The 144,179-nt window shown below is 42.4% G+C and overlaps 1 long non-coding RNA gene across 1 annotated transcript; it reads left to right on the top strand.

The window, feature by feature from the left end:
- The first annotated feature begins 39,080 nt into the window (after positions 1-39,080).
- LOC142185076 (uncharacterized) lies at positions 39,081-125,150 on the top strand. Its single transcript, XR_012711856.1, has 3 exons — positions 39,081-39,104; positions 39,399-39,443; positions 125,088-125,150. It is a non-coding gene; the product is annotated as an uncharacterized LOC142185076 (long non-coding RNA).
- Positions 125,151-144,179: the final 19,029 nt, after the last annotated feature.

The following is a 144,179-nucleotide window of genomic DNA, read 5'->3' as shown; positions in this document are numbered from 1 at the left end:
GTTAGCCCTTGTGGTCACGGTATCTTAAATAAAGTAGACCACTTTGGTCGGACACAACCAGTACAGAAGAAAGTTAGTCATTCCGGATAACCCTGTTGTAAAGGAAAACTGTCTCTCTATAGTGCAAATGTCTCTCTGCTTTGAGTCTTCCCCTTCCTCCTCCCTTCCCTCTCCATAGATTTCTATTGTGTAAAGTTTATTACAAAATTCGTTGTCTTGGATTTGTAAAACAAACAAACCAAAAAAACCATAAAAACTTTAAGAAAGTTATTAGTTTGCCCAATAAATAATGAATGGGTGGCCACTGTTCCTATGTGTGACTGTAATAAGAGGAATGATTGGATAATTTGTATCACATTTCCATTTCAGTATCGGAGCTGCCTGTCATGTGTCGAGAAGGTTTCTGGCTAAGCTGCTTCACTTCCAATATCTTTGATTTATGATCAGTATTTAAAATGGAGGCCCGAGGCAACGTGAGCAAAACCACCATCACCTGAACCATGCCCAAGTAAAACAAATACAATGTAACTTTTATAAAAGAAACATAAATCACTCAACTCTCGTCAGGCAAAGGAACATCATTAAACAAATTACTATTCGGCAGCAGTGAAGGCTAAATTAATTCATAATAATAAAAGAATGGCAACTCATTATATGGTTACACTTCGGCAAGGGTGAACCCAGGCTATCCAGCCTACCCACTGCCTGACACCCACGGGGTTATCTGCTACTTTTGATGGGGCCCCACTAATTAGGACACGTCCTCCCATTGTCAGATCACAAAATCCCCTTATTTGACCTCCACATAGTATAACACCCCCTTTATTTGGCCTCCACATAGTATAACACCCCCTTTATTTGGCCTCCACATTGTATAACACCCTCTTTATTTGGCCTCCACATTGTATAACACCCCCTTTGTTTGGCCCCCACACAATATTCAACACGAAACATTACCTACATGGTATATGACTCCCCTTTTCTGCCCCCACAGTATATGACAACACGTTTTATAGCCCTTCACAATATATGACCCCTTTCGTGTGCCCCTCCCCAATTTATAACACCTTTTATGGCCCCCACACAGTATTTGATCTCTTTTTATGCCCCCACACTGTATATGACCCCTTCTTTAAAACCCACATGCAGTGTATGACCCCCTTTTTTTTTGCACACCCCACCGCCAGGATCTCCTTTTTTCACCCGTCCCCCCACAGAGTATTGGGCAATAATTTTTTTCACCAGTCCAGACTGTAAGTGCTGTTATTATACTCTGTGGTCTCTTCAGGGATGTGTATTACAATAATAAAACATACTCACCTCTCCTGGGCTCCCTTGCAGCATTCAGTGATTTTTCCTGGGAGTCTTCTGGCCTCTTCCAGCCTCCAGGTGACGTAAGTATCATGAAGCTGATATCATCTCACCAGTAAGACCCAATAGCAAGTCATAGCTGTGACTCGCAGCTGCTGATACCATCCATGAGAGCAGAAGATGCCCAGGAAAGCTCACCGGATGCCAAGAGGGAGCCAAGGAGAGGTGAGTGAAGGTGAGTATGAGTGTTTATTATTTTACCACACCTGGGTCTCCAATTATTATAGTCTGTGTTCTTCAGGAGCCCCAAAGTATAATAATGGTTTGTGGCTGACGAATAGAGATGAGCGAATTTTTAAAGAATTTGATTAGGCAGCTTTACCAAATTTACCGATATGATTTGATTTTATCTGAATTAATCTGTGTACAAAATCAGCTATTTCCTAGCTGCATCAAGCCTGTATAGTGGTGAAGAACACTGTGCCTTGCAGTGGTTTTTAGTGATGTCCCACTAGGCGACCTGAACCAGTGATGCACTGATCACTAATTCAGCACTATAGACTAAAATACATGGGAATTGCAATCTTTAGAGGAAGTCAGCCTATCCAGATGCTTAGGTTGACTTCCTCAGTTCTGGGACAGATCAAACAACTACTGGGGACTACTATCAGACTGGCCAGACCCCAGGCTGCAAAAGATGTATATCGGCATCCCTCAATCTCTCCACAACGGGCGCCGAGGGGGAGACATGTAGCATGGCAAAACCCCTTGGATGCCACAGTCATGTTTGACCACAACATCCAAAGGGTTAAAACTCCCAATTGTAGCCATACTCTGATCCGAGGTTATGGAGCAGGGTGTTAGTTGTCACATACAGCTAACACCCACTCTCGATGCCGGGGGCGGCCACAAAGGGGACAGGCTGGCTGCTGATTGGCTACAGCATGGAATTATGGGTGATCCCGCATTCCCAGAGTTCCTTGCCCCATGTCCTAACCTATGAAGCAACCATTTTAGGAAAAAATGTGATTTGTTACCACGAGGCGTGAGGAAATCCGGATTCCATACAAATCTAATATTTCCCAAAATTCACATTGAATTCCACTTGGTCAGCTTCGATTCGCTCATGTCTAGTGACTAACATTAGAAATTTAATTTTGGGCCAAATTCCAAATTTTTGGAAAATTTGTAATGAACCCACCTTCCTAAGAACCTGTTCAATCATCTCTAATCATAAATTGCCTATGACATGACCAGCTCAGAGTGTGTAAGGGAATTGCAATAGGAGCAATTCCCCAGTAGCTGCTGGTGAATCCTGGGGGAAGGGCACAATAGACAGTGATCCCTAAGCTGAATTCCCACCACTGTCCCTTCTTCTTGTCCCTTCCTATCCTAAGCAATAGGCGGCAACTGGTCGAGGGGCCCTTCCTATATAAGTGACAACACAGAACGAAGACAAGACAAGCAGCCACAAAGGGAGGTCAGCTAGCCAAGGGTCTGATAACAGTCGAGCAATGAAGTACAGAATCAAAATCAAAGAGAATAGTCAAAGGGTAAGCCCGAGGTCAGAGGTCAGCAATACAATAGTAGCAGCAGAGGAGCTTAGCAGGGTCAAAGTCACAAGAGCCAGCACTTCTATGAGGGCTGATCTCCAGTATATAGAAAGCCCAAGACCTGCCCTAGCCTTGTTTGGAAGACAATCTGTCAATCACACAGGGAAGGCTAGAATTAACTATTTGATGGACATAGGGAACAAGGTGAGGGGGTGGGTGTGGTGGAAATTCAATTACAGAGAGTGTTTACACAGTGCAACGAAAAACACTAAGCAAGGAATCAAACTGAACTTGCCTCCTGCGCCTCAGCGTGTGAGCAGAGGGAGGCGCAGAGACTCAAACAGGCAGAGACGTTACAGGGTGATCCCAGTTTATTCCTATTTCCATTAGGGGGTCACAGGGCTTTAATGGCCAATAGGATCCATTTAGATTGAACAGACCTCAAGGTGAGATGCACAGACCTCGGAGTATAATAAAAATTCCAAAAATGTAGGGTACAAACGAACCGTAACTTTTTGGAAAATTCATAATGAACCTTAAATTTTTGGAAAATACGTAATGGTTCTTCATAAATTATTTTTCTCTTCTCTAGTCCCATCAACCCTGGGTGGTATGGTGGCAAGAAGGAGCAGGGTTTAGAGAAGTGACAAGTCTGCCACGAGATAGAGCCAAGTACATGCATGGTTGGCTTGTTCTAGTTCCATGGGACACTTATCTCCACTTATCTAATAGACATAGGTGTACCCACTGAAGGTGAGTCTGTAGGTTTCCTTGTAAATCTATGTCACATACCAGATGAAGTGGTATTTATGGGGCCATTAGAAAGCTGCCATAACCTACATAATGTCGGGCTCAGAGCTCAGCTGCCTTCTGGTTATAACCCAGTCTCTATGTGTCTCTACGTATAGACCGGAGATAGCGACCTACAGAGGGTGACTCACCGGCCCAAACACTAATTAAAGGATACTTAGTATCTATAAACGGTTTCATTAAGATAAAGTTATGCCATTAACAAGATAAAAATAATAATTACTCGTTTATACCATGAAATTACAACATCGTTTGATCAGAAATTTGTATAAATGGATGTCATTAAAATATTTTAGTTTGCTGTAAGAGAACAATAAAAAGAGTATAAAAAATGAAGTAAAAAATAAATAAAATAAAATAAAATAATAATAATTAGAGATGAGCGAACAGTGAAATATATTCGAGATTTGATATTCGTTTTGAGTAGAGCCTCAATGTTCGACTGCTCGATCGAATATCGAATCCCATTATAGTCTATGGGAAAAAATGCTTGTTTCAGGGGAAACCACTATTGGACTAAAGGAGAGTCACCAAGTCCACGAGTAGCAGGAGGAGAGTGTTTAGGAGAAGCGCTGTGCAGTTAAAGCGCACGGACCCCATTATAGTCTATGTGGTCCATACGCTTTAACGGCACAGTGCTTGCAGTTGCGCTGATAAAAAGTAAGCTCCCTCGTAACAGCAAGTTGCCAGCTCTCCCAACTAGCAAAGACGAGCCTGTGTCAAATCAGCGCTGGTTCTGCAGCAGGCTCATCCTTGCTAGTCGGGAGAGCTGGCAGCTTGCTGTTACGAGGGAGCTTACTTTTTCTCATAGGAATGAATTGACCAGCGTTGATTGGCCAGTGTACAGTATTCGGCCAATCAACGCTGGTTCTGATGGAGGCTCGTCTGTGAGGAGGCGGACCAGTTTCCATTGTGGTCCGATCTTAGACTCTGCCTCCTCCCAGACGAGCCTCCAGCAGAACCAGCGTTGATTGGCCGAATGCTGTACACTGACCAACCAACGCTGGTCAATTCATTCCTATGAGAAAAAGTCAGCTCCCTCGTAACAGCAAGGTGCCAGCTCTCCTGACTAGCAAGGATGAGCCTGCTGCAGAACCAGCGTTGTATACACTGTATAGCATTCGGCAAATCAACGCTGGTTCTGAATCGAATATTTACTGCGAATAGCTAGTAGTATTCAATCGAGTATGAATATTTAGAATACCGTAGTATTCGATCGAATACTACTCGCTCATCTCTAATAATAATAATCCCATATATCGTACTGAACCACAATCATTTTCTGTACTTTTTCTGTCGTCTTAGCTATGTGAGGGCTTATTCTTTGCGAGACAAGTTGTACTTTCATTTTGGGGTACATACAGTCCTATGAAAATGTTTGGGCACCCCTATTAATCTTAATCATTTTTTGTTCTAAATATTTTGGTGTTTGCAACAGCCATTTCAGTTTGATATATCTAATAACTGATGGACACAGTAATATTTCAGGATTGAAATGAAGTTTATTGTACTAACAGAAAATGCGCAATATGCATTAAACCAAAATTTGACCGGTGCAAAAGTATGGGCACCCTTATCATTTTATTGATTTGAATTCCCTTAAATACTTTTTACTGACTTACTGAAGCACAAAATTGGTTTTGTAACCTCAGTGAGCTTTGAACTTCATAGCCAGATGTATCCAATCATAAGAAAAGGTATTTAAGGTGGCCAATTGCAAGTTGATCTCCTATTTGAATCTCCTCTGAAGAGTGGCATCATGGGCTACTCAAAACAACTCTCAAATGATCTGAAAACAAAGATTGTTCAACATAGTTGTTCAGGGGAAGGATACAAAACGTTGTCTCAGAGATTTAACCTGTCAGTTTCCACTGTGAGGAACATAGTAAGGAAATGGAAGACCACAGGGACAGTTCTTGTTAAGCCCAGAAGTGGCAGGCCAAGAAAAATATCAGAAAGGCATAGAAGAAGAATGGTGAGAACAGTCAAGGACAATCCACAGACCACCTCCAAAGAGCTGCAGCATCATCTTGCTGCAGATGGTGTCACTGTGCATCGGTCAACTATACAGCGCACTTTGCACAAATAGAAGCTGTATGGGAGAGTGATGAGAAAGAAGCCGTTTCTGCACGTACGCCACAAATAGAGTTGCCTGAGGTATGAAAAAGCACATTTGGACAAGGCAGCTTCATTTTGGAAACAAAAATTGAGTTGCTTGGTTATAAAAAAAGGCGTTATGCATGGCGTCCAAAAAGAAACAGCATTCCAAGAAAAACACATGCTACCCACTGTAAAATTTGGTGGAGGTTCCATCATGCTTTGGGGCTGTGTGGCCAATGCCGGCACCGGGAATCTTGTTAAAGTTGAGGGTCGCATGGATTCCACTCAGTATCAGCAGATTCTTGAGAATAATGTTCAAGAATCAGTGACGAAGTTGAAGTTACGCCGGGGATGGATATTTCAGCAAGACAATGATCCAAAACACCGCTCCAAATCCTCAGGCATTCATGCAGAGGAACAATTACAATGTTCTGGAATGGCCATCCCAGTCCCCAGACCTGAATATCATTGAACATCTGTGGGATGATTTGAAGCGGGCTGTCCATGCTCGGCGACCATCTAACTTAACTGAACTTGAATTGTTTGTCCAAAATACCTTTATCCAGGATCCAGGAACTGATTAAAAGCTACAGGAAGCGACTAGACGCTGTTATCTTTGCAAAAGGAGGATCTACTAAATATTAATGTCACTTTTCTGTTGAGGTGCCCATACTTTTGCACCGGTCAAATTTTGGTTTAATGCATATTGCACATTTTCTGTTAGTACAATAAACCTCATTTCAATCCTGAAATATTACTGTGTCCATCAGTTATTAGATATATCAAACTGAAATGGCTGTTATAAACACCAAAATATTTAGAACTAAAAATGATTAAGATTAATAGGGGTGCCCAAACTTTTTCATAGGACTGTATAATGTTGTGCTTAGCTTTTATTACTTTTTTATCCAATAAAGAGGTTTTCCAGGAGGTATATACATACTTAAGACCAAGTCTTAGCACAAGTCATCAATATCTGTTCGGTGGGTTCTGATACTGGAACTGGTCTATAAACAAGTCACATGATGAATCAATGAAATGGAAGCAATAAGCCACTCTCGGCCCGGGACCACCATTCCTTTGAGCAGTGTAATATGAGGGTGTCCGGGGTGTTGGACCCCCAATGATCAGATATTATCCTAAGTCATTGATATGTAAGTCCTTGAAAACCCCTTTAATACATTTCTAGTAGGGATTACAGAGGGAAGGTACAACACAGACTTCTAGGAATAATATGCTCCACAATTATTCCATGAGGGATACAAGTATGTAATCAAATACCTGGAACTATCTCTACACCGTCTTATAGTGTCCAGTCAGTGCCGTAAGTGTCACCCAAAGAGAATAGAAACATCTGGAGCCTCAAACATTTCTAGTATGGATAAGAGATGATCTGGAATTGTCATATGATAAGGAATAAAATTATTACAAGTACTGTATCTGTAAAGTGGAACTAAACTTTGGACAGCTCTTGATTTTCTGGCCATATGTTTGTCCTAAATAATATACTTTATTAATAAATTTAATCTCCTTTCTGTGAAATCCTGAATTTTTCGACTCTTCCCCTGGCTTCTGTATCAAAAGCTGTTCCTGCCTCTTACTGAATGTTACTGTGTATGGTGTACGGGCTGTGGGGGAGGGCCACTGCAAACAGGTATATCTCGGACTTTATAACATGTACAAACATATATAAGAGGAGAAAGGAGATTTTCATAGCCCCGGTACACGGCTCCATAGTCCATATACAGTAACATTCAGGGAGAGGCAGGAACAGCTCACAATACAGAAGACAGGGGAAGAGGGAAAGAATTCAGTATTTCACAGAAAGAAGACATCTTTTAATATAGTACAGTGGGGCAAAAAAGTATTTAGTCAGTCACCAAGAGTGCAAGTTCCACCACTTAAAAAGATGAGCGGCGTCTGTAATTTACATCATAGGTAGATCTCAACTATGAGAGACAAAATGAGAAAACAAATCCAGAAAATCACATTGTCTGATTTTGTAAGAATTTATTTGCAAATTATGGTGGAAAATAAGTATTTGGTCAGTAACAAAATTTCATCTCAATACTTTGTTCTCTCTCCTTTGTTGGCAATGACAGAGGTCAAACGCTTTCTGTAAGTCTTCACAAGGTTGGCACACACTGTTGTTGGTATGTCGGCCCATTCCTCCGTGCAGATCTCCTCTAGAGCAGTGATGTTTTGGGGCTGTCGCTTGGCAACACGGACTTTCAACTCCCTCCAAAGGTTTTCTATAGGGTTGAGATCTGGAGACTGGCTAGGCCACTCCAGGACCTTGAAATGCTTCTTACAAAGCCACTCCTTCGTTGCCCTGGCGGTGTGCTTTGGATCATTGTCATGTTGAAAGACCCAGCCACGTTTCATCTTCAATGCCCTTGCTGATGGAAGGAGGTTTGCACTCAAAATCTCACGATACATGGCCCCATTCATTCTTTCATGTACCCGGATCAGTCGTCCTGGCCCCTTTGCAGAGAAACAGCCCCAAAGCATGATGTTTCCACCCCCATGCTTTACAGTAGGTATGGTGTTTGATGGATGCAACTCAGTATTCTTTTTCCTCCAAACACGTAAAGTGGTGTTTCTACCAAACAGTTCCAGTTTGGTTTCATCAGACCATAGGACATTCTCCCAATACTCTTCTGGATCATCCAAATGCTCTCTAGCAAACTTCAGAAGGGCCCGGACATGTACTGGCTTAAGCAGTGGGACACGTCTGGCACTGCAGGATCTGAGTCCCTGGCGGCGTAGTGTGTTACTGATGGTAGACTTTGTTACATTGGTCCCAGCTCTCTGCAGTTCATGCACTAGGTCCCCCGCGTGGTTCTGGGATTTTTGCTCACCGTTCTTGTGATCATTTTGACCCCACGGGGTGAGATTTTGCGTGGAGCCTCAGATTGAGGGAGATTATCAGTGGTCTTGTATGTCTTCCATTTTCTAATTATTGCTCCCACAGTTGATTTCTTCAATCCAAGCTGGTTGCCTATTGCAGATTCAGTCTTCCTAGCCTGGTGCAGGGCTACAATTTTGTTTCTGGTGTCCTTTGACAGCTCTTTGGTCTTCACCATAGTGGAGTTTGGAGTCTGACTGTTTGAGGGTGTGCACAGGTGTCTTTTTATACTGATAACAAGTTTAAACAGGTGCCATTACTACAGGTAATGAGTGGAGGAAAGAGGAGACTCTTAAAGAAGTAGTTACAGGTATGTGAGAGCTAGAAATCTTGATTGCTTGTAGGTGACCAAATACTTATTTTCCACCATAATTTGCAAAACAATTCTTACAAAATCAGACAATGTGATTTTCTGGATTTGTTTTCTCATTTTGTCTCTCATAGTTGAGGTCTACCTATGATGTAAATTACAGACGCCTCTCATCTTTTTAAGTGGTGGAACTTGCACTATTGGTGACTGCCTAAATACTTTTTTGCCCCACTGTATATGGCACAAACACTGCCAGAATATGAACGTTGGTCCCAAAGTTTAGTTATGCTATAAAGCCCCTTTTCTATTTCCATGTATTCCATGTGCGCAGACTCCTGGTGTTGTGATGTGGTGTGCTCAGCAGTCACCGATCAGCGATGTGCTGTCTCACAGCCACAAAGATAGAACAGCTGCAGCTGCATACCCCCCATCTCCCCGCCGCCTAACTATAAACAACTATGATCAAGGTAGTAATATATATAAGATGACCGTGCGTAACAGAGTTCAGGTTTAGGGATGAGCAAATTACTGTTTAATACATGTGAATTAATAATGACTCTAATTAATATAATTATTTCATATGTGTCCTTTACATCTTGTACCTTTCATTACCGCGCTCAGTCTCAAAAGCCATGTTATACCTACAATAGGCAATGACGTCCAACGTAGTCCCCATAGTAACAGACTCAACAAGCCAAAGTCAAAGCTTCATTTCTAAACATCAATACGATGTTCATTGGCTACCGGCAATATTAGCACTTGTCTATTAGTACTGGATCTAGAGCTCTTATAATTTATCCGGCTACACCCTCTTCATGCTACTAAAATGAAAATGTAGATTCCAGAATGTATGTTAACCTCACCAGGCCCTACATTGTTTGGAGATTGGTCACTGAGAATGGCGGAGGGCAAACAATACCTGAGCCGGAGCTCCCGCCCACTTCCTTGGAATGGTGTCAACACCTTTGTCCAAGACCTTAAAGTCAAAAAGGGCATCATGCTGCCCTCATTTTTACTACTCGCTCTAGTTCCTTGGCACCAAGAAGCAACATCAATGGTTTGAGTATGGCTGTCATCCTAAAGACGTTGTGGATAATTCTAATAACTACGTATCTGCTCACGGGTGGTAAGGCCATCTTAAATATACTTACAATATCTGTTCAATCCATATATTTCACCAAAAACTTAAGGGTTGAAAAAATGGGTCATGCCGGTGTGGTTATATAACTGTATGTGGTGGTGGAAGCCATGATGGAATAACTCCGATGTATGTACAAGCCGTGATACCATGAGTAACGCTAGAAACATTGGCGTGTTTCTATTATTTATCGCTTTTTGTTGTTTTTATGTCGTATTTATTCATTTTTAGAGGGTTTTTTTTAGATTTACCAATTTTGGTGAAAAATTGGTAAATATAAAAATCAATATGGTGACATGAATAATGAAATTTTAAAAAATACTAAAGAAACATATATATATATATATATATATATATATATATATATATATATATATATATAGTTTCAATATTTGATGCTGGAAAATCACAAAAATATGGATTTACGGAGAAATTAAACCGATTTTAAAAAATTTGGTGAGATAGAAGTAGCTCAATAAATTGGTGACATTGATATAAAAAAAGTCATTTTGAGACAATGTAAAGGGAATCAGTAAATTAGATAAAATAATCTGTTTTCAAATACCCATTAGACAGAATGAACTGTGTTAAATTTACCTGTAGAATAACAATCAATAACCCGTAATTGTAATTACACTGATGGGGCAGAAATCTACATTATGGGAAATATAAGCAAGTAAGGAGGGATGGAAGAAGGATTAAGGAAGGGGGACAGAGATTCACCATCCCATGTGCAGGCAGCTGCTTGAATCTCCCTGAAGAAGGGATGTGCGAGAGAAGAATAGAAAGTAAGAGCGAGGGCGAAGAAACTAAGAGAGAATAGAAGATAGGAAAATCAGAGATAGGGGAGAAATAGAGACAGGAAAATAGAATTAGAAAACATGAGAAAGCAAAGGAAGGAAAAAAATAAGACCGAAGGGGAAGAGACAAAAGAGAAAGAAACAGGAGAAAGGAAGAAAAGAGGAGACTCAGGGAGGAATGGAAAAAACAGAACCGGAAAGGGATGGAAGAGAAACGAAGAGAATCAAAGAGAAGGAACCGAGATACAGAGAGCTGGTCAGAGGGAAACAGGAAGAGAAGAATAAAGAAGGATAAGAAGGAAAGAATACAGAATAAGAAGGGGAATCAGATAGAAAAGGAAGGGATGAAAGAAGAGACAGGAGGAGTAAAGAAGAAAATCAGAGAAGAAGCAGAAAAGTATCAAGACACAGAGGAAGAGATAAAGACAAGAGAAGGGAGAATCAGAGGAAGAGAGGAGATGGAAAAGAGCAAAGAGAGGGAGAAAAAGTAAGAAAATCATAGAAAAGAAAAAAGAAACAGAAATGAAGGAGGAAAGGGGAGGAAAAGAAAATAGAAAGGATGGAAAAGATTGCAGAGAAGGGAGGAAGATGAAAATCAGAGACGGAACAATAAATAAGATTGGTGTAGGGGAAAGGAAGTAAAAAGATGAGAATAAGAGAACAGAGGGAAAAATCAGAGAACAGAAATAAGGAGAGGGGGGGGGATCAGAGAACAGAGATAAGGAGAGGGGGGGGAATCAGAACAGAGATAAGGAGAGGGGGAAATATCAGAGAACAGAGATAAAGAAGAGAGGGGGAAAAATCAGAGAACAGAGATAAGGAGAGAGGGGAAAAATATCAGAGAACAGAGATAAAGAGAGGGGGAAAAATCAGAGAACAGAAATAAGGAGAGGGGGAAAAATCAGAGAACAGAAATAAGGAGAGGGGGGGGATCAGAGAACAGAGATAAGGAGAGGGGGGGAATCAGAACAGAGATAAGGAGAGGGGGAAATATCAGAGAACAGAGATAAAGAAGAGAGGGGGAAAAATCAGAGAACAGAGATAAAGAAGAGAGGGGAAAAATCAGAGAACAGAGATAAGGAGAGAGGGGAAAAATATCAGAGAACAGAGATAAAGAGAGGGGGAAAAATCAGAGAACAGAAATAAGGAGAGGGGGAAAAATCAGAGAACAGAAATAAGGAGAGGGGGGGGATCAGAGAACAGAGATAAGGAGAGGGGGGGAATCAGAACAGAGATAAGGAGAGGGGGAAATATCAGAGAACAGAGATAAAGAAGAGAGGGGGAAAAATCAGAGAACAGAGATAAAGAAGAGAGGGGAAAAATCAGAGAACAGAGATAAGGAGAGAGGGGAAAAATATCAGAGAACAGAGATAAAGAGAGGGGGAAAAATCAGAGAACAGAAATAAGGAGAGGGGGAAAAATCAGAGAACAGAAATAAGGAGAGGGGGGGGATCAGAGAACAGAGATAAGGAGAGGGGGGGAATCAAAACAGAGATAAGGAGAGGGGGAAATATCAGAGAACAGAGATAAAGGACAGAGGGGAAAAATCAGAGAACAGAGATAAAGAGAGGGGGAAAAATCAGAGAACAGAGATAAAGAGAGGGGGAAAAATCAGAGAACAGAGATAAAGAAGAGAGGGGAAAAATCAGAGAACAGAGATAAAGAAGAGAGGGAAAAAAATCAGAGAACAGAGATAAAGAGAGGGGGAAAAAAATCAGAGAACAGAGATAAAGAGAGGGGGAAACAAATCAGAGAACAGAGATAAAGAGAGAGGGGAAAATATCAGAGAACAGAGATAAGAAGAGAGGGGAAAAATCAGAGAACGGAGATAAAGAGAGGGGGATAAATCAGAGAACAGAGATAAGGAGAGGGGAAAAAATCTGAGAACAGAGATAAAGAGAGGGAAAAAATATCAGACAACAGATACAGAGAGAAGGGAAAAATATCAGAGAACAAGATATATATAGAGAGAAGGAATACGAGGGAAGAAATGGAGTAAGGATAAGGAAAATACGAGAAACAGAATGCAAAAGAATTGAGACAAAAAACACAGAAAACAGTAAGATGAAGAAACAAGGCAGAGAGAGGTAAAACGTTAGTGACAGAGGAAGCGAGAAACGACCTAAATACATAAATCATTTCCAAAATTACAACGAAATGACTTTCTACATTTACAATTGGAGAGCGCGGCCAGAAAGATTTGTTTCCGAACAGTTTTAAACATTTAAAATAAAGTATGAAAGAGTTAAATATAAAGTTTATATAAGAAAACACAAAAAAAACAAAAGTTAATAGGGATTATGTGACTTCTATTACTGAAGAATGTCAATTAGATTCTATGAAATGATAATCCCTGTAAACTTTCACTGCTCAGAAGAAGAAATCCCACAAGTTATATTTAAGGAGAATCGCTGCTCCTGTAATACCCCCCAGGTGAAATTCTTCTACTGGCATTGACCCCAGAAAGATGTAATATTAAGTGGAAACGACTCTTATTCTCATACAAAGCGACACCATAGACAACAGGGACTGAGCGGCAACATTCATCGACGTTCGAGATCTGTGCTGTGGAGATTTCCACCGCCGAGTTACTTAAAAGAATCCAAATCCGAAAAAAATATTGTATTTTATACTTAAGGGTGGGGTGAAAAAATATACCTAATAAAACCTAAAAGCTAAAATGAAGAAATGTGTAGAGACAAGTGCCAGAGGTGAGAGGAAACGAGATCTAGAGGGCTGGTGCGTGTAGAGAGTTGTTCAGAACAAGAACATTAACCGCATGTTTTACATTTTTGGAAGCTTTTATCTCCCTACGGGGGGAACATTGGAGGATGAATAACTCCATAGTGCGTAGAAAGTAAGGAGGACAGAAAACGGAGAGAGTGAGGAGAAATGACGCCAGTCTCTTCAACATGTCCATGAAAGGGTAAGCAACGAAAAAAAGGATCGGGAGCGATTTTATAGAAAAATATCCAAAAAGTTCTTGGAATGAGAATAAGACTCAGTGCACTCACCTGTTGGGTCCAGGGGAAATGTGGAAATAAGACGCCAAGAAGTGACTTGTTATTTGCTGGTCCACACCCTAATATACATAAAGCATTATATGGTCTACCTCCGAGGTTACTAGAAGATAAGATCAAGATCAGTCAGTAATGTATCCATGTATAGAGATCTGAGAAGTGAGCTGCGTGATGTCTGCCAGGGATCGGCTCTTATTAACCATCTGCATCTTAATTTGCATTGAATAGAAAACTTCATCTGCGCGTGTTCTGTCACTTTAACCAATAAATGGAAGAGAGTGAAGAGGGCGCGCTGGTGTATCACACGTGCAAGCGGTATACACCACTGCAATTAATGTTACACATGATATTATATAGAGATTGCAAAAGATACTTTCTGGGTAGGGTTGAGCCGATCTTGAGATTTCAGGATCGTTCTTAAAATCCGATTTCCGATCATTTTCCAGCCGATCCCGATTGTGAAATTTTCTCGATCGCTGATCGGGATCCGATCTTTTCCAATCCCGACTGTTCAACCCTATTTCTATGTCAACAGCTTGTGTATCTCCATGATAACAGACTACAACCACATCCTTTACGATCTGGTAGTTATGCATTGTGCCCCCCCCCCTTATGTCCTTCCTACTGGGCACATTGAGACGAGGCCGCATTATATGGAGCCTTCCGTATCAGATGTTGACTATTAAACAAGGTTAAACCTTTATTGCTTGTTGCAACGTTTCAGGCTTAAGTGCAAAAAAAACCATGTGGCCGGTAACAAACAATAAATATTAAACAATGTAAAGGGATCACCAACAACACCAAATCTGCACCCTTCTATAGGCACTGCTCTAGTCCCCACCATTTCTGAGCAATTAGCACTGTTAGGACATACACTGCCTACCAATAAGTATATGGACGCCCACGCCAATGAAGATATCTGCGGCCGTGATATACGTCACGCCTTCCGACATTAAATAGGAAACAGCATTGGCATTAGCCGCATGCAAGATGCCACGAAGTGCAGTGTTGTCCGATTTTGAGGAAGGGGTAATTGTGGGGTACCACCGAAATGGTTGATCCTTAAGGGACATAGCAAGAGCACAAGAGCAATTATCCAAAATTGACAGTGGTTTATGTGATTACAAAGTGGAAGGTGAACGGTGATTGTCAGAATGTGCCCCGAGTCGGCAGATCCCCGAAACTGGGAGATAAAGACCGACGAGTGCTGGCCAGAGAAACCGCACCCAACCGATGGCTCCCATACACCAGGAGTGTCACCAGGCATCTGGGAGTATTGTGTCCATCAATCCCATCGGTAAGGAAGCATCTGCTGGGGGCTACTGACTACTGGATAGGAAGAAATGTAGCTTTTCTACCCCCGGTGTCCGAATACTTATTGGTAGACAGTGTGTAGGCAAATTAGGCTGTTTACTGTCAGATAGTCTGGTACCACCCACCGTACAGTAGAGAGCTTAATTAGAATATTGGGTTCTGAAACTTAGGCCCATTTCACATCTGCATTTGGGTTTCCGTTCAAAGAATCCAATCACCTAAGGAAACCCACGGACCCCATAGACTATAATATGGACATTGTGGTTTCCGCTGAATTACTGCATGAAAATTCAGAGAGAAAAGTGATGCTTGGAGGACTTTTCTCTCCGCATATCTCATGTGTTTTGTTTTGTTTTAAATTCTCATTTTATTGAAAAGTTTGAAACATTAAAAGTACAAAGGTGAAAAGAGCATCCGTTATAATCATACATCCAAACAATTGAAAAATTGAAAAGAGCAACTACAAATAACATCTTGATGACAAAGACAACAGGTAAATAGGGGCCCATCGTCCAGGCGGCCCCAGTGTCACATTATGCCGAATATGGCAGTAAAGGAAATAAACTGTCCAATGACATATAAAATTATTACATTTTAAGAGTAAGTGGGATTAAACCACCAAAAAAAAAGGGTAAATAGGGAGGGGGCGAGAGGGGGGGAACAGGTACGTTGGAGTGGGTAGGATGAGGAAATCAGGGAAGGCGGAAAGAAAGGGAAGAGGCAGGGAGACGGTATTCCCATCCAGTCAGACAGTAGAAGAATACAATCATAGGTGTAGATATTCATAGGCTGGCTCTACAGAACGAGTACTAGGAAGTTACAAATATCAATCTGTGTGTATAGACGTATTTTGGTCCAAGAACCACGGTTTCCAGGTTTTCAGGAAATTCTCATGTGTACCTGTGGACCAACTTAAAAAGTTCCTCGAAACGAGCAACTTGTGAGACCTTCTCATTCCAGTGTGAGATCGGAGGGGCAGATGGATTTAACCAATAATAGGGTATCAAAGACTTGGCCAGTTCGATCAGATGTGTCTGGAGATTCCTCCGGTGGTGCCTGAAATCGTTTGAGGGGGTGGATAATAAAACAATTGCTGGAGTTAGATCAATAGGAGAGCCTGTAACCCTCTGAATAGCCGATTGGATCTGATCCCAATAATCCCTAATGATTGGACAGCTCCACCAGATGTGTAACATGGAGCCTTTTTCAGTTTTACATCTCCAGCATAAATCCGTGTCAGAGAGCCCACGATCATGTAGCCATATTGGGGTTCTGTACCACCTAGAGAGAACTTTGAAGTGTAGTTCCTGTAGCTTGACGCACTTGGAAAACCCATGGGAGTGCTTCAAAATATGAGACACCTCCTCCTCCGTGAATTGAATCTCAAGATCTTTTTCCCAATCTCTAACAAACTTCGGGGTCTCTACCTGAGCAACATCAAGTAAAATTTGTTTGCACTGAGCCAGATTCCATCTTTTATTGGAGGGTAGCGAAAGTATTTGTTCCAATTTAGTAAGAGGTCTAAAGAAGGCTCTTCGTATGGGGATCGATTTCAGGCACCAGCGAAAATGATCGTAATGAAGAGGGGTTATGTTAGAGAGAGTCATTCTTTCCTGAAGTTGCTCTAATGGGAGGGGTTCAAAATCCATAGTGTACAGTTCTGACAAAGTTAAATGCCTCAGTTGCGACCAGAAGCCACCGTAACCATCTATGGGGTTCTTTAATAGTTTTGGTGCAAGCTGAGCGGGACATAATCTAGAGGGAGGAGGGGCTAATTTATCTCTCCACTTCAACCAAATCCTACAAGGGCCTTTCAAAATACAATCCCAAGTCGGGTTTCTAAGATGTCGAGTCTCTGGGGTCCAGAGGTGAGAAATGAGACTTTGTCCATGCTGTAAGTCTGCCATCTCTCTAACTATAGAATTTTGTCTTGGGGAAGCTAAAGAGAGCCATCTCGACAATAAGTTCGCCTCATAGTACAGTGTTACATCAGGAAATTGGATACCACCTGCACTTTTCCTACAAATCAATTTGTCATAAGCCAGTCTCGCTGGCTTCCCTCTCCAGAGGAACCGGAGAAAAAGTGACCTGAGTGAGCCCAAGTATGTGTTAGGGAGATCGATCGGCAACATTTGGAGTTTATACAATAACTTTGGCAAAATATACATCTGTAACAAATTACGTCTGCCAAACCATGACAAGTAAGGGATGTCCATTTTTTGCAAAGAGGATTTTAAGTCATGTAAAAGAGGGAGAAAATTTTCCTTATATAAATTGAGAAGATTGCTGGTTAACTTCACTCCTAGATAAGTGATATGATCTCTTTTCCAGACGTAAGGGGACGAAGCCTCTAATTCCCTTCTAGTTTTGCTCGGAAGAGAGATCACAAGCACCTCAGACTTAGAAACATTCGGTTTGTAGTTCGATAACTTCCCATACTGTTCCATCAATTTAGTAAGTATGGGGAGCTCCTTGGCTGGATCCGTGACCAGAAACAAAACGTCATCGGCAAAGGCTACACTGTGCAATGCCCGGGAACCCACACGAAAGCCTACAATCTCGGGATGTAGTCTAACAGCCTGTAATAACGTTTCGAGGGTAAGAATAAATAACGTGGGCGATAACGGACACCCTTGGCGGGTACCGTTTTGTATATAGAAAGGAGTAGAGAGAGTCCCATTAACCCGTAGCCTGGCATGTGGTTCTGTGTAAAGCGAAAAGACCATCTGGACAAAGACAGGCGGAAAGCCAAAAGATTTAAGGGTGGCTGCCATGAAGGACCAATTGACTCTATCAAAGGCCTTCTCGGCGTCAACACCGAGAAGGACCAAAGACTTGCCTGAGGATTTAGCCAGCGCTATGGCATGCAACAACTTATGTGCATTGTCTTTGCCCTCCCTTCCTTTGACAAAACCTGCTTGTTCTTCGTGGATGAGTTTGGGGACAATGGCTTTCAATCTATTTGCGAGCAGTTTAGCCCAAATCTTAATATCCTGATTCAGGAGGGAAATGGGGCGGTAATTTCCGCACTGCGTTGAATCCTTGCCTTCCTTAGCTATCAAGGTTATAAAGGCCTCTTGAGACTGTTTAGGAAGTTTTTCGCCAGAGATCAGGGCATTGCACAGTGCAGCCAGCTGGGGAAGAAGAACATCTTGCAACTTCTTATAATACATGGCCGTCAGACCGTCCGGCCCCGGGCTTTTCCCTAATGGAAAACTTTGTAAAACATTTTGCAATTCTGGGACAGTAACAGGGGCAAGCAATTTCTCTACATCCTCCGAGGGGACAGTCGGGAGTTGCAATTTTTGTAGAAAGAGGAGTGTCTGTCTATCCCTCTCTTCGGGTGCGTCTGCCTTCTCAATATTATAAAGTTTTTCGTAATAATCTCTAAAGATTCTAGCAATTTCAGGTGTATTACAATGTGTGATCCCTGAGGCATCTTTAATCGAAGAAATAAATGATTTTGCCTTCGCTTTCTTCACTAGGGTCGACATAGTTTTGCCCCCTTTATCTCCATGTGAGTACACACGAAGTTTGTGATAAAGTTGATTCTTAGCTTGTTGTTTCTGAAAAATGCGCTGCAATCTCTCCCTAAGCGCCACTAGATCCTTTTGTATAGAGGCTAACTGTGTCCGTTTATGAGCCCGTTCTAAGTTAGAGATCTGAGCTAAAAGGGAGTCTATTTCAAGCTGCTTTTTCTTCTTAAGCAGTGAGCCTCTCGCTATCAATAGACCTCTGACATAGGCCTTATGAGCCTCCCAGATAGAGCCCGTGGATACTTCATTAGATTGGTTAATACGGAAGAACTCCCCAAGCCTAAGTCTAAGCTCATCTAAAAACACTGCGTCACTCAAAAGCGTCTCATTTAGCGTCCAGTTCCATTCAGTTGGCGTAATTTCAGGTATCACAACGGAGATTGAGACTGGACCGTGATCTGAAAGGGTCGCATAGCCTATATCTGAACCAGTAAGATTGGTAAGAAGCGATTTAGAGCAAAACACATAATCTAAACGCTGATGCGAGTTATATTTAGGAGAAAAATGCGTGAAGTCCTTGACATTTGGGTGCAAAGATCTCCAAGTGTCAATCAGATGACAATCATGGAAGGTTTTAAGAAGAGAAGCTAAAGCTACTTGTGAGACTGCTGATTTCCCGGTTGAAGTGTCTAATAGTGGGTTTAAGGTGACATTTAAGTCTCCTCCCATCACTATTTCTCCTTCTGCAAATTGTTGGAGATCACTAAGCGTCTGTTTGATCCAGCTCACCTGGCCTTGGTTAGGCGCATACAGGCAAGCGAAGGTGAGGGGTCTGGTAGCCAAGGTCCCCTTAACAAATAAGTATCTACCCTCTGCGTCCATCTGTGACTGTTTACAAGCGAAGGGGACAGAGCGGTGGAACGCAATCGCCACCCCTTTGGACGCAGACGTAGGGTGTGAACTAAAGAACCATTGGTCGAAATATTTTTTTGGAAAATTGGGCAAATTAGTGGCTTTAAAATGAGTCTCCTGTAGCATTATCACTTCCGCCTTCAATTTTTGGACTAACCGCAGAATCCCATGTCTCTTCTGTGGAGAGTTAAAACCGTTCACATTTAGAGAAGTGATTGAGAGCGACGCCATAACTACAGATGCAGACCAAAGCAAGGACTTCACTACTCAATAAAACGTAACACCGTCTCTAGTACCGTAAAGAGGGAGGGGGGGGGGGATAGGGTTTAGGAAATGAAATATACGGTTAAGAATGGAGAGAGGGGGGGGGGAAGGAAGGTGGGTCAATGGAAAAAATCTCTGAAAAACACTAGGGACCTAGATGCCCAAACGAAGTGCACCTACATCCGAGTCTTATCCAATGTAAAATAAACACAATTATAAGAGGAATAATGTTGCTAACAAGAAGATGATAGGGACGGAACAATTTGGAGATAGGTCTGATCGGAATTCCAGCCCTATCAGTCTCCCTGGATACAAACCGCTGGAGAAAGTAGCATAAAAGATACGGCTACTAAGTAAAACATACAACTGCTGAAAAAAAAAAAAAAAAAAAAAAGAAAGTACAGAAGTGTATAAATCTATAACACCTGTAAATAACTATACACTGCATTGTACATCCATAAACTAGGAAATACAATCAAGTTAGTATAGCGCTGAGGCACATATAAACCGTGCAATCTTGGGCAAAAACAATAAGAAACCTTTCACGGGACTCCTTGCCTCGAACGTGCCAGGAACTTTTTAATTTTTGGCGACTTGGCGCAACGCCCCTCAGACCACTGGTCGCAATCTGGCAAGTCCGGCCAATCTGGAAGTGGGGGTGTTGGTAGCCAGGAAGGAATGTCCAACGGCTCTATGCGGAGTTGAGCCCAGAGAGAGGGTAGGTCTGATGGGGAGTGTACCGTAATCCTCCTCCCTTTGTAATGAACAGCCAGACCGAAGGGGTACAGCCATGCGTATTTTATATCTTTCGCTCTGAGGATGTCCAGCAATGGTTTAAGCAGTCTACGTTTAGCCAGAATAGAAGGGGCAATGTCCTGAAAAATAGACACTTCAGACTCTGCATAAGTTATAACAGGCTTATTCCTTGCAGCAGTTAAAATGTCCGCCACATCCGGATACATCAGTAGGCCGCAAATTACATCACGTGGAGGCTCCCCCTGTTGGGGTTTAGGCCGGAGTGCTCTATGAATCCTCTCAATCTTAATGTCCTTAGCCCTGTCAGGGCCTAAAAGTTCAGCAAAAATAGCCAATGCCGTGTCATTTAGGTTTTCATTATTATCTTGTTCTGGTATCCCCTTTCATCTCAAGTTTTTCCTCCTCCCTCTGTTTTCTTGGTCTTCCACAAGCACCAATGATCTGTCTATATATTCCTTATACACGGCCATCCTAGCAGCGACAGAAGTAGCATGGTTAGTAAGAGCCATGGCCCCGTTTTCTAATTGAGACACCCGCTGCCCCATATGCTGTAAATCTGACCTGATTGCCGCCAGCTCCGACATAACCGGGTGAAGAGCCTTAGTCAAGGCTTTCTGTAGCATCGCCATAGACACAGTGGCTTGTCCGGTCTCTTGCTGCTGAGACTGGTCTGTGAGCGCCACACTCTCTGCCTCCGAATCCTCTTCCGACTCATATCCTCTGCGTGTGCCCGGCGCCATCTTGGAAGGCCTAGCAGGTGAGTACCCGACCTTCTTCCTCGCTGATTTGTGCAAGTCTCCCAAGTGTTTCGACTGATTTGGGGTCCCGGGGGGATCCGGGCCCCGTTCTTTACCATTTTTGCCCATGGTAGTAGCCGTATCAGCTATCAGGGAGTCCGAAAAAGGGCTGCGTGTGAGGAGCTCAGCAGGCTTGCATCCTACACCGTGCGCGGTCAGACTCCGCCCCCCATATCTCATGTGGATAAGGGTCTGGAATGGCCCTGGATGGAATGGATTGCTCATGAATGGCGGGGGCGAGAGAAAAAAATTTCTATTGTAGTGGAATCAGTGGAGGAGAGGTTATTGGATGATCCAAAAGAGTTGGAGTCGGTGTAGGGGCTGAATGGACCTCTTTAATTGAAGACGCAGCTAGCGCAGTCCAGCACGGACAGGCAGAGACGGCACGGCGTATTATGTGCCTTCTCTCTTACAGACATCTGTGGTCAGAGCAGGTTAGTATTATTTACAAGGCTATATAGACCGTAGGTGATTTCCAAGTTACAATCTATGTAATTGCAGCTTATATACAGCAGATTAACACCCTCATATATTAGAGCAAAGTCAATCAAACCCACCAATATTCTCATCTATGGGGGGATCCCAACTGTTGGATAACAGACATTGGACGAAGGAAGGATCTGGTTAAATTACTGACTTTCAACCCTGTATTTTTGTGGGCCTCCTCTCTGCCCATACAATATAAGCTTGCTCTGTGTGTATATGGGGGAACATGAGGAGTAGCGTTTAATCAAATACGTATTCAAGTGACAGATTTTGACAGTACATGAACACCGTAAGTCAATGTGAAAGAGGATGGAAAGGAATAAAGGAGCAATGGCCGAGAGGAGGGAAACAAAGGAGATGCCCAATGAGCTCAGAACCTGCAGCTTCACCCGCAGACGTATCCAAGCAAACAAGTATTGAAGATAAAAAATATAGAAATCGACCAACAATATAGTTACACATGTATCACAAACTCAAAAACGGCCAAAAAATGGCTACAAATACTTCTTTAAGTGATTAAAACCTGGTTGAATGGGCCGTGCGGCTGCCCATTGCTCCCTATGGAGACTGTGCCGTGAATCGGTCAACAGTGATTCCCATGCATTTAATGCCTGACTGCTCCGATACTGAAATGGACCAAATCCCTCCTGGTCACATGTGGACCAGAAGCTTCAAGTTATGTATCTGTATCTGAAAAGCAAAGAAATTGTTATAAACTACAAGAAACCGAACCAATGGTGAACTGGTGCGGGTCAATGGGCATGTTGAGGTCAACAGTGGTCACGTGTTAGAGATAAGCGGTCATCATGACCTGAACTGATGTCTATAAGGTGGTAGGATATGGTGGATGGAGGACACTGGTGGCAGGAGAACAAAGAAGCAATGGCTTGGCAATTACATTACAACATCTTGGATTTTCTTTGCATGGGTGACTCTTTATACTCTACCCGTTTATTGTGTTTTATTCTTTTGGATGTATTTAATACCAATCTTGAAGGAGTTTTCTGTATTGGACAACCTCTATATGTTATGTATGTCATATGTATATGATATATCTGCGCTACACATCGTTCAGCCCATTGACTTGCATGGGTGCGGTGCAGAGACTCATCCTGATCATTGATGGGGGTTTTGCCTTTGCAACGTTGCCTTGTAAAATATATGTCTTGTAAATGAATAGTACAGGTGAATATAGGAATATGTATAATATATCTTACTTAAGAAATAGGTTTGCTTCCCTATTCCTCAGGCTAAGATATTGTTTGCATATTAGTCTATGAAGAGGGATGGGGAGAAGGAGGAAGCTTCACTCGGCTACGCTGAGAGGGAGGGAGGGAACCCTTCTAACACTGCTATTAGAGATGAGCAAGTAGTACTCGATCGAGTAGGTATTCGATCGAATATTACAGTATTCGAAATATTCGTACTTGATCGAGTACCATTCACTATTCGAATGGAAAAGTTTGATGCAGAACCAGCGTTGATTGGCCAAATGCTATACAGTCGGTTAATCAACGCTGGTTCTTCTCCTACCTTTAGAAGTCTTCTCCGTGCAGCGTCCCCGCGGCGTCTTCCAGCTCTGAATTCACTCTGCCAGGCATCGGGCCTGGGCAGAGCCGACTGCGCATACCCGTGCTACAAGAAAATGGCCGCTTTGACTGTAAGTGGCCATTTTCTTGTAGTGCAGGCATGCGCAGTCGGCTCTGTCCAGGCCTGATGCCTGGCAGAGTGAATTCAGAGCCGGAAGACGCCGCGGGGACACTGCACGGAGAAGACTTCTCGGAGATTCCACCCCGACCCTCACTCGTGGACTTGGTAAGTATAATTTGATTGAACGTTGCCTACCCCTGAAACGAGCATTTTCCCCCCATAGACTATAATAGGATTCGATATTCGATTCGAGTAGTCAAATATTGCGGGGCTACTCGAAATGAATATCGAATATCAAGTATTTAACTACTCGCTCATCTCTAACTGCTGTGTTACAAAATAAGGTAATAGACCAATCTGCAGCCACTGCTCCCCCCTCTCCTCTCCATAGAGCTCTGTTGGTAAGTTGGATTGTAATAGGACTCTATGTATACAAACAGACTGAGTGAAGACAAAGAGGAGAAGAGCAGCCTAGATAAGATCCTTAATAAAGATATATTGCAATGTTTCTTATATTTGCCTTTTATGAAAAGTTGTTTCATGAATGAAAGTCACTTTAAGTAATCTAGTAGCACGGGCAACATGGAGGTCTGGGTACAGGTGTAATGTGAAATTCCCGGGTACCAATGCAAAATTCTATTCTACACCAGGCCTCCCCATCTGTAATGACAGTAATATATTGTCCCTTTATATATATTCTCCTTATGGGCCATGTATCAGAGTCCAATGGCACCCTCTGCACCCCCTCAAATTACGTCCCTGTTAATAGGGGTCATACAGGGACTCGACAATCTTTTGATTTACTGTACAGTCTGTCTATGAATGTGAATTGATGGAAACACAACAGTCACTCTATTTCTCTTTTGTCGTAGAAACTACAGTGAGCGCTCAGCCTGCAGGTAGGTACCGACTGCGTAAAAACAAGAATTGAATAATGTGTGAAAATTTGCCAAATTTATTACAGTGGTTGACGCTGGATGATAAATCTGGTGGAAATGTAGACTAGTCTAGTCCAAGTTACCCTGCGTTTGATATCCAGTGACTACATGTATATACAGTAACTAAGATTGTATCATTGTCTAAACCTCTCAACCGCCCCATACACATACAGGCCACGTAAAGTAAAACAATATCAAAGAATTCTAAGAATATTCTTTTACATTTTACAGAACTGGAGTGCCGATGTCCTATCGATTGTCCTCAATCAGGTTCACTTCTATGTGGTATTCTTCGGCAGTCGTGCAGTTGCCCTCGTAAGTAAACTCTACATAGAATACCGTATACTGTACTCTCGGAAATACTTTACTGCATGATATAGGGTGCTGTGCAAAAGTTGTAAGCAGATGTAGAAAAATGTCTCAAAGTAAGAAAGCGTTCAGACAGAGAAGGGTTAATAGTTTATTATTGTCAATGAAGAAAAGAGAAAAGTAAATACCGTCAATATTCGGTGTGACCTTTGCTCTTTGGAGGAGGAGTCCTGGAAGTGATGATATGGCCCTCACGGATATAGTCCTGATCTCATCATCCTCCAGTCTGTCTGGGATGACATGAAGATCCGTGTTTGGTTATCCAAGATGGCGGCCGGAACAACCTCCCTGCCCAGTTCTACCAAAATCTCTTTGCAAATGCCAAGAAGAACTGATGGAAGGCAAAGGGCAAAGGTCACACCAAATATTGACAGGATTTACATTTTTCTTGTCTTTATACACTTCGTTTGGTTAATTGACAAAAATAAACTATTAACCCTTCTATTTCTGAAATTCTTACTTTGTGGCATTTTGTCAACACCTGCCGGGAAGTGAGTACTTACTATGAGATTTGTTACATAGAAAGTCAGGAAGGCGATGCTGTAGCACTATTGTAGCTTACAGTACATTATATAATACATTAGAGAGGCAGGGAGGCAGTTCTATCTGATAGGAAGGCAGTACTATCTGTGTGACCATCAGTTACATGGACAGACAGAAGCACTATACATCACTTACTGTACACAGAATGTGAGGGAGACAGTTCTATGTGATGGAGAGACAGTTCTATCTAACAGGGAGGCAGTACTATCTGATAGGGAGGCAGTTCTATCTAACAGGGAGACAGTACTATCTAACAGGGAGGCAGTACTATCTAACAGGGAGACAGTTCTATCTAACAGGGAGACAGTTCTATCTAACAGGGAGGCAGTACTATCTGATAGGGAGGCAGTTCTATCTAACAGGGAGGCAGTACTATCTGATAGGGAGGCAGTACTATCTGATAGGGAGACAGTTCTATCTAACAGGGAGGCAGTACTATCTGATAGGGAGGCAGTACTATCTGTGTGACCATCAGTTACATGGACAGACAGAAGCACTATACATCACTTACTGTACACAGAATGTGAGGGAGACAGTTCTATGTGATGGAGAGACAGTTCTATCTAACAGGGAGGCAGTACTATCTGATAGGGAGGCAGTTCTATCTAACAGGGAGGCAGTACTATCTGATAGGGAGGCAGTACTATCTGATAGGGAGGCAGTACTATCTGATAGGGAGGCAGTACTATCTAACAGGGAGGCAGTTCTATCTGATAGGAAGGCAGTACTATCTGTGTGAACATCAGTTACATGGACAGACAGAAGCACTATACATCACTTACTGTACACAGAATGTGAGGGAGACAGTTCTATGTGATGGAGAGACAGTTCTATCTAACAGGGAGGCAGTACTATCTGATAGGGAGGCAGTTCTATCTAACAGGGAGACAGTACTATCTAACAGGGAGGCAGTTCTATCTAACAGGGAGACAGTTCTATCTAACAGGGAGACAGTTCTATCTAACAGGGAGGCAGTACTATCTGATAGGGAGGCAGTTCTATCTAACAGGGAGGCAGTACTATCTGATAGGGAGGCAGTACTATCTGATAGGGAGGCAGTACTATCTAACAGGGAGGCAGTTCTATCTGATAGGAAGGCAGTACTATCTGTGTGAACATCAGTTACATGGACAGACAGAAGCACTATACATCACTTACTGTACACAGAATGTAAGGGAGACAGTTCTGACAGAGAGGCAGTTCTATCCAACAGGGAGACAGTACTATCTGATAGGGAGGCAGTACTATCTAACAGAGAGGCAGTACTATCTGTGTGAACATTAGTTACATGGACAGACATAAAGCACTATACATCACTTACTGTACACAGAATGTGAGGGAGACAGTTCTATGTGATAGGGAGGCAGTTCTATCCAACAGGGAGACAGTTCTATCTGATAGGGAGGCAGTACTATCTGTGTGAACATCAGTTACATGGACAGACATAAAGCACTATACAACACTTACTGTACACAGAATGTGAGGGAGACTGTACTATCTGATAGGGAGGCAGTACTATCTGTGTGTACATCATTTACATGGACATACAGAAGCGCTATACATCACTGTACACAGAATGTGAGTTAGGCAGTTCTATCTGATAGGGAGGCAGTTCTATCTGATAGGGAGACATTACTATCTGATAGGGAGACTGTACTATCTGATAGGGAGGCAGTACTATCTTTGTGAACATCAGTTACATGGACAGACAGAAGCACTATACATCACTTACTGTACACAGAATGTGAGTTAGGCAGTTCTATCTGATAGGGAGGCAGTTCTATCTGATAGGGAGACTGTACTATCTGATAGGGAGGCAGTTCTATCTGATAGGGAGACATTACTATCTGATAGGGAGGCAGTACTATCTGTGTGTACATCATTTACATGGACATACAGAAGCGCTATACATCACTGTACACAGAATGTGAGTTAGGCAGTTCTATCTGATAGGGAGGCAGTTCTATCTGATAGGGAGACATTACTATCTGATAGGGAGACTGTACTATCTGATAGGGAGGCAGTACTATCTTTGTGAACATCAGTTACATGGACAGACAGAAGCACTATACATCACTTACTGTACACAGAATGTGAGTTAGGCAGTTCTATCTGATAGGGAGGCAGTTCTATCTGATAGGGAGACTGTACTATCTGATAGGGAGGCAGTTCTATCTGATAGGGAGACATTACTATCTGATAGGGAGGCAGTACTATCTGTGTGTACATCATTTACATGGACATACAGAAGCGCTATACATCACTGTACACAGAATGTGAGTTAGGCAGTTCTATCTGATAGGGAGGCAGTTCTATCTGATAGGGAGACATTACTATCTGATAGGGAGACTGTACTATCTGATAGGGAGGCAGTACTATCTGATAGGGAGACATTACTATCTGATAGGGAGACATTACTATCTGATAGGGAGGCAGTACTATCTGTGTGTACATCATTTACATGGACATACAGAAGCGCTATACATCACTTACTGTACACAGAATGTGAGTTAGGCAGTTCTATCTGATAGGGAGGCAGTTCTATCTGATAGGGAGGCAGTTCTATCTAATAGGGAGACATTACTATCTGATAGGGAGACTTTGTACTATCTGATAGGGGGGCAGTACTATCTGTGTGTACATCATTTACATGGACATACAGAAGCGCTATACATCACTGTACACAGAATGTGAGTTAGGCAGTTCTATCTGATAGGGAGGCAGTTCTATCCTGTTCATAACGTATTTGGAGAAACAAGTACTCTCCCGATACTGCTTGAAATTTAAGAGGAAGTAGTTGCAGAGAAGTTTGATCAGATCAGATTTCAGCATAGTGCAGGATAGAAGATTCTAAATATGGTAATAAAATGTTTAGATTTGGGTTATATTAAGGAATAATGATATCTCCATAAATAATTGCGCCTCTACATTTTTTTTATTCAGCTGATGCCGCATCTCCAACAACTCCACCCGAGCCCACAAGTATGATAATTGCTACGTAAATTTACTTACGATTCTCTAAATTTACATTTCTGAATTTGATTAATCTTATTTATTAATACTAAATCTCTTAATTGCAGCGACTACCGAGTGCCAGTGCCCTCCGAGAAACTGTATATCAGTACTGGGTTTAATAAGCCTCTGTGGTCCACCATGTACTTGTCCCCGTAAGTAAAGTCCATTGTGTAGATGGTAGAAGGTAGAAACTCAAAAATTCACATAGAAAACTTCATTGGGTAACGTAGACAAGGGTGAAATCAAACAAGGGTGGAAGAAGACAACCTGCTCCCCCTTAGGGGCTGTATCATTGGGCAAGACTCCCAGATGCATTCGTAGGATAACATGATGGGGCTAGTCATCAACCAAACTATGTATAGAAGGTCTTAAAAATTTTGGAAAAATTTGATAAAATTAAAAACGAATTTTAGGAAATCCTTTACATGAAAGTGCTCAAAACTAGTGTTGAGCCGATCTTGACTTTTCAGGATTGATTTTGAAATCCGATTTCCGATCATTTTTCATTCAAACCCGATCTCGATCCCAATTCCGATCCCAATGCAAGTCAATGGGATTTTTTTTACTAATCGGAGATTGGATTTTAAAAACAATCCTATTCACTATACAGCATGGAATCTAATAATAGAACGCTTTAATTGTTAGAATCCACACTGTCTAGTGAATTTTTTTAATCACTAAGTAGCCAGAGGATTTTTTTTTTAATCCTCTGGCTACTTAGTCCCCCCTGGTGTCCACTTACCTGCAGAGATGGCTTGTCCGGTGCTCGGTGTTCTCGGTCTTCTTTGCCTCGCTGCCGCCGCCTCCCAGGTTAGTGTTTGAAGAGCTACTAGAGATGTTAGCTAGTCTCCCATTAGAATGAATAGGAGACTAGCTAGCAAAGCATTGTGGGAAATGATCACCAATCTCGATCCCACCTAAAAAGATTGTGTTCGGGATTCCGATCGCGATCTTGAATTTTTCTCGATCACCGATCAGAATCTGATTTTTTCCGAACACGATCGCTCAACCCTACTCAAAACCAATCCTCAGGGTTTTCTAGATCTCTGCTTGCTGTCATGATTTGGTTACTTACAGTGGGTAAAAATCAGTCCATGGTCATATGATACATGATATGGACACACAGGGGAGCGGCCCGTTACAGTCACAACACAGTAATTAGACATCGCAACGAACTGTGCTCCTCTGTGCCCATCACATGACCCTGGACTGATCTTATTCCACTGCCAGTAAGCAGAGATCTAGAATACTGCGAGGAATTGATACAAAAAGTATTTGGGAAAATTGTCGAATTTTTCATTATACAAACAATATTTATTTGCTGAAACTGAACAACTCCTTTAAGTAAGACTTGAGCTTGATATCGCCACACAATTGTGCCCATGTATGATACTACATCATGGCCATATTGCGACTAATAACTGCATTTCCGTTTTTCACAGCCCCAGCACCAGCTAAAACCACAACAACAACCAAGATTACAAGTGAGTTATAAAAATGACTCTCCATCTACATTTAAGCCATAAAAATCTGATTACTAAAGTGAAGGTCCATTCCATGGAGGAATTTGGTGCGGATTCTGGTTCCAGTTCTGTGGGGAAAAAAACCCTCCACATAGAGTTCTATGGGGAGGCTTTTTTTTTCTGCGCACATTCCACATGGATTTGCGCCAGAATCCGCGCCAAATTCCTCCATGTGAGTGAACCCTAACATGAGATGATGTGCTTGAAACAGACAATTCTATCTGTGTCTACACTGTTTAGAGGGTCAGGGGTTGTGCAATCTGTGTGTATAGAATCTTTTGATTTGTTTTTGTTTTTTTGTAACAAATTCTTAAAATTATATGTTGATGACTGTGCGATATCATTTATACAGCCAATATATTATAGAGCTAATATATATACATTGTATAGAGCTACAACATCTCCAACCACAACCCCAGCTAAGACCACAAGTAAGTTCCTTCCTATCTGCTACATTGTCCATCGAAATTGACTTTCAGAAGAGAAATCTGATTACTAAAACATCTTCAGATAATGTATCACCAGGCAGAACTTTTTACAAAGCTACAATTGACATGGTGATGGTGAAGCAGTAATATTTGTGCCTACAGTACATAATGTATATGGGGACAAGAGAGTCTTCTGATATCTAATAAGTAATAATGTAAAGATCACATTTTAAAATTGTTTATACATTCTTATGGATTTGAGTTATTTTAGTAAAATATCTCATGATTGTATGGTATATTGATGAATACATTTTTATGCAGCTACTACAACAACTCCGACTACAACAACTACAACAACTACAACTACAACAACCCCGACTACAACAACTCCGACTCCAACAACTCCAACAACTCCAACTACAACAACTACAACAACTCCGACTACAACAACTCCAACTCCAACTACAACAACTCCGACTACAACAACTCCGACTCCAACAACTCCAACAACTCCAACTACAACAACTACAACAACTCCGACTACAACAACTACAACTCCAACTACAACAACTCCGACTACAACAACTCCGACTACAACTACAACAACTCCGACTACAACAACTACAACAACTCCGACTACAACAACTACAACAACTCCGACTACAACAACTACTACAACTCCAACAACTCCGACTACAACTCCGACTACAACTCCAACTACAGCAACTCCAAGTCCGACGACATGTAAGTTATTCGTCATCTGCTAAAAGAGATTCAAAAATGTTACAGTTTTTTTAGATTTTGGTTATTTTGTAGCAAAGTCTCGTATGTTATCTCATGGCTGTGTTTCATATTGATGGACATGTGTGATAATATTTTATGCAACTACTACTACTTATTATTATTATTATTATTTATTTATTTATATAGCACCATTAATTCCATGGTGCTGTACATTTGGGGGTTACATACAATACACAGTATATACAGGTAGATATAATACTAACAGTGATCGGCTGGCACAGTGGGGTAGAGGGCCCTGCCCGCGAGGGCTTACAATCTATGAGGGAAGGGGGTAGAGACAGAAGGAGAGGGGGAGACTGTACAGATGGGGGTGTGGTGATAGTGTTATTGGAGGTTGTAGCTCTTCCTGAATAGGGGAGTCTTCAGGGCCTTCTTGAATCCTGTGATTGTGGGGGTCAGTCTTATGTGTTGTGGTAAGGAGTTCCAGAGTATGGGGGATGCACGGGAGAAGTCTTGGAGACGGTTGTGTGAGGAGCGGATGAGGGCAGAGCGGAGTAGGAGGTCATTGGAGGATCGGAGGTTATATGTGGGCAGGTAGCGGGAGATTAGGTCAGAGATATATGGAGGGGACAGGTTGTGGATGGCTTTGTATGTTAGTGTTAGTAGCTTGAACTCAATTCGCTGGGCTATGGGTAACATTTCCAAACACAACAGGCCACAAAAAGAGGATTATATATAATATGGGGGAAAGGCATACAAAGTAGGTGATATGTGGTGTTTAGGGGGGTCATGTATCAGGTGGTGGGCCAAAGGAGAAACAAGGTTGAATATTGTTTTGGGGGCCAAAAATAGGGTGTTAAATAGGGTGTGGGGCCCAAATAAGGGATTTTTTTTTTTTTTTTGGCTGGGGGGGCGTGTGTCCTTATTAGGGGCCCAGATTTCTGGGCTGGGTATCTTTTTCTTTTTTTTTTTTTTTGGGGGGGGGCACCTTTCTATAGTTCAGCTCAGGCAGCAGAGAGGCTAGGTTCACCCCAAAGTAGTCCCTTCACCATTTTATACTGGTACTTTTGTAAACCCTGTCAGGAATCTATGTACTAATAAAAAATATCTGTCTTCTGTGCATGAGGCTCCGGTGTGTTGTAGTTTATTGCACAGCAAATGACCAAGAGCCTTGTTGTGTATTATAGAGTTAGAGCAGGACACTGGATAGCACGCCCAACACTAAGCCTGGTCTCTCGTGAGCGAGATCATAGATGAACCCTCTCTGGCCTATTCCTTAGACATGGTCTTTCCCCCCAATTGCTGTGGCCCAAATCCACTTGGGGGTCATCAACTAATATCACTTATGAGCTGATAAGACATACCTGCAGATAAGGACCAAGTTCCAACATAGAATGGAGAGTTGGGAGATTCTCTGGATGGTAAAATTGTGTTATTTTTAGATATATGAGGCTTAATATAAGTTGTTTCTCCCTTTCTTATACAGCCACCACCACATCTCCATCCACAACAACTCTACCCCAAACCACAAGTACGTTTCCTACTAAAATTCTCAACCTAAATTTACTTTTGCAAAAATATGATTACTATAATCTGTTACCGATGAATCTCTTAATTCTACAGAAAGCACTGAATGCGAATGTCCTGAAAACTGTATAAAGCTGCTAGGATTACAACTGTGTGAGCAACTCCTCGGCCATCCCTGCAGCTGTTCTCGTAAGTAAAGTCCATTGAAGACAAAAAATTACAAAAAGACCCAAAATTACATTTCTAAATACAAGTCTAACGGAGGAAACTTTTTGGTTTCGTTGTAATTAAAATGACCAATATTTGTATTCATGGCTTAAAAATATTGGAAACTCAAAAACTCAGAAGTCATGTAAAGTGGCGACATACTGTACAATACCGAATGAAAGTCACTCGCCTGGACTTGTATATTTGGGCATCGGGATAACAAGATAACGTTAGTCAATACCCAGACTGTATACAAAAGGGGTCAAAAGTTACAGGTTTGATAACTTAAAAATGGCAACAGACTTGGAAAGAGCCTTTATTGGAGTTGGGGTATTACCCACAACACTAAAATGTGAAGGTGCCCAGACACAATCTTCTTGAGGGAGGACCTTTCCTCTTTCCAGTTCTATTTATTGCCGATAGATTCTCCCGTCAACCACAGGTCAACTGTTGGCGAAATAATCAACATAAGTTAGTTCACAGTTACCTAGAACCCATGTTGGTCTCAGGGACATGGCGAGATAGACCGCCTGTGGGGTCTTTAGATGTGGAAGGTGTGGTTCCTGTGTTGACATATTTGCAAGAAAGAAATTCAGGAGAACCATTACAGGACAGACGTTCCGGTCCAGGGTCTTTGTTAGTTGTACCACAACTGGGGTAATATATCTCATCACCTGTCCCTGGTCAGCAAACTATACTGGTAAAACAAGGAGGCAATTCCGTAGGTGTATCCAAGACCATATCTGTAATATAAAGCATGTGCAAGATGGACGCTTCACTCAGTACCCTCAAGGGGACCCGGAAGGCCTTCCATTTCAGGCTATTGGGTGGGTTAGACTGCCAAAAAATGGATGTTGATTGGGAAAATCGGATACTGAAGAAAAAATCCCAATGGATGTCCAGTCTACACACTCGATTAGCAATTGGACTTTTCCTGTTTATTTAGGTTTGGCCATTGGTGTCGGTTCCCTGCTCTGGTGCCCTCTACATCATTCCCTCCCTATCATGTAGTGATGTTGAACCTTGGTGTGCCCATATTGTTTTTCCCCTTCCCTTTCCCTTCCCACTGTGTTGTGGGTCTCGATACCTTGTTTTTAGTGACGAGATTCTTTTTGGGTTTTGTGTATCTACTATTGGCTTCTTTTCTGGTCGGTATTCTGCTACGGTGTTTGAGCACTGTGTGCGGCACTGTCATCAGGTGTTTCGATGCCATACTGCTACACTCTATTAGCAATTGTATCAGTTTTTATTGATTTATCTCATCGGTTGTGTAATACGGTCATGTAATACGGTCATGTCTTATGGTCAGGTTGCTTTTCTCTTTGGCTACATGGACTGTTCTTCTCCGGTTATGCTATTAAGGACTGCTCACTTGGTGTGGCTCCATACCAGTAACGCTGTGATCCTGTTCCTTCTACATATACCACAAGGGACTTGTTTTTAGACATTTTTGTACCAAAAAACGGAGGAGCTCTGCTTATTCATCCTGATATATGGAACTCTTTGGCAGGACATCTTTACCTCTTATGCTTGCTTTTGCATGAGGTTGTAGGTGTGCTCCGCTATGGCGGAAAACAAGGAGATGACTAATAAGAGGAATTGTATCAAACTCCATGAGACAATGGGGACAGTGGTGGGGGTAGGGAGATTAGAAAAGGGTTAAAAGGAGAATTTGGATTAGTTTCTTAGTAATGTAAATTATCTTCTGACTATATATTGATGTATAACTGTGTGATATTATTTTTACGCAGAAACTGCGACATCTCCAACCACAACAACTGCGACATCTCCAACCACAACAACTGCGGTCCAGACCACTTGTAAGTATAAAGAGATTCTCCATCTACTTTCAGATACAAATCTGGTGTCTAAAGCGTCTTGAGCTACATCAGGTCATCCTATTTACGGTTATAGACAGTCAGGCAGTACCAATCGTGCCGGTATCAGATGTAGTGAATGAAACGTATCACTTAACAACACTTTAACGCAGAGTATTCACTTGGCTCTTCCAATGGCTTTGGCCGCCTTCATTGGTAAGATATCGCACTGCACAAAGTGAAGGCAAACAGAACAAATTCCATAATATCATTGGTAATGCAGGAGAGGTCAGATTACTAAAGTCAGTTTCAGATAAGGCCAGGGTCACACTTGCGTTTTGTATCCGCACCTTGTCAGTTTCCGTGATTCTGATAAGAACGGGTCATTTATTCATCGACTTTGATGGTATTTTACAGCCAATTTGCATTTGGAGCATTTCTACCTTGTATTCTCTATTTCTGCCTTCTATCCTCTATTTCTGCCTTGTATTCTCTATTTCTGCCTTGTATTCTCTATTTCTGCCTTCTATCCTCTATTTCTGCCTTGTATCCGCTATTTCTGCCTTGTATTCTCTATTTCTGCCTTGTATTCTCTATTTCTGCCTTCTATCCTCTATTTCTGCCTTGTATCCGCTATTTCTGCCTTGTATTCTCTATTTCTGCCTTCTATCCTCTATTTCTGCCTTGTATCCGCTATTTCTGCCTTGTATTCTCTATTTCTGCCTTCTATCCTCTATTTCTGCCTTGTATTCTCTATTTCTGCCTTGTATTCTCTATTTCTGCCTTGTATTCTCTATTTCTGCCTTGTATTCTCTATTTCTGCCTTCTATCCTCTATTTCTGCCTTGTATTCTCTATTTCTGCCTTGTATTCTCTATTTCTGCCTTGTATTCTCTATTTCTGCCTTGTATTCTCTATTTCTGCCTTGTATTCTCTATTTCTGCCTTCTATCCTCTATTTCTGCCTTGTATTCTCTATTTCTGCCTTGTATTCTCTATTTTGGACTTGCAGCATTTCTTATCTATTAAATTATAGATGGGAGATTCTGAACATAGTAAATGTGTCGCTTCAGTTTGGGTTCTTTCTAGTAAAGTCTGTTATCTTCTTATTATATGTTGAGGAATAAATGTCTGATAATATTTTTTGCAGCTTCTACAACATCTCCCACCACGACCCCTGCCGGGACCACAAGTAAGTTCCTTCCTATCTGTTACATTTTTTATCTAAATTTACTTTCAGAGCAGAAATCTGATCAGTGAAACATCTTGAGATCCTTTCTCCCTATCAGGCTGTAGGTGTTAGGAATGTCCAGTATAAGAGATGGGGAGACAATGTTATTAGTGCTTAGAATTCACATGGAGACAAAAGTATCTTCTGATATCTCTTATAAACCAATGAGAGGAGATTTCAGGGGCCGAATACAAAGTGGTTACATAGTAATGTCTATTATCTCATCAGTATATATTGAGGAATAACTGTCTGATCATATATTTTGTAGCTTCTACAACATCTCCAACCACAACAACTACGAGCCCGACCACAAGTATGTAATAGAGTTATTTATTTATCATCTGCTTAAAGGGAATGTGTCACTATTTATTTAAATTAAAGCGTTCAATTTTTAGACCCCATGCTGTGCAGTGAATAGGATGGTTTTTAAAATCCGTTCTTCGATTATTAAGAAAATCCCATTGACTTGCATTGAGATTGGAATTTGGATTAGGTTCGAATGGAAAATGATTGGAAATCGGATTTTAAAAACGATCCTGAAATCTCAAGATCGGCTCAACCCTAATGCAGACACAATGTATATGGAAATAAAAAGAACTTACAAATATCTCATACAAGCTAATATTAGAGAAAGTTTTGACAATTCCTCTTCCATGAAACTGTGGGGACCAGGAGATTCTAAAAATAGCATCACTACTAGAGATGAGTGAACAGCATTCGATCGAGTACGTGTTTGATCGGATATCAGGCTGTTCGAGATGTTCAATTCTAGTCGAACACCAGGTGGCAAACTCGCTAAAAATTGGATTCCCCTCCCACCTTCCCTGCCACTTTTTTTGCACCGATAACTGCGCAGGGGAGTGTGCAGAGCTGAGTGTGCAGCAGGGTTCAGATCTCTGGTGTAGCCGAGCTGAGTGTATGGCCAGCACTGCTACATCTCGGCATAGGAATGCATTGACCAGCGTTGATTGGCCGAATGCCATACAGAGTACAGCATTTGGCCAATCAATGCTGGTTATGCCGGAGGAGGCGGAGTCTAACATCGGTCCACAGCAGTCTCCATTCTGGTCCGATATTAGACTCCGCCTCCTCACAGACTAGCCTCTGGCAGAACCAGCGTTTTTTGTCCGAATGCTGTACTCTGTATGGCATTCGGCCAATCAACACTAGTCAATGCATTCCTATGGGAAAAAGTCAGCTGCCGCTCAACTCTTATTATCGCATTATTAGTGGCGTAATACAGTGACTTGGGCATGTTAGATGCCCCCAGACATGCTTCCCCTGCTGTCCCAGTTGCATTCCAGGGTGTTGGCATCATTTCCTGGGGTGTCATAGTGGACTTGGTGACTCTCCTGAGTTGAATAGTGGTTTCCCCCTAAACGAGTATTTATTTCCCATAGACTATAATGGGATTCGATGTTCGATCGAACAGTTGAGTATTGAGCGGTGTTAGGATGGGGTCCCACAGGCTTCCCATCCAGCGCATAGTGCCACCTGTGGGCCAATTCAAACCTCACCCTCGGCGTCGTGCAGTGAGGTGTCTGGAGTCTAAGTCCAGCTTTGGGCCCAATGAGCATGCTCAGACATTTTGGAGCCACTCAGAGGCTAAGTGCCATTCTTTCCCTACTGAGCATGCTCAGACATTTTGGGGCCGCTCAGAAGCTGAGTCCCATTTTGCCCATACTGGGCATGATCAGTGATGTCATGCCACCGCCCCTTTGGGCAGGGACTAGCCTTTATATAGTGTGAGCCGACGCCCACCCAGTGCTCACAATTTAACTAAAATTGAGACAGGAGGTCAGTGCTAGGTTCCTGTGAATGGCAGGTTGTCAGGTCAGGGATCTAAGCTAGGATACCTTGGCTCTGCCAGTGGAATCACCTAAGCCTATTGTACTGTCCATTTATATTGCTGCTCCAAAGCTGTTTAGGAGCCCTTTGTGTTACTGACCAGGGGTGACGTTAACCCCTGGCAGCCTTTCCTGTGCAGCAGGCTGAAGCTTGTACTCGTGCCTATTCCTCTGCTGTGTTTTAGCAGAGGTCTTTTACAAGGCCTCATTCAGCTTCACCCAGCGGCTTTGCACAGGTGCACTCTCCCAGTGAGGTTAATTGGTGAAAGTATGTGTGCAGTTATTTCACACCAGAACCGCACAAACACCACTGCCAGTGTAGTTAACTGGTGGTTAGCTTTTCATGCACACAGCCGCCCCTCCCCCTGGGGCTTGTGGACCTCACTGCAGTGTCTGCAGTCTAGCGGTGTCATCGTTAATAATATTTTTATATATATAGACTGAACCGTAACAAGCGGCTACTCGAACTTCAAACATTTCACTGTTCACTCATCCCTAATCTCTACGGTTTTGGATTATTTCATTGATATTCTCATTATTCTAATTTAATAAATAACTATGTGATAATATTTTCCTGCAGCTTCTACAACATCTCCCAGCACAACCCCGGCCAGGACCACAAGTAAGTGTTTGGATACAGAAGAGTTTTCTATCTGACTACTACACAGTGTGTGATACTGTAATAATATCAGGCAGGACTGTCTGCACATGGACAATTCTATGGAGATGGGGTGGTGGTATTATTTGTGCCTACATAATGTATATGGAGAGAAAAGGATCTTCTAATATCTCTTATATACTAATAAGAGGAGATTTCCAGGGGTCCAATCCAAAAATTCTTTCTATATTAATAGATTGGTAAAGTTTATTATCTCATGGTTATATATTGATGAATATCTGTGTGATCATATTTTGCAGCTTCTACAACGTCTCCAACCACAACTACAAGTCCGACCACAAGTAAGTTCTTATTTATTTATCGTCTGCTTAAAGGGAAGGTTTGGCCATTCTATTCATGTATTTATGATAACCAGATAATGACATTTATCACTTTTTTCATCTATTTTTGGATGTATTTTCTGTGCTTCATTATGGAGCCGCCATCTTGTCCGGGCTTTTCACTCTACTCTGCAATTACTGATATGTTTTACGCTAATTATAAAATAAGATGAGACCAAATCCTAAAATTGTTAGTCATATGGATTTGGGTTATTCTTAGTAAAGTTTATTATCTCATGATTATATATTGAGCAATAACTATGATTCGCAGCTTCTGCAACGTCTCCAACCACAACCCCTGCCGGGACCACAAGTAAGTTCCTTCCTATCTGTTACATTTTTTTATCTAATTTTACTTTCAGAGCAGAAATCTGATCAGTGAAACATCTTGAGATCCTTTCTCCCCATCAGGCTGTAGGTGTTAGGAATGTCCAATATATGGAGATGGGGAGACAATGTTATTTGTGCTTAGAATTCACATGGAGACAAAAGTATCTTCTGATATCTCTTATAAACCAATGAGAGGAGATTTCAGGGGCCGAATACAAAGTGGTTACATAGTAATGTCTATTATCTCATCAGTATATATTGCTCTTATATTTTGCAGCTTCTACAACGTCTCCAACCACAACAACTACGAGCCCGACCACAAGTATGGAATAGTTATTTATCATCTGCTTACAAGGGAATGTGTTGATATGTATTCATTTATAATAAACCAGATAATGAAATTTCATTATAATTTATAATGTATCATGTTTTTCTGATCTATTTTTGACTTGGTCCTGGTCATGTGATATACAGACCAGAGTTATGGGATATAAGGCCCATAGTCATGTGATGTACAGTCCATTGTCATGTCATGTATAGTCTATGGTCAAGTCATATAGTCCATTGTCATGTGATGTATAGTCCATTGTCATGTGATGTATAGTCCATGGTCATGTCATGTACAGTTCATGGCCAAGTCATGTATATTCAATGATCATGTGATGAATAGTCCATGGTCATGTCATGTATAGTCCATGGTCATGTGACTCACACAGGTGCACAGATCATTATAGTCACAGCACAGTAATCAGACATCTGCCTTGTAATGAACCATGCACTTGTCCATCACATGACCATGGAGCACAAGCAGTACATCACCTACTTGTAAGTAGATCGCCATTGTAACCTGAGGGTAACAAAGTACCAGCGATGCTCTTATAATACAATACACACTGGTAGGAAGACGTCATGTAATGACCTATGGGAAAAATTAATATAAAGCCTTTTAAGGGGATGATGATTGTATTTCAAGTGGTATCCACATGGTTACTCTTTAGTTAAGGGGATTGTCCAGGGAGGAAAATGTTCGGAAACATGGCTCAGAATGGGTTACAAATATGAAATAAGTAACACCCTCCTCATGGATCCCTTCCTCAAATATTGTGTGCTGGTTTGGCCTTGGTTCCCTGACAGTCTCTTATTCCTAGCACTGTAAGGAATTGGGCCCATCATCATTGTGGTCCATTATACAAGTTGACAATGGTTGCTCGGTCACAGCAACCCTCTCCCTGGATAAGAGCAGAGCGGAGTAGGAGGTCTTTGGAGGATCGGAGGTTATATGTGGGCAGGTAGCGGGAGATTAGGTCAGAGATATATGGAGGGGACAGGTTGTGGATGGCTTTGTATGTTAATGTTAGTAACTTGAACTCAATACGCTGGGCAATGGGTAGCCAGTGCAGGGATTGGTAGAGGGGAGCAGCCGATGAAGAACGGGGGCGAGGTGAAGTAAGCGAGCAGCACATTTGAAAGTGGACTGGAGGGGGTTTGAGAGTATTCACTGGGAGGCCATGAAGAAGGGTTATATAGTAATCTAAGTGGGAGGCAATGAGGGCATAGACAAGCATCTTTATAATTACAGGGGTGAGGAAGGAGTGGATTTGATGGATGTTCTTGAGTTAGAGGCTGCAGGAGGTGTTGAGGATTTGGATATGGGACTTGAAGTATAGGTCAGAGTCCCAGGTTTCCCCAAGGCAGCAAACCCCTCGGACAGGGGAAAGTGTGGTTCTATTAACTATGATAGCTGGGTCAGGTAGAGGGTCATGCGAGGTGGGGCAAAGATGAGATCCGTTTTCTCCATGTTGAGTTTGAGAAAGCGGGAGGCGAGAAAGGAGGATACGGCCGCTAGACACTCTGGGACTCTGGACAACAGAGAAGTAACATCTGGTCCAGAGAGATATATTTGAATGTCATAAGCATAGCAATGGTATTGAAAACCATGAGATTCTATGAGTTGGCCAAGGGTGAGGGTGTAGATGGAGAACAGGAGGGGTCCTAGGATGGAGCCTTGGGGGACACCTACAGAAGGAGGAGATTTTCATACAGTTTCTTGGTTAGAATGTATAATCTGTAAGAATTTACAATTAAGATTATTTTTCAGCTCCTACCATGAGCCCTACAACGTCTCTAACCACAAACACTGCCACAACTCCACCTTGTCCATGTACCTGTCGTGGTGAATCCATGGGTTTTTGCCGTCGTCCACCCTATTGTCTTCCCTGCATAAGTGAGGAATTTTCTCTTCTCATTCTATTTTATTCATTCATTTGTCATATACAACCACAAAGCATTCCATTATACAGCTGAGTGGGTTATAACATATTACCCTACATGAAGAGGTTAATAATCCTACCCATTAAAGGACACACATTTATATAGTTTTTAAAACATTTACAAAAATTCTCGAACTTTGAAATAAGAAAAAACAACTTCCTTTGGTTCCGCATATTCTAACAAGTAATTCTTTTCTGTTTCTGTGTACAGCGCTGTATAAGGTTTTTCTGTTTCTGTGTTCAGCGCTGTATAAGGTCTTTTCTGTGGAGCAAGTTGTAAATTTACTAGAAACCATTTTACAATTTTCTGGTATTTTATTTAACAGCTTCACCACCATCATCAAGTACGACGTCCTCACCAACAACTCCAACGACTACGACTATGAGCACAAGCAGTACATCACCTACTTGTAAGTAGATCACCATTGTAACCTGACGGTAACAAAGTAGCAGCGATGTTCTTATAATACAATACACACTGGTAGAAAGATGTCATGAAATGACCCATGGGAAAAATTAGCATAAAGCCTTTTAAGGGGATGATTGTATTTCAAATGGTATCCACATGGTTACTCTGTAGTGAAGGGGATTGTCCAGGGAGGAAAATGTTTGGAAAAAAGGCTCAGAATGGGTTACAAATATGAAATAAGTAATACCCTCCTCATGGATCCCTTCCACAAATATTGTGTGCTGATTTGGCCTTGGTTCCCTGCCAGTCTCTCCTTCCTAGCACTGTAAGGAATTGGGCCCATCATCATTGTAGTTCATTAAACAAGTTGACAGTGGTTGTTCGCCCTCAGCAACCCTGTCCCTGGATAAGAGCAGAAAAGAGTAGGTGGTCTTGGAGGATCTGAGGTTACATGTTTGCAGGTAGCGGGAGATTAGGTCGGAGATATATAGAGGGGACAGGTTGTGGATGGCTTTGTATGTCATCATTAGAAACTTGAATTGTATTTGCTGGGCAATGGGTAGCCAATGTAGGGATTGGCAGAGGGGAGCGGCCAATGAAGAACGGGGGAAGAGGTGTATTAAGCGAGCAGAACAGTTTAAGGTTGACTGGAGGGGGGGGCGAGAGTATTTGGAGGGAGGTTGGGCGAAGATGATGAACTCTGTTTTCTCCATGTTGATTATTGAGAAGCTGGAAGGATAGAAAGAAGGCTACAGTCGCTAGACACTTTGGAACTCTGGACAACAGAGAGGTAATATCTGGTCCAGAAAGTTATATTTGAATGTCATCATCATAGCAGTTGTATTGAAAACCATGAGATTCTATGAGTTGGCCAAGGCAGAGGGTGTAGATGGAGAACAGAAGGGGTCCTAGGATGGAGCCTTGGGGGACACCTACAGAAAGAGGGTGTGGCGAGGAAGTGTAGTGACAGTAGTGTTATTGGGGCTTGTAGCTCTTCCAGAATAGGGGAGTCTTCAGAGCCTTTTTGAAGCTTGTGATTGTAGGGGTCAGTGTTATGTGTCTTGGTAAGGAGTTCCAGAGCATGGGGGATACACCGGAAAAAATCTTGGAGACGGTTGTGTCAAGAGCAGATGACCGTAGAGCGAAGTAGGAGGTCTTTGGAGGATCTAAGGTTACGTGTGGGCAGGTAGCAGGAGATTAGGTCAGAGATATATGGAGGGGAAAAGTTGTGGACAGCTTTGATAGATGGGTAAGGTAGAGGGTCGTGCGAGGTGGGGCGAAGATGATGAGCTCTCTTTTCTCCATGTTGAGTTTGAGAAAGCTGGAGGAGAGAAAGGAAGATATGGCCACTAGACACTCTGGAACTCTGGACAACAGAGAAGTAACATCTGGTCCAGAGAGATATATTTGAATGTCATCAGCATAGGCGAGGAAGTGTAGTGATAGTAGTGTTATTGGGGCTTGTAGCTCTTCCTGAATAGGTGAGCCTTCAGGGCCTTTTTGAAGCCTGTGATTGTGGGGGTCAGTCTTATGTGTCTTGGTAAGGAGTTCCAGAGTATGGGGGATGCGCAGGAGAAATCTTGGAGACAGTTGTGTGAAGAGCGGAGTAGGAGGTCTTTGGAGGATCTGAGGTTATGTGTGGGCAGGTAGTGGGAGATTAGGTCAGAGATATATGGAGGGGACAGGTTGTGGATGAGGTCAGAGATATATGGAGGGGACAGGTTGTGGATGAGGTCAGAGATATATGGAGGGGACAGGTTGTGAATTGCTTTGTTAGATGGGTAAGGTAGAGGGTCGTACGAGGTGGGGCGAAGATGATGAGCTCCGTTTTCTCCATGTTGAGCTTGAGAAAGCTGGAGGAGAGAAAGGAAGATACGGCCGCTAGACACTCTGGAACTCCGACCAAAAGAGAGGTAACGTCTAGTCCAGAGAGATATTCTATTGTCCTCCCTGCACAAGTGAGGAATTTTCTCTTCTCATTCTATTTTATTCATTCATTTGTCATATATAACCACAAAAGATTCCATTATACAGGTGAGAGTGGGTTATAAGATATTGCCCTACATGAAGAGGTTAATAATCCTACCCATTAAAGAAGGACACAAACTTATATAGTTTTCAAAACCTTTACAAAAATTCTAGAACTTTGAAAAGAGAAAAAACAACTTCCTTTGCTTCCGCAAGTAATGTTTTTCTGTTTCTGTGTACAGCGCTGTATAAGGTTTTTCTGTTTCTGTGTACAGCGCTGTATAAGGTCTTTTCTGTGGGGCAAGTTGTAAATTTACTAGAAACCATTTTAGAATGTTCTGGTATTTTATTTATTTAGCAACTTCATCGCCATCATCAAGTACGACGTCCTCACCAACAGCTCCAACGACTACGACTATGAGCACAAGCAGCACATCACCTACTTGTAAGTAGATCACCATTGTAACCTGAGGGTAACAAAGTAGCAGCGATGTTCTTATAATACAATACACACTGGTAGGAAGACGTCATGCAATGACCCATGGGAAAAATTAGCATAAAGCCTTTTAAGCGGATGATGATTGTATTTCAAATGGTATCCACATGGTTACTCTGTAGTTAAGGGGATTGTCCAGGGAGGAAAATGTTCGGAAACATGGCCCAGTATGGGTTACAAATATGAAATAAGTAACACCCTCCTCATGGATCCCTTCCTCAAATATTGCATGCTGGTTTGGCCTTGGTTCCCTGCCAGTCTCTTCCTCCTAGTACCGTAAGGAATCGGGCCCATCATCATTGTGGTTCATTAAACAAGTTGACAGTGGTTGCTCGGCCACAGCAACCCTGTCCCTGGATAAGAGCCGAGCGGAGTAGGAGGTCTTTGGAGGATCGGAGGTTACATGTGGGTGTTAGGATTGGGTCCTGCAGGTTGCTATCATAGCGCACAGCGCCACCTGCAGGTCAGTCTAACCATCCAGCTTTCACCTTACTGAGCATGCTCAGATATATTGGAGCTGCTCACAAGCTAAGGGCCATTTCTCCCCTACTGAGCATGAGCGGTGAGGTCATGGCCGCCGCCCCTATTGGGCGGGACTTCCCTTTAAATAGTGTGAGCCGACGCCCGCCAGGTGCTCATACTTTGACTAAAATTTCCTCAAAGTCCACGGAGTGAATGAAAGTAGTTTTCAGGGATAAGCTCCAGTACTCAGGCAGGTTGTCAGACTAGGCCTCTGTGTGGGGTTCCTCTGCTTCCCCTGGGTGCTGTGGACCTGTAAACCCTGAACTGATAGCTCTATACCAGGGCTAGGAGCAATAGACAATGTTCCAGCCTGTAGAGTTGCAGCAGGTATGGTCTGTGAGATAGCCTAGGTGTACTGTCTGACTTCATGTATGGCTCCAAGCTGTGTACTGCAGCATGCAAACTCCCTGGTAACTCCAAGCTGTGTGCAGGGGAATGTTCTAAAACTTCCGTGGTGGCCCCTAGCTGTCACAGGGGTAAGTGTGTGTTTGCTGTCCTGGGGTGAGTGTTAACCCTTGGCAGCCGTGTGTGTTTCACTTGTACTGGTGCACCTGGCCATTGAGCTAAACTGGCAGGGTTTTAGTCGCACCTTGTTCACATGGAGGGTCACACAGTAAACACTGTTCACGTTGAGTTCAGGCTGCAGTGTATTTGCAGTAGTTCACATTGAGTTCAGACATACAGCCGCCCACCATTGGGCCTGTGGACCTTGCTGTAGTGTTCTACAGACTAGAGGTTCTGTTGTTCAAAAAATATATATATATATATATATATATATATATATATATCCGTAACATCTTAATGTGCCGTCACTCGGTCAAGGAGTTTGGTGCCAGGAAAATGCTTCTCATAGCCATAGCAAAATAGAAATAAATTTCCTGCACTCAAATTAATGCTTCCAAAATATTGTGAACTTTTATTAACATCCGACAAAAACGTTTCGGTCTTATATAGACCTTCTTCAGTTTGTCTTAAAAATACAAAAGGAAATAACAAAATATAAGTGATTCCATCTCATAAATATAGTACAAATAATATACAAATAACATACAGACAATAGTACACAACAAGGTAATCAATGGTGTTAGATATGTAGCCCAAAAGGTATAAGGTTTATGACATGTGCATATCTGGGTAACACCATAAAATGAGCAGGCAATAGTAGAGCATGCATAAACAGGTGAAGTAGGTGTATTCAACAAGATGATATACTGCCAAACTGAATAGGATATGTCGCCGTGCTTCTACTGAGGAATGGTGCCCAGCTTACTAGACAAAATGTTATGTCCTATGAATACATTGGTATCACAAATCCTGTACAATCTTACCGGTGGGGTATAGTGGAAAGTGGAAGCTTCTGAAATGGTCCAGGTCAGAGGGTGCAGTAGAGGTATGAGAGTGTGGGGTTAAAAGGGATTTTTGGCGCCAAGAGCCATCAGACCGGGAGCCCCGCCCCTAAAGGGGGCGTGGCCCCAAGCCAAAGGACCCTCGGCGCCTCCCCCACAATGTCTAATCAGCTAAGGGGAAGAAGGAGGAGAAGGAGGATGGCGTTGGTGGTATAGAGGGCAGACACAGGTTTCCCTGTGTCCGCAGCGTTATAAGCCGCCCCGTGGAGTGTGGAAGTCGGGCACTTCCGGTTCGCGTGTGCCGCGACAGGAAGTTATGCGTTCCACTGTGGAACGCACAAGGAAGACGGGCACTTCCGGCTCGCATGTGCCGCGGCCGGAAGTTATGCGTTCCACAGTGGAACGCATCGGGGGAAGTATGTTGTTCGGCTAAGATACTACTCCTGTGAGCGTCACTACCCTCGGATTGAGAAATAAGAGTACTTATATTCCCCCAAGAGGCTCACATGCGTTAGAAGCATTTGTGGACCTGGTTAAGAAAGATATTAGGGCCCTTTGCACTAATATAGAGAGAGGTACCTGGTTCAATCCTCCCAACCTGACCCCAGAAGAACAAACATCCCTCAAAACCCTTATGGAGGATAAGGACGTAATAATTAAACCCGCAGATAAGGGTGGGGCAATAGTGATATGGGATAAAAGAGCTTATATTCAGGAGATTGAATCTCAGCTCACTGATACCAAAATCTACCAGAAATTACCAGGTAACCCTACCCTATCCATTATGAATAAGATCAAGACTATTATGGACATGTTTTTGGAAAGAAAGATCATTGATTCCAAGACACATGAATTTCTCCTTAAAAAATATCCCATCATTCCTGTCTTTTATGTACTTCCCAAAATACATAAACGATTGGAAAACCCCCCGGGGAGGCCAATCGTAGCTTCAACGGATTCGGTCCTGTCACCCCTGGCCATTGTATTGGAGAGAATACTCACTCCATTAGTCAAAAAAACTAAATCTTTTTTATTAGACACAGGAGACTTCCTAAACCATATTAAGACCCTACCCAAACTAGGATAGGATTGTTGGCTGGTGACGTTTGACGTCAACAGCCTATATACTTCAATAATACATCAGAAAGGTATTGAGGCCACTCGTACATTACTAGAAAATTCCAATAAATCTCCAGCCACAATAGAATTCTGCATGACTGCTTTAGAACTGGTTTTGACTAACAATTTCTTTATGTTCCGTGATGATTTCTTCCTACAGGTACAGGGTACCGCTATGGGGTCCAATGTGGCCCCCCCATATGCAAACGCGTATATGTCATTCTTCGAAGAGAAATACATTTACAACAACATTTTGTTTCAACAACATTGTTTATGTTGGAAAAGGTTCATCGATGACGTTTTCTGCATATGGGAGGGCCCATTGGACACCCTCCTCCATTTTCACTCTTTTTTGAACTCAGTATGGGTTGAACTACAGTTCACCATACACCATAATACACAGCAAATTGATTTCTTAGACACCACAGTGATTAAACAATTTGATGGCTCTCTTCAAACTGACTTATTCACTAAAGCTACAGACCGTAATAGTTTATTACACTATTCTAGCTACCATCCCCCAGCAACTAAAAGATCTCTTCCATGGTCCCAATACCAAAGGGTCTCACGCATTGTGTCTGACAGCTCACTCAGGGAACAAAGGTTACTAGAAACACAATCTAAATTCACTGAGAGAGGATACCCATCAAAAATCACTACTTTGAACAGAAATCATAACCCCAGAACACACTATGATAACTCTAAGCGTATCCCCTTTATCCATACATTTCATCCGTTTACTTACAAGGTCCACAGAATTATCCGTACCCATTGGCCGTTATTACAAAAAGGTTATCCTGATATTCCATCTTTCACGCAACCTTTCCTTCCATGTTTCAGGAGAGCCGCCAATTTACGCAACAAATTAGTCAAAGCAGACTTAGGCTCAAGTACTAGACAACCACGACAAACATTTCTCAATACCCGCAAAAATGGTACATTTCCTTGTTTACATTGCCCACAATGCAATAACATTCAGAAAGGTGACCATCTTACACATCCACACACAGGTAGGAAGTTTCCTATTAAAGACTACTTTAGTTGCGACACTAATTTTGTAGTCTACATGATTAAATGCCCATGTGGTTTAGCGTATATTGGAGAAACGACACAGGCCATTCGTGACCGTATCTCTCAACATAAGAGTACCATACGAACTAAAAATTTGTTATTACCAATTCCCTACCACTTCCACCAAGCCAAACACACCATTTCTCAGTTAAAATTCCAGGTCATAGAACATATACCCAAGGCCAGACGAGGGGGTGACAGAATTAAAACATTAAAACTCAGAGAGGCTTTTTGGATTCACAAATTCCAAACACTAGAGCCTCGCGGACTGAACCGTGATTATGACATCAGGAGTTTTTGTTAAGTCTTTGCTTAGACTCTTTATTTGATTACTAAAATATATTTTTCTTTCTCTGCAGAATCGATTATGACCTAGGAGGAAAATTATGGTGCCCGGGCAATACTTACCGGTGTCTTCTTACAAGGGGTAGTTCGCTGCCCCTTACCCACTTCTCTTCTTCTTTTCTTTTTTCCTTTCGTTCCCCCTTTCCCCTCCTTCACCTCTTTTTTCTTTTTTCCTTCTTTCCCCCCCCCTCCCCTTAGTACCCCCCTTTTTTTCCCCCCTCTCTTCTGATTTTTCCCCTTTTTTTTCCCCATTATTCCTTCACTTTTTTCTTCCTTATTTTTCTCCTTTTTTCTTATTTAGATTTTTTCCCCCTTTTTTTTCCCCTTTTTTTCCCCTTTTTTTTTCCTTTTTCCTTTTATATACACATGTCCCTTTAATTCCTCCATGTATTCCAGCCTGGAACGCATGGTTATTCCATTATACACTTGTCTTTGTTTTTTATTTTTTATTTTTTATTCTTTATTTTTATTATACTTTCTCCTTCCTTTCTTCTTTCCTGTGATCTACTCCATTAGTTCTTCCTATGTAGACTTGCCTGCACTCTCCTATTATCGGCTATCTTAGCCGAACAACATACTTCCCCCGATGCGTTCCACTGTGGAACGCATAACTTCCGGCCGCGGCACATGCGAGCCGGAAGTGCCCGTCTTCCTTGTGCGTTCCACAGTGGAACGCATAACTTCCTGTCGCGGCACACGCGAACCGGAAGTGCCCGACTTCCACACTTCACGGGGCGGCTTATAACGCTGCGGACACAGGGAAACCTGTGTCTGCCCTCTATACCACCAACGCCATCCTCCTTCTCCTCCTTCTTCCCCTTAGCTGATTAGACATTGTGGGGGAGGCGCCGAGGGTCCTTTGGCTTGGGGCCACGCCCCCTTTAGGGGCGGGGCTCCCGGTCTGATGGCTCTTGGCGCCAAAAATCCCTTTTAACCCCACACTCTCATACCTCTACTGCACCCTCTGACCTGGACCATTTCAGAAGCTTCCACTTTCCACTATACCCCACCGGTAAGATTGTACAGGATTTGTGATACCAATGTATTCATAGGACATAACATTTTGTCTAGTAAGCTGGGCACCATTCCTCAGTAGAAGCACGGCGACATATCCTATTCAGTTTGGCAGTATATCATCTTGTTGAATACACCTACTTCACCTGTTTATGCATGCTCTACTATTGCCTGCTCATTTTATGGTGTTACCCAGATATGCACATGTCATAAACCTTATACCTTTTGGGCTACATATCTAACACCATTGATTACCTTGTTGTGTACTATTGTCTGTATGTTATTTGTATATTATTTGTACTATATTTATGAGATGGAATCACTTATATTTTGTTATTTCCTTTTGTATTTTTAAGACAAACTGAAGAAGGTCTATATAAGACCGAAACGTTTTTGTCGGATGTTAATAAAAGTTCACAATATTTTGGAAGCATTAATTTGAGTGCAGGAAATTTATTTCTATATATCCGTAACAGTGGGAAGGAAGCGGAAGATTAGGTCGGAGATATATAGAGGGGATAGTTTGTGGATGGCTTTGTATGTCAGCATTAGAAACTTGAACTGTATTTTCTGGGCAATGGGTAGCCAATGTAGGGATTGGCAAAGGGGAGCGGCCAAAGAAGAATGGGGGAAGAGGTGTATTAAGCAAACAACAAAGTTTAAGGTGGATTGGAGGGGGGCGAGAGTATTTGGAGGGAGGTTGGGGGAAGATGATGAACTCCGTTTTCTCTACGTTGAGTTTGAGAAAGTGGGAGGAGAGAAAGAAGGCTACAGTCGCTAGACACTTTGGAACTCTGGACAACAGAGCTAATATCTGGTCCAGAAAGTTATATTTGAATGTCATCATCATAGCAGTTGTATTGAAAACCATGAGATTCTATGAGTTGGCCAAGGGTGAGGGTGTAGATGGAGAACAGAAGGGGTCCTAGGATGGAGCCTTGGAGAACCCCACCAGAAAGAGGGTGTGGCGAGGAAGTGTAGTGATAATAGTGTTATTGGGGCTTGTAGCTCTTCCTGAATAGGGGAGTATTCAGAGCCTTTTTGAAGCCTGTGATTGTAGAGGTCAGTGTTATGTGTCTTGGTAAGGAGTTCCAGAGCATGGGGGATGCGTGGGAGAAATCCTGGAGATGGTTGTGTGAAGAGCAGATGAGGTCTTTGGAGGATCTTAGGTTACGTGTGGGCAGGTAGCGGGAGATTAGGTCAGAGATATATGGAGGGGACAGGTTGTGAATTGCTTTGATAGATGGGTAAGGTAGAGGGTCGTACGAGGTGGGGCGAAGATGATGAGCTCAGTTTTCTCCATGTTGAGTTTGAGAAAGCTGGAGGGGAGAAAGGAAGATATGGCTGCTAGACACTCTGGAACTCCGACCAAAAGAGAGGTAACGTCTAGTCCAGAGAGATATTCTATTGTCTTCCATGCATAAGTGAGGAATTTTCTCTTCTCATTCTATTTTATTCATTCCATTGTCATATACAACCACAAAAGATTCCATTATACAGCTGAGAGTGGGTTATAAGATATCACCCTACATGAAGAGGTTAATAATCCCACCCATTAGAGGACACAAATTTATATAGTTTTCAAAACCTTTACAAAAATTCTAGAACTTTGAAAAGAGAAAAAAACATCCTTTGGTTCCGCATATTCTAACAAGTAATTTTTTTCTGTTTCTGTGTACAGCGCTGTATAAGGTTTTTCTGTTTCTGTGTACAGCGCTGTATAAGGTTTTTTCTGTGGAGCAAGTTGAAAATTTACTAGAAACCATTTTACAATGTTCTGGTATTTTATTTATTTAGCAAATTCACCGCCATCATCAAGTATGACGTCCTCACCAACAACTCCAACGACTACGGCTACAACTTTGAGCACAAGCAGTACATCACCTACTTGTAAGTAGATCACCATTGTTACCTGAGAGTAACAAAGTAGCAGCGATGTTCTTATAATACAATACACACTGGTAGGAAGACATCATGCAATGACCCATGGGAAAAAAATAGTATAAAGCCTTTTATGGGGATGATGATTGTATTTGAAATGGTATCCACATGGTTACTCTGTAGTTAAGGGGATTGTCCAGGGAGGAAAATGTTCGGACACATGGCTCAGAATGGGTTACAAGTATGAAATAAGTAACACCCTCCTCATGGATCCCTTCCTCAAATGTTGCGTGCTGGTCTTTAGAGGATCGGAGGTTATATGTGGGCAGGTAGCAGGAGATAAAGTCAGAGATATATGGAGGGGACAGGTTGTGGATGGCTTTGTATGTTAATGTTAGTATCTTGAACTCAATACGCTGGGCAATGGGTAGCCAGTGCAGGGATTGGTAGAGGGGAGCAGCCGATGAAGAATGGGGGCGAGGTGAATTAAGCGAGCAGCACATTTAATAGTGGACTGGAGGGGGGTGGAGAATATTCACTGGGAGGCCATGGAGAAGGGTGCTATAGTAATCTAAGTGGGAGACAATGAGGGCATAGACAAGCATCTTTATAATTACAGGGGAGAGGAAGGAGTGAATTTGATGGATGTTCTTGAGTTAGAGGCTGCAGGAGGTGTTGAGGATTTGGATATGGGACTTGAAGGATAGGTCAGAGTCCCAGGCTATCCCAAGGCAGCAAACCCCTGGGACAGGGGAAAGTGTGGTTCTATTAACTATGATAGCTGGGTCAGGTAGAGGGTCGTGCGAGGTGGGGCAAAGATGATGAGATCCGTTTTCTCCATGTTGAGTTTGAGAAAGCGGGAGGCGAGAAAGGAGGATACGGCTGCTAGACACTCTGGAACTCTGGACAACAGAGAAGTAACGTCTGGTCCAGAGAGATATATTTGAATGTCATCAGCATAGCAATGGTATTGAAAACCATGAGATTCTATGAGTTGGCCAAGGGTGAGGGTGTAGATGGAGAACCGGAGGGGTCCTAGGACGGAGCCTTGGGGGACACCTACAGAAGGAGATTTTCATACAGTTTCTTGGTTAGAATGTATATTTTGTAAGAATTTACAATTAAAATTATTTTTCAGCTCCTACCATGAACCCTACAACGTCTCTAACCACAAGCACTACCACAACTCCACCTTGTCCATGTACCTGCCGTGGTCAATCCATGGGTTTTTGCCGTCGTCCACCCTATTGTCTTCCCTGCATAAGTGAGGAATTTTCTCTTCTCGTTCTATTTTATTCATTCATTTGTCATATACAACCACAAAAGATTCCATTATACAGCTGAGAGTGGGTTATAAGATATTACCCTACATGAAGAGGTTAATAATCCTACCCATTAAAGAAGGTCACAAACTTATATAGTTTTTAAAACATTTACAAAAATTCTCGAACTTTGAAATAAGAAAAAACATCCTTTTGTTCCGCATATTCTAACACCTATAATTCTTTTGTGTTTCTGTGTACAGCGCTGTATAAGGTCTTTTCTGTGTTGTAAATTTACTAGAAACCATTTTACAATGTTCTGGTATTTAATTTATTTAGCAACTTCACCGCCATCATCAAGTACGACGTCCTCACCAACAACTCCAACGACTACGACTATGAGCACAAGCAGTACATCACCTACTTGTAAGTAGATCACCATTGTAACCCGAGGGTAACAAAGTAGTAGTGATATGAAGAGGTTAATAATCCTACCCCTTAAAACAGGACACAAATTTATATAGTTTTTAAAACATTTACAAAAATTCTAGAACTTTGAAAAAAGAAAAAAACAACTTCCTTTGGTTCCGCATATTCTAACACCTATAATTTTTTTCTGCTTCTGTGTACAGTGCTGTATAAGGTCTTTTCTGTGGGGCAAGTTGTAAATTTACTAGAAACCATTTTACAATGTTCTGGTATTTTATTTATTTAGCAACTTCACCGCCATCATCAAGTACGACGTCCTCACCAACAACTCCAACGACTACGACTATGAGCACAAGCAGTACATCACCTACTTGTAAGTAGATCACCATTGTAACCTGAGGGTAACAAAGTAGCAGCGATGTTCTTATAATACAATAAACACTGGTAGGAAGACGTCATGGAATGACCCATGGGAAAAATTAGTATAAAGCCTTTTAAAGGGATGATGATTGTATTTCAAATGGTATCCACATGGTTACTCCATAGTTAAGGGGATTGTCCAGGGAGGAAAATGTTTGGAAAAAAGGCTCAGAATGGGTTACAAATATGAGATAAGTAACACCCTCCTCATGGATCCCTTCCTCAAATATTGTGTGCTGGTTTGGCCTTGGTTCCCTGCCAGTCTCTCCTTCCTAGTACCATAAGGAATTGGGCCCATCATCATTGTGGTCCATTATACAAGTTGACAGTGGTTGTTTACCCTCAGCAACCCTCTCCCTGGATAAGAGCCGAGCGGAGTAGGAGGTCTTTGGAGGATCGGAGGTTACGTGTGGGCAGGTAGCGGGAGATTAGGTCAGAGATATATGGAGGGGACAGGTTGTGGATGGCTTTGTATGTTAATGTTACTAGCTTGAACTCAATGCACTGGGCTATAGGTAGCCAGTGGAGGGACTGGCAGAGGGGAGCAGCCGATGAAGAACGGGGGCGAGGTGAATTAAGTGAGCAGCACAGTTTCAGGTGGACTAGAGGGGGTGAGGGAATTTGCTTGGGAGTCCATGGAAAAGGGTGTTGCAGTAATCTAAGCAGGAGATTGAGGACATGGAGGAGAATCTTAGCAGTTTCTGGGGTAAGGAAGGAGCAGATTTGATGGATGTTCTTGAGATGGAGGCGGCAGGAAGTGTTGAGGGTTTGTGCGACTTGAAGGAAAGGCTGGAGTCCAGGGTTACCCCAAGTCATCGGACCCGTGGGACAAGGGTGAAAGTGGTACCATTAACTTTGAAGGATGGGTCAGGTAGAGGGCCGTACGGGGTGGTGGGAAGATGATGAGCTCCATTTTCTCCATGTTAAGTTTGAGAAAGTGGGAGGAGAGAAAGGAAGATATGGTTGCTAGACACTCTGGACAAAAGAGAGGTAACGGCTGCTCCAGAGAGATATTTTTGAGTGTCATCAGCATAGCAATGGTAATGAAAGCCATGAGATTCTATGAGTTGGCCTAAGACAAGAGTGTAGATGGAGAACAGGAGGGGTCCTAGGACGAAGCCCTGTGGAAAACCTAAAGAAAGAAGGTGTGGCGAGGAAGTGGTGTGCAAATTGGAGATACTGAATATGCGGTTGGCGAGGTATGAGAAGATCCAGGAAAGGGCCAGGCCTTAGATGCCAAGGGGTGAGAGAGTTTCTAATGCTATACCTAAGTTATGATTAAGATTCAATATGACATGATGTGAAACATGTAAGCTTCGCTTCTACACCTGGTAATGATGTTTTTGAGATGTTTCAATAAACCAGGATTCTATACTATCACATATGTCGCCCTGAACCTCGCCATGTTTATTGGAAGGAGATATTTATACAGTTTCTTGGTTAGAATGTATAATCTGTAAGAATTTACAAATAAGATTATTTTTCAGCTCCTACCATGAGCCCTACAACGTCTCTAACCACAAACACTGCCACACCTCCACCTTGTCCATGTACCTGCCTTGGTCAATCCCTGGATTTTTGCCGTCGTCCACCCTATTGTCTTCCCTGCACAAGTGAGGAATTTTCTCTTCTCATTCTGTTTTATTCATTCATGTGTCAAATAGAACCACAAAAGATTCCATTATACAGCTGAGTGGTTTATAGATATCGCCCTACATGAAGAGGTTAATAATCCTACCCATTAAAGAAGGACACAAACTTATATAGTTTTTAAAACCTTTACAAAAATTCTAGAACTTTGAAAAAGTTAAACATCCTTTTGGTTCCGCATATTCTAACACCTATAATTCTTTTCTGTTTCTGTGTACAGCGCTGTATAAGGTCTTTTCTGTTTCTGTGCACAGCGCTGTATAAGGTCTTTTCTGTTTCTGTGTACAGCGCTGTATAAGGTCTTTTCTGTTTCTGTGTACAGCGCTGTATAAGGTCTTTTCTGTTTCTGTGTACAGCGCTGTATAAGGTCTTTTCTGTGGGGCAAGTTGTAAATTTACTAGAAAGCATTTTACAATGTTCTGGTGTTTTATTTATTTAGCAACTTCACCGCCATCATCAAGTACGACGTCCTCACCAACAACTCCAACGACTACGACTATGAGCACAAGCAGTACATCACCTACTTGTAAGTAGATCATCATTGTAACCTGAGGGTAACAAAGTAGCAGCGATGTTCTTATAATACAATACACACTGGGCAGTTCAGTGGTAGAGGATCAGCTCCGGCTCTTGTAAGCAACTTTGTTTTATAGAAAAAAATGTTAAATAATATTGATTTTTGGGGCTGATTTACCAAGATCAGCATTTTTGAGGCCCATCTTAAGAATACCTGCCTCGTTGGAGTTTGCACATAGTCTATGACAAAGTGCCTGCCTCCCCATCGATTATGCCCCTAAACACAAACCTCTTCACGATGATGCTTTTGACAGGGCTGATGCCCCCAAAAAGAACCTCAATGGACTCTCCACTCAAATGACTAATTGGTAACTAGGGGATGAAACTTAAGTCATGGCAATCCCAAAGGCATCGGCGTATTAGAACAAGGAGGAATCGAAAATGAAATAGTTTCAAAATGAAGACTCCTATTTGGAGAGAGACTAACTTCAATGTTGGACCAGTCCATATAAGTCTAAGTGGCTAAAGTAGGGACATCTTGAGAATTTTCTACAAATCCGAATTCAAATAAGGTTTACAAGACTCATGAAGAATTATCAAGTTATGAGAATGTTGTGACTAGGGGAGAATATCACTAAAGCCAAAGTAATTCCTCCATTTTCACCTAAAGTGGATCCTTTTTCTTCTTATTGAGAAGCAATGGACAACGAGAGAGAGAGGATGTCCTTCTTGTCTGCCATATTGGCTTCAACTTGGAATCATTCATGGAAGATTGTCCAAGATGTGTGAGGTCTATGGAGCTTTCCTTGTGAAATGAGAAAATCGCGTGATTCTGATCTTCCTCTAAAATTCTCTCCTTGGATCCAACCTTTCCCAGCTACACCTTTGATTGGCTCAGCTCCTTCCCATAGGAGAATGACCAAGGCTAAAGAATCACTAGATTCTTATCATCCATACGTTGCATACATGGCCATACATCTTAATGTCCATCCGTATGTGGATAAAGTACGTTTTTGGCAGATCAGAGCTCCAAATATAAAAATTGACAGATATCAAAAGTTTTTTCATGTTTTTAGAGTAACTATTTCTACCATAAGATATTTGATGAGACATAGGTGGCCGTATTACACTAGTGCACACAAGTGCTGAAGATCCATCTAACCTCTCAATGACCTTTACACAGGAGTTTACATTTCAGAATTTATTGCACTGGACGATATCCAACAAATTTGTTTCTGACATTTAGACATTTGTATCTTATTAAATCTGAGATTTCAATCATTTAAAGCTTTTAATCCCATTTTTATAGACAATAGTTTGTGATGAGCCAGATTTTTTTTTTTAGCTTTCTCGAAATCAACAACTGCAATCTCTAATCCCTCTAAGTGCGGGTTCACATCTGCGCCCAGTCTCCAGTTTAGCCAATCCGGCCGGTTTCCATCTTCTGCCCCGCGAAACTGGACAGGAGATGGAAATCCAGCTTTCAAACTCATTCACTTCCATGGGTTTTCAGAGGTGACCGCCTGTGTGTGTCTTCTGCCCATCTAGACACAAAGTCCTGCATGTCCAAAACTTCTTGCCCAGTGACTACCTGTAGGTATCTTCTGACAATATGGAGGCCAGCAAGATCTTTTTTCTAACCTTGTTTTCTATTGTTGCCTTAATTGTAACTATTTTATGGCAACCATTGGCCCCACCTCTAGGATGTAGTGTTCACACAACCAAACTGATTCTCATCCCTGGGGGGGGGGATTCGGTTATAACAGTCCATGGAGTCTCATCTTCCTCTTCGTTGGTGACTGCTATATGGGGAGGTGGGGGTGGGGGTGGGTGGGGCGGGTGTTTTGGGATAAATATAACAGTCCATGGAGTCTCATCTTCAAAACTATGGTACTAAGTACTATGGTACTCTTCTCCCTCAGTGACATCACATTTGTTGGCCATATGGCCACGCTATAGGTTAAACCCATTTATTTGAAAGGGAAAGAGCTGCAGCGTGGCCATGTAACTGTTAGGATTGGGTCCCGCAGGGTTCTCTCTCAGCACACAGCGCCACCTGCGGGGTCAATCTAACTCTTGGCCTCAGGTAGTGAGGTGTCTGGAGTGTAAGTCCAGCTTTCGGCCCACTGAGCATGCTCAGACATTGTGCAGCCGCTCAGAGGCTAAGTCCCGTTTTGCCCATACTGAGCATGATTGGTGACATCATGGCCACCGCCCTCTTGGGCTGGGACTAGCCTTTATATGGTGTGAGCCGACGTCTGCCCAGTGCTCACACTTTGACTGTGTACCTTGAGACAGGAGGTTAGTGCCGGGTTCCAGTTAATGGTAGGAGCAGTCTCTAGGGATCTAGGTAGGATTCCTTGGCCCTGCCAGTGGGATCAGTAGCCATTTAACTGTCTCCTCACTTAGTAGCTCCTAGCTGTTGCAGGGGCATGTTTTGTTGCTGACCTGGGGTGAAGTTTATCCCTTGGCAGCCTTGCTGTTTCAGCTGTACTGTGCACCTGTCCAGTGTGGCTAACTGGCAGGGTGTTGTTGCAGCTTGTTCACATTGTGTACCGCGCCACATGACTGCCAGTTCAGTTTAACTAGTAGCACACTGTTCAGACCTTACAGCCGCCCATCTGGGCCTGTTGACCTTGCTGCAGTGCCTTGCAGACTAGCGGATCTGTCATTTAAAAATATTATTTTTAAACATATACACAGAACCGTAACAGTAACAATCACACATCACTTCCTTGGTATCCTCATCCTTGATAAATTCTTTAATGGACTTTTTGAAGAAATGACGTCAACATAAGAGGATGAAGATTAGCAGGAAAGTGACTCATACTAAAGACTATGCTCTGGTCTTCCAAGTCTTGCTTTACTCTTGGTGACTTGACAGAATTTTTTGTTACAGCTTCTTCCACATCGAGCGTTACCACCACTTCACCGGTGACTACAGGTTTGTGTCTTCAGACAATAATGGATGACACACAACCATAGTCGGTAGCAATTCCCATTCTCTTTGAAGATTTGTAACAGTAACTTTTTTTAGTGGTAACAAAAGGAGAAGATCAATGGAAGAAAAACTGATTGTGATGTGTTTTGTGATCATTGGTGATATTTCTACTATTGTTCAGTTGTGTTGGCTGTACCAGAATCTAGAATGTGCAGATTAGTTTTACCACCAGAAACATTGAATAAACTTAGGGCTCAAAGGATTTATCTGATTGTTCCTCTGGCCCAGACCTCATGACAATTCCTCCTCGCCTTGACTATCTTTTCAATAGCTTAGATGTCTGTTGCTTTTATACTTGGCAGCTGAATACATTGCATTTTTGTTACAGCTACTTCTACCTCCCAGTTGACAACTACAACCACTTCACCTGTGACTACAAGTAAGTGTCTTCTAACAATAGCAAAGGCCAAGGAAATCTCACTACTCTGTTTTTAGCAATTTTTTTCAATTTTTTTTCATTGCAATTGACATTGGATCTTTCCCCTCAGAGGACACATAGATGTTGCAGTGTTTGCTCATATAAAGTTAAAGGGATTTCCTATGTTGGAGGCCATTTTTGATGCTGAAGACTAGAGGGAAGGTCATCCACATAAATTCAGTGATCTAATACCCAATGAGCTGTGGAAGGTAGCGTCTGCTACTGAAACCTATACAAGGGGCAAAGATGATCGTAGGAGACTCCATCCAATGTATACCAGCCATGTTGGAGTTTTGTTCCCATTCAAGTGAACAAAGACAGACGTGCAGGACTCCAGCTCAGGGGTTATATAAAGACAGAGCCTTCTGCTTCCTTCTGTATACCCCGTATATGTTCTGGGGCCATATAAACAGCAGATTGGTGTGAGGACTACATTTCAGACCTCTAACAAATGGATGGGCCAATTATTACCAAACACAGCCCACAGATTGGAAAAAACCTTCAATTGGTGACTTGTTAACATTGAGATTTTGTTACAGCTCTTTCTACATCACCATCGACAACTACAACCACTACACCGGAGACTACAAGTAAGTGTCAGTATTGGGTGATTTTCCCTTGGAGGTCCTCAAAATTTTGTTGTTAGAAGCAACATAAGAGGTGGGGGGCTGAGACCTGTTCCAAAAAGCCTTCAGCGCTGGAACCTATATGGAGGGCCGAGCTGGAAGGAGAAGCTCCATCTGTACCGGAATACTCCAGCCCTGCTCCAATTGAAGTGGGTGGTCCCTCGGTGTCTGCTCCAGGTCAAAACCACCCACCTCATTATAGAGATCCTAATGAAAATATTGGAAACACAGCCTTTTTTTTTTTTTTTATTCTGAGCCACAGTCAAGAGTGGCTACAATAGGAATGGGAAATATTTAGGAAGCCTCTAATACTTCTGTCTTCTAAACGTAAACTAGACAGTCTAAAAATTTACCAGATTTAACATCCACCATCAGATGTGGTAATAAATCTGGTGCCTGTTTAGCCCGCCTGTAGAAATATACACTTACTACTGGTAAATCTGAGTCAATATCACTTGATTGGCTGCAAAGTACAGCACAACCACTAGGTGGCCACACATAGCATATCATTTGTGACCGAATATCAAGAAATCTTGTTGTTTTGAAAAGCTGTTCATCTCATTACACACATACCTAGGCAAGTCCAGCCAATAGGTGAGGAAGGAAACATCTGTAAGCGGTGAATTATTGTTTCCGATTTATTGTTGGTGACTTGGTAACACTTATTTTGTTACAGCTACTTCCACTTCTCCATCGACAACTACAACCACTACACCTGAGACTACAAGTAAGTGTAGATGTAAGAACCCTGTGATCTCCAGCAAGCTCTTTGGTGCTGTCAATATTGGGTGGAGTCTCAATCACCCTCCAAAATGACTCCTGTTATATGGACACCATTGAGACCCATTTGGGACATCTTTGAGTCAGAGCAGAGAACCGTAGACAAGCAGTGACTCTTGCTGTAGGTGACTCTTGTCCATATGTAATTGGTGACTTGCTAACATTGATATTTTGTTACAGCTCTTTCTACATCACAGTTGACAACTACAACCACTGCCCCCGTGACCACAAGTAAGTGTCTTACAACAATGGCAGATGCTAAGGAAGCTTTAATTCCCTGTTCTGTGTTTCTCCCATGAAGGTCCTCAAGATTCATCAGTAGTAGAAGCATAGGTGGGGGTGGGGGTGGGGGGGAGCTGAGAACGATTACATGAAGCCTTCAGCACTGAAACCTCTATAGGGGGGGGGGGGGGAGCTGGAAGCAGAATCTGGGGAATGATTAGACTATTGGTAAATCTTGGTCAATACGACTTGACTGGCTACAAACAGCACAACCACCAGGTGGCCACACACAGGCACATAGAACCTATAATTTGTGACAGAATATCAAGAAATCATGTTGTTTTGAGAAGCCGTTCATCTCACTATTCACATATCTAGGCAAGTCCAGCCAATAAGTGAGGAAAGAAACGTTTGGAAGCTGTGAGCTCTTGTCTCTGATCATTTATGGTTGCTGACTTGGTAACACTTTTTTGTTACAGCTACTTCCACATCTCCATTGACAACTACAACCACTGCACCTACTACTACTAGTAAGTGTCTACACCAATGGTAAAGATAAAAGAACCCTGTGATGTCCAACTAGCTATATATACCCTTCAAAATGACTCCGGTCATGGATGCTATATGGACATCATTGAGATTCATTTGAGACCTCTTTGGGTCAGTGCAGAGAACTACGAACAAGAAGTGATTCTCTCTAGGTGACTCTTGTCCATGTATAATTGGTGACTTGTTAACATTGAGGTTTTGTTACAGCTCTTTCTACATCACAATCGACAACTACAACCACTACACCGTTGACTACAAGTAAGTGTCTTATAACACTAGGGTGATATGCTGGTTCTGGTGACAGTAACCTATCTATCTGCAGGGCTAGGGTGATATGCTGGTCCTGGTGACAGTAACCTATCTATCTGCAGGGCTGGGGTGATATGCTGGTCCTGGTGACAGTAACCTATCTATCTGCAGGGCTGGGGTGATATGCTGGGTCTGGTGACAGTAACCTATCTATCTGCAGGGCTGGGGTGATATGCTGGTTCTGGTGACAGTAACCTATCTATCTGCAGGGCTGGGGTGATATGCTGGTTCTGGGGACAGTAACCTATATATCTGCAGGGCTGGGGGGATATGCTGGTTCTGGGGACAGTAACCTATCTATCTGCAGGGATTGGGGTGATATGCTGGTTCTGGAGACAGTAACCTATCTATCTGCAGGGCTGGGGTGATATGCTGGTTCTGGTGACAGTAACCTATCTATCTGCAGGGCTGGGGAGATATGCTGGTTCTGGGGACAGTAACCTATCTATCTGCAGGGATTGGGGTGATATGCTGGTTCTGGAGACAGTAACCTATCTATCTGCAGGGCTGGGGTGATATGCTGGTCCTGGTGACAGTAACCTATCTATCTGCAGGGCTGGGGTGATATGCTGGGTCTGGTGACAGTAACCTATCTATCTGCAGGGCTGGGGTGATATGCTGGTTCTGGTGACAGTAACCTATCTATCTGCAGGGCTGGGGTGATATACTGGTTCTGGGGACAGTAACCTATATATCTGCAGGGCTGGAGGGATATGCTGGTTCTGGGGACAGTAACCTATCTATCTGCAGGGCTGGGGTGATATGCTGGTTCTGGAGACAGTAACCTATCTATCTGCAGGGCTGGGGTGATATGCTGGTCCTGGTGACAGTAACCTATCTATCTGCAGGGCTGGGGTGATATGCTGGGTCTGGTGACAGTAACCTATCTATCTGCAGGGCTGGGGTGATATGCTGGTTCTGGTGACAGTAACCTATCTATCTGCAGGGCTGGGGTGATATGCTGGTTCTCGGGACAGTAACCTATCTATCTGCAGGGCTGGGGTGATATGCTGGTTCTGGTGACAGTAACCTATCTATCTGCAGGGCTGGGGTGATATGCTGGTTCTGGTGACAGTAACCTATCTATCTGCAGGGCTGGGGTGATATGCTGGTTCTGGTGACAGTAACCTATCTATCTGCAGGGCTGGGGAGATATGCTGGTCCTGGGGACAGTAACCTATCTATCTGCAGGGATTGGGGTGATATGCTGGTTCTGGAGACAGTAACCTATCTATCTGCAGGGCTGGGGTGATATGCTGGTCCTGGTGACAGTAACCTATCTATCTGCAGGGCTGGGGTGATATGCTGGGTCTGGTGACAGTAACCTATCTATCTGCAGGGATTGGGGTGATATGCTGGTTCTGGTGACAGTAACCTATCTATCTGCAGGGCTGGGGTGATATGCTGGTTCTGGGGACAGTAACCTATATATCTGCAGGGCTGGAGGGATATGCTGGTTCTGGGGACAGTAACCTATCTATCTGCAGGGCTGGGGTGATATGCTGGTTCTGGAGACAGTAACCTATCTATCTGCAGGGCTGGGGTGATATGCTGGTCCTGGTGACAGTAACCTATCTATCTGCAGGGCTGGGGTGATATGCTGGGTCTGGTGACAGTAACCTATCTATCTGCAGGGCTGGGGTGATATGCTGGTTCTGGTGACAGTAACCTATCTATCTGCAGGGCTGGGGTGATATGCTGGTTCTCGGGACAGTAACCTATCTATCTGCAGGGCTGGGGTGATATGCTGGTTCTGGTGACAGTAACCTATCTATCTGCAGGGCTGGGGTGATATGCTGGTTCTGGTGACAGTAACCTATCTATCTGCAGGGCTGGGGTGATATGCTGGTCCTGGGGACAGTAACCTATCTATCTGCAGGGCTGGGGTGATATGCTGGTCCTGGGGACAGTAACCTATCTATCTGCAGGGCTGGGGTGATATGCTGGTCCTGGGGACAGTAACCTATCTATCTGCAGGGCTGGGGTGATATGCTGGTTCTGGGGACAGTAACCTATCTATCTGCAGGGCTGGGGGGATATGCTGGTTCTGGGGACAGTAACCTATCTATCTGCAGGGATTGGGGTGATATGCTGGTTCTGGAGACAGTAACCTATCTATCTGCAGGGCTGGGGTGATATGCTGGTTCTGGTGACAGTAACCTATCTATCTGCAGGGCTGGGGTGATATGCTGGTTCTGGGGACAGTAACCTATATATCTGCAGGGCTGGGGTGATATACTGGTTCTGGTGACAGTAACCTATCTATCTGCAGGGCTGGGGTGATATGCTGGTTCTGGGGACTGTAACCTATCTATCTGCAGGGCTGGGGTGATATGCTGGTTCTGGGGACAGTAACCTATCTATCTGCAGGGCTGGGGTGATATGCTGGTTCTGGTGACAGTAACCTATCTATCTGCAGGACTGGGGTGATATGCTGGTTCTGGTGACAGTAACCTATCTATCTGCAGGGCTGGGGTGATATGCTGGTTCTGGGGACAGTAACCTATCTATCTGCAGGGCTGGGGTGATATGCTGGTTCTGGTGACAGTAACCTATCTATCTGCAGGACTGGGGTGATATGCTGGTTCTGGTGACAGTAACCTATCTATCTGCAGGACTGGAGTGATATGCTGGGTCTGGTGACAGTAACCTATCTATCTGCAGGGCTGGGGTGATATGCTGGTTCTGGGGACAGTAACCTATCTATCTGCAGGGCTGGGGTGATATGCTGGGTCTGGTGACACTAACCTATCTATCTGCAGGACTGGGGTGATATGCTGGGTCTGGTGACAGTAACCTATCTATCTGCAGGGCTGGGGTGATATGCTGGGTCTGGTGACAGTAACCTATCTATCTGCAGGGCTGAGGTGATATGCTGGTTGTGGTGACAGTAACCTATCTATCTGCAAGGCTGGGGTGATATACTGGTTCTGGTGACACTCCCTTCACATATAGTTAATCTATGCTGTTACTGATCATGTATATTATTTTACTTTGTGACTTGATAACACTTCTTCTTACAGCTTCTTCTGCATCACAAATGACAACTCCAATCACTTCTCCTGTGACTACAAGTAAGTGTCTTCCAACAATCATGGCGGTCATGGAAACTTCTACCATCTGATATTTACCTAATGACTTAATGAATATGAAAGGAAAATGTCACAATGTTACTATTGTCACATCAGGAAGTGGAAGCCATGGAGACACCTATTGGGATCCTCCTCTATAATATAGACCTGTAAGATTAGATACAGCTCTTGCTTCTGATGGGACTTGTTCTCCAGACTCTATTTCAGTCCTTGATAACATTGACTTTTTTACAGCTTCTTCTACATCACAATCGACACCTACAACCACTACACTGGTGACTACAAGTAAGTGTCTCCTAATAATGGTAGGGGTCAGAGAAGGTTTCTGACTGTAATGAATATTCGGGGGTTCTATCCTGGCAGTACCATCTATATACTAATGACACCAGCTATATACCCCATCCTATATACCCCTGCAGGACTAGAAATCATCAATGACGTCTTACAACATTGTGTTACATTGTTGTTCTTCCCTGTGATGTCATCCTTCTCCCTGACTTCTGTTCGAGGTCTAATGTCATCTTGTTGACTGATTGACAACTCCTGACTATTGTAACTTGTAACAGAAGAAAAAGTAGCGGCAGATCTCCAATGTAATAAAAAATAACTTTTAATTCATCAAAATAAAGCTCAGCCCCATTCAAGTGAATAGACTGGAGTGCAAGACCAAGCGCAGATATACGGCACCGATTCCATATCTTACTGTTTATCAGTTATAGCTTTCTATTAATTACATTGTGTAGTCTCAGCTCGTTAGCTAAATTGCTCTAATCGCAGAGCATTGTGCGCCATCTAGTGGTGAGAAAGATCACAGGATATAGAAATCAAACAATTCTACTAATAGTCATACGAAATATTACAGATTACTAAAGATTCTGGGAGAGGGACGGATTTTGTTGATACTAAATCTGATAATATACTTTAACCTAAGGGATTATTCACATGGCAGAGATTTTCATCCATGTGCGATCAGTGTTTGATATCTATTAGACTTACATTTGTATTTAGATCCACAGTTCAGTAGAAAAAATGGAAGTGTCCCCTATTTTTGGCCAAAAGTCATAGGGGCCATATAAAACACAGACCACCCATGGACCCAGATACTGGAGTATAATATCCAGGGGTCCAGGAGAGGTGAGGACACCCGCAGCTCATGCCCAGCCTTCCTCACCTCGACACTTGTTTTTTCGTTACCATTTTCGATTGACCCGTGCCTTTTTTTTCAGCTCCTACTACGACCACCACCATGACTACAACTACGTTGCCTTCCACCACCAGTAAGTTTTGGAAAGTTTTGCCATTAAAAATTAGATTTGAATTAAAAAACTTACATTCACTTTTGCAATTGTTCCATCTACGGTATTGGTGTGACCTTTGCCCTTGGCCTTCCATAAGTTCTTCTCGGTACTTGCAGACAGTTTTTGGCATTCGTCTATCTCTTCATGTCATCGCAGACAAACTGGATGATGTTGAGATGTAGATCTCTGGGGGTCGGATCATCACTTCCAGGTCTCCTCTTGCAAACGGCAAAAGTCACACCAAATATTGATAACCCCTCGTTCATGTCTGGGGGATTCCGCATGGGGACCCCCCGAATGGAATACCAAGTGCAATGCAGTAAGAGCACATGGATCCCCAGACTAGAATGGGGTCTGTGTGCTTGCCGCGCACTGGCCGCACGAATCATGCGGACAGGAAAGTAGATTGTGAATTTCTTTCCTGTGCGCATGATCCCTGCAGAGATCTGGTGGCAAGCACATGGACCCCATTATAGTCTATGGGGATCCGTGTGCTTTTACTACACACCGCTTGCAAATGCGTTTGGTATTCTGTTTGGGGTGGTCCCCATGCGGACTCTTCTGGATGGAATACCAACGCAGATGTGAACGAGGGGTAAGATTTACATTTCTCTTTTCTTCATTTCACTTCCTTTAGTTTGTATATTTTGTTAAAGTATTTGCAGTGATTTGTTACCTCTGACAAGTGAACTGCTCTGTTTGATACAACTGCTTTAGGTACAACCACACAGCCAAGCACAACCACAACCACACAGCCAAGCACAACCACACAGCCAAGCACAACCACAACACAATCCACTACAAGTAAGTATCCTAGGTGATAGATTGGAAAGTGACACCAGTCCCCAGTGATATTGTACAGTATACTATTAGAACCCTTAAGGTTAAAGATAACATCACCTCTAGATTTTTTTCTGTACACAATTCTGGGGTGTCCATCTGAACTATTGTTATATGCACTCAGAGATATGCTTTACAGCAGCCATGTGGACCATAGAAAACTTCTTATTGTGCATATTTTGCATACTTTTGCACCATATATGTAGCTATATATATATATATATATATATATATATATATATATACCCCTGATCATCTGATCTGTTCAATGCTATTAGCTTTAGGTACAACTACAACAAAGCCAGTTACAACCACGACAACACCTGTAACAACAACGACAAGTAAGTATCCCATGACAATGGCAAATAAGATACAGACAAAAAAGATATTTTATCTGCTTTTTTTTTTTTTCTAAATTTAGATGTTTTTCCCCCCATTCTATTTCCTGTGCATGATTGTCGGGGTGGCCATCTTAACTGAGCAACTGATAACAGCAGTCAGAGATATGCTTTACAGCAGCCACATAACCATAGGACCTTAATGTATCGTCTGAAGATTATCTTTTTTTTATTGTGTATATGTATCATACTTTGTAGTACTATATTACACCTGACTAGGGTTGAGGGATTGGAAAAGATCAGATTCCGATTGGCGATCGAGTAAATGTCATGATTGTGATCGGAATTCTGATCCCGATCTTTTCCAGCAGGATCAAGGTCGGAGTTATTTCAAGATCGGCTCAACCCTAAAAGTGACTTTTCCCATAGAAAAGCATTGATTAGGGTTGAGGATTGGAAAATATCAGATTCCGATCGGCGATCGAGTAAATTTCGCGATCGCCATCGAGATCGGCTGGAAAACTATCGGAAATCGGATTTTAAAAACGATCTTGAAATCTCAAGATCGGCTCAACCCTAACCCAGACTGATCGTCTGATCTGTTCAATGCTATTGGCTTTAGGTACAACCACAACAGAAAAACAGAGTACAACCACGACAACACCGGTAACAACTACAAGTGAGTATCCGATGAGAAAAGCAAATGAGATACTGACACAGCTGTGTTTTATCTGCTTTTTTTCCCTAAATTTAGATGTCTTTTCATTCTACTTTCTGAACATGATTATGGGGGTGGCCATTGTGCCTGAGCTATTGTTAGCAGCATTCAGCGATATCCTTTACAGCAGCCACATGGACCATAGGAACTTGCTGTATCGTCTGAAGATGACCTTTGTTATTGTGTATATTGTGAATACTTTTGCACCATATTTGTGGTAATATATTACTCCTGACTGATCGCCTGATCTGTTGAATGCTATTGACTTTAGGTACAACTACAACAAAACCAAGTACAACCACGACAACACCGGTAACAACAACAAGTAAGTGTCCAATCAGAATGTCAAATGAGATATTGATGAAAAAGCTTATATATAATGTGTATACTTAGCAGACTTCTGCAACATATGTGTAGTAAAATATTAGCGATATATTACTTGGGACCAATCGCCTGATCTGTGCAATGGCTTTAGGTACAACCACACAGCCAAGTACCACCACAACACAATCCACGCCAAGTACAACCACAACACAATCCACTACAAGTAAGTATCCTAGGTCATAGATTAGAAAGTGACACCGGACCATAGAACCAAACCTATAGTCCTACCTGATCATGAAGTTGAAGACCCCACTGATACTGTACAGTATACTATAAGAAATCCTTAAGGTTAAAGATAATGCCTCACCTATATTGTTTTTTTTTTTTCACTATTTGATGCTTTTTATCCTCATCTACATATTTTCATTCTGTTATGTACATGATTATGGGAGACTCCATCTTGCCTGAGCTACTGTTAACAGAGTTCAGAGATAAGCTTTACAGCAGCCACATGAAACATAGGAACCTACTGTATAGTCCAGGGGTCGCCATGTGGGGCCCTGGCTTTAGGGTGGTTGCCTACCCCTTTATTAGCAATGTCATCTGATCTGTTCAATGCAATTGGCTTTAGGTACAACTACAACACAAAAGCCAAGCACAAGAACACCTGTAACAACTACAAAAGATGATGATTTTGTTGTGTATATTTAACATGCTTTTGCACCATGTTTATATCACTATATTACCCCTGACTGATCGCCTGATCTGTTCAATGCTATCGGCTTTAGGTACAACAAATAAGCCAAGTACAACTACGACAACACCTGTAACAACAACAAGTAAGTATCCAATGAGAATGGCAAATGAGATACTGACAAAGTGTATTTTATCTGCTTTTATTTCACTTTACATGTATTTTTCTTCCTATTTTCCGAACAAGATTATAAGGTGAGTTATCTTGCGTGAGCGTCTGTTAACAGCATTTAGAGATATGCTTTACAGCAGCCACCTATATCATAGGAATCTACTGTATAGTCTGAAGATGATATTTTTATTGTGAATATTTTGAATACTTTTGCATCATATTTGTAGTAATATATTACCCCTGTCTGATCGTCTGATCTGTTCAATGCTATAGGTACAACTACAACAAAGCCAAGTACAACCACAACAACACCTGTAACAACAACAAGTAAGTGTCCAATCAGAATGGCAAATGAGATACTGTCAAAGTAGTATATTTTTTGGGGTGGTCATCTTGCCTGAGCTAGAGATGCTTTCCAGCAGCCACATAAATCATAGGAATCTACCAAAGCTCATCTTTTTTATTGCTATATTTTGCATACTTTTGCACCATATTAGTAGTAATATATTACCCCTGACTGATCGCCTGATCTGTTTGATGCTATTGGCTTTAGGTACAACTACAACCACACAATCAAGTACAACCACGACGACACCTATAACAACTACAAGTAAGTATCCAATCAGAATGACATGAAATGACGACAAAAGGTTGTTTTTTTTTCTAACTTGATACTTTTTTCATTCGATTTTCTGTATATGAGTATGGGGTGGTCATTTTGTCTGAGCTATTGTTAACAGCATTCAGAGATATGCTTTACAGCAGACACATGAACCATAGAAACATAGTTTATTCTGAAGATGATTTTTTTTTTTTAGTGTGTATATTTTGCATATCCACCATATTAGTAGTAATATATAACCTCTGACTAGTTGCCTGATCTGCTTGATGCTATTGACTTTAGGTACAACTACAACCACACAACCAAGCACAACCACAACATCACCTGTAACAACAAGTAAGTATCCAGTCAGAACGGCAAATGAGATACTGGCTATATATATATATATATATATATATATATATATATATATATATATATATATATAAAAATTTCCTAACTGTAGATTTTTTAATTCATTCTTCTTCTTTTTTTTTTTTTTTTTAAATGTAGATTGTGAGCCCCACATAGAGATCACAATGTACATTTTTTCCCTATCAGTATGTCTTTTTTTTTTTTTTTGAGTATGGGATGGAAATCCATGCAAACACGGGGAGAACATACAAACTCCTTGCAGATGGTTTTTTGCCCATGGTGGGATTTGAACACAAGGACTCCAGCGCTGCAAGGCTGCAGTGCTAACCACTGAGCCACCGTCTGGCCCCTAGATTTTTTTATTCATTCTATAATATACAATTATGGTGATCGTACCTGAGCTCCTGTTAACAGCATTCAGAGATATGCTTTACAGCAGCCACGTGAACCTTAGGAACATGTTGAACAGCACAATGTTTTTACTGTGTATATTTTGCATATCCACCATATTAGTAGTAATATATTACCTCTGATCGCCTGATCTGTTTGATGCTATTGGATTTAGGTACAACTATAACCACACAACCAAGTACAACCACGATGACACCAGTAACAACAACAAGTAAGTATCCAGTTAAAATGAAAATGGACACTGATAAAACAAAAAGATTTTATCATGTTTTTTTCTTTTACTTTAGATTTTTTTGCCTGAGCTCCTGTTAACAGCATTCAGAGATATGCTTTACAGCAGCCACATAGTGTAGTCTGAATATGATCTCTTATGTATACTTTGCAAGCTTTTGCACTGTAGTTAGGGTAATATCTTAGCAATGTCATCTGATCTGTTCAATGCAATTGGCTTTAGGTACAACTACAACACAAAAGCCAAGCACAACCACAACAACGCCTGTAACAACAACTACAAGTAAGTATCCAATCAGAATGGCCTATGAAATGACAAAAAAAAAAAGTTCATTATTTTTTATTTTTTTTCTAACTTGAGACTTTTTTTCATTTTAATTTCTGTATGATTATGGGGTGGCCATTTTGTCTGAGCTACTGTTAACACCATTCAGAGATATGCTTTACAGCAGCCATATGAACCCTAGGAACATGTTTATTCTGAAGATGATCTTTTTAGTGTGTATATTTTGAATACCTTTGCACCATATTAGTAGTAATATATTAGCTGTGACTGATGGCCTGATCTCTTTGATGCTATCGGTTTTAGGTACAACTACAACCACACAACCAAGCACAACCACAACGACACCTGTAACAACAAGTAAGGATCCAATCAGAATGGCAAATGAGATACTGTCAAAGTAGTATACTTTATCTGTTTTTTTTTTTTTTTTTATTATATACAATTATGGGGATCGTACCTGAGCTACTGTTAACAGCATTCGGAGATATGCTTTACAGTAGCCACATGAACCTTAGGAACATGTTATTTATTCTGAAGATGATCTTTTTTAGTGTGTATATTCTGCATACTTTTGCACCATATTTGCAGTAATATATAACCTCTGACTGGTTGCTTGATCTATTCAATATCTATTGGCTTTAGGTACAACTACAACCACACAACCAAGCACAACCACAACGAAACCTATAACAACAAGTAAGTATCCAGTTAAAATGGCGAATGAGATACTGAGAAAAAGTATATTTTATCTGGTTTTTTTTAACTATTTTCATCACACGAGTATGCCTGAGCTACTGTTAACAGCATTCAGACACATGCTTTACAGCAGCCACATGAACCCTACGAACTTAATGTATAGTCTGAATATGATCTTTTATTATGTATACTTTGCAAGTTTTTGCATTGTATTTATAGTAATATATTAGCAACGCTGCCTGATCTGTTTGATACTATTGGATTTAGGTACAGCAACAAAGCCAAGTACAACCACAACTACACCTGTAACAACTACAAGTAAGTATCCAATCAGAATGGCAAATGAAATAATGACACAAAAGTATATTGTTTCTAACTTTTTTCATTCTGTTTTCTGTATATGATTATGGGGGGAGGCATTTTGTCTGAGCTACTTTTAACAGTATTCAGAGATATGCTTTACAGCAGCCACATAAACCCTAGCAACATATTGTTTATTCTGAAGATGATCTTCGTTGTTGTGTATATTTTGCATATCCACCATATTAGTAGTAATATATTACCTGTGACTGATCGCCTGATCTGTTTGATGCTATTGGCTTTAGGTACAACCACACAAGCAAGCACAACCACGACAACATCTGTAACAACAAGTAAGTATCCAGTTAAAATGGCAATTTAGATGTTTTTTTTTCATTCTATTTACACAATTATGGGGATATTGCCCGAGCAACTGTTAACAGCATTCAGCGATATGCTTTACAGCAGCCATATGAACCCTAAGAACTTAATGTATAGTCTGAATATGATGTATTTTATTATGTATATTGTTCAAGTTTTTGCACTGTATTTGTAGTAATATATTAGCAATATCACCTGATCTGTTTGATACTATTGGCTTTAGGTACAACTACAACAACAAAGCCAAGTACAACCACAACAACACTTGGAACTACAACTACAAGTAAGTATCCAATCAGAATGGATTATAAATCAATTATGAAATATTCTTTATACGATTATATACTTTGTATCAGGTTTTTTACTAATTAAAACAAGTTATTGAATATTTTTTTCTTATCTATTTTTACAATAAGTTCCTGCTCTGAGGTTTTTTAGAAGGTGGAAGAGTTAAAGGGGTTGTGCAGGATTAGAAAAAATGCCTGATTTCTTCTTTTCAGGATGTGACCTCATGGCCATTGGTCATGTTACTGCTCACTCCCGTTCATTATAATGGGGCAGAACTGTGCCCTTACCATGTGACCAACGGGCATGAGGTCACTTCCTGAGAAGTTAGTTATTGGTAGTCTTCCTGAAGAGTGTTAGTTAGTGGTAGTCTTCCTCAGAAGTGTTAGTGGTAGTGCTCCTCAGAAGTGGTAGTGGTAGTGCTCCTGAGAAGTGGTAGTGGTAGTGCTCCTGAGAAGTGGTAGTGGTAGTGCTCCTGAGAAGTGGTAGTGCTCCTGAGAAGTGGTAGTGGTAGTGCTCCTCAGAAGTGGTAGTGGTAGTGCTCCTGAGAAGTGTTAGTGGTAGTGCTCCTCAGAAGTGGTAGTGGTAGTGCTCCTGAGAAGTGTTAGTGGTAGTGCTCCTCAGAAGTGGTAGTGGTAGTGCTCCTGAGAAGTGGTAGTGGTAGTGCTCCTGAGAAGTGGTAGTGGTAGTGCTCCTCAGAAGTGGTAGTGGTAGTGCTCCTGAGAAGTGTTAGTGGTAGTGCTCCTCAGAAGTGGTAGTGGTAGTGCTCCTGAGAAGTGTTAGTGGTAGTCTTCCTGAGAAGTGTTAGTTAGTGGTAGTCTTCCTCAAAAGTGTTAGTGGTAGTCTTCCTCAGATTGTTAGTGGTAGTCTTCCTGAGAAGTGTGTTAGTGGTGGTCTTCCTCAGAAGTGTTATTGGTATTTAGACCACAACAGGCTCTCACATCCATGGACCCTATTGCTCACATAAGAAATACTTTGTAACTAAACATTCCCACTGCTGTATCAGCATCTATGGTGTAAGAGGATTTGGTGCCAGAGCCACTTTAGTATGACAAGGACTGGTTTAGCCACCATCGTAGGCCTCTTCCTTCACCACCTTCAGACTCAGTGTTGCAGATAGTAACCCATTTTATACACAGATGTGTTGCCCATTTCTTGTTCTCTCGGATGGACATGTCCAGAATTGTCTGTACAATACAATCAGTCAACGGATATGTCACTACTGTAATAGAATGATAATCTTATATTCTGTACACAGGGCCGATGCCATGCTGGTGCCTTCCTCCGGATTGCAGCCTAGATATGTATTACTCCTATGAATGCCGGCTTATCCCGTGTGACTGCCATCGTAAGTAAAACTCATTTTAACATTGTTCCGTCCATGTAATCTCTTATAAACAAGTTAAATCTTGATACCCCCTTTAAATCTATCTGATCACAAGAACTGAAGACCTGTCTTTCCTTGGCCATATGAACGAAGCATTGATGGAGCATACAAGCTTTTGCTCCATTCATGTCTATGCTCTGCTCCAACCATAAGGTGGGGATGGGCCCAATCAAGAATAAATATTAAAATCTGGTGTTTTTTTTTTTTTTTTTTTTTGCATTCTCTTAAAATATGGCGGCTCCAGAAGATCCAAAGCTCCGTATGATAGAGGATTGTACTATGTATGGATTAGCGATGTGCTAATAGATTTGATTCTTGTATTCTATTGGATACCAGGTCTGATTTACTATACTCTAAGGGGGAATTTATCAAGGCCAATGTTTGTTTGGTTTTTTTTTTATCTATCTAATCTATCCATCCCTTTTGTAGCTTCTGATAACAGTGCAGTGATCATCGCCCCAACGGAAGAGCCCAGTTACCATCGAAGCTGTCAATGTACCTGCAAAGGTCATTATGTGAATTATTGTACTCGGCCATCCTACTGTTCTCCATGTCCAGGTACGGATTTCATCTCATCTCAATTTAAAGGGGCTTTCTGGGCAGAATTTCTAAAATCGTTATTTTTGTGCTAGTAGTGGGTCAAGTACACCCATATACCTTTAGCAGTGTTTGAGTGATTTCTGGGTGTCTCTGGCAGATGACGGCATTCTCTGCCTTTGTTTACTTGGTGTTCACTTCCTGCTGTGTAGCTGCTTGTTACAATCAGCAGGAGATATAAAAAAAAAAACTAAAATAAACTAATCCTGCGGAGCACTCTGGACTCTGACTGCTAAACACCCAGGTGTGAATACGGGCTGGCAGTTAGTGTCACTGCCAGCTACACAAAAGTAAATGGGTGCGCTCTTGTTAGAATCACAGAGACCAGTGCAGATCAGGAGCCCTGTGCAGATCAGAGCAGCTGCTACAACAAACAAAACTGTCTAGCCAGAACTCCTGGTCTAGACAGAGACCAACTAACCCTGTGTGCTTCTGTTCACCCAACCCACCAAGGCAGCTTACTGCCAAACAAACTCTGTGTGAATACTGACTAAGGGGTGAAGCTAGCTAAGGCCAACTGAGATTTTCACCACACAACACAGCATGCTGCCAAACTAACAGTGGCATTGCTATCTCAGGGAATTTGCCAGCTAGGCCAACTAAGGTTACACAGGCTGGAACCCAATCACACACACATACACCAACCATTTAGGAATTCAGATTTGATCTTGGAGCATCAGGCGTCCAGACCAACCCCCTTAAATAGGCAAGAGGCGGTCACAAGCAAATAGCCCAGCTGTCCACGCCGAGCGCAGATTGGCCGATACGCCAGACAGTCAGTCGACCATGCCCGGCTGCTGCAAGGGAAGTTAACCCTTGCAGTGCTGGACTGTGCAGTGGAACAGGCTGCGACTTCCATATCAATGCCGCACCTGCTGCACAATCCTAACACTGTTACACTAGTTCCCTCTCACTCAGTTACAAACCCATCCCTGTCTCTCAAAGCCTAGTGATCCCGCCCACTACTAGAAGACAGGAATAGGCGAGGAGCCGTCCTGGACACAGGGAAGCTTAGTAAGTGTTAATGTGGATAGGGAAGAGGGAAGAGTAATGGTGACGTTCCATTTCAGAAGTGGTGAAACAGAACATCAGATTAGAGACCTCTCCAGGGGTATGGGTAATTAGAGATGTTTTTTAATTGAAGTAAATTAGACATTGGGTGGGGTGAGGGGATTTAGTTTAGGGGTTAATTTTTAGTTTATCCTGGACAACCCTTTCAATAAGATGTTATAGAATGATCTTTCTCCATCTCTCCTGGAAGAATCAAGGATAATGGGGCTAGTATTGGAGCTCATCCTCATTCAAGTCTTGTTTTAGGATAATATCTGGAAGCTTTGACATCTTGACTTAAAGGGGTATTCTCAAATAGGTATTTATGGCTATATCCACCACTGTATGGGACATGATATTGAGAACGTGCGTTATATTGAGAGCTCTCTCCCCAGCCAGAGCGATTGGAGAGATGGCCTGACATGAATGGGTCTCTCTGATCACTTCTAAGGGAGTTCTGAAAATACCCAAAACTACAACCTATGGTATCTGCACCTATTATAACAGTATAAATGTTCAGATGGGAATATCCCTTTAAGCCAGATTGGTTGATTTTATATTTCTTGCAGTCACCACTAGGAGACCTGTGACCACCACACCTGTGACGACCAAGTCCCCTCACAAACACCTTTGTACTTGCCCTTGCAGCGGTTATAATTTAGGATATTGCCTCCGTCCTGCCTTCTGTGATCCTTGCCTAAGTAAGTTCTACAACTTTCCATGCACTATTTGTCTAATGTAACATTCTCCAACCAGTGTCTCTCCTAATGTTACCCAACTACAATTCCCAGCATGTCCTGACAGTCTCTGGACCCTTCATCAAATATTTTGGATTATCAGAAGGTCTTAGGGGTCTATTCACAACTACGTCAAATTGGTGGGCATGTTTCAAGAGATTGTATCATAAGATCCTTCGGAACGGAGTCTGGTTTTCATTAGAGGTTTTCCCACAAATCTATAAGCTAGGGATAACTTGCAGATCATTGGGTTCGACCACTCAGACCTCCACTGATCAGGAGATTGGGGGAGATTTTTGAAGCTATGGTCAGCCACATTCACGTCAGAGAGTGCTGGAGGAAGCCGAGCTCTGCACTTCGCCTCACGTGTTGCCGGACCACCGTTCCAAAAAAAAATCCCCCATTCTGTTCTCTTGGTCAGTGGGGTCTGAGCAATTCCCCACTGCTCTGTAAGTTATCTTATGAACTTGTTTTGTGGAAAACCCCTTTAATTTTTCCATTTTTTGTGTCTCCATCTTCAGAGAGCCATAACTTTATTTGTTTTTATTAGCATAGCCGTAGGAGGGCTTATTTTTTTATAGGATTAGATGTAGTTTGTAGATGGTGCCATATTCTTATACATATAGGGCTTTTTGAAGAAGAAATATAATAAAAAGACAATTCAGACACTATTTTAAATTTTACACTGTTCACCTTGAGCCATGTAAATGTGAGGGTAGCACAAAACAAACACAACGCCCATCCCCCCTCACGTATTTGTCATTGTACTCCAAGAGTCATACTATCTGAGATACGCTTTAGAGCAGCCACACAGGACCACAGGAGCTTAGTGTATAATCTGGTGACAATCTTTTCGTTTTGCGCCTTTTGCATCTTTTGGCACTGCCATTGTAGTAATATATTACCTCTGACCTGACCAGTTTGATACTTTTGGCTTTAGATACGTCTACAACAAAACAACCCAGTACAACCACAACAACTACAGGTAAGTAGCCAATAGATCATGGATCAATGAAGATTTATTTTTATTTATATGTTGATACATTTTGGAAACTCACCTTTTTATAGCCTGTTTATACACACTGTACAAATTATCTTACCAGCGCTCCAAAAATTATCTCTAATTGGGGAGTGGCAACATTTTTGGTGTTTGGAAGGTGAAGAAGCAATGACCTGATTGTTGCTGATCACTGGCTTAAAGTCACAGTGTCACTGTTATCATAAATTTCCCAATCTTATCCGCTTCCACTCTAATTTTGTGCCATTGTCTACGGTAAGTTGTGGAGAACTGTGGTCTACTACTAGTACCACTTGTCAAAAAGCAGTTTCCATTGTTCAATATAGAACAGAGCTCTGTCCACAATGGTCTCAGTGCATGGATTTTCAAGGTACAATCTTTTCACAGAAGTTTCCGATGAAATATATGCTCATAAAAGTGGTCTTTGTTTGGATAAGGGGGTGGTCTGCTTATAGAAGGGCAACCTCCATGGTCAGGCAGCGCATGCGCCTCTACATTCACTTCGCCTAACCCTGGTGAATTCAATACAATGATTTGAGAGGGGCACAAGCTGCCTAATCATTGTGTTCTCCTAAACAGTCGCATAGGAACTTGTATGTATAATATAGGAGTGTACAATCTGGTGACAATCTTTTTATATTGCATCTTTTGGCACTGTAATTGTAATGTATTACCTCTGACCTGATCAGTTTGATCTATTGGCTTTAGGTATAGCTACAACAGAAAATCCAAGTACAACCACAACAACACTGGCAACCACAGGTAAGTTTCTAATGAGAATGGATCATGAATCAATGAAGATTTTTTTTTATTTGTGATGAAAAATTTTGGTCCTTAAAGGGAAAGGATCACCTTTATAGCCTTTGCAAAATTAAAAAGTGGTCCAAAAAGTAGCCTTTTGTGGGGCAGATACTTGTGGTTGTTTATACATGTACAGTGCAATTTTTTTTTTCACGAGTGCGCCAAAAATGATCTATTTTTAGAGTAGCAAAAATTTTTGGTGTTTGGAAGGTAAAGAAGCAATGACCTGATTGTTGCTGATCACTGGCTTAAAGTCACAGTTTCACTGTCATTATAAATTCCACAATCTTATCTGCTTCCACTCTAATTTTGTCATTGTCTACGGTTAGTAGTGGAGAGCTGTGGTCTACTATCACTTGTCAAAAGGGTACCCCAAATTCTTGCTGGAGGTGGCATTGTTGTGGCAATAGTTCTTCTTTGTTCTACATCACCATGCCCTTTGCCACCCTAACTTCTACTAGAGAATTTTTATTACTTTAGGGCTGAGGTCCCACGCGGTGTCCCACGATTCTTCCCAGAAAACTTTAAACAGAAAGTTCCAGTGTTCCTCTGCGGACTGTCTGTTACGATTATCCCTATACGCGTTTCCGTAAGGTATAATTGACATGCTGCAATTTCCAAAACCGTGACGTGTCCGCACCGGTTTTTAACGCAAAGTGAGCATGGCATTCATTAGAATCCCTTCCACTTTGCCCTGACTGTAAAATGCCATGATTTTTCCCATAGTGTTTTCGCCATGAGCAAATCGTGACATTTTCGTCCAGTGGAGCCCCAGCCTTAGGCAACAAAGCTCAATTGCAGGTGTATGATTTTTTTTTTTTCTTTTTTTTTTTTCCCTGGTATTTGGCAAGCAAACAGCCTGGCAAATTTTATGGTAACAAATTGACACAGCAGAAATTAAGGCAACTGTACTGCTACTAGAATAGTGTATAACTACTCGGTTTTGCCATTTGGCAAGGGGGAAAAAAGCCAATTTTTGTCAGAATCATGTAAGAAAAAAATCCCATGCGGCATGAATCAATTGTCGGATCTTGGTCTCGGACATAGATTTTGAAAATTGTGATTGAGATTCTTGCAGTTGTAGCACAGTCACTGCCATTTACAGCCTCTGCAGTATAGCAGACAGAATGGATTTGGTCTCCTATTTCTCTATCGATTAGATCTAAATATTCTACTGCAGTTTCATTCCCCTAACTTGTTTAGCACATTGCACCTCTCCACATGGTATCCTCTGTGTACCTGTATCCTATCTCTCTTAGCCTGACTGACTAGGATGTTCTTATCTGCCTAATCTCTCCCCACGCAATACACATCTCTCCTCTTCTGGGCTCTTTAGAAAGTGTATGTTCCATCTTAGTGTCCCCTGTTATGGGGGCTGCCAACTCTTATGGAACGGCCCGCCTGATCCTTGAGGTTATGTTATCCTTCTTCTCTGTTCTCTTCTTGCTTTTAACATGGTAGCTAAAATTGTAACCAGTTTGCTCCCTGTTAACATTTTGGGATTACTCTAATTTGAATTGTAATATGGCTGAAGTCAACTCCAGTTAGTGTATAACTTGTTTGCTCATCTCTAGTTCCAATATTGTGTTAATTGGTCACATGAGAAATTGCATTGGTTATGTTGAAGATCAGTTATGCCTGGTCACATCTGTACAATAAAATCAGTCTGGTGATATACTCCAGTGAAATAAATGTATACTAAGGCTATATGTGTAACACTGTATACAGAATGATGCCAATATGAATCTTCTATTCTTTACAGAGGAGAAGAAGCAGTGCTGGTGCCTTCCTTATCATTGCACTCTAGATATGTACTACTCCTATGAGTGCCCTCTTCTCCCGTGTGACTGCCAAAGTAAGTGAACTGTACTTTAGCATTAATACAATATTACTTATAGATATTTTACACTTTACATAAAGTACATCTACCCATCAATAGCATTTTGTCTGATTTTTGCATTTTTTGGCAATGCAATGGTAGTAATACATTACCTCTGACCAATCATCTGGTTTTAGATAAGGCTACAACAGAAAAGCCAAGGACAACCACAACAACACTTGCAACCACAGGTAAGTCTCCAAAGAGAAGGAATTATGAGTCCATGACTTTTTTTTTATTTGATTTATATATTTTGTTCTTTAAAGGGAAATGATCCTATGTGGAGGCAGATTCTTGTGGGTGTTTATACCTACACAGTGCAAATTCTTTTATCAGTGCTCCAAAACTTATCTTTTTTGGGGGAGTAACACAAGTTTTGGTGTTTGGAAGGTAAAGAAGCAATGACCTTTTTGTTTTATTGTGGAGATATTTGTTGAAGTTGCAGATCACTGGCTTAAAGTCGCAGTGTCACTGTCATGGTCATCCTCCTGTGAGGTGATGGGTGACCCAGAAATTCCATAATCGTCTCTGCTTCCACTATAATTTTATGCCATTTAGGGCATTTGGGAGGTGAAGCAATGACCTTTTTTGTTTTATTGTGGTGGTGGGAGAGGGGAAGAGGCAGAGGTGGAGGTATTTGTTGAAATTGCAGATCACTGGCTTAATCACAGTGTCACTGTCATTGTCATCCTCCTGAGATGAATGGCCCATACATTGCACAATCTTATCTGCTTTCTCTATAATGGAATGTCATTGTTTACTGTAAGAACTATGGTTTTCTACCACTACTTGCCAAAAGGATGCCACCCACATTCTTGCTGGTGTTGACAAATGGGTGGCACTCGTTCTTTCTTAAACTATACTTCTTAAACTATATTACCCTGCCCTCTGCCATGTTTTGCCTTGCCCTGGATCAAAACGGTAGGGAGGATTGTAGGGTTATAGCTTGGACTTGATGGACTGATGTCTTTATCCAACCTCATCTACTATGTAACTATATATGTAACTATGTAACTTTTCTTAGAGAATTTTTATTCAGCCTCTTTTACACAACAAAACTCAACTGCAGAATTACTTCTTTTTTTTCTCTCTCTCTCTCTTCTGGCATGTAGCAAACAAGCAGCACGACAAACTGTACAATAACACATTGATACAGCAAAAACTAAGGCAATTGCAGAGGTACTAGTGTAGTGTATAACTTGATTTTGGCATTTGGAAGGGAAAAAAAGCCAAATTTTGTCAGAAAAATCCAAAGTAGTACCACATGGGATGATTCGATTGTCTGTTTTTGTTCTTGGACACAGTACAGACTGAATTTAAATGTTTTGACTTTGAACATTGTGATTGATATTGATTGATGCAGTTGTGGCACAGTAGCGCAGTCACTGACATGTACAGCCTCTGCTGACAAATACAGTGCGACTCCTATATCTCTCTATCGATTAAATCTAAATATTCTATTCTAGTTTTACTCCTAACTTGTTTGTTACGTTGTATCTCTCCTCACTGTATCATGTGTATCTGCATTCTGTCTTTCCTAGCCTGACTTTCTTTGATGATCTTATCTGTCTAATCTCTCCCCACAAAATGGTTTTTACAATGCCAACGAGTCCTCAGTGACCTTAGACTTATAAAATCATCATTGAATATTTCTAATCTGATTTTTTTTCTTATAAAGCTCAGGTGAAATCCAGTTAGTTTATAACCGGTTCACTCATCTCATGTCACAATGTTGATGTTGCATTCCATTGGTTTAATACGAAATTTACATTAGTTCTCCAAACTGAGAACAGTTAAATCTTATCACATCTGTGCAATAATATCAGTGGGATGATTTACTAAACTACTAAAATAAATGTATACTAGGACTATACTATGTAAAGAATGATGCCAATATAACTCGTATATTCTCTACACTCAGAAAAGAAGCAGTGCTGGTGCCTTACTCAGGATTGCAACCGAGATATCACCTACGATAAGTGCCCTCTTATCCCGTGTGACTGCCAACGTAAGTGACATTGACCTAAACACTGGTAAATTGCAAACAATATTATTACTTATAGATACTTTACGGTCAACATACAAAAGTTAAGTATCTACCGGTCAATACCATGCGGTCTGTATAATATGACTAGCATTGAATTGTGTGTTCACAATTTTATATTGTACAGTGAACATTCTTTGAGCCAAGCAAATTTGCACAGAAAATGGGTCCTGCCCATGTTCTGCCCCCAAAAACAAATAGACCCAGTAATAGACTACGACTAAAAATCAGCCATGGTACTGTGCATAAGTCACTCCACACCACAGACCTAAACATAAGGAGTCACAACTTCTTCTTACTCTCCTGGTTGCCTACACATTTGCTAGGACAAGATGAGTGGCCCCAAGATCCATCGTCCTCAACATTCAAAGTCTTGGTCCTCAGCATGGTGTCTTGTTCCTATAGTCTCTCAAACTTGACCCCTAACGTGGTGTCCCTTTTAAATCTCGATCCTCAGCATGATCCTTCTACTCCCGCTTCCCTTCTCATTCATGGTTCCTAGCATTACATAGTAACATGGTAGATAAGGTTGTATAACTGCACAGGTAAAGTCTATAATTTCCAACTTATAACCCTACAGTGTTGATCCATAAACAAAAATTCCTTCCTGGCTCCAGGTCTTCACCAAAAATCTAAAACCTGTAATCTGTAATTTTTTTTCCGTTCAAATAGGACATCCTAACACTTATTGAACTTTTGAATCCACCATCACCACTTCCTGGGGCAGAACGTTATAACCCCAGGTCTGTTACCCTTAGTTCGCATCTGCGTTGGTAATCCGGACTATAATGGGGCCCGTGTGCTACCTGCCCTAATCATGCGGACCTGAATATAGATCACAATCTACTTTTCTGTCCGGACGTTCCATGTGGACACCGTGCGGAGAGCACACGGACCCCATTACAGTCTATGGGGTCCATGTGCTTTCACTGCACACCATTTGCCAGTGAGTTCGGTAGTCCATCCGGGGGGGGGGTCTCCATGTGGACTCCCCAAACGGATTACTAGTGCAGATGTGAACAAGGCCTTACTCTGTCTCTGTCCTCCAATCCACCCATTTCTCTAATTGTCTTGGTCACCTTCTCTGTATTCACTCTACATGGAAGCTGATCATATACCTCATAAACCCATGCAGGTTGGGTGTTCTAAGATTATTTTTCTTGAGATTCTCCAGGATAACGTCTCTTAGAAAACCCCTCCCTCTCCTTATCAGGTTCTTTTCTACCTTACTTTGAAACTTACTATTTTTGTGGGACCACTCTTTGCTTTCCATCAGTTCCTCTGGGAACACTTGTAGACAAGTTTTTGAACATGGTAGGGTTGAAGTTCCGACCATCTTAAAGAAATGTGAATGTTGGCTTCTTCTAATCCTAATTTTTTAGATATATAAGAAGAAATACCCCATCCATCCTCTCCTCTATGAAATACTGGAGATCCTCCATGCTTTCGTCTACTTGTGTTATGCTGCTATAGTAGTAGTTTCACCCCTGCCGTACCTGCCTTGCTTAAGATTGAGTTTGTGTCCAACCATCCATGTACGAAGTCTTCGTCATATTTTATTTTGTTAGATTTCCTACTTTCTTCATCATAACATTTGTATCTTCATTGTTCCCAGATCCCAATGTTGTCACACACAGAATGTACGGTATTATATAGTATATTATAGTTATAAGAATCGGATTAACTATGGAAATGAATCCCCCCGGGGCAACCTCCACAACCACAAAGTCCGTAACATCTACCACAAGACCTTGCTGATTACTGTATTTTTCTTTTCTGTTCCCAATTCCTAATCTTGTTTTAGACATAATGTATCATATGGAATATAACAATTGGATGTAACTCTTTACAGCGACTATAACAAGTCCCTCGACCACCACCACCGCACCTCCACCTTGTACATGCACCTGCCTTGGTCAAACTATGGAGTTTTGTGAGCGCCCCTCCTCCTGTTCTCCATGTCCATGTAAGAAACTTTCCTCTGCTTATTGTATTTTCTAAGATTATGACTTTCTTTTATCTCGATCAATAAAACCTCAAGTATGTTGTCACCACAAGACCTTGCCCAGTGACGTATTTTACTTCAATGTTCCCAATTCCTAATGTTTTTAGATATAATGTATGGAATATAACAATTGTATGTAACTCTTTACAGCGACCACTACAAGTCCACCGACCACCACAACCACCACTGCACCTCCATCTTGTACATGTACCTGCTATGGTCAAGCTAAGAAATATTGTATGCGGCCATCCTACTGTTCTCCATGTCCATGTAAGAAACCTTCTTATTTCTTTTTGCTTCATTGATATTTTTCCACTTTTTTGATATTGACCAGTGATTCTTCATCACATTGCTTGATTCTCACTATTACAGGGTATCAGTTATTGCAGTGGAATATTTTTTATTTTTTATGTCATTGTTATATTAGCTTTAATGTACTATTAAAATCCCCGGGCTAACCTCTCCAATCACAACCACATGGAGAGCCAGATGGGCTCAGATACTGAACCGCACTCACTGGTCCTGAACCGAAGAAGCAGCTGAGATATTCGCTTAGACTTTTTATTGATATGACAGCACAACGCGTTTCAGGCTCAGAGGGCCCTTTCTCCAGTTCAAAAACTTTACTAGTCCAACCACAATGTCAACCACATCTACCATAAGACCTTTTTAATTGTTTCCAATGTTTTCCTCAAAATGTATCAAATAGCCGATAACAATTGGATGTAACTCTTTACAGCGACTACCACAAGTCCAACGACCACCACAACCAACTCCACCACACCGCCAGCTTGTCTATGTACCTGTCTTGGTCAAACTATGGAGTTTTGTGAGCGCCCCTCCTACTGTTCTCCATGTCCATGTAAGAAACTTTCCTCTGCTTATTGTATTTTCTAAGATTATGACTTTCTTTTATCTCCATCAATAAAACCTCAAGTACGTTGTTGTTGCAGCAAGACTGCTAGGACATTGTACACAGGTTTTTGTTTTTGTTTTTTTTGTTTGGATTGTATAATTTTGTAACTTTTTTTTTTTTTACATTTTTCTGGATGTTAAAAAAAAAAAAATTCAAAACAGGTAGAAATAAAAATGAAATAAAAATGAAATAAAACTAACGTTCTGGGTGTCACCGAAATAAGCCAAAATAATTATTTAAAAATCTGGACAAACAAAATGACAGTCCACAAATACTTAAATACCTAAAAATGAGCATGTGTGAACAATGTCCTATATGACTCTGGTCTTCAAGATCTCTCACACGTTTACTTTGTCATTGAGCATAATCCTATCGTCCTGATATTTTTTCTTATTAGCAACCTCACCACCATCAAATACGACTTCCTCAACAACTCCAATGACTCTTACCACAACTATGACCACCAGCAGTACATCACCTACCCGTAAGTAGAAAACCACTGAAATCTGAGATAAAAAGGAACCGAAAAGAAACCCTACTATGGAACACATTGCTAATTAAAGGGGCGGCTCCTTTTTCGTATTTTATTTTGCTAGATTTCCTACTTTCTTCGTTGTGACATTTTTATCTTCACTGTTCCCAAATCCCAATGTTGTTATACACAGAATGTATGGCATAGTATGGTATAGCCGATAACAATTGGATGTAACTCTTTACAGCGACTACTACAAGTCCACCAACCACCACAAGCAACTCCACCACACCGCCATCTTGTCCATGTACCTGCTACGGTCAAGCTAAGAAATATTGTATACGGCCATCCCACTGTTCTCCATGTCCATGTAAGAAACCTTATTTCTTTTTGCTTTTATTGATATTTTTCCATTTTTTTGATATTGACCAGTGATTCTTCATCACATTGCTTGATTCTCACTATTACAGGGTATCAGTAATTGCAGTGGAATATTTTTATTTTTTATGTCAGTTATATTAACTTTAATGTACTATTAAAATCCCCGGGCTAACCTCTCCAGCCACAACCCAATGGAGAGCCAGATGGGCTCGGATACTGAACCGCGCTCACTGGTCCTGAACCGAAGAAGCAGCTGGAGATATTCGCTTAGACTTTTTATTGATATGACAGCACAACGCGTTTCAGGCTCAGAGGGCCCTTTCTCCAGTTCAAAAACTTTACTAGTCCAACCACAATGTCAACCACATCTACCATAAGACCTTTTTAATTGTTTCCAATGTTTTCTTCAAAATGTATCAAATAGCCGATAACAATTGGATGTAACTCTTTACAGCGACCACTACAAGTCCACCGACCACCACAACCTCCTCCACCACACCGCCATCTTGTCTATGTACCTGCTATGGTCAAGCTAAGAAGTATTGTGAGCGCCCCTCATACTGTTCTCCATGTCCATGTAAGAAACCTTATTTTTTTTTTGCTTCATTGATATTTTTCCACTTTTTTGATATTGACCAGTGATTCTTCATCACATTGCTTGATTCTCACTATTACAGGGTATCAGTAATTGCAGTGGAATATTTTTATTTTTTATGTCATTGTTATATTAGCTTTTATGTACTATTAAAATCCCCGGGCTAACCTCTCCAATCACAACCACATGGAGAGCCAGATGGGCTCAGATACTGAACCGCACTCACTGGTCCTGAACTGAAGAAGCAGCTGGAGATATTCGCTTAGAATTATTATTGATGACAGCACAACGCGTTTCGGGCTCAGAGGGCCCTTTCTCAAGTCCAAAAACTTTACTAGTCCAACCACAATGTCAACCAGATCTACCATAAGACCTTCGCCATTGGCATTGTTCTTAAATGTTTCCAATGTTACTTTCCTCAAAATGTATCAAATAGCTGATAACAATTGTATGTAACTCTTTACAGCGACTACTACAAGTCCAACAACCACCACAACCTCCTCCACCACACCGCCATCTTGTACATGTACCTGCTATGGTCAAACTATGAAGTATTGTGAGCGCCCCTCCTACTGTTCTCCATGTCCATGTAAGAAACTTTCCTCTGCTTATTGTATTTTCTAAGATTGACTTTCTTTTATCTCCATCAATAAAACCTCACGTATGTTGTTGTTGCAGCAAGACTGCTAGGACATTGTACACAGGTTTTTGTTTTTTTTGTTTGGATTGTATAATTTTGTAACTTTTTTTTTTTTTTACATTTTTCTGGATGTTAAAAAAAAAAAAAAAATTCAAAACAGGTAGAAATAAAAATGAAATAAAAATGAAATAAAAATGAAATAAAAATGAAATAAAACTAACGTCCTGGGTGTCACCGAAATAAGCCGAAATAATTATTTAAAAATCTGGACAAACAAAATGACAGTCCACAAATACTTAAATACCTAAAAATGAGTATGTGTGAACAATGTCCTATATGACTCTGGTCTTCAAGATCTCTTACACGTTTACGTTATCATTGAGCATAATCCTATCGTCCTGATAATTTTTCTTATTAGCAACTAGAGATGAGCGAACAGTGTTCTATCGAACACATGTTCGATCGGATATCAGGGTGTTCGCCATGTTCGAATCGAATTGAACACCGCGTGGTAAAGTGCGCCAAAATTCGATTCCCCTCCCACCTTCCCTGGCGCCTTTTTTGCACCAATAACAGCGCAGGGGAGGTGGGACAGGAACTACGACACTGGGGGCATTGAAAAAAATTGGAAAAAGTCATTGGCTGCCGAAATCAGGTGACCTCCATTTTAGACGAATAGTGGATTTCAAATCCGGGTCATATGAGAATGTGAACTTTGTGACTATGAGACAGGGATAGCTGTACAGGCAGGGATAGCTAGGGATAACCTTTATTTAGGGGGGAATGTTATTAAAAATAACTTTTTGGGGCTCTATCGGGTGTGTAATTGTGATTTTTGTGAGATAAACTTTTTCCCATAGGGATGCATTGGCCAGCGCTGATTGGCCGAATTCCGTACTCTGGCCAATCAGTGCTGGCCAATGCATTCTATTAGCTTGATGAAGCAGAGTGTGCACAAGGGTTCAAGCGCACCCTCGGCTCTGATGTAGCAGAGCTGAGGCTGCACAAGGGTTCAAGCGCACCCTCGGCTCTGATGTAGGAGAGCCGAGGGTGCACTTGAACCCTTGTGCACCCTCGGCTCTGCTACATCAGAGCCGAGGGTGCGCTTGAACCCTTGTGCACACTCTGCTTCATCAAGCTAATAGAATGCATTGGCCAGCGCTGATTGGCCAATGCATTCTATTAGCCCGATGAAGTAGAGCTGAATGTGTGTGCTAAGCACACACATTCAGCACTGCTTCATCACGCCAATACAATGCATTAGCCAGTGCTGATTGGCCAGAGTACGGAACTCGACCAATCAGCGCTGGCTCTGCTGGAGGAGGCGGAGTCTAAGGTCGCTCCACACCAGTCTCCATTCAGGTCCGACCTTAGACTCCGCCTCCTCCAGCAGAGCCAGCGCTGATTGGCCGAATTCCATACTCTGGCCAATCAGCACTGGCTAATGCATTGTATTGGCGTGATGAAGCAGTGCTGAATGTGTGTGCTTAGCACACACATTCAGCTCTACTTCATCGGGCTAATAGAATGCATTGGCCAATCAGCACTGGCCAATGCATTCTATTAGCGTGAACTGAGTTTGCACAGGGGTTCTAGTGCACCCTCGGCTCTGCTACATCAGATTGCTACATCTGATGTAGCAGTGCCGAGTGTGCATCAGATGTGTAGTTGAGCAAAACTGACTCAGCACTGCTAAGTCTCTGCATTCGCATAGGAATGCATTGGCCAGCCTTCGGCCAATCAGCGCTGGCTCTGCCGGAGGAGGCGGAGTCTAAGGTCGGACCTGAATGGAGACTGGTGTGGAGCGATCTTAGACTCCGCCTCCTCCAGCAGAGCCAGCGCTGATTGGTCGAGTTCCGTACTCTGGCCAATCAGCACTGGCCAATGCATTTCTATGGGGAAAAGTTAGCTTGCGAAAATCGCAAACTGACAGGGATTTCCATGAAATAAAGTGACTTTTATGCCCCCAGACATGCTTCCCCTGCTGTCCCAGTGTCATTCCAGGGTGTTGGTATCATTTCCTGGGGTGTCATAGTGGACTTGGTGACCCTCCAGACACGAATTTGGGTTTCCCCCTTAACGAGTTTATGTTCCCCATAGACTATAATGGGGTTCGAAACCCATTCGAACACTCGAACAGTGAGCGGCTGTTCGAATCGAATTTCGAACCTCGAACATTTTAGTGTTCGCTCATCTCTATTAGCAACCTCACCACCATCAAATACGACTTCCTCAACAACTCCAATGACTCTTACCACAACTATGACCACCAGCAGTACATCACCTACCCGTAAGTAGAAAACCACTGAAATCTGAGATAAAAAGGAACAGAAAAGAAACCCGACTATGGAACACATTGCTAATTAAAGGGGCGGCTCCATTTTCGTATTTTATTTTGCTAGATTTCCTACTTTCTTCGTTGTGACATTTTATCTTCACTGTTCCCAAATCCCAATGTTGTTATACACAGAATGTATGGCATAGTATGGTATAGCCGATAACAATTGGATGTAACTCTTTACAGCGACTACCACAAGTCCTCCGACCACCACAACCTCCTCCACCACACCGCCATCTTGTACATGTACCTGCCTTGGTCAAACTATGGAGTTTTGTGAGCGCCCCTCCTCCTGTTCTCCATGTCCATGTAAGAAACTTTCCTCTGCTTATTGTATTTTCTAAGATTATGACTTTTTCTTTTATCTCCATCAATAAAACCTCAAGTATGTTGTCACCACAAGACCTCGCCCAGTGACGTATTTTACTTCAATGTTCCCAATTCCTAAATGTTGTGTTAGATATAATGTATGGTATGGAATATAACAATTGGATGTAACTCTTTACAGCGACCACTACAAGTCCCTCGACCACCACAACCACCACTGCACCTCCATCTTGTCCATGTACCTGCTACGGTCAAGCTAAGAAATATTGTATACGGCCATCCCACTGTTCTCCATGTCCATGTAAGAAACCTTCTTATTTCTTTTTGCTTTTATTGATATTTTTCCACTTTTTTGATATTGACCAGTGATTCTTCATCACATTGCTTGATTCTCACCATTACAGGGTATCAGTTATTGCAGTGGAATATTTTTATTTTTTATGTCATTGTTATATTAGCTTTAATGTACTATTAAAATCCCCGGGCTAACCTCTCCAATCACAACCACATGGAGAGCCAGATGGGCTCAGATACTGAACCGCACTCACTGGTCCTGAACTGAAGAAGCAGCTGAGATATTCGCTTAGAATTTGTATTGATGACAGCACAACGCGTTTTGGGCTCAGAGGGCCCTTTTTCAAGTTCAAAAACTTTACTAGTCCAACCACAATGTCAACATCTACCATAAGAACTTCGCCATTCGCATTGTTCTTAAATGTTTCCAATGTTACTTTCCTCAAAATGTATCAAATAGCCGATAACAACTGTATGTAACTGTTTACAGCGACTACTACAAGTCCAATGACCACCACAACCTCCTCCACCACACCGCCATCTTGTCTATGTACCTGCCTTGGTCAAACTATGGAGTTTTGTGAGCGCCCCTCCTCCTGTTCTCCATGTCCATGTAAGAAACTTTCCTCTGCTTATTGTATTTTCTAAGATTATGACTTTTTCTTTTATCTCCATCAATAAAACGTCAAGTATGTTGTTGTCACCACAAGACCTTGCCCAGTGACGTATTTTACTTCACTGTTCCCAATTCCTAAATGTTGTTTTAGATATAATGTATGGTATGGAATATAACAATTGGATGTAACTCTTTACAGCGACCACTACAAGTCCACCGACCACCACAACCACCACTGCACCTCCATCTTGTACATGTACCTGCTACGGTCAAGCTAAGAAATATTGTGAGCGCCCCTCATACTGTTCTCCATGTCCATGTAAGAAACCTTCTTATTTCTTTTTGCTTCATTGATATTTTTCCACTTTTTTGATATTGACCAGTGATTCTTCATCACATTGCTTGATTCTCACTATTACAGGGTATCAGTTATTGCAGTGGAATATTTTTATTTTTTATGTCATTGTTATATTAGCTTTTATGTACTATTAAAATCCCCGGGCTAACCTCTCCAATCACAACCACATGGAGAGCCAGATGGGCTCAGATACTGAACCGCACTCACTGGTCCTGAACCAAAGAAGCAGCTGGAGATATTCGCTTAGAATTTGTATTGATGACAGCACAACGCGTTTCGGGCTCAGAGGGCCCTTTTTCAAGTTCAAAAACTTTACTAGTCCAACCACAATGTCAACATCTACCATAAGAACTTCGCCATTGGCATTGTTCTTAATGGTTTCCAATGTTTTCCTCAAAATGTATCAAATAGCCGATAACAATTGTATGTAACTCTTTACAGCGACTACTACAAGTCCAACGACCACCACAACCTCCTCCACCACACCGCCATCTTGTACATGTACCTGCTATGGTCAAACTATGAAGTATTGTGAGCGCCCCTCCTACTGTTCTCCATGTCCATGTAAGAAACCCTCTTCTTTCTATTTCAGTTTGTGTCATTGTTATGTTTATACTTTCTTGATCATGACCAGTTTTTCTTCATAAGAAATATGGAAAAAATTTTATTAAATGTACTGGGACAACCTCAATGGGTTCAACATCCACCACCTTGGTCTTATCCAATGCCATTGTTCTTAATTGTTTCCAATGTAGGGTATAGGCCATAATAATTGGATTTAACTCTTTACAGCTACTACCACGATCCCATCGACCACCACAACCTCCTCCACCACACCTCCATCTTGTACATGTACCTGCTATGGTCAAACTATGAAGTTTTGTGAGCGCCCCTCCTACTGTTCTCCATGTCCATGTAAGGAACCTTTCTCTGCTTATTGTATTTTCTACCATTGTTACTCTTTATCTCGATAGGACATCAAGTATTTTCTGTTACATTTAGACTTGTGGTATCTTTCAAAGTCTTTTGCTTGGAATATATAATCTATAACGCTTTACTTATTTTTCAGCTACTACAATGACCCCTACAACTTCTATAACCACAAGCACCTCCACCGTATCACCAAATTGTACATGTACCTGCGACGGCCATGCAATGGGTATTTGTGTTCGACCATCGTACTGTCTTCCTTGTGCAAGTGAGGATTTCTCTAGTTTCCTTCTATATCAGTCATTACTTTGCCCTATACTGTATACGGGTCCAAAAGGAACCATCAAGCAACTTCAGATGGGTTACAGACTTTTACCCTATGTATGGAGAGTAAGAGCAATCTGCATTAAGTGATAGCAACTTCTTACTTTTAAATCTACGTCTAAATCCTTGCCCATTGACATTTTTATCTTCTTTGTCCCCATATCCTAATGTTCTTATCTTCATAATTTATGGTATAGCCTATAACAATTGTATGTAACTGTTTACAGCGACTACTACAAGTCCACCGACAACCACAACCTCCTCCACCACACCGCCATCTTGTACATGTACCTGCTACGGTCAAGCTATGAAGTATTGTGAGCGCCCCTTGTACTGTTCTCCATGTCCATGTAAGAAACCCTCTTCTTTCTATTTCGGTTTGCTTCATTGTTATGTTTGTACTTTATTGATCACAACCAGTTTTTCTTCATAAGGAATATGGCAATTTTCTATTAAATGTACCGGGACAACCTCAATGCGTTCAACATCCACCACCTTGGTTTTATCCAACGCCATTGTTCTTAATTGTTTTCAATGTAGGGTATAGGCCATAATAATTGGATTTAACTCTTTACAGCTAATACCACGATCCCACCGACCACCACAACCTCCTCCACCACCCCGCCACCTTGTACATGTTCCTGCTATGGTGAAGCTATGAATTATTGTGAGCGCCCCTCCTCCTGTTCTCCATGTCCATGTAAGAAACCTTGTTTTTCTTTTTGCTTCCTTGACATTTTTCCACTTTTTTTGATATTGACCAGTGATTCTTCATCACATTGCTTGACTCTCACGATTACAGGGTATCAGTTTTTTCCCTACTTTCTTCATTATGACCAGTGATGCTTCACCAGATTTCTGATGTCATCTATACATGAACAGTGGAAAAAATATTACCATCTACCACAAGACCTTGCCCATTGATCTTTTTTTTTCTTCACTGTTTCCAATTCCTAATGTTATTTTAGACGCAATGTATCATATGGAATATAACAATTGGATGTAACTCTTTACAGCGACTACCACAAGTCCACCGACCACCACAACCTCCTCCACCACACCACCATCTTGTACATGTACCTGCCTTGGTCAAACTGTGGGATTTTGTGAGCGCCCCTCCTACTGTTCTCCATGTCCATGTAAGGAACCTTTCTCTGCTTATTGTATTTTCTACCATTGTTACTTTTTTATTTACCTCGATAGGACATTAAGTATTTTGTTTTGTTACAGCTAGACTTGTAGTATTTTGCAAAGTCTTTTGCTTGGAATGTGTAATCTATAACGCTTTACTTATTTTTCAGCTACTACAATGACCCCTACAACTTCTATAACCACAAGCACCTCCACTCCTCCACCTTGTACATGCACCTGCTACGGTCAAGCTATGAACTATTGTGAGCGCCCCTCATACTGTTCTCCATGCCCATGTAAGTGTTACAGTCCTGGCTATATATATATATATATATATATATATATATATATATATACACATACACACACACACATACACACACAATGTCGACAGAACCGCTAGACTGCACAAGACACTGCAGTGAGGTCCACAAGCCCTCGGGGGGCGGCCGTTTGTCTGAAATGCTAGCCATCAATTAACTACACTGACAGTGGTGTTTGTGCGGTTCTAGTGTGAACAGACTGCAACAAACTCTCACCAGTTAACTTCACTGGGAAAGTGCACCTGTGTAAGGCTGCTGGGCGAAACCAAATGGAGCCTTGCATTAGTCTTCTGCAAACTTCTAGCAGAGAGACTCTAGCACATGCTTCACCCTGCGACACAGGGAAGGCTGCCAGAGGTTAAACGTCACCCCTGGTCAGAAACATAAAGGACTCCACAACAGCTTGGAGCTATAATGTTAATGGACAGTTCAATAAGCTATTCAGGTCCCCACCGGCAGTGCCAAGGAATCCTATCCTAGATGCCTAATCTGACAACCTGCCTCACTGGAACCTAGCCCTGACCTCCTGTCTCTAAGTTATTTAGTCAAAGTTTGAGCACCGGGCGGGCGTCGGCTCACTACAAAAAGGCAAGTCCCCGCCCACAGGGTGGTGGCCATAACTTCACTGAACATGCTCAGTATGGGCAAAATGGGACTTAGTATCCGAACGGCTCCAACAAGTCCGAGCATGCTCAGTAGGGAGAGAATGATACTTAGCCTCTGAGCGCCTCCAAAAGGATCGAGCATGCTCAGTGGGCAGAAAACTGGTCTTAGTCTCCACATATCCCACTGCACGATGCCGAGGGCAAGAGCTGGGTTGACCCACAGGTGGCGCTGTGCACTGGAAGGGAAACCTGTGGGACCCCATCCTAACAGTAATAAACCCTCTTCTTTCTATTTCAGTTTGCGTCATTGTTATGTTTGTACCTTCTTGATCACGACCAGTTTTTCTTCATAAGAAATATGGCAATTTATTAGATGTACTGGGACAACCTCAATGGGTTCAACATTCACCACCTTGGTCTTATCCAACGCCATTGTTCTTAATTAGAGATGAGCGAACACTAAAATGTTCGAGGTTCGAAATTCGATTCGAACAGCCGCTCAATGTTCGTGTGTTCGAACGGGTTTCGAACCCCATTATAGTCTATGGGGAACAGATACTCGTTAAGGGGGAAACCCAAATCCGTGTCTGGAGGGTCACCAAGTCCACTATGACACCCCAGGAAATGATACCAACACCTCTGGAATGACACTGGGACAGCAGGGGAAGCATGTCTGGGGGCATCTAACACACCAAAGACCCTCTATTACCCCAACATCACAGCCTAACAACTACACACTTTACACACTCAATACCACCTCTCTGACAGTAGGAAAACACCTTGAAACATGTGTATTTGGCACTTGCAGTGAGGAGAGCTTGTCACCAGCAGTGAATTTGGCCCTTGTAGTAAGTTGAGGTTGGCACCAACATTTGTTTTGAAAATCAGGGTGGATTGAGCCTCTAACCAGCAGAGTTTGGGCAAATTCATGGTGGAGGGAGCCTCTAAAAACCCCAGTTTGGACCAATTCATGGTGGAGGGAGACTCTAAAAACCCCAGTTTGGACCAATTCATGGTGGAGGGAGACTCTAAAAACCCCAGTTTGGACCAATTCATGGTGGAGGGAGCCTCTAAAAACCCCAGTTTGGACCAATTCATGGTGGAGGGAGCCTCTAACCAGCCCAGTTTGGACCAATTAATGGTGGAGGGAGCCTCTAAACAGCCAAGTTTTGGGAAATTCATGGTGGAGGGAGCCTCTAACCAGCCCAGTTTGGACCAATTCATGGTGGAGGGAGCCTCTAAACAGCCCAGTTTGGGCAAATTCATGGTGGAGGGAGCCTCTAACCAGCCCAGTTTGGACCAATTAATGGTGGAGGGAGCCTCTAAACAGCCCAGTTTGGACCAATTAATGGTGGAGGGAGCCTCTAACCAGCCCAGTTTGGACCAATTAATGGTGGAGGGAGCCTCTAACCAGCCCAGTTTGGACCAATTAATGGTGGAGGGAGCCTCTAACCAGCCCAGTTTGGACCAATTAATGGTGGAGGGAGCCTCTAAACAGCCAAGTTTTGGGAAATTCATGGTGGAGGGAGCCTCTAACCAGCCCAGTTTGGACCAATTCATGGTGGAGGGAGCCTCTAAACAGCCCAGTTTGGGCAAATTCATGGTGGAGGGAGCCTCTAAAAAACCCAGTTTGGACCAATTCATGGTGGAGGGAGCCTCTAATTAGCCCAGTTTGGACCAATTAATTGTGGAGGGAGCCTCTAACCAGCCCAGTTTGGACCAATTAATGGTGGAGGGAGCCTCTAACCACCCCAGTTTGGGCAAATTCATGGTGGAGGGAGCCTCTAACCAGCCCAGTTTGGACCAATTAATGGTGGAGGGAGCCTCTAACCAGCCCAGTTTGGACCAATTAATGGTGGAGGGAGCCTCTAACCACCCCAGTTTGGACCAATTCATGGTGGAGGGAGCCTCTAACCAGCCCAGTTTGGACCAATTCATGGTGGAGGGAGCCTCTAAACAGCCAAGTTTTGGGAAATTCATGGTGGAGGGAGCCTCTAACCAGCCCAGTTTGGACCAATTCATGGTGGAGGGAGCCTCTAAACAGCCCAGTTTGGGCAAATTCATGGTGGAGGGAGCCTCTAACCAGCCCAGTTTGGACCAATTAATGGTGGAGGGAGCCTCTAAACAGCCAAGTTTTGGGAAATTCATGGTGGAGGGAGCCTCTAACCAGCCCAGTTTGGACCAATTCATGGTGGAGGGAGCCTCTAAACAGCCAAGTTTTGGGAAATTCATGGTGGAGGGAGCCTCTAAAAAACCCAGTTTGGACCAATTCATGGTGGAGGGAGCCTCTAATTAGCCCAGTTTGGACCAATTAATTGTGGAGGGAGCCTCTAACCAGCCCAGTTTGGACCAATTAATGGTGGAGGGAGCCTCTAACCACCCCAGTTTGGGCAAATTCATGGTGGAGGGAGCCTCTAACCAGCCCAGTTTGGACCAATTAATGGTGGAGGGAGCCTCTAAACAGCCAAGTTTTGGGAAATTCATGGTGGAGGGAGCCTCTAACCAGCCCAGTTTGGACCAATTCATGGTGGAGGGAGCCTCTAAACAGCCCAGTTTGGGCAAATTCATGGTGGAGGGAGCCTCTAAACAGCCCAGTTTGGGCAAATTCATGGTGGAGGGAGCCTCTAACCAGCCCAGTTTGGACCAATTAATGGTGGAGGGAGCCTCTAAACAGCCAAGTTTTGGGAAATTCATGGTGGAGGGAGCCTCTAACCAGCCCAGTTTGGACCAATTAATGGTGGAGGGAGCCTCTAACCAGCCCAGTTTGGACCAATTAATGGTGGAGGGAGCCTCTAACCAGCCCAGTTTGGACCAATTAATGGTGGAGGGAGCCTCTAACCACCCCAGTTTGGACCAATTCATGGTGGAGGGAGCCTCTAACCAGCCCAGTTTGGACCAATTAATGGTGGAGGGAGCCTCTAAACAGCCAAGTTTTGGGAAATTCATGGTGGAGGGAGCCTCTAACCAGCCCAGTTTGGACCAATTCATGGTGGAGGGAGCCTCTAAACAGCCCAGTTTGGGCAAATTCATGGTGGAGGGAGCCTCTAACCAGCCCAGTTTGGACCAATTAATGGTGGAGGGAGCCTCTAAACAGCCAAGTTTTGGGAAATTCATGGTGGAGGGAGCCTCTAACCAGCCCAGTTTGGACCAATTCATGGTGGAGGGAGCCTCTAAACAGCCAAGTTTTGGGAAATTCATGGTGGAGGGAGCCTCTAAAAAACCCAGTTTGGACCAATTCATGGTGGAGGGAGCCTCTAATTAGCCCAGTTTGGACCAATTAATTGTGGAGGGAGCCTCTAACCAGCCCAGTTTGGACCAATTAATGGTGGAGGGAGCCTCTAACCACCCCAGTTTGGGCAAATTCATGGTGGAGGGAGCCTCTAACCAGCCCAGTTTGGACCAATTAATGGTGGAGGGAGCCTCTAAACAGCCAAGTTTTGGGAAATTCATGGTGGAGGGAGCCTCTAACCAGCCCAGTTTGGACCAATTCATGGTGGAGGGAGCCTCTAAACAGCCCAGTTTGGGCAAATTCATGGTGGAGGGAGCCTCTAAACAGCCCAGTTTGGGCAAATTCATGGTGGAGGGAGCCTCTAACCAGCCCAGTTTGGACCAATTAATGGTGGAGGGAGCCTCTAAACAGCCAAGTTTTGGGAAATTCATGGTGGAGGGAGCCTCTAACCAGCCCAGTTTGGACCAATTAATGGTGGAGGGAGCCTCTAACCACCCCAGTTTGGGCAAATTCATGGTGGAGGGAGCCTCTAACCAGCCCAGTTTGGACCAATTAATGGTGGAGGGAGCCTCTAAACAGCCCAGTTTGGGCAAATTCATGGTGGAGGGAGCCTCTAAACAGCCAAGTTTTGGGAAATTCATGGTGGAGGGAGCCTCTAAACAGCCAAGTTTTGGGAAATTCATGGTGGAGGGAGCCTCTAACCAGCCCAGTTTGGACCAATTCATGGTGGAGGGAGCCTCTAAACAGCCCAGTTTGGGCAAATTCATGGTGGAGGGAGCCTCTAAAAAACCCAGTTTGGACCAATTCATGGTGGAGGGAGCCTCTAATTAGCCCAGTTTGGACCAATTAATTGTGGAGGGAGCCTCTAACCAGCCCAGTTTGGACCAATTAATGGTGGAGGGAGCCTCTAAAAAACCCAGTTTGGACCAATTCATGGTGGAGGGAGCCTCTAATTAGCCCAGTTTGGACCAATTAATTGTGGAGGGAGCCTCTAACCAGCCCAGTTTGGACCAATTAATGGTGGAGGGAGCCTCTAAAAAACCCAGTTTGGACCAATTCATGGTGGAGGGAGCCTCTAATTAGCCCAGTTTGGACCAATTAATTGTGGAGGGAGCCTCTAACCAGCCCAGTTTGGACCAATTAATGGTGGAGGGAGCCTCTAACCACCCCAGTTTGGACCAATTCATGGTGGAGGGAGCCTCTAACCACCCCAGTTTGGACCAATTCATGGTGGAGGGAGCCTCTAACCACCCCAGTTTGGGCAAATTCATGGTGGAGGGAGCCTCTAACCAGCAGAGTTGGGGGAAATCAGGGTGGAGGGAGCCTAGTATTAGCAGAATTGTGCAACGCTTATGGTGGATGAGTATGAGGATGCGGAGGAATTGGAGAGGTTGAGTACAGACATGGAGTTTCATGTTGGGGTGCTTTACACAGGTGGGCACAAAAATGACGGCTCTACCCAGTGGTGGTTCATTTTTATCAAAGTGAGCCGGTCGGCACTCTCAGCTGACAGACGGGTGCGCTTGTCAGTGATGATGCCACCGGCTGCACTGAACACCCTCTCAGATAGGACGCTGGCGGCAGGACAGGACAGCACCTCCAAGGCATATAGGGCAAGTTCAAGCCACAGGTCCAACTTCGACACCCAATACGTGTAGGGCGCAGAGGGGTCGGAGAGGACAGGGCTGTGGTCGGAAAGGTATTCCCGCAACATGCGCCTATACTTCTCACGCCTGGTGACACTAGGACCCTCCGTGGCGGCACTTTGGCGAGGGGGTGCCATCAAGGTGTCCCAGACCTTAGACAGTGTGCCCCTCGTTTGTGTGGACCGGTGAGAACTTGGTTGCCTACTGGAGGAACTGCCCTCCCTGCCGCCAACGTCACATGCTGGAAACATCTCCATCATATTCTGCACCAATTGCCTGTGGCAAGCATTGATGCGATTGGCCCTCCCCTCTACCGGAATAAAAGACGAGATGTTGTTTTTATACCGGGGGTCAAGGATAGCAAAGATCCAGTACTGGTTGTCCTCCATGATTTTGACAATACGCTTGTCGGTTGTAAAGCACCCCAACATGAACTCAGCCATGTCTGCCACAGTGTTAGTTGGCATGACTCCTCTGGCCCCACCGGAAAGTTCAATCTCCATTTCCTCCTCATCCTCCATGTCTACCCATCCGCGCTGCAACAATGGGACGATTCGAAGTTGCCCGGAAGCCTCCTGTATCACCATCACATCATCGGACAACTCTTCTTCCTCCTCCTCCTCCTCCTCCTCCTCCTCCATTAAACGCAGTGAAGCGGACAGATGTGTGGACCTACTCTCCAGCTGTGACGGATCGGATGCTATCCCTAACTCCTCTGTGTGATCTGAGTTATCCCTGATGTCAATCAGGGATTCTCTCAGAACACACAAGAGCGGGATTGTAAGGCTCACCATCGCATCCTCAGAGCTCACCCTCCTTGTGGACTCCTCAAAGACCCGTAGGATGTCACAAAGGTCTCTCATCCATGGCCACTCATGGATGTGAAACTGAGGCAGCTGACTTTGTGGCACCCTAGGGTTTTGTAGCTGGTATTCCATCAAAGGTCTCTGCTGCTCAACCACTCTATTCAACATCTGAAACGTTGAGTTCCAGCGTGTGGGGACGTCGCACAAAAGCCGGTGTTGTGGCACATGCAGGCGTTGCTGGAGAGATTTTAAGCTAGCAGCGGCTACTGTCGACTTGCGGAAGTGGGCGCACATGCGCCGCACTTTCACCAGTAGCTCTGGAACATTGGGGTAGCTCTTTAGGAAACGTTGCACCACTAGGTTGAAGACGTGGGCCAGGCATGGAACATGTTGGAGTCCGGCAAGCTCCAGAGCTGCTACCAGGTTCCGGCCGTTATCACAAACGACCATGCCTGGGCCCAGGTGCAGCGGCTCAAACCATATTGCCGTCTCATCGAGGAGGGCATCCCTCACCTCGGAGGCAGTGTGCTGTCTGTCCCCCAAGCTGATCAGCTTCAGCACAGCCTGCTGACGTCTACCAACGCCAGTGCTGCAACGTTTCCAACTCGTAGCTGGGGTCAATCTAACAGCGGAGGAGGAGGCGGTGGCGGAGGAGGAGGCGGTGGCGGAGGAGGAGGCGGTAGAAGAGGAGGAGGAGGGGGGTGTTCTTCTCGTGTCCCTGCCAGGAATGTTAGGCGGGGAGACGAGGTACACCGGGCCAGTTTGGGAAGCAGTCCCAGCCTCAACTACATTCACCCAGTGTGCCGTCAGTGAAATGTAGCGTCCCTGTCCGCATGCACTTGTCCACGCGTCGGTGGTCAAGTGGACCTTTGTGCAAAGCGCGGAACTAAGGGCCCGCCTGATGTTGAGTGACACGTGCTGGTGCAAGGCGGGGACGGCACACCGGGAGAAGTAGTGACGGCTAGGGACGGCATAGCGAGGTGCCGCAGTTGCCATCAGGTCCAGGAAGGCGGGAGTTTCAACAAGCCGGAACGCCAACATCTCCTGGGCCAGCAGTTTAGCGATGTTGGCGTTCAAGGCTTGCGCGTGTGGGTGGTTAGCAGTGTATTTCTGCCGCCGCTCCAATGTCTGAGAGATGGTGGGTTGTTGTAAAGAAACGCCTGATGGTGCCTTTGATGGTGCAGGAGAAGGAGATAAGACAGGACCAGGGGAGGATGAGGTAGAAGTCAACAAAGTGGCGGAGGCAGATGAAGTGGTGTCCTGGCTCGTCCTCTGGAGTGCATCGCCAGCACAGTCAGCAGTGGCAGTGGCAGAGGCAGTGGCAGTGGCGTGAACGGCAGTCGGCCTTTGTCCTGCCGTTGCTGCCTGCCACTGATTCCAGTGCTTGGATTCCAAATGACGGCGCATTGAAGTGGTGGACAGGTTGCTCTTCTCAGAGCCCCTAATCAATTTCGAGAGGCAAATTGTGCAGACAACACTATATCTGTCCTCGGCGCATTCCTTGAAAAAACTCCACACCTTCGAGAAACGTGCCCTCGAGGTGGGAGTTTTTCGGGGCTGGGTACGAACTGGAACATCTTGGGAGATTCCGGGTGTGGCCTGGCTTCGCCTAAGCTGCTGACCTCTGCCTCTGCCTCTAGCTACCCTTTTTGGTGCTGCACCTGCCTCAACATCCACACTACTTTCCCCGCTTGACATCCCCCCTGTCCAGGTCGGGTCAGTGTCCTCATCATCCACCACTTCCTCTTCCAACTCCTGTCTCATCTCCTCCTCCCGCACAATGCGCCGGTCAACTGGATGCCCTGACGGCAACTGCGTCACATCATCGTCGATGAGGGTGGGTTGCTGGTCATCCACCACCAAATCGAACGGAGATGGAGGAGACTCTAGTGTTTGAGCATCTGGATACAGATGCTCCTCTGTTAGGTTCGTGGAATCGTGACGTGGAGAGGCAGGTTGAGGGACAATGAAAGGAGCGGAGAACAGCTCTGGGGAGCAGGGACAGTTTGGGTTATTGTTCTGTAAAGCTTCGGAATTTTGGGAGGAAGGAAGACAAGACTGTTGGGTAATAGGAGGAGAGGAGGCAGAGTCTGACTGGCTGCTGGACAATGTGCTGTAAGCGTTCTCTGACAGCCATTGCAAGACCTGTTCCTGGTTCTCGGGCCTACTAAGGTTTGTACCCTGCAGTTTAGTTAATGTGGCAAGCAACCCTGGCACTGTGGAGTGGCGCAATGCTTGCTGCCCCACAGGAGTAGGCACGGGACGCCCTGTGGCTTCACTGCTACCTTGCTCCCCAGAACCATTCCCCCGACCTCGCCCACGGCCTCGTCCACGTCCCTTTCCGGGAGCCTTGCGCATTTTGAATTCCTAGTTAGAAATTGGCACTGTATACCAGTAGTAAAAATTGTGGGTGCACGTAACCCCAATATATTCTTTGAATTCCCAGTCAGAAACTGGCACTATATGGCAGTAGCAAGAAATGAGGGTATTTGTATTCCCAATATACTCTTTGAATTCCCAGTCAGACAATGGCACTGTATACCAGTAGTAAAAATTGTGGGTGCACGTAACCCCAATATATTCTTTGAATTACCAGTCAGAAACTGGCACTATATGGCAGTAGCAAGAAATGAGGGTATTTATAACCCCAATATATTCTTTGAATTCCCAGTCAGACAATGGCACTGTATACCAGTAGTAAAAATTGTGGGTGCACGTAACCCCAATATATTCTTTGAATTCCCAGTCAGAAACTGGCACTATATGGCAGTAGCAAGAAATGAGGGTATTTGTATTCCCAATATACTCTTTGAATTCCCAGTCAGACAATGGCACTGTATACCAGTAGTAAAAATTGTGGGTGCACGTAACCCCAATATATTCTTTGAATTCCCAGTCAGACACTGGCACTATATGGCAGTAGCAAGAAATGAGGGTATTTGTATTCCCAATATATTCTTTGAATTCCCAGTCAGACAATGGCACTGTATACCAGTAGTAAAAATTGTGGGTGCACGTAACCCCAATATATTCTTTGAATTACCAGTCAGAAACTGGCACTATATGGCAGTAGCAAGAAATGAGGGTATTTGTATTCCCAATATATTCTTTGAATTCCCAGTCAGACAATGGCACTGTATACCAGTAGTAAAAATTGTGGGTGCACGTAACCCCAATATATTCTTTGAATTACCAGTCAGAAACTGGCACTATATGGCAGTAGCAAGAAATGAGGGTATTTATAACCCCAATATATTCTTTGAATTCCCAGTCAGACAATGGCACTGTATACCAGTAGTAAAAATTGTGGGTGCACGTAACCCCAATATATTCTTTGAATTCCCAGTCAGAAACTGGCACTATATGGCAGTAGCAAGAAATGAGGGTATTTATAACCCCAATATATTCTTTGAATTCCCAGTCAGACAATGGCACTGTATACCAGTAGTAAAAATTGTGGGTGCACGTAACCCCAATATATTCTTTGAATTCCCAGTCAGAAACTGGCACTATATGGCAGTAGCAAGAAATGAGGGTATTTGTATTCCCAATATACTCTTTGAATTCCCAGTCAGACAATGGCACTGTATACCAGTAGTAAAAATTGTGGGTGCACGTAACCCCAATATATTCTTTGAATTCCCAGTCAGACACTGGCACTATATGGCAGTAGCAAGAAATGAGGGTATTTGTATTCCCAATATACTCTTTGAATTCCCAGTCAGACAATGGCACTGTATACCAGTAGTAAAAATTGTGGGTGCACGTAACCCCAATATATTCTTTGAATTACCAGTCAGAAACTGGCACTATATGGCAGTAGCAAGAAATGAGGGTATTTATAACCCCAATATATTCTTTGAATTCCCAGTCAGACAATGGCACTGTATACCAGTAGTAAAAATTGTGGGTGCACGTAACCCCAATATATTCTTTGAATTCCCAGTCAGAAACTGGCACTATATGGCAGTAGCAAGAAATGAGGGTATTTGTATTCCCAATATACTCTTTGAATTCCCAGTCAGACAATGGCACTGTATACCAGTAGTAAAAATTGTGGGTGCACGTAACCCCAATATATTCTTTGAATTCCCAGTCAGACACTGGCACTATATGGCAGTAGCAAGAAATGAGGGTATTTGTATTCCCAATATATTCTTTGAATTCCCAGTCAGACAATGGCACTGTATACCAGTAGTAAAAATTGTGGGTGCACGTAACCCCAATATATTCTTTGAATTACCAGTCAGAAACTGGCACTATATGGCAGTAGCAAGAAATGAGGGTATTTGTATTCCCAATATATTCTTTGAATTCCCAGTCAGACAATGGCACTGTATACCAGTAGTAAAAATTGTGGGTGCACGTAACCCCAATATATTCTTTGAATTCCCAGTCAGACACTGGCACTATATGGCAGTAGCAAGAAATGAGGGTATTTGTATTCCCAATATATTCTTTGAATTCCCAGTCAGACAATGGCACTGTATACCAGTAGTAAAAATTGTGGGTGCACGTAACCCCAATATATTCTTTGAATTACCAGTCAGAAACTGGCACTATATGGCAGTAGCAAGAAATGAGGGTATTTGTATTCCCAATATATTCTTTGAATTCCCAGTCAGACAATGGCACTGTATACCAGTAGTAAAAATTGTGGGTGCACGTAACCCCAATATATTCTTTGAATTCCCAGTCAGAAACTGGCACTATATGGCAGTAGCAAGAAATGAGGGTATTTATAACCCCAATATATTCTTTGAATTCCCAGTCAGACAATGGCACTGTATACCAGTAGTAAAAATTGTGGGTGCACGTAACCCCAATATATTCTTTGAATTCCCAGTCAGAAACTGGCACTATATGGCAGTAGCAAGAAATGAGGGTATTTATAACCCCAATATATTCTTTGAATTCCCAGTCAGACAATGGCACTGTATACCAGTAGTAAAAATTGTGGGTGCACGTAACCCCAATATATTCTTTGAATTCCCAGTCAGAAACTGGCACTATATGGCAGTAGCAAGAAATGAGGGTATTTGTATTCCCAATATACTCTTTGAATTCCCAGTCAGACAATGGCACTGTATACCAGTAGTAAAAATTGTGGGTGCACGTAACCCCAATATATTCTTTGAATTCCCAGTCAGAAACTGGCACTATATGGCAGTAGCAAGAAATGAGGGTATTTGTATTCCCAATATACTCTTTGAATTCCCAGTCAGACAATGGCACTGTATACCAGTAGTAAAAATTGTGGGTGCACGTAACCCCAATATATTCTTTGAATTCCCAGTCAGACACTGGCACTATATGGCAGTAGCAAGAAATGAGGGTATTTGTATTCCCAATATACTCTTTGAATTCCCAGTCAGACAATGGCACTGTATACCAGTAGTAAAAATTGTGGGTGCACGTAACCCCAATATATTCTTTGAATTACCAGTCAGAAACTGGCACTATATGGCAGTAGCAAGAAATGAGGGTATTTGTATTCCCAATATATTCTTTGAATTCCCAGTCAGACAATGGCACTGTATACCAGTAGTAAAAATTGTGGGTGCACGTAACCCCAATATATTCTTTGAATTCCCAGTCAGAAACTGGCACTATATGGCAGTAGCAAGAAATGAGGGTATTTATAACCCCAATATATTCTTTGAATTCCCAGTCAGACAATGGCACTGTATACCAGTAGTAAAAATTGTGGGTGCACGTAACCCCAATATATTCTTTGAATTCCCAGTCAGAAACTGGCACTATATGGCAGTAGCAAGAAATGAGGGTATTTGTATTCCCAATATACTCTTTGAATTCCCAGTCAGACAATGGCACTGTATACCAGTAGTAAAAATTGTGGGTGCACGTAACCCCAATATATTCTTTGAATTCCCAGTCAGAAACTGGCACTATATGGCAGTAGCAAGAAATGAGGGTATTTGTATTCCCAATATACTCTTTGAATTCCCAGTCAGACAATGGCACTGTATACCAGTAGTAAAAATTGTGGGTGCACGTAACCCCAATATATTCTTTGAATTCCCAGTCAGACACTGGCACTATATGGCAGTAGCAAGAAATGAGGGTATTTGTATTCCCAATATACTCTTTGAATTCCCAGTCAGACAATGGCACTGTATACCAGTAGTAAAAATTGTGGGTGCACGTAACCCCAATATATTCTTTGAATTACCAGTCAGAAACTGGCACTATATGGCAGTAGCAAGAAATGAGGGTATTTATAACCCCAATATATTCTTTGAATTCCCAGTCAGACAATGGCACTGTATACCAGTAGTAAAAATTGTGGGTGCACGTAACCCCAATATATTCTTTGAATTCCCAGTCAGAAACTGGCACTATATGGCAGTAGCAAGAAATGAGGGTATTTGTATTCCCAATATACTCTTTGAATTCCCAGTCAGACAATGGCACTGTATACCAGTAGTAAAAATTGTGGGTGCACGTAACCCCAATATATTCTTTGAATTCCCAGTCAGACACTGGCACTATATGGCAGTAGCAAGAAATGAGGGTATTTGTATTCCCAATATATTCTTTGAATTCCCAGTCAGACAATGGCACTGTATACCAGTAGTAAAAATTGTGGGTGCACGTAACCCCAATATATTCTTTGAATTACCAGTCAGAAACTGGCACTATATGGCAGTAGCAAGAAATGAGGGTATTTGTATTCCCAATATATTCTTTGAATTCCCAGTCAGACAATGGCACTGTATACCAGTAGTAAAAATTGTGGGTGTATATAGCCCCAATTCTATTGCTAGGGGACTTGCAGGGTATTTCTGGGGTGAAGGTGGGGGGGCACACCGTTGGAACGGGTATCGGGGTATATATCGGGTATACGGGAATACACTGACAGTGTATTCCATTCAGGATCCTGGGAAAGCTGGGTTGCGGCGATTGAGCCCGTCAGTGCCACGTTACACTGACAAGCTTCTCCCTGGAATTTAGCTCTTACAAGAGCTGTTGGTTGTCTTCTCCTTCCTATCCTAGCCTGTCCCTGCCTACCCAGAATCTAAGCCCTAGCTAGCTGGACGGAAACCTCCGTCCTCGGTGAATTGCAAGCTCAGAATGACGCGAAGCTGGGCGTCGCTGTTCTTTTAAATTAGAGGTCACATGTTTTCGGCAGCCAATGGGTTTTGCCTACTTTTTTCAACGTCACCGGTGTCGTAGTTCCTGTCCCACCTACCCAGCGCTGTTATTGGAGCAAAAAAGGCGCCAGGGAAGGTGGGAGGGGAATCGAGTAATGGCGCACTTTACCACGCGGTGTTCGATTCGATTCGAACATGCCGAACAGCCTAATATCCGATCGAACATGAGTTCGATAGAACACTGTTCGCTCATCTCTATTCTTAATTGTTTCCAATGTAGGGTATAGGCCACAATAATTGGATTTAACTCTTTACAGCTACTACCACGATCCCACCGACCACCACAACCTCCTCCACCACAACCTCCTCTACCACACCGCCATCTTGTATATGTTCCTGCTTTGGTGAAGCTATGAATTATTGTGAGCGCCCCTCCTCCTGTTCTCCATGTCCATGTAAGAAACCTTGTTTTTCTTTTTGCTTCCTTGACATTTTTCCACTTTTTTGATATTGACCAGTGATTCTTCATCACATTGCTTGACTCTCACGATTACAGAGTATCAGTTTTTTCCCTACTTTCTTCATTATGACCACTGATGCTTCACCAGATTTCTGATGTCCTCTATACATGAACAGTGGAGAAAATATTAACTATGGAAGCCAATTATTTGTACTTGGCTATTGCTAAAAGCTCTGGGGCAACGTCTACAACCACAAAATCCGTAACATCTACCACAAGACCTTGCCCATTGATCTTTTTTTTTTCTTCACTGTTTCCAATTCCTAATGTTATTTTAGACGCAATGTATCATATGGAATATAACAATTGGATGTAACTCTTTACAGTGACTACCACAAGTCCACCGACCACCACAACCTCCTCCACCACACCGCCATCTTGTACATGTACCTGCCTTGGTCAGACTGTGGGATTTTGTGAGCGCCCCTCCTACTGTTCTCCATGTCCATGTAAGGAACCTTTCTCTGCTTATTGTGTTTTCTACCATTGTTACTTTTTTATTTATCTCAATAGGACATTAAGTATTTTTTTGTTACAGCTAGACTTGTAGTATTTTGCAAAGTCGTTTGCTTGGAATGTGTAATCTAAAACGCTTTACTTATTTTTCAGCTACTACAATGACCCCTACAACTTCTATAACCACAAGCAGCACCTCCACTCCTCCACCTTGTACATGTACCTGCTACGGTCAAGCTATGAACTATTGTGAGCGCCCCTCATACTGTTCTCCATGCCCATGTAAGTGTTACAGTTCTGGCTATATATATATATATATATATATATATATACACACACACACACACACACACACACACACACACACACACACACACACACACACACACACACACACACACACACACACACACACACAATGTCGACAGAACCGCTAGACTGCACAAGACACTGCAGTGAGGTCCACAAGCCCTCGGGGGGCGGCCGTTTGTCTGAAATGCTAGCCATCAATTAACTACACTGGCAGTGGTGTTTGTGCGGTTCTAGTGTGAACAGACTGCAACAAACTCTCACCAGTTAACTTCACTGGGAAAGTGCACCTGTGTAAGGCTGCTGGGCGAAACCAAATGGAGCCTTGCATTAGTCTTCTGCAAACTTCTAGCAGAGAGACTCTAGCACATGCTTCACCCTGCGACACAGGGAAGGCTGCCAGAGGTTACACGTCACCCCTGGTCAGAAACATAAAGGACTCCACAACAGCTTGGAGCTACAATGTTAATGGACAGTTCAATAGGCTATTCAGGTCCCCACCGGCAGTGCCAAGGAATCCTATCCTAGATGCCTAATCTGACAACCTGCCTCACTGGAATCTAGCCCTGACCTCCTGTCTCTAAGTTATTTAGTCAATATGTGAGAACCAGGCAGGCGTCGGCTCACACTATAAAAAGGCAAGTCCCCGCCCACAGGGCGGTGGCTATAACTTCACTGAACATGCTCAGTATGGGCAAAATGGGACTTAGTATCCGAACAGGTCCGAGCATGCTCAGTAGGGAGAGAATGAGACTTGGCCTCTGAGCGCCTCCAAAAGGTCTGAGCATGCTCAGTAGGGGAAGAATGGGACTTAGCCTCTGAGCGCCTCCAAAGGGTCCGAGCATGCTCAGTGGGCGGAAAACTGTTCTTAGTCTCCACATATCCCACTGCACTATGCCGAGGACGAGAGCTGGGTTGACCCGCAGGTGGCGCTGTGTGCTGGAAGGGAAACCTGTAGGTCCCCATCCTAACAGTAAGAAACCCTCTTCTTTCTATTGCAGTTTGCTTCATTGTTATGGTTGTACTTTCTTGATCACGACCAGTTTTTCTTCATAAGAAATATGGCAATTTTCTATTAAATGTACCGGCACAACCTCAATGCGTTCAACATCCACCACCTTGGTCTTATCCAACGCAATTGTTCTAAATTGTTTCCAATGTAGGGTATAGGCCACAATAACTGGATTTAACTCTTTACAGCTACTACCACGATCCCACCGACCACCACAACCTCCTCCACCACCCCGCCACCTTGTACATGTACCTGCCTTGGTCAAACTGTGGGATTTTGTGAGCGCCCCTCCTACTGTTCTCCATGTCCATGTAAGGAACCTTTCTCTGCTTGTTGTATTTTCTACCATTGTTACTTTTTTATTTATCTTGATAGGACATTAAGTATTTTGTTTTGTTACAGCTAGACTTGTAGTATCTTGCAAAGTCGTTTGCTTGGAATGTGTAATCTAAAACGCTTTACTTATTTTTCAGCTACTACAATGACCCCTACAACTTCTATAACCACAAGCACCTCCACCGTATCACCAAATTGTACATGTACCTGCTACGGTCAAGCTATGAACTATTGTGAGCGCCCCTCATACTGTTCTCCATGCCCATGTAAGTGTTACAGTTCTGTGTGTGTGTATATATATATATATATATATATATATATATATATATATATATATATATTAGTTTTAAATGTCGACAGAACCGCTAGAATGCACAAGACACTGCAGTGAGGTCCACAAGCCCTCGGGGGGCGGCCGTTTGTCTGAAATGCTAGCCATCAGTTACCTACACTGGCAGTGGTGTTTGTGCGGTTCTGGTGTGAACAGACTGCAACAAACTCTCACCAGTTAACTTCACTGGGAAAGTGCACCTGTGTAAAGCTGCTGGGCGAAACCGAATGGAGCCTAGCAATAGTCCTCTGCGATCCTCCAGCAGAGAGACTCTAGCACATGCTTCACCCTGCGACACAGGGAAGGCTGCCAGAGGTTAAACGTCACCCCTGGTCAGAAACATAAAGGACTCCACAACAGCTTGGATCTACAATGTTAATGGACAGTTCAATAGGCTATTCAGGTCCCCACCGGCAGTGCCAAGGAATCCTATCCTAGATGCCTAATCTGACAACCTGCCTCACTGGAACCTAGCCCTGACCTCCTGTCTCTAAGTTATTTAGTCAAAGTGTGAGCACCAGGTGGGCGTCAGCTCATGCTATAAAAAGGCAAGTCCCCGCCCACAGGGCAGTGGCCATAACTTCACTGAACATGCTCAGTATGGGCAAAATGGGACTTAGTATCTGAATGGCTCCAACAGGTCCGAGCATGCTCAGTAGGGAGAGAATGAGACTTAGCCTCTGAGCATGCTCATTAGGAGAAGAAAGGGACTTAGCCTCTGAGCGCCTCCAAAATGTCCGAGCATGCTCAGTGGGCAGAAAACTGGTCTTAGTCTCCACATATCCCACTGCACGATGCCGAGGGCGAGAGCTGGGTTGACCCACAGGTGGCGCTATGCACTGGAAGGGAAACCTGTGGGACCCCATCCTAACAGTAATAAACCCTCTTCTTCTATTTCAGTTGGCTTCATTGTTATGTTTGTACTTTATTGATCACAACCAGCTTTTCTTCATAAGAAATATGGCAATTTTCTATTAAATGTACTGGGACATCCTCAATGGGTTCAACATTCACCACCTTGGTCTTATCCAACGCCATTGTTCTTAATTGTTTTCAATGTAGGGTATAGGCCACAATAATTGGATTTAACTCTTTACAGCTACTACCACGATCCCACCGACCACCACAACCTCCTCCACCACAACCTCCTCTACCACACCGCCATCTTGTATATGTTCCTGCTTTGGTGAAACTATGAAGTATTGTGAGCGCCCCTCCTCCTGTTCTCCATGTCCATGTAAGAAACCTTGTTTTTCTTTTTGCTTCCTTGACATTTTTCCACTTTTTTGATCTTGACCAGTGATTCTTCATCACATTGCTTGATTCTCACTATTACACGGTATCAGTTTTTTTTCCCTACTTTCTTCATTATGACCACTGATGCTTCACCAGATTTCTGATGTCCTCTATACATGAACAGTGGAGAAAATATTAACTATGGAAGCCAATTATTTGTACTTAGCTATTGCTAAAAGCCCTGGGGCAACGTCTACAACCACAAAATCCGTAACATCTACCACAAGACCTTGCCCATTGATCTTTTTTTTTTCTTCACTGTTTCCAATTCCTAATGTTATTTTAGACGGAATGTATCATATGGAATATAACAATTGGATGTAACTCTTTACAGCGACTACCACAAGTCCACCGACCACCACAACCTCCTCCACCACACCGCCATCTTGTACATGTACCTGCCTTGGTCAGACTGTGGGATTTTGTGAGCGCCCCTCCTACTGTTCTCCATGTCCATGTAAGAAGTCTCTCTGCTTATTGTATTTTCTACCATTGTTACTTTTTATTTATCTCAATAGGACATTAAGTATTTTTTTGTTACAGCTAGACTTGTAGTATTTTGCAAAGTCGTTTGCTTGGAATGTGTAATCTAAAACGCTTTACTTATTTTTCAGCTACTACAATGACCCCTACAACTTCTATAACCACAAGCACCTCCACTCCTCCACCTTGTACATGTACCTGCTACGGTCAAGCTATGAACTATTGTGAGCGCCCCTCATACTGTTCTCCATGTCCATGTAAGTGTTATAGTTATGGCTATATATATATGCAAATAATAGTTCCTGCTTTGGTGAAGCTATGAAGTATTGTATACGACCATCCTCCTGTTCTCCATGTCCATGTGAGGAACCTTCTTATTTGTATGACAATTTATCATTGTTATCCTTCTACTTTCTTGATTATGGCCAATGTGTCTTCATACATGGCTTCATGTAAGCCATCTATGAAGTGGTTAAGGTTGTACCTGTATAAACAATGTCCATATGACTGTGGTCTTAAAGATCCCACACATTTCCTTTACCGTTGAACATAATCTTATGGTCCTATTTCATTTATTTCTTTAGCAACCTCCCCACCATCAAGTACGACTCCCTCCACAACTTCAATGACTCTTGCTACAACTACGAGCACTAGAAGTACAACTTCACCGACTCGTAAGTACAAGACTACTGAAAACTGAGATCAAAGATAGAACTGATTTTCTGAAAGATTACACAAAGGTAGAAAGAACTTATGCAATGTTTAATGTAGTAAATAAGTATATAGCCACTATACTTGTATATGTTTCCAATGTATGGTATAGACTATAATTATTGGATTTAACTCTTTAGAGAGACTACCACGAGCCTACCAACCACTAGTAGTTAGAGGTTTAGTGTTTACACTTATTTAGGGAAGGGATGGTCGCCCAGTTGTCCCTGTCATTAGGACAGTTGTGGCAATTAGATAGGGACAGGGTCTGGGTCGAGTATACAACTCATTGTCTTTCTTTCACTTCCTCCCTGGTTTCAGCAGCTCAACTAGCAATTCCCTTACAATATGTAAGCTTGGCGTGGTACCAATGATTTAATAAAGTAGGGTTCTATACTGTCACATACATCGTGCTGAATCTCGCCATGTTCATTGGAAGCAGATTTTTATACAGTTTCTTGGTTAGAATGTATAATCTGTAAGAAATTACAATTAAGATTATTTTTCAGCTCCTACCATGAGCTCTACAACGTCTCTAACCACAAGCACTACCACACCTGCACCTTGTCCATGTACCTGCCGTGGTGAATCCATGGGTTTTTGCCGTCGTCCAGCCAATTGTCCTCCATGCACAAGTGAGAAATTTTCTCTTCTCATTCTATTTTATTCATTCATTTGTCAAATACAACCACAAAAGATTCCATTATACAGCTGAGAGTGGGTTATAAGATATTACCCTACATGAAGCGGTTAATAATCCCACCCTTTATATAGTTTAAAACCTTTACAAAAATTCTCGAACTTTGAAAAAAGAAAAAAAACAACTTCCTTTGGTTCCGCATATTCTATCACCTATAATGTTTTTCTGTGTCTGTGTACAGCGCTGTATAAGGTTTTTCTGTTTCTGTGTACGGCGCTGTATAAGGTCTTTTCTGTGGGGCAAGTTGTAAATTTACTAGAAACCATTTTACAATGTTCTGGTATTTTATTTATTTAGCAACTTCACCACCATCATCAAGTACGACGTCCTCACCAACAACTCCAACGACTACGACTATGAGCACAAGCAGTACATCACCTACTTGTAAGTAGATCACCATTGTAACCTGAGGGTAACAAAGTAGCAGCGATGTTCTTATAATACAATACACACTGGTAGGAAGACGTCATGCAGTGACCCATGGGAAAAAATAGTATAAAGCCTTTTAAGGGGATGATGATTGTATTTCAAATGGTATCCACATGGTTACTCCATAGTTAAAGGGATTGTCCAGGGAGGAAAATGTTTGGAAAAAAGGCTCAGAATGGGTTACAAATATGAAATAAGTAACACCCTCCTCATGGATCCCTTCCTCAAATATTGTGTGCTGGTTTGGCCTTGGTTCCCTGCCAGTCTCTTATTCCTAGCACTGTAAGGAATTGGGCCCATCATCATTGTGGTCCATTATACAAGTTGACAATGGTTGCTCGGCCACATCAACCCTCTCCTTGGATAAGAGCCGAGCGGAGTAGAAGGTCATTGGAGGATCGGAGGTTATGTGTGGGCAGGTAGCGGGAGATTAGTTCAGAGATATATGGAGGGGACAGGTTGTGGATGGCTTTGTATGTTAATGTTAGTAATTTGAACTCAATACGCTGGGCAATGGGTGGCCAGTGCAGGGATTGATAGAGGGGAGCAGCCGATGAAGAACGGAGGCGAGGTGAAGTAAGCGAGCAGCACATTTGATAGTGGACTGGAGGGGGTTTGAGAATATTCACTGGTAGGCCATGGAGAAGAGTTATATAGTAATCTAAGTGGGAGGCAATGAGGGCATAGACAAGCATCTTTGTAATTACAGGGGAGAGGAGGGAGTGGATTTGATGGATGTTCTTGAGTTAGAGGCTGCAGGAGGTGTTGAGGATTTGGATATGGGACTTTAAGGATAGGTCAGAGTCCCAGGCTATCCCAAGGCAGCAAACCCCTGGGACAGGGGAAAGTGTGGTTCCATTAACTATGATAGCTGGGTAAGGTAGAGGGTCGTGCGAGGTGGGGCAAAGATGATCAGGTCCGTTTTCTCCATGTTGAGTTTGAGAGAGGGAGGAGAGAAAGGAGGAGACGGCCGCTAGACACTCTGGGACTCTGGACAACAGAGAAGTAACATCTGGTCCAGAGAGATATATTTGAATGTCATAAGCATAGCAATGGTAATGAAAACCATGAGATTCTATGAGTTGGCCAAGGGTGAGGGTGTAGATGGAGAACAGAAGGGGTCCTAGGACGGAGCCTTGGGGGACACCTACAGAAGGAGATTTTTATACAGTTTGTTGGTTAGAATGTAAAATCTGTAAGAAATTACAATTAAGATTATTTTTCAGCTCCTACCATGAGCCCTACAACGTCTCTAACCACAAGCGATACCACACCTCGACCTTGTCCATGTACCTGCCGTGGTGAATCCATGGGTTTTTGCCGTCGTCCACCCTATTGTCTTCCCTGCATAAGTGAGGAATTTTCTCTTCTCATTCTATTTTATTCATTCATTTGTCAAATACAACCACAAAAGATTCCATTATACAGCTGAGAGTTGGTTATAAGATATTACCCTACATGAAGAGGTTAATAATCCTACCCATTATATAGTTTAAAACCTTTACAAAAATTCTAGAACTTTGAAAAAAGAAAAAAAAACAACTTCCTTTGGTTCCGCATATTCTAAGTAATGTTTTTCTGTTTCTGTGTACAGCACTGTATAATGTTTTTCTGTTTCTGTGTACAGCGCTGTATAAGGTCTTTTGTGTTGTAAATTTACTAGAAACCATTTTACAATGTTCTGGTATTTTATTTATTTAGCAACTTCACCGCCATCATCAAGTATGACGTCCTCAGCAACAACTCCAACGACTACGACTACAACTATGAGCACAAGCAGTACATCACCTACTTGTAAGTAGATCACCATTGTAACCTGAGGGTAACAAAGTTGCATTGATATTTTGAAGGCTTATACTGTAATACACACTGGTGTGAAGACTTTATGCTATATTATGTACATTATTATAGTAATTCCATGGTGCTGTATATTTGAGGGTTTACTTACGATACACAAAACATACGAAAAAAATATAATACTAACAGTCCAAAACTAGAAAAATAGCTACAGCCCTCATCCAAAGTGACATACAATTCAAAAATAGGTAAAAAACCTTGTGCACTCACTCTGTCCGTTTGCTGGTTGCTGTGAATCGTGGAACCTCAAGACCGGTGCCAGGAAATCTCTCTCGGCTGAGATGAGGTCAAATGGAAGCAAATTTGAAGAAAATCCAGCACTGCAGTCAGGTATCCGTATAAAATAAAACTTAACTTTTATTGACTTGTAGTTGCTACATTAAAAAATCTGTGTGCAGCAATAGGAGTAGCAGAAGCCTACGCGTTTCGGGATAGACCCTTACTCATGGCATACAGAGCTGTAATATGCTGCAATCTTATATAAAAATAAGAGACACACATAAAATCCAGGCCCCTCCCATCTGCACATAGACAGGAAGTTAATTAAGCAACATTTGTGATACATGCGATAAGTTGCAAGTGAAGCAAGAAAGAAAGCAGACAAAGTCGGCTGATTATAGTCAAAATAGTTCAAACAGGTTTAGGTAAATAAATAAATAAATCATAATTTGTAGTGACATAAATAAAACGTGACATGACCAAGAGATGGAACATCTTCATTACATAGTTGTGGCACCATACTGAAGAAACATAATGACAACATCCCTTTCTATGGTGCATAATGCACCAGGAGGATAGAGTACGTATTATACTGGGAAAAAAACAAACAAACAAAAAAAAAAAAACACTGAGCTGAACACCGTACTGGAACATGAAAGTGTGATTTGTGTATGATGCTCCAGGAGGATAAGATAAGTATAACTACATTAAGAATTGCATGTGTATCATACTGGAAAAAAAAAGGAGAGGAAAAAAAAAAAAATGGAAAAAATGAATAAAAAAAAAAAAAAAAATAGGGAATTTTTTTTTTCTTGAATAAAAAAAAAAAATTTTTTGAAAAAAATAAATAAAATTTATAGAAAAATAAATATTTGAAATGTATAATTGATGCATAAAGACTATAGGAATATAGGATGAATTGTTGCAGTTAGTACAGTTAATAAATAAAAGCTAAGTCAGTACGGAAGTTCATTCCGTGGGGGAATCTAGTTTTGAGCATGAAAATCCAATAGGCTTCTCTACGTAAAAGTTTTTTCTGCCAATTTCCCCCTCTGACTGGTTTGTTAACCCTCTCTATCCCGTATGCTTTGAAGGTGGTAGTGTCCCCTCCATGTATTTCCCGAAAATGCTTAGATGCCCCTGAGCAATGTATAATATCCAAATTGCTACTGTGGTATAGATGTTCTGCTAATCTCACTTTCAGTTTTCTAGTGGTACATCCCACATAGTATTTCCTACATTCTTCACAACTTACAATGTATACGATGTGGTCTGTATTGCAATTGATGAAGGATCCAATCCTAAAAGTTTTATTACCCTCCGTGTTGGAAAAGGTTTTTGTTTTTTTCATGAATCTGCAGATGTTACATCTAGTTTGTCCACAGTGGTATGAACCCGTGATGCTTGATCTGATTGGAAAAATTTCTGTAGGTTGTGATCTGCTTCTAAAATAACTGGGAGACACGTAATTGCCGACAGACATTCCCCTTCTGGCAATATAATGACATCCTCCATCTAAGATGTTACCTAATGTTGTGTCTTGGTATAGAATGTATAGATTCTTTTTGATGATTTTGATCACTTCCTTGTAGTTATCACTGTAAACTGTTGAGAAATAGATTCCTGTCTGCCTATTGCCATTGCTGGGTGCTTTGGTGCTGAGTAAATCTGATCTATTTCTTTTGTGTACAATGTCTCTGGCTCTCTTAAGATTCCAGTTTGGATAGCCCCTTTCTTTGAGTCTATGACATGTGGCTTTTACAAATTCATCATAGTCCTTGGGGTCTGAGCAGATTCTCTTAACCCTTGTCAGTTCACCTACAGGGATTGCTTTGCAGGTGTGGCTAGGGTGGTTACTGTGCGCGTGAAGGATGGTGTTGCCCGCCTGTGGTTTTCTATACAGTCTGGTTATAACTTTTTTGGTGTTGATATCCCCCTGCAGTGTAACATCTAGGAAGTTAATATTGGTGTCATGGAAATTGGAAGTAAACTCAAGATTAAATGAATTTTTGTTGAGATAGTCAGTGAAAGAATAGGTTCTCAGCACTTCCCCTGACCACACAATCAAAATATCATCGATATAACGGCCATAATATTGTTTCTGATCCAAACACGGGTTGCTGGGGGAAAAAATGTAGAATTCCTCCCACCATGCCATAAAAGATCACACAATTTAACTAAACAAGAAAAAGATAGTCTCAAATTTTTACAACAACGGGATGACATAGTCATACGCATGGCTGACAAAGGGGGGAAGGTGGTATAGAGTACGTATTCCCCCAGTATAATACGTACTCTATCCTCCTGGTGCATTATGCACCATAGAAAGGGATGTTGTCATTATGTTTCTTCAGTATGGTGCCACAACTATGTAATGAAGATGTTCCATCTCTTGGTCATGTCACGTTTTATTTATGTCACTACAAATTATGATTTATTTATTTACCTTAACCTGTTTGAACTATTTTGACTATAATCAGCCGACTTTGTCTGCTTTCTTTCCTGCTTCACTTGCAACTTATCGCATGTATCACAAATGTTGCTTAATTAATTAACTTCCTGCCTATGTGCAGATGGGAGGGGCCTGGATTTTATGTGTGTCTCTTATTTTTATATAAGATTGCAGCATATTACAGCTCTGTATGCCATGAGTAAGGGTCTATCCCGAAACGCGTAGGCTTCTGCTACTCCTATTGCTGCACACAGATTTTTTTAATGTAGCAACTACAAGTCAATAAAAGTTAAGTTTTATTTTATACGGATACCTGACTGCAGTGCTGGATTTTCTTCAAATTTGCTTCCATAATACTAACAGTGACCGACTGGCACAGTGGGATAGAGGGCCCTGCCCACAAGGGCTTACAGTCTATGAGGGACAAGGGATAGAGACAGAAGGTGAGGGAAGAGACTTTTCAGATGGTGATGTGGTGTTTAGGCCTTCCTGAATAGGGGAGTCTTCAGGGCCTTCTTGTAATTGTGGGGGTCAGTCTTATGTGTCTTGGTAAGGAGTTCCAGAGCATGGGGGATGCACGAGAGAAATCTTGATGACGGTTGTGTGAGGAGCGGATGAGGGCAGAGCGGAGCAGGAGGTCATTGGAGAATCTGAGGTTACGTGTGGGCAGGTAGTGGGAGATTAGGTCAGAGATATATGGAGGGGACAGGTTGTGGATGGCTTTGTATGTCAGTGTTAGTAACTTAAACTCAATATGCTGGGCAAAGAGTAGCCAGTGGAGGAATTGGCAGAGGGGAGCAGCCAATGAAGAACTGGGGGAGAGATGTGTTAAGCGAGCAGCACAGTTTAAGCTAGACTGGAGGTGGGTAAGAGTATTCACTGGGATGCCATGGAGAAGGGTGTTGCAGTAGTCTAAGCGGGAGATTATGAGGGCCTGGACAAGCATCTTTGTCATTTCAGGGGTGAGGAAGGAGTGTATTCCATGTATGTTCTTGAGTTGGAGGTGGCAGGAGGTGTTGAGGATTTGGATATGGGACTTGAAGATAAGTCAGAGTCCAATGTTATCCAAAGACATCAGTCAGGTAGAGGGTTGTGGAATGTGGGGCAAAGATGATGAGCTCAGTTTTCTCTATGTTGAGTTTGAGAAAGTGGTAGGAGAGGAAGGAGGATACGGCCGCTAGACACTCTGGAACTATGGACAACAGAGGTAACGTCTAGTCCAGAGAGATATATTTGAGTGCCATCGGCATATTAATGGTATTGAAAACCATGAGATTCTGAGTTGGCCAAGGCCGAGGGTGTAGATGAAGAACAGGAGGGGTCCTAGGATGGAGCCTTGGGGGACATCTACAGAAAGAGGGTGTGGCAAGGGGGTGGTGTGGGAGACACTGAATGTGCGGTCGGTGAAGTATGAGGAGATCCAGGAAAGGGCCAGGTCTTAGATGCCAAGGGATGAGAGAGTTTCTAAAGTTTGATTCTTGGCTTGCTGACTCCTCTTCTGTGTTGTGTTGTCTCATCCATGTTTAATTTTTACAATTATTTAGAGAAGGGTCTGTCGTTCAGTTGTCACTGTCATTAGGACAGTTATGGCAATTAGGTAGGGACAGGGTCTGGGTCGAGTTTAGGACACACTGTTTCTGTCTTTCCCTTCCTCCCTGGTTTCAGCAACTCAACTAGCGATTCCCTTACAGCATGAAAGCTTCGCTTCCGTGCATAGTGCCAATGGTTCAATAAAGCAGGATTCTATACTATCACATATGTCGCCCTGAACCTCGCCATGTTTATTGGAAGGAGATTTTCATACAGTTTCTTGGTTAGAATGTATAATCTGTAAGAATTTACAATTAAGATTATTTTTCAGCTCCTACCATGAGCCCTACAACGTCTCCAACCACAAGCACTACCACACCTCCACCTTGTCCATGTACCTGCCGTGGTGAATCCATGGGTTTTTGCCGTCGTCCAGCCAATTGTCCTCCATGCACAAGTGAGAAATTTTCTCTTCTCATTCTATTTTATTCATTCATTTGTCAAATACAACCACAAAGCATTCCATTATACAGCTGAGAGTGGGTTATAAGATATTACCCTACATAAAGAGGTTAATAATCCTACCCATTAAAGGAGGACACAAACTTATATGGTTTTTAAAACATTTACAAAAATTCTAGAACTTTGAAAAGAGAAAAAAAACATCCTTTGGTTCCGCATATTCTAACAAGTAATTCTTTTCTGTTTCTGTGTACAGCGCTGTATAAGGTTTTTTCTATGGAGCAAGTTGAAAATTTACTAGAAACCATTTTACAATGTTCTGGTATTTTATTTATTTAGCAACTTCACCGCCATCATCAAGTACGACGTCCTCACCAACAACTCCTACGACTACAACTTTAAGCACAAGCAGTACATCACCTACTTGTAAGTAGATCACCATTGTAACCTGAGGGTAACAAAGTAGCAGCGATGTTCTGTTAATACAATACACACTGGTAGGAAGACATCATGCAATGACCCATGGGAAAAATTAATATAAAGCCTTTTAAGGGGATGATGATTGTATTTCAAATGGTATCCACATGGTTACTCCATAGTTAAAGGGATTGTCCAGGGAGGAAAATGTTCGGAAACATGGCTCAGAATGGGTTACAAATATGAAATAAGTAACACCCTCCTCATGGATCCCTTCCTCAAATGTTGCGTGCTGGTCTTTGGAGGACCGGAGGTTATATGTGGGCAGGTAGCTGGAGATTGTCAGATATATATGGAGGGGACAGGTTGTGGATGGCTTTGTATGTTAATGTTAGTATCTTGAACTCAATACGCTGGGCAATGGGTGGCCAGTGCAGGGATTGGTAGAGGGGAGCAGCCGATGAAGAACGGGGGCGAGGTGAATTAAGTGAGCAGCACATTTGATAGTGGACTGGAGGGGGTTTGAGAGTATTCACTGGGAGGCCATGGAGAAGGGTGCTATAGTAATCTAAGTGGGAGACAATGAGGGCATAGACAAGCATCTTTATAATTACAGGGGAGAGGAGGGAGTGGATTCGATGGATGTTCTTGAGTTAGAGGCTGCAGGAGGTGTTGAGGATTTGGATATGGGACTTGAAGGATAGGTCAGAGTCCCAGGCTATCCCAAGGCAGCAAACCCCTGGGACAGGGGAAAGTGTGGTTCTATTAACTATGATAGCTGGGTCAGGTAGAGGGTCGTGCGAGGTGGGGCAAAGATGATGAGGTCCGTTTTCTCCATGTTGAGTTTGAGAAAGCGGGAGGCGAGAAAGGAGGATACGGCTGCTAGACACTCTGGGACTCTGGACAACAGAGAAGTAACATCTGGTCCAGAGAGATATATTTGAATGTCATCAGCATAGCAATGGTATTGAAAACCATGAGATTCTATGAGTTGGCCAAGGGTGAGGGTGTAGATGGAGAACAGGAGGGGTCCTAGGACGGAGCCTTGGGGGACACCTACAGAAAGAGGAGATTTTCATACAGTTTCTTGGTTAGAATGTATATTTTGTAAGAATTTACAATTAAAATTATTTTTCAGCTCCTACCATGAGGCCTACGTCGTCTCTAACCACAAACACTGCCACAACTCCACCTTGTCCATGTACCTGCCGTGGTCAATCCATGGGTTTTTGCCGTCGTCCAGCCAATTGTCCTCCATGCACAAGTGAGAAATTTTCTCTTCTCATTCTTTTTTATTCATTCATTTGTCATATACAACCACAAAAGATTCCATTATACAGCTGAGAGTGGGTTATAAGATATTACCCTACATGAAGAGGTTAATAATCCTACCCATTATATAGTTTAAAACCTTTACAAAAATTCTAGAACTTTGAAAAAAGAAAAAAAAACAACTTCCTTTGGTTCCGCATATTCTAAGTAATGTTTTTCTGTTTCTGTGTACAGCGCTGTATAAGGTCTTTTGTGTTGTAAATTTACTAGAAACCATTTTACAATGTTCTGGTATTTTATTTATTTAGCAACTTCACCGCCATCATCAAGTACGACGTCCTCACCAACAACTCCGACTACAACTATGAGCACAAGCAGTACATCACCTACTTGTAAGTAGATCACCATTGTAACCTGAGGGTAACAAAGTTGCATTGATATTTTGAAGGCTTATACTGTAATACACACTGGTGTGCATAGTGCCAATGGTTCAATAAAGCAGGATTCTATACTATCACATATGTCGCCCTGAACCTCGCCATGTTTATTGGAAGGAGATTTTCATACAGTTTCTTGGTTAGAATGTATAATCTGTAAGAATTTACAATTAAGATTATTTTTCAGCTCCTACCATGAGCCCTACAACGTCTCCAACCACAAGCACTACCACACCTGCACCTTGTCCATGTACTTGCCGTGGTGAATCCATGGGTTTTTGCCGTCGTCCAGCCAATTGTCCTCCATGCACAAGTGAGAAATTTTCTCTTCTCATTCTATTTTATTCATTCATTTGTCATATACAACCACAAAAGATTCCATTACACAGCTGAGAGTGGGTTATAAGATATTACCCTACATGAAGAGGTTAATAATCCTACCCATTAAAGGACACAAACTTATATAGTTTTTAAAACATTTACAAAAATTCTAGAACTTTGAAAAAGTTAAACATCCTTTGGTTCTGCATATTCTATCACCTATAATTCTTTTCTGTTTCTGTGTACAGCGCTGTATAAGGTTTTTCTGTTTCTGTGTACAGCGCTGTATAAGGTCTTTTCTGTGGGGCAAGTTGTAAATTTACTAGAAACCATTTTACAATGTTCTAGTATTTTATTTATTTAGCAGCTTCACCGCCATCATCAAGTACGACGTCCTCACCAACAACTCCAACAACTACAACTATGAGCACAAGCAGTACATCACCTACTTGTAAGTAGATCACCATTATAAACTGAGGGTAACAAAGTAGCAGCGATGTTCTTATAATACAATACACACTGGTAAGAAGACGTCATGCAATGACCCATGGGAAAAATTAGTATAAAGCCTTTTAAGGTGATTCTATCATTAGAATCCTGTTTTAAGCTAAAGCTACATTGAAATAGCATTAAGAACGGCTATTCTTCCCCTGCCTTTAGATGTCTTCCGCCGTTCCTTAGATATCCTGGTTTTCGTCCATATGCTAATTAGTTTACTTGTGTCCCATGTGCTGTGAGAAAACTATCCAGCGTCACCTTCTTGTTCATCACCTTCACCTCTTCTTTCCTGTTTGGAAATAGGAAAATAGCTGGCTGTGCCCACTGTGCATGTCTGTCGGCCACAGGAAAATGGCGAAGGACATGTGCAGTCGGGGCTTTTTTGAAGAAGAAGATGTGATGGGACAAAGAAGAAGAGGCGGAGGAGGTGAACAAGGAGGAGGTGGAACTGGATAGTTTTCTCGCCGCACAGTGCAGCGAGTAATCTAATTAGCATATAGACGAAAACCAGAATATCTAAGGAACAGCAGGGCAGAGAAGACATCTGAAAGTGGGGGGAGGATAGTTTTTCTTAAGGCTATTCCAACGTGGGTTTAGCTTAAAACGTGATTCAAATGATACAATCATCCCCTTAACGGGATTCTATTTCAAGTGGTATCCACATGGTTACTCTGTAGTTAAGGGTTGTCTAGGGAGGAAAATTTTTCAAAAAATGGGTCAGAATGGATTAAAAATCTAAAATAAATAATACCCTCCTCATGGATCTCTTCCTCAAATATTGCATGCTGCCTTGGTTCCCTGCCAGTCCCTAATTCCTAGTACCGCTTGTCACTAGGGTTGAGACGATCTTGACATTTCAGGATCGATTTTTAAAATCCAATTTCCGATCATTTTCCAGCCGATCCCAATCGTGAAATTTGCTCGATCGCCGATCGGAATCTGATCTGTCCCAATCACTCAACCCTAGTCAATGCTTCTCTATTGGAAAAGTCACTTTTAGGGTTGAGACGATCTTGAGATGACCTCGATCCCGCTGGAAAAGATCTGGATTGGAATTCCAATCGCGATCGTGAAATTTACTTGATCGCCGATCGGAATCCGATCTTTTCGGATCCCGATCACTCCACCCAACTTGTCACACATGTAGCTAAGCAGTCATGTAATGGGGTAATAGGAACCTGCCCAATATCATTGTGGCTGTTATACAAGTTGACATTGGATGCTCGGCCACTGCAACCCTCTCCCTGGGCCATCATAGCAGACCACATGGACCACAGGAGCACATCCATTTATCAAGTGTTGGGAGCAGATAAGTCATCCTTTTCTTCCTTCCCTTCCAAAACCACCACTTAGCATGGGACTTCTTACCTACCTATAAGTAGATCATCATTGAAAACTGAGATAAAAAATGGAGTAGTGATGTTCTGAAGGCTTATAATACAATACACACTGGTAGCAAGACTTTGTTATACCTAAGCTACGGCTAAGAATTAATATGACATGATCTGATGTAAGCTTCGCTACTACAGGTGGTGCTGTTGTTTTTGAGATGGTTGAATAAAGCAGGATTCTACAGTATATGTCATGTACCTAGTGCTGAACCACGCCATGTTTATTGGAAGGAGATTTTCATACAGTTTCTTGGTTAGAATGTATAATCTGTAAGAATTTACAATTAAGATTCTTTCAGCTCCTACCATGAGCCCTACAACATCTCTAACCACAAGCACTACCACACCTGCACCTTGTCCATGTACCTGCCGTGGTGAATCCATGGGTTTTTGCCGTCGTCCAGCCAATTGTCCTCCATGCACAAGTGAGGAATTTTCTCTTCTCATTCTATTTTATTCATTCATTTGTCATTCCATTATACAGTTTATAAGATATTAGCCTACATGAAGAGGTTATAATCCTACCCATTAAAGAAGATCACAAACTTATATAGTTTACATATATAATTTACAAAAATTCTAGAACTTTGAAAAAAGTTAAACAACTTCCTTTGGTTCTGCATATTCTAACACCTATAATTCTTTTCTGTTTCTGTGTACAGCGCTGTATAAGGTTTTTCTGTTTCTGTGTACAGTGCTGTATAAGGACTTTTCTGTGGGGCAAGTTGTAAATTTACTAGAAACCATTTTACAATATTCTGGTATTTTATTTATTTAGCAACTTCACCACCATCATCAAGTACGACGTCCTCACCAACAGCTCCAACGACTACGACTATGAGCACAAGCAGTACATCACCTACTTGTAAGTAGATCACCATTGTAAACTGGGGGTAAAAAATGAAGAGAAATTCTGCTGGGACTCCAGGGCAAGATCGAGCAGGAAGCTGATTTTTTTTCTGTTGAAAACAATGGGATTCTGGGTCAATGGAGTCAAGGGGTGGAATCCGCTTCCATGGCAGATTCCTCCATGTGAACTTAGCTCATAATGACAGACCTGGAATCCTTTGAATGGCTCCTGGAAGTCATGAAAATAGATCTGTCTATAGATGTTCCCAGTCAACCAAGTCATGCTTTAAGACTCCTTTTCTGGACCTTGACTTCAGACCAGGTTAAGGGGATATTGTCACTTCTTAGGGAGAGACCACCATATTGGTGTGTGGAGACTTATCAAGCCATTTGCGCTCCACTGTGAGACATTATCATGAGAGACAGATTTTCATATTCATCCTATGATCCCTCACAGTGGAGCGCAAATGGCTTGATAAGTCTCCACACACCTATATGGTGGTCTCTCCCTAAGGAGTGACAATATCCCATTAACCTGGTCTGAAGCCTCACTTCTGCCAAGTTAGTCTTCTCTGAGCCAGGCTGAAGAGATCCAATCAGATCGAAACAGCTGTCCTTGGCTGAGAGACTGACTTGGTAAAATCCACATCATTGCAGCAAAGACCTCTAGGAAGGTCGGGCATGATGTTAAAGGGAGCGCCCCCTAGTGGTCTGCATGACTGAGGCTCTGTCTCCCTATATTAATATCATGCGAGAAAGATTTGCATATTTATCCCATGATCCCTCACAGTGGAGCGCAAATGGCTTGATAAGTGTCCACAAACCTATATGGTGGTCTCTCCCTAAGGAGTGACAATATCCCCTTTACTCTGTAGTAGACATGGGCGAACCTCAAGATTTGTTTCAAGTTCAGGTGACTTGAGTCCAAGATTCATTGCAAACTCTACATGGCAGCGTGGCCTAAGTTTTAAAAGTTGCATCTGATCAAACCACAAGATTTCTTGAACATTGTCCTATGAATACAGTAGATTGGTCATAATGCACGCTCGACGTTGGGTGAAAACCAAACACAGCATATTGGCACCAACACCTGATACCAAGTATCAGAGATGGTGGTGAAGAGGGGATGATTTGGACATGTTTGCAACCATAGGACCTTGACCTTTTCCAGTCATTGAGTCAACCATGAACTCCTCTGTATACTGAACTGTTCTAAAGTCAAATGCACAACCGTCTATCCAACAGCTAAAGCTTGGCCAAAACTGAATCATGCAATGGGACAATGTCCCCAAGCACAGGAGAAAATCCATAACAGAATGGCCGAAAAAGATAAGGACTGAAGGTGTTGGATGGTTCAGTCATAGTCCAGACCTCAATCCAATAGAAAGCTATGATGGGGCCATAAGAAAGTTGTAACACAGAGTCGGTCCAAATCCCTACAGAAGAATGTGAGGGACTGGTAGTCATCCAGAAAACCAGAACAGACAGTTCTAGAAGCTATTGATTCATGGGGGGCACTTAGTTTTCTACACTAGGCTTAGATTTAGATTCATTTTTGGAATTTGTTTTTTGTTGTTCATCTAAGGATTTACTTAATTCTTCGAAGGACCAATTTTCTTTTGTCTTGTCCTCATACGTTAAAGTATAGAATACTAAGAAGGTGGACTTTGTGTTACGGATGACGGGACATGATACATACTCGTTCACAGTCTGTAGGTTGTCCATAAACAGTGTCTATATGGAGTTCCCCTTTAAGATCTCTTACACATTTTTGTTGCTGTTGGAAATAATCCTACTGTGATATTTTATTTCTGTAGCAACCTCACCATCCTCAAGTAAGACGCCTGCGACGGCCACCCCATTGACTACTACACCCTCTAAGGTCACTAGCAGTGCATTACCTACACGTAAGTAGATCTCCACTGAAAAGTGTGATAAAAGTAGCGCTGATCTTCTGAAAGTTTACTATTGAATACGGAGGTAAGACGTCTTTCTGCAATGCTTGATGGGAATAATAAGGATATTTTACGAGAATTAGATGACGTGTTATTCACATGGCTGTAGTTTAAGGGCTTGTCCAATGGGGAGAATTTTGACTAGTGCCATGGAATTGTAAAAAAGACATATATCTCACTATTTCCTCACCTCTACCATCATAACACTTCTTTAGTTCCCTGACAGTCTCTAGTTTCTGGTCCCTCTTGACAAATAAAACATCGAGGCAGTCTCTTCCTGTGTGTTGAGAAACCAAAAACCGAAGGTTCGTGTTGGAATGGAGGTCTGCGCTCACTGGTGAAGAAATGACATGAAGACCAGATTGTCCAATTCGAAATGAATTTATTATGGAGGAGTAAAACAGCACTACGCGTTTCAGGCCCTTTCTCGAGCACGAAACGCGTCGTGCTGTTTTACTCCTCTAATAAATTCATCTCGCATTGGACACTCTGGTCTTCATCTCATTTCTTCACCAGTGAGCACAGACCTTTGTTACAACATGAACTTTCGAGTTTTGGTTTCTACGCATTTCTCCTCCAGTCATCTGGTGCTTTGTTGGATCTGCTGCCACTCCCACCTTGTTTCTGGACTGATTAGTGATCAGAGGTTGTGACTATTCACAACCCTCCAAGGTGAGAGGCCAACTGGTCATTCTACAAATTTGTCATTTTCTTTCCAAAAACGTGACCTATTTACTACACTCGGAGCGCTCGATGTCTCTCCTCTGTTTTTTCCCTGTTTGTCGAGAGGAATCAGAAAGTAAAAGTCAATGGAGTAATGGGTAAGAGGTGGAATGGGAGACTCAATGCAACTATGGCTATGCAATGGTAGAATATACTGAGTAGATTACTTAAGAGACTACCCATTTTATTGTTATATTGTAGACACATTGGGTGGCTGAGCGCAGAGTCAGCCCAACTAGTATCTTTTGTCCCTGGGTCCCATCATCTAAATTCCATTGCCCCAGTCATTTTGCAGACTATTACTATGTAAACACATGTGCCTGACTCACAGAGCTAAGAGTTTAAGGCAAGAGCCAGGCAGTGGCTACTGACAGGAACCCAGGACAGATTTCTGGGATCACCTAGAAGTGTAACATTTTGGATAGACAGGATAGGAGTGTAAAAAAACCACATGGCGTGGAGTGCGCTCTTGTTAGAAATGCAGCGTCTATTAATATGGGATTACGGTTCACCTCCAAAGTGCAGCCAGGGTATACAGTCTTCCAAAGTCTTGGGAAGTAAAAGGGTCCGATGATGGTTTAGGATTTCTATTTTGGGGGCTCGCAGATAAAACACCCAGTTGACCGACTGGCAATCTGAGTCCCTAGATTGTCAGTGTATAAAACGGGTAACACTGATACACAGCGATGTGAAAAACCTCGGCGGCGACTCCTCCGATGCAAAACACAGGTGCACATAGAAATGTTGATTGGAATTGACAACGCGTTTCAGGGTTTTGTGGTAAGATGCGCACCCCTTCGTCAGGTCTAGAATTTTTATATAAAAGACAGAAATAGGAAACACAAATCATTGTATATATATATATATATATATATATATATATATATATATATATATATAGTAAAACGATAAGTATCCAATCATCATTGGTAAAATTTTGGAGGGATATTTGGGGGGTTTGGGTACAGATTAGGTGTTTTTAAATAGTAAAATAAAAGCTAAGTTTTATATTATTTATTTTGATTTTCGTAGGGTACAATTGTGTTTAAAAATAGAATTAGAAAGATTTCATTATCATATAAGTACAATTTGTTGTAAGTAGAGAGTTTCTTATTACAATAATACTTATGTAAATGTAGATTTGTATCACTAGTTGAAATAGGCCCATTTCAATATAGACACAAACAGGTACAATACATTCTGCATTAAGCCAATAGGAATAGATGGGAAAAATCATTCAGAATCAGGGTTGAGCCGATCTTGAGATTTCAGGATCGATTTTAAAATCCGATTTCTGATCATTTTCCATCCGATCGCGATCATGAAATTTGCTCAATCGCAGATCGGGATCCGATCTTTCCTGATCGCTCAACCCTATTCATGAGATATACATGCATAGGGTTGAGCCGATCTTGCGATAACCTCCGACCCTGATCCTGCCGGAAAAGGTTGGGATCGGAATTGCAATTGTGAAATTTACTTGATCACCGATCGGAATCCGATCTTTTCTGATCCCGATCGCTCAACCCTATTCATAATTCATGGATTAGCATAATGAAATAAATCTTTTTTTCTAACAGTGTATACAAAAAATTTGTTGGTGTATGAAGGAGACATGAAATAGTAAATCAATATATAAATGAATATAAGTGAGTATATAGGGATTGAACAAAAAATTGTGATTCAAAGACTACAGTCCAAGAACATGGTGTGTAAATAGAGGTAAAACATGGATGTAGATATGTAGGGGTGAGTTTGGGGTTCGATAGGATGTTATGGGTGCAATATTAAATTTTCAATTGACCCAAATGGAAACATCTTAATGTAAATATTGTATCTACTAGGCTATTATATATTGTAAAAAGAATCCAAGAACAAAAGTGAAAATACACAGATAGGTATGAATAGCTAACAAAAAGCTATGTAAATTAGGGTTGAGCGATCGGGATTGGAAAAGATCGGATCCCGATCGGCGAGCAAGTAAATTGCACGATCGCGATTGGGTTTCCGATCCCAATCTCTCAACCCACTTACCTGCACAGAACCGCTGCCGCTCCCCAGAGCTCCGGGCCATTGTTCTGTCTTCTTCTCTCTTTCACACGCTGGCTGGTTGTTACTGATACTGGTAGTAAGCGGGGCTTGTTGTGGCTTAGGAGAGTGTGGGCGGCGTACACTCTAGGAGGGGAGGTGGCAATGGTACTGTGCAGGTAAGTGGGGGGGACTAAGTAGCTGGCTGATTTTTTTTTTAATCACTACACAGCATGAAGTCCAAAAATTAAAGCCTTCAATTTTTGGACTCCACGCTGTGTAGTGAACAGAATCGTTTTTAAAATCCAATTTTTGATCATTAAAAAAAATCCCATTGACTTGCATTAGGATCGGAATTGGGATCGGGTTCGGATGGAAAATGATCGGAAATCGGATTTTAAAATCGATCTTGAAATCTCAAGATCGGCTCAACCCTAATGTAAATGTGACATTTTGGACATGTTTGGTTTTGTTGTGAATAATAGTTACGTAGAAGACGGTATAATCCCATAAGGAATCTTCTACTAAAGTGAGAACAAAGTTTTCGAAAGATCTGAAAATGTTACAATCTTACCAGGCTTCTTCAATAACATTTTATAACCTTCAAAAGAGTTTCCTCCTGATTTTTACCAAACCTTTGCTAGAACTGTTAAATCCAAGTCTTATCTTTATCAGCGCTATCGGCATCAGATTCTTCCACAACCGTTCTTACGACACAAAACACAAATGAGTCGACCACATCAACAACTGGTAAGTAGAGTGCCGCCATCTTCTGCATAGTGAATGTGTAATATTCTTCAAGGTAGTGGCATCGCCATACCTAAAACTCAACTGTGAAGGAAGCGTAGATGAAGCATAAATTAGACTTAAAGGGATTGTCCAAGAATTGGACAAACTATGGAGGAGCCCAGGGCACATGTAACATAAAAAGAAAAAACCACGCTCACTAGGCTTGGGCCGATCTTGAAATTTCAGGATTGTTTTTAAAATCTGATTTTTAATCATTTTCAAGCCGATCCCGATTGTGAAATTTGCTCGATCGCCAATTGGGATCCGATCTTTCCCGATCGCTCAACCCTATTATATGATTGGGGTTGAGCCGATCTTGAGAGAACCTCCAACTGGAAAAAGTTGGGATTGGAATTACAATCGCAATCATGAAATTTACTCGATCGCCGATCGGAATCCGATCTTTTCCGATCCTGATCGCTCAACCCTAATGCTTGCCTGTCCTCGGGGCTCGGTTGTCTTCTGCTGTTCCTCGGTCCCTGGAAGCCCTGTATCCCATGTGACTGCCGAGACCACACAGCGGCCTTAGTAGTCACTGGAGATGGACCAGTGATGTATGTGAATGACATGAGCATTTAGTGGTGGTTATAGCTGGACAACCCCACAAAAGATCACATTTTCTGGAGTTGATGTGATGGGTCTGTACCAGAATCCAAATTTATAGTCCCATTCAGCACTGCACAAAAAACCATGACCACGCGAAAACTCACCAAATTCTAAGTGTATTCTAAGTAGAGCTGGGGCAATCAAATAACTGGAGCTTCACTTTGAATGTTGTTTCAGATATTTCCAGAAACCCAAATCCTAGTGCAAGGAAAATTGAGTTTTGACATTCTACAGAGAGCTGCAGACGCTTCTCGAAATTATTGTTGGACCATAGAATGTAAACCACAATATGCTTGCTTTTCTATTTTCTCACTTAAAGGGGTTGTGCAGGGAAAATAAAGTTTAGCAGTTCATTCCCTGCCCAGGATACCCCTCTCTACTAATAAATATCCAGGGACTCCAGAGCCCTGATAAGTTTTGCAGAGTGTATATGGTGACGTGGGCAGTCCAGTCCCTTTGCCTCCCCTACTGATGCTCTGACTACTATGTACTCTATGGATAGGTAGCAGGAATAGAGCAGAGTCGATGACACCATAGAGCACTGTAGCTACAGCCAAGATGTCCATGTGCAGAGATTGCCAATAACCATCTGCTCTCTACAAATTTCGAGGGCTCTATGATGGCTCTGGCCTATGTAGAGGTGTAGCTGAGGTTCTATTTGGACCCCCGGCAAGGTACCAGCATTGTAATTGACTGCCCAGGTTACATTGTATTACTATAGTGTTAGACATCATAAAACTAGAGAATATTATCCTCCAGATTATCATTTACCGATGAAAATTCCGAGCGGGTGTGATAATCTTGTTATATACCTTGCAGTTTGTCTTATTACATATTAAATGAATCATATTGGAAGTTAATGTTCAGCCGCAGGTCTTAATCTTAATCTTCATTTGGTTTTCATGAAGAAAATGTTAATAGTCTACAAATAGAGATAAATGCAGACTTCAACACTAGATGTATCACTTTATTGACCTGTGTAGTATCCAAACGAACAGGGCACAGGTTATAAATCGCTGTCTCAATGGCTAAAAATCAAAACTGTTATCACCACAGAAAACCTCAGCAGCACTCCAGAATTCACTACAACAAAGACAGTTCCAACCACTGCAGAATCCTCTCTAGAAACTACAATGAAATCTTCGACAAGTGGGACAACGGAACGAATCACCACAATGGAGATCAATACTGAAATGACCACTAGGGCTAGTACAGATTCTAATTTGACACAGACCAGTCCAAAATCTACTGCATTGATCTTTACTAAATCAACCCCCAAAGAAACTGTTTCTAAATCCACCACAGGCAGCACTACTAAATCAACCCCCAAGGAAACTGTACCTACATCAACCACAGGATCTACTATAGGTAGCACTACAGAATCAACCCCCAAGGAAACTGGATCTAAACCCACCATAGGTAGCACCACAGAATCAACCCCCAAGGAAACTGTACCTACATCAACCACAGGATCTACTATAGGTAGCACTACAGAATCAACCCCCAAGGAAACTGGATCTAAACCCACCATAGGTAGCACCACAGAATCAACCCTCAAGGAAACTGGATCTAAACCCACCATAGGTAGCACTACGGAATCAACCCCCAAGGAAACTGGATCTAAACCCACCATAGGTAGCACTACGGAATCAACCCCCAAGGAAACTGGATCTAAACCCACCATAGGTAGCACTACAGAATTAACCCCCAAGGAAACTGGATCTAAACCCACCATAGGTATCACTACAGAATCAACCCCAAAGGAAACTGGATCTAACCCCACCATAGGTAGCACTACAGAATCAACCCCAAAGGAAACTGGTTCTAAACCCACCATAGGTAGTACTACAGAATCAACCCCAAGGGAAACTGGATCTAAACCCACCATAAGTAGCACTACAGAATCAACTTCCAAAGAAACTGGATCTAACCCCACCATAGGTAGCACTACAGAATCAACCCCCAAGGAAACTGGATCTAAATCCACCATAAGTAGCACTACAGAATCAACCTCCAAGGAAACTGGATCTAAACCCACCATAGGTAGCACTACAGAATCAACCCCAAGGGAAACTGGCTCTAAACCCACCATAAGTACCACTACAGAATCAACTTCCAAAGAAACTGGATCTAACCCCACCATAAGTAGCACTACAGAATCAACCCCCAAGGAAACTGGATCTAAACCCACCATAGGGATCACTACAGAATCAACTTCCAAAGAAACTGGATCTAACCCCACCATAGGTAGCACTACAGAATCAACCCCCAAGGAAACTGGATCTAAATCCACCATAAGTAGCACTACAGAATCAACCCCCAAGGAAACTGGATCTAAACCCACCATAGGGATCACTACAGAATCAACTTCCAAAGAAACTGGATCTAACCCCACCATAGGTAGCACTACAGAATTAACCCCCAAGGAAACTGGATCTAAACCCACCATACGTAGCACTACAGAATCAACCCCAAGGGAAACTGGATCTAAACCCACCATAGGTAGCACAACAGAATCAACCCCCAAGGAAACTGGATCTAAACCCACCATAGGTAGCACAACAGAATCAACCCCCAAGGAAACTGGATCTAAACCCACCATAGGTAGCACTACAGAATCAACCCCTGGGGAAACTGGATCTAAACCCACCATAGGTAGCACTACAGAATCAACCCCCAAGGAAACTGGATCTAAACCCACCATACGTAGCACTACAGAATCAACCCCAAGGGAAACTGGATCTAAACCCACCATAGGTAGCACAACAGAATCAACCCCCAAGGAAACTGGATCTAAACCCACCATAGGTAGCACTACAGAATCAACCCCTGGGGAAACTGGATCTAAACCCACCATAGGTAGCACTACAGAATCAACCCCCAAGGAAACTGGATCTAAACCCACCATACGTAGCACTACAGAATCAACCCCAAGGGAAACTGGATCTAAACCCACCATAGGTAGCACAACAGAATCAACCCCCAAGGAAACTGGATCTAAACCCACCATAGATAGCACAACAGAATCAACCCCCAAGGAAACTGGATCTAAACCCACCATAGGTAGCACTACAGAATCAACCCCCAAGGAAACTGGATCTAAACCCACCATAGGTAGCACTACAGAATCAACCCCTGGGGAAACTGGATCTAAACCCACCATAGGTAGCACTACAGAATCAACCCCCAAGGAAACTGGATCTAAACCCACCATAGGTAGCACTACAGAATCAACCCCAAGGGAAACTGGATCTAAACCCACCATAGGTAGCACTACAGAATCAAACCCAAGGGAAACTGGGTCTAAACCCACCATAGGTAGCACTACAGAATCAACCCCCGGGGAAACTGGATCTAAAACCACCATAAGTAGTACCACAGAATCAACCTCCACGGAAACTGGATCTAAACCCACCATAGGTAGCACTACAGAATCAACCCCCAGGGAAACTGGATCTAAACCCACCATAGGTAGCACTACAGAATCAACCTCCAAAGAAACTGGATCTAAACCCACCATAGGTAGCACTACAGAATCAACCTCCATGGCAACTTTATCTAAATCCACCATAGGCAGCACAAAAGGATCTAGTATTACAACTATTACTACAGGGTCTTCTAATTCAGCAAGTAGCGGAAGATCTACTATTGGCAACGGTAGTACTACTAAAGGAACTGCGCCTATAATTACTCTAACAAGGACAACTAAAAATGTTATAGGGACAAGTTCAGTATCTGATAGCACTCAAACTTCAAGTACTAAGAATATTAGTCCTACTACTACAAACTCCATTATTGGATCTACCAGAACAAAAACAAGCACAGAATTACCCAAGACAGAATCTACCACAAAAGCATCTACAGCAGATAAAACAAGGACAACTGCAAGAACAAATAACATAACTACCACACAAGGTATAACAACTTACACAAACACCCAAACCAGTGGTGGATTTAGAACAACATCGAGCTCAAGCAGCTTTACAAATCCATCCATTGTTTCTAGTACTTCAACAAATAGAAATACACCAACTGGTTCCATCTTCCCAACTACTGAAGATAAAACAAGTCCTCCTACGACAAATAGTATGCCTACAGCACAAGGTGAAGGTGCATCCTCTACTACCCAAATAAATGGTGGATCTAAGGCGACATTGAGCACATCCATAACAAGCGGTGAATCTAAGGCGACGTTGAGCACACCCATAACAAATGGTGGATCTAAGGAGACGTTGAGCACATCCATAACGGGTGGTGGATCTAAGGAGACGTTGAGCCCATCCATAGTTTCTTCATCCACAACAGCAGATAAAACTAACCCGACTTCTACATCACATAACCCATCTACCACACAAAGTGTTAGAATAACTACTAGCACTCAAAATAATGGTGGATCTAAAACAACACCAAACCCAAATGATTCCAAGAGCACCTCCTCTACGAGCACGTCCATTGTCAATAACACCTCGGCAACTTCATCGGCACAACAGATCAACACTACAGAAAGCAGTAACAGTAAGTGGAAGATGGACGACTAACCTTGTCCACTAATGACCGCCTGATGGATTTCATGGATGGACACTATGGAATCTATCTAGAGTCTAATATAACTAACAAAAACTGACCTGAACCTTATTAGAGCTTTGTTTTTGGTTTTTGGATTAACGTCACTATTAACAGGATGAAAGTCATGTTGAATAACCACTAACTACGTTACAACCACCACCTAATAACCGCCATACTCACCTAACACTAACTGGTACTTCCTCTATCCTAACCAGTTCTCAGATACGTTTTAACAATTTTTGTTCTTTCAGATTGAACTAATACGTAACCACTAACAGGAGACCATGTTTGTGCATCTTTATTTTACTAACAATTGTTTTTATTCTAACAGATATTTTATTTTATCACTTACATTTCATTAAAAGGGTGTCGGGAAATGTAGATTGGATGGCCGATTTAAAGGGGTTGTCCACTTTCACACCAATATTGAGAGATCAATGTTTGGATTGTATGATAAAAAGTTGTGCAATTCTCCAATATACTTAATGTATCAGTTAGAAAGTGGACAACCCCATGAAGAGAAGTAGGGTTCAGCCCCCATGGATCTGTACTGATCAGCAGTATGAGGGACTGCACCACTCCATAAGTGAATGGGATAAGACAGACACTTGTATGGCCAGCGGATTAGAGACCACATTACTCCATATGATTATTTTAGGATTATTCTGAGCAGTTATGATTCATTCAGAGCAAATCACCAGAATTTCTCCCATAGCCTTTCCCAGATTTTATGGCTTCAGATGCCCTCAAATATGTAATGGATTTCTTAGCCCTTTACTTATTTCTTTACTTTTGTTACATAAAGGACTTATTTAGAAGACGTCCCATAACCTAATCCAGATTGGTCAATGATACATTTTAATCCCCTTATGTTTTATGTCCATTGTCCTTCTTCTTTGTGAAGACTCCACTAGACGACTGGCAAAAAAAAATTGGTAATTGCCAAAAAAAACCAATCTAGAAAACAATGTCACGGTAAATGCCCCAAGTAAGACCCCAAGGAGCCAAAAACTACTTCTCACTATGCTATGAAAAAATAGAATCTTACGAACCTTCTAGGGGCTTTCTTAAGGGTCCTAAAGTAACTCCTTAGGATCAGTGTAGATTTAGCGAGATTTTTTTTTTTCCTTCGATGTTGACCTCCAATACTAATCTATGTTTGTCCTATACAGTACCTAGAAGTCCGGGTATGCCATATTATGGATACCTTCTCATCGCATTGGGGGTGTCAATCGTTGCGCCCATCCTGCTGTGTATATGCTGCTTGGTAAGTCTTTTCCTGACTCTGTATCACCTGTTGTGCTCTAGGTGTCGCCACATAATGGTTATTTTGTGGTCTTTCAAAGGTGTTTCCAACGTGTTGCATTATTATATTGAATTGATTTTCCAAAAATTTGGAACCCTTCACCAAATTTGATCTAGACTGATTGGTAGACAAATCCATAAAGGGGTTGGTCACTTTCAGACCAATATTGATAAACAAATGTACAATAGAAAGAGATACGATTTTCCAATATACTTTCTATATCAATTCCTCACGGTTTTCTAGATTTCGGCTTGCTGTCATTCATTCTGTTACTTCTAGGGGATATAACTCTGACCATGGTCATATGATTACCAGTTAGCTGTCCGATAGGGTTGAGCCAATCTTGACTTTTCAGGATAGATTTTAAAATCCGATTTCCGATCGTTTTTCATTCGAACCCGATCTCGATCCCAATTCTGATTCCAATGCAAGTCAATGGGATTTTTTATTAATTGGAGATCAGATTTTAAAAGCAATCCTATTCACTATTCAGCATGGAATCTAACAATAGAATGCTTTAATTGTTAGAATCCATGCTGTGTAGTGAATCACTAAGTAGCCAGAGGAATTTTTTTTTAATCCTCTGGCTACTTAGTCCCCCCTGGTGTCCACTTACCTCCAGAGATGGCTGCTCCGATGCCCAGTGTTCTTCTTCACCTCGCTGCTGCTCTTCTTGCCTTGCTGCCTCCTGCCTCACAGATTAGGAGAGTGTGGGCAGATTAGGAGAGTGTGGGCAGGTACTGGGAGGGGAGACGTCACGTCTCCCCGCCCTGTACCTGCCCACACTCTCCTAAGCCAAAAGCCCTGCCTTCCTAGCTCTTTAAACTCTAACATGGGAGGCGGCGGAGGTGAGAAGAGTAGCATGGAGCAGCAGCGAGGCGAAGAAGAACACTGGGCACCAGAGAAGCCATCTCTGGAGGTAAGTAGCTACTAAAGATGTTAGTTTAGTCTGCCATTAGAATAAATGGAGGCAGCCGGCGTGCAGGGGGTTAAGGCTGTGTGCCGGCTGCTTCCATTCATTAATATGGAACCGCAGCGGAGCCTTCACACTGAGTATACACTCCACTCAGAATGAGTGGAGCGTATACTCCGTGTGAAGGGTAAGCAAAGCATTGTGGGAAATAGTACCGATCTCGATCCCACCTAAAAAGATTGTCGATCGGAATCCAATCTTTTCCGAATACGATCGCTCAACCCTACTGTGTGATTATTGTGCTGTAACTCTAACGAGTGACACGTGTCTGCTCATCACATGACCATGGACCATAAATCACTTGACCATGGTCAGAGTTTTATCCTCTAGAAGTAACAGAATGAATGACAGCAAGTAGAGATCTAGAAAACCGTTTGGAATTGATACAGAAAGTATATTGGAAAATTGTATATCTTTTTATTGGACATTTGTTTGTCAATATTGGTCTGAAAGTGGCCAACCCCTTTAACCACTTCCGGACCGCCCATAGACTATATACGTCCGGGAAGTGGTTGCCTAGTTCTGACAGGACGTACTTGTATGTCCAGTCAGAACACAGCAGCTGCATGGAGATTGTGTAGCTGCTTTCACTAGGAGCCAGCTGTAACTTCAGCCGGAGCTCCCAGAGAGATAGCAGGGAAGATTTATTACCTCCTCTGCTATCTCGATCGCTGTGTATACAGCACTCAGAGTGCTGTATACACAGCTATGGACGCAGCCATAAATCAGCTGCCCTCTGACCCGGCAGACACGTGATCCGCTGGGAGCAGTGTCATGCCAGAGCTGCTGGGTCCTACAGGACCCAGATCAGCTCTGTATACTGTGTATACAGTGTGCAGGAGTCTGTATTTCTCCTGTATCTGAGGTTAAATGTACCAGCCCCAGTTATAGGAGAAATCAGCCTCAAGTACAAAAAAAAGTGATCAGATGTCTCCAAAGGTCTCTTAGCACCTTATGGGGACACAATCTGGGAAAAAATAAAATAAAAAATATAATAAAAAAGTTTTTAAAAAATGTAAATAAAATAATAATAAAAAAATAAATACGCAAATAAAACGCAGTTATTAAAGGTTATAGCCCCACCCCCAACGACACCATACAAAATAAAAATTACCGCAACGGAGAGGAAAAACTATATTATAAAGTTTTTCAGTGACACTTTGTGTTATTTAAATTAAAAAAAAATTATAAATTGAAAACCAGACACAATTTCCCTCCTATTTTGTTTATATTTTCCTGGATATAAAAAAAATTAAAACACATTGAAAATAAAAATAACAAAATAAAGCCCTATGTGTCCCCGAAAAAAAAGACACAAAAATTAGTTGACTAAGACGTACGAGAAAAATTTTAGACCTCAAAACCGCACATACAAAATAAACCTAAAATGTGTCTGGTCCTGGACCACAAATTGGCCGTGTACTGAAGTGGTTAAAGTGGACATGGTAGCTTTTTATTCTGCTACAGATCCTCTGGGCCAGGAGATATTCTTATTCTTATTTTTCCCCAAAAAAAATTCTAAAAATCTAAAAACCCCATGAGGCATATTTATCAATACTTTCGGAATTTGCAAACCCCATTCTTAGTTTTAGATCTATTTATAAATCGGTCTCATTTTCCAATGTGACAAAATTCTGGCTCATTTTTCCGATGCACCAAAAAAAAATCTCCAAAAAATCTCCATTGTCCGTGTTCCAAAGTTATGTCTCAATTTTTGCACAATTTTAAATTTGGCCTACTTTGCCTTGTATGAAGGTACAGAGTTTCTTGTGCAGAGTACTATAAGTTTTGGTGTAAACCTAGACTGAAAGTGTCGGTCTCGGATCAATATCCCCCGAAAGTCCCGAATATTTAACAAGTGGGATCTTCTCAGCCACCAGTCTGACTACTGGAAATCCCAGTGCATGACTTGCCCAGACTCCCGTTGGCAGTGCCTTCGGGATCTCGCTTTGTCCACCAATGAGTCTGACCAGGAGTTACAATTTAGAAACTTACAATGATTGTCTACAACATGACACGGAATAACTTAAAGCCTTGACAATGACCTTCTCCCTTCAATTCACAGATATACAAGTGTATTAGATGCCAGGGGTCCGTCAACTTCCTAAAAGCCAACAAGAGCAACCCTTACTCGTCGTACCCAGGCAGGTGGACCGGAGAAGACCCAACAAGGGTGGAATCAATAGACATCGTAGAAAGAGCAAGCGAAGACATGCCATAGCCTCGCCAATGTAGTATCTGCTGGTCCAAAGTGAAATAAAGATTCTTAAAGGGCTTTTTTTTCCACCATCACCCACCATCTACACATGGATGACTTTCTTTGGGTTATGAATGTATATTTCCAAAAAAAACAACCTTTAACAAGAATCTTTAAATTTTCATGTTCTGACAAGTTTATTGAACTAAAATGCACTAAAGTGGGAGCTTTACATTTATTTATAGTCTGGAAAATGATACTTGAATATTTAAAGGGGGTGTCTAGCCCCAAATGGAGTTTTCATACCGTCTATCCACAGGCTAGTTCATTCGTCTGTGATAGGTGAGGGTCCGTCACCCAAACCCTGCACAGATTAGCCTCCGTGTGGACAGGGCTGAATCGGAGTAGCCTGGTGTGCCCCCCATCCAGTGCAGCGCCTTCCACATAGTGGTGGATCCAGGAATTGCAGCTCTCCTACTTTTCGGGAAATTGCAGTACCGGTCCCACTTTTTGAATAAAAGCAGACTGCTCCTCGTCCACTGCACCAGCATCCATTGCCTAGAGATTGCCGTGACAGCTGATCTGTATGGGGCCCGGGTGTCAGACCACCTACTGATGACCTATCCTAGGTCATCATTATGAAAATTCAATGGGAGGGCAGAAAGTTTCTTTATGGGTCACAGTAACAAAAAGTTGCACTATATCTGAATTCCAATGAGAATATTTTATACAAATATTACGAAATCGTCCGGTCTAGGCTTTAGCGAGATTCAGAAATTTTCTTTTTGGAAATCTTAATTTATTCAGAGTTCCTTACGAGAGCTGTCCTATAGAGACCTATTTTTATGATGTGCATTTGACTGAATATTTTGTTGTATATTTTATATATTTATAGCTTTTTTTTTTTTTTGCTTTTTTTTTAAATATAAAAATAAATATGAAATCCTTCTTGTATTGTCTTTGTGTATTGTATGTCTATGTAATGGGGGATTCCCATCGTCCAATGTAATGGCTCCTGGCTAGACCAGGTCTCCTCACACTCGGAGGTAGGCTACACTGGTGGGATGTCCCCAATTTGGGCTCAGGGTTAGCTGCGAGTAGGTGTATTGTCTTTGTGTATTGTATGTCTGTGTAATGGGGGATTCCCATCGTCCAATGTAATGGCTCCTGGCTAGACCAGTTCTCCTCACACTCGGAGGTAGGCTACACTGGTGGGAGGTCCCCAATTTGGGCACAGGGTTAGCTGGGAGGAGGTGGTAGTGACAGACGTGATCATATATTACATATGGCCCCAGTAGATAACATTTAGCTAGAATATGTCACCATGTGATGATCAATGGAGGTCTGTCCTTGCACCCTGGACGATCACATGATCACTCGATCACTTGAATGATGGACAATGTCCCCTAAGATTTTATCCGGCACAGCAACCTTCTATATACCTGTTGTAAAGGATGATACCATGCAACACAGATACCTACATATGGGAGTGAGGCTCGAGCCGTGGACTCTAGACCCCGGGATATCGGTCCAAAGTCACACAGCAGAAAAGGTTTCCGCCGTGTGAACGTAGCCTTACTGGACCTCTAGTAGTGGCAGTTTTTGGTATTACAGTGGTATTCCATAGACTTGAATGGGACACCCCTGCATTTCCGATGGCCACTGCTACTAACAGTGTGACCTATAAGCAATGGGGAGCACTGGACACCAAAGGAGACGCCTGATCCGGTTTGGGATGTGTCTGACAACAAGCTGCCTAACTGTTTTCAATGACAACTAGCAGAATTGTGATTGCTGCTCTGGAGTGTAATATAAGCTATAACTCAGGGACAACACAAAATAAGTAATTCACTGCATTTGCAAAGTTACTGAACTTTTTATGTAGACTCATTGAATATGAAGATTTCTGAGCCCCCAGTGCAAGATTTACTAGATAACAGAGACCACCTACCTTGTATCACTTGACATAGTGGTGCCTTATATGTGCAAGAGGTGGATTCTACATCTTCTAGAGCTATGTCCTTGTCACTATATAAATCCTACAATGGTCTTATTAGGTGGGCCAAATCCCATAAAATATGACATTGTGGACAAATGAGTTCATACATAGGTTGGTGAATGACAGAGAGACCCAGCCAAGTCTCTAACAGGATTCCAAAAGGTTCTCCCCTCAGGTAGGTTCGCACGGAGGAATCTGCCACAGATTTGGGAGTGGATTCCACCCATGAATCCATGGCAGATTCCATCCCATCGCAATGCTAAATGAAGGCAGTGATCACAGCAGGACACCAAAACAAATTAGCGTCCTGCTTGATCTCACCCCAGATTCCACAGCTAGGGAGTCCCTGCCGATTGTACGACGGTGGAAAATCAAGAGGAATTTCTCCATTTTCTGCCGTGTGAACCTGGCCTTCCTCTTTCTAGGTTGGACATGTTCAGATACAGAATACGTCACAAGATGATTCATTTACTAGAGATAGTTTAGTGATATTGTGTCACTAAGTGATATGCTATGTTTTCTATGTGTAGCCACCTAGTGGTTGTTTTGAGACTTGCCACCTTGTAAGGGTTTTGTTAGTTCTATTTAGGTTTATGAAAAATTTGATACTTAACTAGAGATGAGTGAACACCGATCGATCAAATAGGTATTCGATCGAATATCAGGATGTTCGGGATATTCGATTCCAATTGAATACAAGGCCACAAACGCAGTAAAAATTCGTATCCCCTCCCACCTTCCCTGGCGCTTTTTTTGCACCAATAACGGTGCAGGGAGGTGGGACAGGAACTACGGCAACGGAGGCAGTGAGAAAATTGAAAAAAAAAACCATTGGCTGCCGAAAACATGTGACCTCCCATTCATAAGAATAGTGTCGGCCATCTTCGTCTCATTTCAGTCTTGGAGTGATAGGGAGAACTTGTTCTCAGGGCGATACAGGGCTTTCTAGCTTTGGTTAGGCAGGAAATAACAGATCTTTTCAGAGCTTAATACATGATGCGGTGTAGCAGCAGGGGACGTGGGCGAGGACGTGGATATCCAGTCCACAGTCCAGGTACTGGCGGGGGGCTGCCAGCAGTGTCCCTCATCAGTAGCAGCAGGGGGCATGGGTGAGGACGTGGACGTGCATACCCAGCTGTATATCCAGTCCACAGTCCAAGTACTGGAGAGGGGCTGCCAGCAATGTCCTTCGTCATCATGAGCAGGGGACGTGGGCTAGGATGTGGATACTCAGCTGTATATCCACTCCACAGTCCAGGTACTGGAGAGGGGGTGCCAGCAGCAGCAGGGGACGTGGGTGAGGATGTGGATAACCAGTTGGGTATCCACTCCAGAGTCCAGGTACTGGAGAGATTCAGTCAGCAAACAATTTACTCTTCCTCCACATACTCCTCATCCTT

This window comes from Leptodactylus fuscus, chromosome 11, assembly GCF_031893055.1.
Source record: "Leptodactylus fuscus isolate aLepFus1 chromosome 11, aLepFus1.hap2, whole genome shotgun sequence".
NCBI classification, from domain to species: Eukaryota; Metazoa; Chordata; class Amphibia; order Anura; family Leptodactylidae; genus Leptodactylus; species Leptodactylus fuscus.
Note: the sequence above shows the minus strand (reverse complement) of the source record. Positions and strands in the feature narration are given on the sequence as shown.